General features: G+C 40.7%; 2 protein-coding genes across 6 annotated transcripts; one reads left to right on the top strand and one right to left on the bottom strand.

Moving 5' to 3' along the window:
* The first annotated feature begins 49,847 nt into the window (after positions 1-49,847).
* On the top strand, positions 49,848-98,088 carry LOC128703648 (zinc finger protein 271). Of its 5 annotated transcripts, XR_011391282.1 has the most exons (5): positions 49,849-50,116; positions 53,258-53,996; positions 61,506-61,558; positions 94,823-95,021; positions 96,686-98,088. XR_011391282.1 is itself a non-coding variant. In XM_070080812.1 (4 exons), exon 4 carries the CDS (start codon positions 73,272-73,274, stop codon positions 74,391-74,393), a length of 1,122 nt encoding a protein of 373 aa, XP_069936913.1. In that variant the 5' UTR covers positions 49,935-50,116; positions 53,258-53,996; positions 61,506-61,558; positions 73,249-73,271; the 3' UTR covers positions 74,394-74,750. The 5 variants fall into 5 exon arrangements, 3 of the variants coding, with proteins under 3 accessions (XP_069936914.1, XP_069936913.1, XP_069936912.1); XR_011391281.1 differs by lacking the exon at positions 53,258-53,996 and having other exon boundaries at positions 49,848-50,116; XM_070080812.1 differs by lacking the exons at positions 94,823-95,021; positions 96,686-98,088 and adding an exon at positions 73,249-74,750 and having other exon boundaries at positions 49,935-50,116.
* A 1,252-nt stretch (positions 98,089-99,340) lies between these two features.
* On the bottom strand, positions 99,341-109,566 carry LOC138851570 (uncharacterized). The gene is made up of 3 exons (XM_070080810.1): positions 109,476-109,566; positions 105,471-105,752; positions 99,341-99,980 (listed from the first exon to the last, which is right to left on the bottom strand). The coding sequence occupies exons 1-3, from the start codon at positions 109,481-109,483 to the stop codon at positions 99,536-99,538; spliced, it is 735 nt and encodes a 244-aa protein (XP_069936911.1). The 5' UTR covers positions 109,484-109,566; the 3' UTR covers positions 99,341-99,535.
* Positions 109,567-112,220: the final 2,654 nt, after the last annotated feature.

Raw genomic sequence — 112,220 nt, 5'->3', positions numbered from 1 at the left:
ACCTAGTTGGGTTATTGAGGCTGGGACTTTGGGTAGTTTCAAATTTAGGCTGGATAAGTACATGAGTGGGAGGGGTTGGATTTGAGTGGGACTTTCACATCAGAGCTTATTCTTGGGTGGCATTGAAAATTGGGTTGGGCAAATGTTTTGTTGGTGGGATGAATTGTAAAGGACCTGCATAGTATGGGCCAACAGGCCTCCTGCAGTGTTCCTCCCTTCTTATGTTCTTATGTACGTGTTTGGAATGTTGAATTCAGAGCATTTAAGATGGGACCTGAGTTTAAGACCTGTTTATCATCACATTGAAGTGGAAGCGTTAAACCCGTTCGTCATGCAGCTGCGCTTGTGTTCTTTTACGTAACAGAGTCATACACTGCCTGGGAAATGGGAGGCAATGATATTTGATCCAATGAAGGGGTGGATAGCTCCAGTCCCTTGGATGAAGAGCCCTTCACTAGCAATAAGGCATCCCTAATAAGGAATTTATAACTAGAAGTTTTTAGGTAGTTATTAGCGCATAATTTTGAATACTGGATTAATTAGTTTTAGATTGCAAGCATTAAGCCAGGAACAATGTAATGTTTGGCCTGAGGTATGTGGTGAGTCTTGAACCTGGAGTACTGGAATGTTCACACTGCGATATATTAGCCTCGAGACTGGAATACTGGAATGTTTAGAATGCAATATACAGTATTAGCCTCGAGTCTGGAATACTGGAATGACCATGGAAGCTCTCGTTTACGTGACTTGAGAAGTCCTTCTATAAATCACCCGGGAAGTTCTTCCATACCCTAGAAGTTCTTCCTCAACTTGGAAGTTAGAAACCTTCGCCCACGCAGTTAGCTCTATCAAGTTATACTAGGTGTAAAGTAAGAGCTGGAGAACTGCTGAAGTAGTGAATATGATAACGGTATACATTACTGACTAGTTGATAAATAAGGCACATATGCACCGTTAGGTATCTTTATCCCGGAACGTTTCGCCTACACAGTAGACTTCTTTTGTCGAATACGGAGGAGGCAGCAGAAGCAGTAGGGATGTAAACAAGATGAAATCAGATCATCAGCCTTCTACAGTGGGCCCCGCCTGTCGTGTCGTTAATATTATCTGGGTTTCACCTTTCTTCTACAGTGGGCCCCGCCTGTCGTGTCGTTAATATTATCTGGGTTTCACCTTTCTTCTACAGTGGGCCCCGCCTGTCGTGTCGTTAATATTATCTGGGTTTCACCTTTCTTCTACAGTGGGCCCCGCCTGTCGTGTCGTTAATATTATCTGTGTTTCACCTTCCTTCTACAGTGGGCCCCGCCTGCCGTGTCGTTAATATTATCTGGGTTTCACCTTCCTTCTACAGTGGGCCCCGCCTGCCGTGTCGTTAATATTATCTGGGTTTCACCTTCCTTCTACAGTGGGCCCCGCCTGCCGTGTCGTTAATATTATCTGGGTTTGACCTTCCTTCTACAGTGGGCCCCGCCTGCCGTGTCGTTAATATTATCTGGGTTTCACCTTCCTTCTACAGTGGGCCCCGCCTGTCGTGTCGTTAATATTATCTGGGTTTCACCTTCCTTCTACAGTGGGCCCCGCCTGTCGTGTCGTTAATATTATCTGGGTTTCACCTTCCTTCTACAGTGGGCCCCGCCTGTCGTGTCGTTAATATTATCTGGGTTTGACCTTCCTTCTACAGTGGGCCCCGCCTGTCGTGTCGTTAATATTATCTGGACTTCATCTTAGACAGTATATAAGCCTCCATTCTGTTGTTTCGTCTTCACATTTTTCTAGACTATGGAGCAGAACTCTTCTCCAGGCTGAGGGACTGACCACCTCAAAACTACGTCTTTAAGAGTGGTGGACTGACTGAGTTACATCGTCTTTACATCTCTACTGTCTCCTCCATATGGAGGAGACAGAAGAAACCTACTGTGTAGGTGAAACGTTTCGGAATAAAGATACATATCTACCTGTTGCACATACCTGGAGTTTACCTGGAGAGAGTTCCGAGGGTCAACGCCCCCGCGGCCCGGTCTGTGACCAGGCCTCCTGGTGCATCAGAGCCTGATCAACCAGGCTGTTACTGTTGGCTGCACGCATATGTCATACTTATCAACTTCTGAAATAGTTCAGGTGTTATCGGTGGAGGTGATCAAAGTGGAAACTGGCGCCACCTGTAATATGTGACTGAGCACCGGTGTCACCAATAAGATTTTCCCATTCAAGGTAATTTGGTCAATGGTGCGGCAGTCACTAAATGCCCCTTGATTCTCTTCTATAAATTTGACTGATTACTAATTCTAAGCAGCTTCTTCTGTGGTCTGCTTTATTGGCAAGCTCTGCACAGGACGTGTGCCTGTTTGTCTCTATGTGGGGAGCTCTTCCTTGCCCAGGAGGTTGTTCGTCACAGAGGATGTGCTTCCTTAACCAGGAGCTTATTTCTTATGGAAAGCAACAGAACCGTCACAACAAATTCATGAAGGATAACCTCTAGAAGCATATGGAAATGCCGAGAGAAACAATGTAAACATCAGTGGGGAGAATGAAACCAGGGTACAATGTGAAGGGCAGGCAAGAAATAGAAACAGGAGGAAACCAATGGGAAGGTCAGACAAGCACTGCAGGAGATAACCAATGGGAAGGGCAGGCAAGCAATGCAGGAGGTAACCAATGGGAAGGGCAGGCAAGCAATGCAGGAAGTAACCAATGGGAAAGGCAGGCAAGCACTGCAGAAGATAACCAATGGGAAGGGCTGTCAAGCAATGCAGGAGGTAACCAATGGGAAGGGCAGGCAAGCACTGCAGGAGATAACCAATGGAAAGGGCTGGCAAGCAATGCAGGAGGTAACCAATGGGAAGGGCAGGCAAGCAATGCAGGAGGTAACCAATGGGAAGGGCTGGCAAGCAATGCAGGAGGTAATCAATTTGAAAGGAAGGCAATCCATAGAAGAAGCAGATAACCAACGGAAAGGGCAAGCAAGAAATAGGAGGTACAAGTAATAGGAAGAGTAGACAAGCACTGGGAAGGGCAGACCAGCATGGAATCCGTCAGTGGAAGAAAGGGGAGAGGGGAGGGGAAGACATACAATGGGATAAGCAGGCATAAAGTTAGAGTGGTAAGCATTGAATGAGAGGGACAGGCCTTCAATGAAAAGGGCAAGCACAGAACGGGACAGACAGGCAAAAAATAGGAGTAGACAGAGACAATTAAAAGACAAAAATATAGGTGTCCAGCAAACAATAAATGGGGGGGGGGGCTACACAAGCAATGCTTGGGGCAAGCAAATAATGAAAAAGGCAAAAAAGTGGTAGGTGCAAACTAACAATTAAAGGAGCAGGAAAATAATGGAAAAGGCAGACAATCAACAGGAACGGAAAAAAAGGCAATGGGGAAGACACATTCAAAGCGATAGAAAAAAGTAGAGGCAGGCTAACAATGGGAGAAACATGAGCACAGTAGAAGGATAAGAAAAAGGGGCAAGCAAACAATGGAAGGAGCATGCAAACAATGGAAGGGAAAAGCAAACAATGAAAGGGGAAAGCAGGTAATAGAAGGGTAAAACAAACAATGGGAGGGGCAGGTAAACAACTGAACCGGAGAGTATACAATAGGATAGCATGCAAACAATGAGGAGCTGCATATAATGGGAGTAAAATGAAACCCATGATATGAGGCAAAAGCAATCACAAGCAAACAAAGGGAGGAAGAGGCAAAAGTAATTATAAACAAATAACTGGAAGGACAAACAAGCAATAGGAGGGACATGCAGACAATGGGAGAAATTAACAATAGGAATGATAAACAAGCAGTGGAACGTACAAGCAAACAATGGGAGAAGCAAACGAGCAATAACATAGACAGGCATACAATTGAATAGGAAACCATACCACAGCGGGTGTCAATACGATTTCGTGAGTCATGTTAACGGCTTTGAAGGGACTTGAGCTAGAGTTCGTCACGGCCACGCTAGCTAGAGATACGTCTGTAAAAACTTGCATTTGTGATCACAGTGGTGTCTATGCTAACCTTCCTATGGTGTATAAATATACCTAGTTGGATGAATCTTATTGTGGCTAACTGGTACAGTGGCTAACGCGTCGGTCTGGAGTTCTATGACTCTTTGATCGCGGGTTCTAACCCCACTCGTGGTATGGTTTGTTTGCAATCGTGTCATTACGATTTCGTGAGTCAATTTGCATGCAGAAATGATGAACACAAGCAGTCAAATGGAATCATTTATTCAGTAATCCAATAAAAAATAATATTGTGGGTCATTTGGATTTCAAAATCAAATCAAATATACATAATGTATAACGTGTGTACATAAAAGTCTTACAATGGAAAGTCCACACAGTGTTCTCTATGCAACTGCATTCATAAAAATATAAGGTGCATCGTGGTTATGAATAACATCAGTATCAATATCCAATAATGTAGGAACAGTTTCTCCACCATCAGTAACAGTGTTGGAGAACTATTGTTGCAGGTTTGACAACTGCATTTACTACACTGGTCACAGACCGGGCCGCGGGGGCGATGAAACAGTCCGGGTTTTCTGCGCCAGGATGACCGCATGATATACCACAACCGTTAGCTTTGTACACACATAAAAGTGTGTTGAGCAGGTTGTCAGGAGCAGGAAGAATTTCGGTTTCTACTGGTATGAAGGTGTTATTATGTAATTTCCTTCCCTGTTAGAGGCCCAAGATTTCCCATTCATCCTTGGACTGTGAGATAAGTGCAATACTAATTTTGCTCTGCTGAAGCACTTGTTGGGGGTCAACTGGCAAGATGAGAAGCTAGAAGCTAGAAGCTTTGCTGGGCAGTACATTCATACACAATGTTGCGGAATTCGTCGAGTGTTTTAAGTGCCAGTGTCACACAGTTTAAGAATGAAAATTTCTCCAGCGTGTTTTACCTCGTAGATGCTTCCAGGATCTGTGACCATGTCTAGCATGTCATAGTTCCTTGTCTACCGTGTTAAAAACTTTGCGCTTGCCCTGGCGATAAATTTCAGACACTCACAGCCAGGCACTGCGTGTGAAGACATCAAATGCTTTCTGGAATCTCTAGTGGCATTCTGAATTTGATGTATGTACAGTGTTTGAGGGCTACTGCAGCAAGACAAGTACGTATCAGTAAGTTGTAGGTCTAGCCTCAAGCATGGCCAGTAAGTCAGCGTATGTCCCAACTACAACAGCTATACAGAGAGAGAGAGAGAGAGAGAGAGAGTTTACCTGGAGAGAGTTTCGGGGGTCAACGCCCCCGCGGCCCGGTCTGTGACCAGGCCTCCTTAGGTCAGTGTCCCAGGATGCGACCCACACCAGTCGACTAACACCCAGGTACCCATTTTACTGATGGGGAACATAGACAACAGGTGGAAAGAAACACGTCCAATGTTTCTACTCTGGCTGGGAATCGAACCCAGGCCCTCACCGTGTGAAGCGAGAGCGTTAACCACCAGGCCACCAGACGAATAACCTGCACACAAAAAGAGAAGCTTACGACGACGTTTCGGGTTATTTGTGTATCGTTCCAGTCACGGTATTGTGCCTTTTTTTGTTATTTACAAAAGCTAATTCTCTGATTTTGTTATGGCAAGAGCTCTTGAGAAAATCAGTGTGTCTGCGTCTGTCTCAGTCTGCTTTACATGTATGTCATCCATAAGCATCATTTCACGCAGATTTTCCATTAGTTTCTAATACTAGAGAGTAGCTCCAGAAGATAATCGAAGACGGTGAGAGAGTCAGACATGTTCCTCCACGAGACTTGGAGGTCTCTTTCTTGAAGGAAGACACGAAGGAATACACAGAGTTGATCGAACTACAATTTAGGAATTAATTAATATCAAATAAAGTAGATTTAACATACTCTTCATGGACAAAATGGACTACAGAGCTCTCGACTTTTACGTCATTCATTTTTTGTAGTTATAAGAGGACTTGTAATTTTACATTTTTCTACTGGTGGAGCTAAAAGTTGTATCTGAAAACAATGTGATGATGGGCACTTAATAAAAAAATAGTTGATAAAACCAGTGGTTTCTTTAGGCAAATGCAGAGAAAGGTGGAAGATGAGTAGGTGATCAGCCCCTCGGCCTAGATCTGATGTGTTCCGTCCATCGACTCCAAGCTGAGGGATTGATTACCTCAAAATTCTCCTCGCTTTCCACTTTTCTCTTCATTGAACTGAAGAAGCCACTGGCTGGTGAAATGTTTCCAGAATAAAATTACCCAAATGTTGCACAAGTGTCTCTTTTATCAACTTGTCGATTGTTCTAAACTATTTAAAAAAATCTGTTTAACACTTAGAATATATTTTAAACATTTTGACCTGTCCCTGAGATTACCTCGAAAACCAGTTTTTTAGGGGGAAAACATTAATTTGATTTCCTTGTTAATATATAAGATCCACTTTGTTGTTTTGTCTACCAATCTTCAGTTTGTGAGACACTTTCCTGGAATCAACAGTTTCCTGTCGAGGGAGATGATTGGCTTGGAACTTTCTCTTGTCCTGAAGCAAAGTCACTTTCTAGACCAGATTCCTGTGACTACCTTGAGTATTTCATGAAAAAAAGGCTGTCTTACCTTGATTGCTTCGAGATTTTTCTGTCTAAAGTAAAAGGTTCCTAGCTCACTTTGAAATAAAAAAAATATGAACATTAAAATGGTATAAAATACCGACAGGTTGTTAGGTAAGACACATATGCAACAGTTAGGTATCTTTATTATGAAACGTTTCGCCTACACAGTAGGCTTCTTCAGTCAAGTACAGAAAAGTTGATAGAAGCAGAAGATACTTGAAGACGATGTAATCAGTCCATCACCCTTCAAGTATCTTCTGCTTCTATCAACTTTTCTGTACTTGACTGAAGAAGCCTACTGTGTAGGCGAAACGTTTCATAATAAAGATACCTAACTGTTGCATATGTGTCTTACCTAACAACAAAAAAAATATACTGTGCCTTGACTGTGGTGCATTGAATTTTAACAAGAAATTCATAGACAAAAATTTCAACTGAAGTTTATAGATCACCTGCACAACACTTGCCAGGTATCTTTTCCTGAAGAACTGAGCTAACATTGCATGAATTAAGTTTCATCTAAAAAGTTGGTTAATATCTAAAAAAGCATTAATATACAGTGGACCCCCGGTTAACGATATTTTTTCACTCCAGAAGTATGTTCAGGTGCCAGTACTGACCGAATTTGTTCCCATAAGAAATATTGTGAAGTAGATTAGTCCATTTCAGACCCCCAAACATACATGTACAAACGTACTTACATAAATACACTTACATAATTGGTCGCATTTGGAGGTGATCGTTATGCGGGGGTCCACTGTATATGTATATGTCGTGCCGAATATGTAAAACTGGTCAATTAGCAAGAACTCATTTAAAATTAAGTCCTTTCTAAAATTTTCTCTTATACGTTTAAAGATATTTTTTTTTCATTAATGTTAATGTAAAAATTTATAATTTTGCACCAGAAGAATCTTAGGAAACTTACCTAACCTTATTTTAACAAGAACAATTTATTTTAGCCTAACCCAACTAAATATATTTTAGATTTGTTTACAGTAATTTAATACCAAACAAACACAGTGAAATATATTTTTTTCGTTAGGTTCAGAATGATTTTGGCGAAATTATTGCATACACAAATTTTCACTTGTCCTATATGGCAAGATGAACGTTGCTATTTAAGCCAAGATTGCAAGTTCTGCCTATTCGGCACGACATTATATATATATATATATATATATATATATATATATATATATATATATATATATATATATATATATATATATATATATATATATATATATATACACACACACACACACACGGGCAATCTCCCTGTCTGATGTTGTAGCTCTAAGCATGTTGGCAAGCACCTTTTCAGTGATCGGGCCATCCCAGCTTGACTGTTTGAAGGCCAGTGCTGCACTAGGGTTTGGTGCTGGAGCAGCAAGTCTCCCATTCAGTGATAGCACTGGCATAGTTAGGGTCCTGTATTCCTGCTGAGTCACTGAGGTTATCAGGAAGAATTTGTCTCATTAACTCCTTTGATGCTATGGATGAGGATAGGAAAGCTGGTAGGGCCATCTGGGAGGATCTGCGTACTCCCAGCCCCCCAAGCCTGACCGGAAGTGAAGCTTGCAACCACTGTCCATCTTCAAGGGAAAGATTCAAGACACTCTAGCATGGTCTTAAGGAGAGTCATATTCCTTGAGTTTTGGACTGCTGAAGGCTGAGGAGCGTCTCAGAAAGTAGGAAAGTTTTGGGATTGACAGGCACCTGGTGAGTAGGTAGAAGGCATCATGTGTATCAATATCTTTCATCCTGCCTTTCCATCGTCCGGAGGCCTGAGACTTTTTTCTTCTAGTATCAGATCGATGGCATCCGACCAAAGAGGAGCGCCAAGGAGAATGCTACTGGCTGGATAAATGGCTCGTGCCACTGGTAAAACAGCACTAATATTCTAGATCATCTGTCGACTGGTAGAAATTATTTCACATTTTGCGAGGTTTAAAGAAAGGCCCAGGCTTTCTCCCGTGTCATTAATTTTTCTGATGTCCTCTAGGAGAGATTCTGTTGTACCAGCTAGGGTACCATCATCCAAGAACCAGATATTGAGCACACTGGAGAGTGCTTCTAGAGTGCTTCTGTGATTTCCTTGATGACCAGACAATAGAAAGGGGGCGAGAGGGTCCCCCTGTTGCACACCCTCACACGAGTCAATTTCATGGTCCCCAAACAATAGTTTAGAAGTCACACTATAACACGATTCTATGAAGGGATAGAGGGAAGAGAAGTTTCTAGAAACTGCTTGTAGAGCAGCATCTCTTCTACCTAAGTTTAAAGAACATAAGAACATAAGAAAGAAGGAACACTGCAACAGGCCTACTGACCCATGCGGAGCAGATCCATGTCACCCTCCCCCGGATAAGCCCAATGACCCATCCCCCCGGATTAGCCCAATGACCCACCCAGTCTGGTCACCTCCAGTCAAGGATGGAGCACTGCACCAGACCCAGCAGCACAAGCTAGTCAGGTCCAACTTACACACACCCACACCCACTCATAAGAATATAAGAACATAAGAAAGAAGGAACACTGTAACAGGCCTACTGACCCATGCGGAGCAGGTCCATGTCCCCCCCCCCCGGATTAGACCAATGACCCACCCCCCGGATTATCCCAATGACCCACCCAGTCTGGTCATACCCACTCAAGGATGGAGCACTGTACCAGACCCAGCAGCACAACCTAGTCAGGTCCAACTCACACCCACCCACACCCACTCATGTATTTATCTAACCTATTTTTAAAACTACACAACGTTTTAGCCTCAATAACTGTACTCGGGGGCTTGTTCCACTCATCCACAACTCTATTACCAAACCAGGGGAAATAACCTGCTTGACTTAGTTCTGGCAAACAATGAATCCCTTGTTAATAATTTAGAAGTTTCAGAGGAACTGGGTGCTAGCGACCACAAATCAATTACATTTAGAATTGAATGGAAGTATGATAGTAGGGATAACTCAGTAACAGTCCCAGATTTTCGCTTAGCAGATTACGATGGGCTTAGAGAACACTTATCATCTGTTGACTGGGGTAACGAAGAGAGCTATCAATATGACAGTTTTCTGAACACAATACATGCTGCTCAAAGAACGTTTATCCCTTATAAGGAAATTAGATCAAATAGAAATGACCCTAAATGGATGAATAATAGGCTGAAATATCTACTAGGGCATAAGAAAGGAATTTATAGGCGTATCAAAAGAGGCGAGGGTCATCTTATGAATCAGTATATTGACATTAAGAGGGACATTAAAAAGGGGATAAGAAAAGCTAAAAGGGACTATGAAATTAAAGTTGCTAGGGATTCTAAAACTAATCCAAAAAGTTTTTTCCAGGTATATAGAACAAAAGTCAGAGATAAGATAGGTCCCCTTAAAAATAACTATGGGCATCTTACTGACAAAGAGAATGAAATGTGCTCGATTTTAAATAATTATTTTCTCTCGGTTTTTACACAGGAAGACACTAATAATATCCCGGTAATTAATTTTTATAGTGGATCAGAAGAAGATAAATTATGTAACATCACAGTCACTAGTGAAATGGTTGTGAAGCAGATAGACCGACTGAAGCAAAATAAGTCACCGGGTCCTGATGAGGTTTTTTCAAGGGTTCTTAAGGAATGCAAAATGGAAGTCTGTGAACCATTAACTAATATTTTTAATTTATCTCTTCAAACAGGTGTAGTGTCTGATATGTGGAAGATGGCTAATGTAATTCCTATTTTTAAAACAGGGGACAAGTCGTTACCGTCAAATTACCGCCCAATAAGCCTGACCTCAATTGTAGGCAAGTTGCTAGAGTCAATTATAGCTGAGATTATAAGAAGCCATCTCGATAAGCATAGCTTGATTAATGATACTCAGCATGGATTCACAAGAGGCCGGTCTTGTCTAACTAATTTATTAACTTTCTTCAGTAAAGCTTTTGAGGCTGTTGACCACGATAAAGAATTTGATATTGTTTACTTAGATTTTAGTAAGGCATTTGATAGAGTTCCGCACCAAAGACTGTTGAAGAAAGTAGCAGCTCATGGCATTGGGGGGAGGGTGCTCTCGTGGATCGAGTCATGGCTCACAGACAGGAAGCAGAGAGTGTCCATAAATGGGGTTAAATCCGAGTGGGGATCAGTAACAAGTGGCGTTCCACAGGGATCAGTCTTGGGCCCGTTGTTGTTTATAATATATATCAATGATCTTGATGAAGGAATTGCTAGTGATATGAGCAAATTCGCCGATGACACGAAGATAGGTAGGATAATTGATTCAAACGTAGATGTTAGGGAACTTCAGGAGGATTTAGACAAACTCTACTCTTGGTCAGAAAAGTGGCAGATGCAGTTCAATGTGGATAAATGCAAGGTTCTGAAGCTCGGGAGTGTCTATAACCCTATCACTTATAAGTTAAATAATGTAGAACTTAGCCATACAGATTGCGAAAAGGACTTGGGGGTTATGGTAAGCAGCAACCTTAAACCAAGACAGCAATGCCTAAGCGTACGTAATAAGGCAAATAGATTACTGGGATTTATATCAAGAAGTGTAAGCAACAGAAGTCCAGAGGTCATACTGCAGCTTTATACATCATTAGTAAGGCCTCACCTAGATTATGCAGCTCAATTCTGGTCTCCATATTACAGAATGGACATAAATTCGTTAGAAAACATTCAGCGTAGGATGACTAAATTAATACATAGCATTAGAAATCTTCCTTATGAAGAAAGATTGAACACTCTTAAGTTACATTCACTTGTTAGACGAAGAATGAGGGGAGACCTGATCGAAGTGTATAAGTGGAAGATAGGTATTAATAGGGGGGATATTAACAAGGTCTTGAGGATATCTCTCCAAGAGAGAACCCGCAGTAATGGATTTAAATTAGATAAGTTTAGATTTAGAAAGGACATAGGAAAGTATTGGTTTGGAAATAGGGTAGTTGATGAGTGGAACAGTCTACCTAGTTGGGTTATTGAGGCTAGGACTTTGGGTAGTTTCAAATTTAGGTTGGATAAGTACATGAGTGGGAGGGGTTGGATTTGAGTGGGACTTGCACATCGGAGCTTGTTTCTTGGGTGGCATTGAAAATTGGGTTGGGCAAATGTTTTGTTAGTGGGATGAATTGTAAAGGACCTGCCTAGTATGGGCCAACAGGCCTTCTGCAGTGTTCCTCCTTTCTTATGTTCTTATGTTATGTTCTATATCCTTCCTGAATCTGAATTTTTCCAACTTTAAACCATTGCTGCGAGTCCTGTCTAGGCTGGAAATTTTCAGCACACTATTTACATCCCCTTCATTTATTCCTGTTTTCTATTTATACACCTCGATCATATCCCCCCTAATTCTACGCCTTTTGAGAGAGTGCAGATTCAGGGCCCTCAGTCTATCCTCATAGGGAAGATTTCTGATACATGAGATCATCTTTGTCATCCTCCTCTGTACGTTTTCCAGAGCATTTATATCCATTCTGTAATACGGTGACCAGAACTGAGCAGCATAGTCTAAATGAGGCCTAACCAAGGATATATAGAGTTGAAGAACAACCTGAGGACTTCTATTATTTATACTTCTAGATATGAAGCTAAGAATTCTGTTAGCTTTATTGCAAACACTAGTGCACTGTTGTCTTGGTTTTAAATTACTGCTAACCAGAACTCCTAAATCCTTTTCGCAATCAGTAGTATTTTAAGATTACATTATTTATGTGTCTTTCTAAAACATTATTTAGTTTATATGTTGCATGGTTATTTAACTGTCCAACATTTAGAACTTTGCATTTGTCAATATTAAACTGCATCTGCCACTTCTCCGACCATTGCATCAGTCTATTCAAATCATCCTGGAGTGCTCTAGTGTCCTCATTAGAATGAATTGGACGGCCTATTTTCGTGTCATCAGCAAATTTGCTTATGTCGCTATTTATTCCCTCATCTATGTCGTTTATGTAAATTGTGAACAACAAAGGGCCCAACACTGACCCCTGAGGAACGCCCCTTGTGACGTGCCCCCATTCTGATTTCTCCCAATTTATGCAAACTCTCTGCTGCCTGTTTGTCAGCCATGCCTCTACCCATGAAAAAATTTCTCCTCCTATTCCGTGTGCCTTAAGATTCCTCATTAGCCTCTGGTGTGGAACTCTATCGAAAGTCTTACTGAAGTCCATATACACAATATCATATTCATTACCATGATCTACCTCCTCAAACACCTTAGTGAAAAAAGTTAGTAAATTCGTAAGACAGGAACGCCCCTTTGTAAAACTGTGTTGATATTCATTAATCAATCTGTGCCTATCAAGATGGCTACGAATTGCTTCGGCAATTATTGATTCCATAAATTATCCCACTATGGAGGTAAGGCTTATTTGTCTATAGTTCGAAGCCAAGGACATGTCACCTGCCTTGTAAATAGGTATTACATTTGCCATTTTCCACTTATCAGGCACTATGCCAATTTGTAGTGACATGTTAAAAAGATTAGCCAAAGTTATGCTAAGTTCCTCTTTACATTCCTTTAACACCCTTGCAAACAGTTCATCAGGGCCTGTGGATTTGTTAGGTTTTAGTTTCTTTATTTGTCTGAGGACCATGTCACTAGTTACCGCAATCGTACATAGTTTATTATCCTGTTCTACATAATCTATTATTTCAGGAATATCGCTAGTATTTTCCTGGGTGAAAACTGAGAGGAAGTATGTATTTAGAATTTCACACATATCCTTATCACTGTCAGTGATCTGACCAGAGCTACTCTTAAGTGGGCCAATCTTGTCCCTAATCTTACTTCTGTATACCTGAAAGAACCCTTTTGTGTTAGTCTTTGAATCCCTTGTGACCTTAGCCTCATAATTCCTTTTTGCTTTTCTTATTCCTTTCTTTATTTCTCTCTTTAATTGAATATATTGATTTCTTAACTGCCCAACCCCTCTTTTGATACTCCTGTATATGCCTTTCTTTTGACCAATGAGATGTTTTAATCTATTGTTCATCCATTTGGGATCATTTTTGTTAGATCTAATTTCCCTACTCGGGACAAAAGTTGTCTGGCAGCTAGAACTATGCTCTGAAAAACATTATATTGGCAACCAAGATCACCTACCTGACCCATAGTCAGGACATCCCAATTTAGCCCACCCAGGTAATTTTTCAGTCCCATGAAGTCGGCCAAGCGAAAATCTGGGACAGAGATTTGATTGCAGATATCTGGGTAATTCCATGATATATTGAATCTAAGTTATTTGTGATCACTTTCCCCAAGCTCATCATTAACCCTAAGATTATTAATTAGTGAATCTTTGTTGGCAAGAACCAAGTCAAGCAGATTGTTTCCTCTAGTTGGTTCTGTCACAACCTGTTCTAAAAAGCAATCCTGAACCGTATCAAGAAAGTCACTAGACTCAAGATTTCTTGTCATATTGTTCCAATCAATTTGTCTAAAGTTAAAATCTCCCATTATCACAACATTTTCATATCTAGATGCCTTATGAATTTCGTCCCATAACAGCTTACTGCACTCTCTATCAAGGTTCGGGGGCCTATAAATCACACCCAAAATTAATTTGTCACGTCCCTCCAGAAACTGTAGCCAAACAGATTCTGTGTTTGACGTTTCTAATCTTATATCACATTGTTCGCATCGCTATTGTGCCGTGCGGACAGGCTGCGCAGTGGCTCCTGATACAACTGGTTTACTGCGCAGTTTTCCTGTTTTGTGCATACAACATGGCGGATCGCATTGGACGCCGGGTGAGCACTGTTTGCGTGGAATTGGTGCGTGGCACGCTTACAGGAACAACCATGCACGTGTTACTGCATGCCATCATCAGTGAGGTATATGGAATACCGACCGAAGAATTATATGGAGTAGCAGTCAATGGTGTGTCGAGAATTTTCATCAAGTTTAAAGACGCAGGATTCTACACAAGCATAGTCAACAAATATCAAGAGAAGAGGCTGGCAGTGAACACTATGGTGGAAGTCTGCTTACATGATGTGTCCAGCTATGTGACGTGGGTGAAAGTACGAAACGTGCCTTTTGAGGCGACGGAGCATGATGTGACGGCGGTGTTTAGCAGCTATGGGAAAATCCACTCAGCAGTGATGGGGGTGTGGCAAAATGGACCTTATGAGGGGCTACCTGAAGGATCATTTACGCTGAAAATGACGTTGAGGCAGTCAATTCCATCATACGTATTTATGGAGGTCTTCCGAACGCAGGTCTACGTGTACTACTCAGGGCAGCGGAAGACTTGCAGATTATGTGGTTCTTTTGAACATATGGCGGCCCAATGCTATAAAAAAGCTGGACGGAGGGAACAGGAACCAGTGATCTTACATCAGAGGAATGCTCTGGAGGTGTCGGAGGAAGGAGTAAGGCCAAACAAGATTCCTTGCCGATGGAGTGACGAAGTGGACAGGGCTGAGGCGACTATGGAAGAAAGTGTAACACTATCAGTTGATAAGGGACAGACGACATCGACGTCTGATGAGGAGGGTACGGGCCAACAGGATGGCTTGCTGGAGGAAGTACTTAGTTCCTTTTTGCATGACGTTGAAGAGGGACAGGTGGATGAAGGGTGTAACCTGGTGCAGGCAACTGTGCAGCAAGATCAGGAGGTTAGGAATACTGTGTGCACTAATGTTAATGTGCACAACGTTGTGGCAGAGGTCCATAGGGCAGAAAAGACAGGTGACGAGGTGTGTGGGGAGGGGAGTTCTCGTAAGAGAACTGCAGGAACGTCTGAGATGGACGATGTTCTTACTCCAGGACAAAGAACAGGAGTAAAATCTTGGAGAAAGGATGTATGTCATAAGGGGAAAGAGGGAAGGGGTAATGTAGGGTTTAATGGTTCTAGGGATAATGAAGGGATAGGGGGGGTGAATAAGCAAGCTGTCAAGAAAGATGCCATACAGCAGGACGGTATAGGAGGGTGTGTGCCAAGAAGAAAGGGTAAACCACCACTTTTAAAATAATTCACGATAGTAACTGTAAATGTAAATGGATTGAAGAATGAAGTGAAACGAGTATGGATGGAATGGTTTTTGAGGAGATATAATGTGGATGTATGCTTTATACAAGAACATAATTATAAGATAGGCTGTGCTTTGGCATTAAAGGGTTATAAATTGTATGTAAGTGGGTCTGTTAGGTTAAAAGGGGGAGTGGCAGTGGCTGTGAAGGAAAATAGTCCCTTACGTATTATAAAGTGGGAAGAAGGGGGGGGGGAGGGTAGTGAGGGTGGATGGTGAGTGGGGAGCATCTAGAGTATGTTTCATTGGGGTTTATATGCCAGCAGAGAATATAATCAAAGTAAAAGAGGATTTTGTGAGAGACGTTTTAGTGTATTTTTTAAGGGGTTTACCTCTAGTAACTGTAATTGGGGGGGACTGGAACTGTGTTATAAGGGGGGGGGACGTGGAGCCAAGGGGGGCGGGTTGTGTATTACGGTCGTTACGCAATGTTTTACAGGATGCAGGGGTGAGGGACGTGGAGGGGAGTGGGGCTTGGAGAGTGGATTACACTTTTGTTAGGAGAAATTATTCAGCGAGGTTAGATAGGATTTATATAACGGAGGCAGTTAGGGTAGGAGGGGTAAAAACAGTGGACGTAGGGTTTTCGGATCATAGGGCAGTTTTGGTAGAACTGGATTGGGAGGGAGTGGTAAAGGTATATTCAAGTTTCTGGAAGTTAAATGCGAGGTTGGTGAGGAGTGAGGTGGTGAACGCAGAGTTTAGAGACTGGTGGGGACAATTGTGGAGGGCAAGGGATGGGGTAGGGAGTATTTTGGATTGGTGGGAAAATAGGGCTAAACCTGGTATCGCGGGGTTTTATAAATATAAAGGAAGGGAGGAGGCGAGGTGGAGGTACGGTTTACAGAATTATTTGGAACAGCAGCTCAATGAGTGTTACGCAAGAGATGAGGAGAAGTCTTTTGAAGAAATATCAGGGCTAAGAGGGAGACTAAGGGACATACATAATGAAAGATTTGATGAATTAAGGGTAAGGGCAGGTATGGATGCCGTGCTATGGGGAGATAAACCGTCGGGTAGTGTGTTAAGAAGTTTTCGCATTAGACAACAGGAGTCCACTATAATACTTTTAGAGGTTAGTGACGATTTGGAAGGTTATACTAAGGGGCAAATGTTGGTGACAACTGAGGGGATAAGTAATTATGCGGACTATTGGTTTAAAAGGAAATGGGAAAAAGGTAATTTGGAGATAGTTAATAAAGAAAGAGGAGGGGTGAAGGTCTTGGGGAAAGGTGGGGAGGACAGAGGGGGATTGGAGGGAATAATAAGTATGGAAGAAGTGAAAGAGGCAGTGTTCAATTTAAGTAAGGGGAAAGCACCGGGAATTGATGGGCTTTCCAATGATTTTTACAGAGTGCATTGGGAAACCATAAATGTTTGTTTGGTTCAGGTATTGAATTGTATGCTGAAGGAAGGGAAATTGGGAACGTCACAGAGGACGGGTGTGGTCGTGCTTGTAAAGAAAAAAAGCGAGGGGAGAACACTGAGCACGTACAGGGCCATATCTTTAATGTGTACGGATTATAAGATTTTTGCGAAGATTTTAGGGAACAGGATGAAGAAGGTAATAGGTGGTATGGTGCACAAGGGTCAGTTGGGAATTCCGGGTCGTAGTATGAGGGATGGACATAGTCGTATTAGGGAATTTTTGCAGGGTTGTAAGGGAGGTGGAATTTTGGGCATTGATTGGGAGAATGCTTATGACGGTGTGAATAGAGAGTACATGGTTGACACTTTAAGGCTTATGGGTTTTGGGGAGGGAATAGTAAAATGGGTGAAGACCTTGTATGCAGAAGCTACGATTCAGGTGCAAATTAATGGTAGGTTGGGTAGCGTGTTGAAAATGGAGAAAGGTTTGAGACAAGGGTGTCCTATGTCTCAAATTCTGTTTGCATGTATGCAACACCCGTTTTATGGAATGGTTGAGGAAGCAACAACGTTACAGGAGGAGGGGTCGGGGATCACAGAGGTAGTTGGTTATGTAGATGACACAACAATACTGATCAATGATGTCGAAGGTTTGCGAAAGGTGGAGAGAGTAATGAGGTTTTTTGGAGAGGCGTCAGGCATGCGTGTCAACAGGGCTAAATCGAAATTATTAGAGATAGGAGATTGGGTGGGGGGTAGAATGGGGGTGGAGTTTGGATGGGATGTGACTGAACAGCTGAAAATTTGTGGGATTATCTATATGGCAGATGAGCAAGAGGCTAGACGGAGGAATTCAGAATTGGTGGGAGAGAAAGTTGTACAACGGATTAGGAACCTAAGAGCGAAGGATGTTACTCTAATGCAAAGGGCAATAATAATAAATTCATTGGTTTATAGTAAAGTGTGGAACGTGGCAGTGGTGTATCCTTTACGGGAACAGGAGATAAAGGAGATACAGAGAAGGGTGCTTCGTTATATATGGGGTTTTGGACGAGCATGGCTAAGTAAAGAGGTGGTTATGACGAATGTGCGCCGAGGGGGAGTAGGGCTTTTGATGCTAGGGCCGAGGGTCAAGGCAATGTATGTTAAACAAAAGTACGTAAGGGAGGGGGGGGGTAAAAGGGGTGAGGGTTGGGAGGGTGATGAGGGATGTGCGACGTTGGTGGGGAGGAAAGGACTTGATGGAATGTGAGAATATGCTAAGGGTTATGTTAGTAATAGGTGAGGTAAAAAAGCTCAAGGTGGGAAGGTTAGTAGAGATGAGTAGGAAACCAGAAGTGATGCAAGGGGTGGCGGTATACCCTTTGTATGATTGGGGTACGATTTGGCATGATTTCCAGAAACTTAGATTAATGCCTAGGGTAAGGGAGTTAGTTTATAGGTTTGTAATGGGGATTTTAGCGTCAAAGCAGGCTTTGTGTGTGATGGGTTTGGTAAAGGAAGCGAAATGCGAACATTGTGAGGAATCGGAAACAGCTTTTCATGCCGTATATTTTTGTAGGGAGTTGGGGCAGGTACGGGTGTGGCTGGCTAGAGTCTTCAAGTTAATGGGTGGGGGCAATGTAGAGATCCTGCGTGCCCTAACTTTAGAGGTAAGGGGGGTGTCTGAGGTTGTAAAGAGAGCCATTCTGTACATTGTGACAGATTTCTTGTTTTATTCCTGGGGCTTGAAGGAAAAAGGCGGGGGGATTAGGGTAAGGGCTATTGCGGCAGGAATTTATCGCACGGTATGCAGAAATAAACTCATTTATGGTAACAGGTGGGCGACTGCGTTCCCGGAGGCATATAGAAATATAACGGTAAGGGGACTCAGTAATTTGGCTACTTAAGTACTAAGGGACCATTTTCCTTTTCTAGAGCGAGTTATGACCATAATGAAGGATATGTAAATGTGGTAGGATTGTCATGAGAGTTGTATGGGAGGGATGACATGTCAGATGTGGTGTAATTGGAGAGTTTTCTTGTGTGTGAATGTTTTAGTTTAACCATGTGTTGAAAGACAAGAGGTCATTGATGATCATAGTTTTAATAAGGTAAATGATCTTTGTCAGTGAGACAACTACAAGAAGGAACACTCAAAGCATTGTTAACACACTGATAATAATGTGCTATGTAACATGAGTGTGTATCTTTGTTATTTTAATAGTGTGTTTAGTTTCTCTGTGGTAAGGTGTGGAAATGGCTATTTTGTCACCTTTATTATATTGTAATTTTTGAGGTGTTTAGTATTATGTCTTTGTGTATAAAGTTTAATATACAATACTAATGAGTGTGCAACGAATTGGATTATATGAGAATGTCTTTGTTTATAAAGTTTCATATATAATGTAAATAAGTGTGACATTCTTAGGATAATATTACCTTTTGTGTTATAAGATACTGGCTGTATTTTATGGATATAATAAACCCACCTGTATGTTCAGGTGTGGGCTGTTTTTAGTTACATGTATGTTGTGTGTGCTGGTTGGGCACTTTGGAGGGGGAATTAAGCATTTACAGTTGAACGTGTTTTTCTTATGTATAAGTTTAGTGCTGGGATAAGGAATGTGAAGTTGTTTGTTTTTATTATTTAATGGATTATGTTTCTTTGTTTATGTAACCTAAATATAGCACAAATGTATGATGTGTATTGTGTTTTTTAAATAAAATAAAAAAAAAAAAAAATTATGGCTGACCTGTACTTATCTAGCAGCTCCTCTCTCCTGCCCTTCCCATTGTCATTACCCCCAGCACTAAGACAAATAATGGGCTTGTTCCCATTATCTGCCATAATATTATCCAACCTGCTGACTATGTCACCAACACCAGCTCCAGGAAGGCACACTCTCTATCTGACCTGTCTCTGTTACAAAATGCACGGTCCATATATCTTACCTGAGAATCGCATACTATTAAAATATTCTTACCTTGATTAGCAGGGGAATCAGTGGTACCTTCAACCTCACTAACCATTGAAGTACACTCGTTCTGGATTGGATTGAAAGCGTTAGCAACGTCCAATTTGATCAAGGCTTTCTCATCGGACATGTTGATGTATACTTGTGCTGCCTGGGCAGCTGCTTCACAGCCTTGTTGAGCACCAAAACCGAGCTCAGTTGGTTTCAGCATTGCAGTAGCTTCTTGACTCACTCTTCTTACTGTCGCCTGGCGACTAGGCACTGAAGGGTGTTGCCCACTGCAATGGGTTTGATTCAGTATTTCGCGGTTTACCTCGGCCCGAAATTAAGGAGGTTACATTTGGTGATCGTAGTGAGTCATGGTTGTGTGTGGTGGTCTTCGTGGTTGGTGATTTTAATACATTAAAATCACTATTTGGTATGTTACAAAGTGGGAGGAGGTTAACGCACACAAGGGAGAACTGAGGCTCATTACTGCTTCAGACAGTTCATACGCATCTGATACAAATCAGACATGCATCCAGTGCCACCTCAGGCATACACCTCTGCCCACATCAACTGCTCATTCACCCCCCACTTTTGGCCAAACCCTCGCTGTACACCCAGCAACAACCCCCCTGCCCATAGCCCCCGCCGATACCACCTACCCTTATAAATCCCCCACGGCCACATGCCTTTACCCATACCATGTGTGGAAACGTTGTCACTAAATCCTCCTGTTAGTATGACAAAGGGAACAAGGTAACAGAGGAAGACTTAGCATGGTTGCCTTTCATATTCAATTCAAATGTTTATTTCTCTGTAAAGATTATAATAGGTGGTTTACATATAAAACAATAATTACAAAGAAGGCCACTAGCATGCCTAGGCATTTAGGGCAGACTAATAATAATTCTTACTCTATATTACAAATTACTAATCTCAAATGATTAAATGAATTTACAATAGTGAGATAGTTCAAAACATTTAAGAGTATAACAATTCGTAAAATTAGTAATGAGAATGGTTTTGTCTTGGCATGATGCACAGTTTCAATTAAAGCTCCTATATTGGAGCATCCCAGGCAAACATAGGACTAGCTTGAGATTTATTAGGCAATAGCTATATTTGGAGTTTTATATTTACAGTCACTTGGGTCAGTGTAGGTGTAAATGAGGAGAATGTGTGTGCATGCATGAATGGATGGCTTTTATGTAAGTTAATTGATGGTGGGGTGTGTTAAGGAGATAAGATTTTTTTGACAGTATTTTTGAAAATGGTGGCTGAGTTTGCAATTCTAGAGTTTACAGACAGGGAGTTCCAGATTTCAGACCTTTTAATGTACATTGAACGTTTGAATAGATTTAGCCGGACACGGGGAATGTCATAGAGATATTTGTGTCTGGTATTGTGCCTATGGATCCTGTCACAACTATCAAGAAAGCGTTTTAGTTCAGGATTAATATTGGAATTTATGGTTCTGTAAATGTAGGTTGCACAGTAGTAAGTATGGATGTTCTGAACAATAAGTTTAGATCTTTGAAGAGTGGGGGGAGGGGTGTTGCCAGGGATTGAATTGTGTGATTCTTACTGCGGCTTTGTGTTGGGTTGTTATTGGTTTTAAGTGGGTTGCTGCTGATGATCCCCAAGCACAAATGGCATAGGTGAGGTAGGGATAGATGAGTGAATAGTATAGTGTGAGTAGGCCTGATTGTGGTACATAGTAACGTATCTTAGGATCCCAACCGTTTTGGATACTTTTTTTTGCTGTGTTGGATATGGGTGTTGAAATTCAGGTTGCTGTCAAGGTGTAGGCCCAGCAATTTGCCTTGAAATGTGATAGGTGGCTCAGGTTAGTTGGGCGAATCACTCACAGATCACGGGGTGTATTGGTAACCCCAATCAAATCCCATATCTACCCATTAGCTACAGCTAACACTAGCTAATATGAGTTTGACTGGACTTACCTGGGTTATTGTAACTGACCCACTGTGACTCCAAGGATGATGGCTTGAGTAGGCTGCTATCCGCAGATATGTTGCAATAATGTCCTATCAATCGTAACACTTCGGTACAGTCACTTTTCACTACCGTTTGTACTCTCCACTGTAGGGAGAAGTTTCCTCCAGTGTTCGATTACATCTGAGTGCACACCGCAGAACACGTTAAACATTCATATTTTGCACTAGATTAACTTTCCTAGTGTTCTAGAGATTGTCTAATCAAGAGTCAGTGAAATTAGGGCCACTTTCTTCGTTACGCGGTGGGTACTGTCCACGTCGTGGTGCCCCGTGACACACGCTCACCTTCATTCCTTAACTGCAATTTGACCCTGCCCAGTTATGCAAAGCCTCTCCAGGCACTATCTGCTGACCTAGGCTTATAGGTATTTATTGCCACCACTTGCAACAGAGTTCAACACAAGAGGGCTGTTTCTTGTTGCTCTAGCTGTGGGCTACGACTCTTAATGCTCCTACCTTGTTCATCAGGGAAGAGGTGTTTTCTTTTGGATTTTTTCCTGCCATGGGGAAAGAGCAATTGACTCAGGCTTAACTCTCAGCCCTCTGAGGGGCCTAGCCCTCTCGAAGGGGCTAGTGAACTCTTCCGCTTCCTTATTCTCATGACAGCTAGCAAACATATGCGTCGGAGCTGGGCCTCTCATTCTGATGTCAGGGCATTCTCTGCTCCTTACTAGAATCTCTGAGCAATTGCACATACGAGGTTAATAACTCAATCCTGCCTCTCCAACCCATACCTCCTGCCCATATAATTCAGCCCATGGCCACACACACCTTCACACACACCATTCCAGCCAACAACCCCCACCCACACAACTCCACCACAGCCAGATGCCTTCACCCACACCATCCGTCCATACAATTCTTCCCCTTCCCTAGCCACATGGTCACACCTGTAACATTCCCCTACAACCACCATTCCCTCAAGATTACATATCATACCCTATGACCTCACTCGTCCACTTTACCTGACCTTCCACCCTAACATGCCTTCCACATACCTAATCACTTAGTTACCACGCTCATTACTACCAGCTGCATAATCGCCCACCCAATCACTCATCATCCAGTCACCACCCACACTAGGCCAATGAAAAGCACACCTTTCACCCACACTACTCCCCCACAGTTTCAAGCCCACACGGCTCCACACATTTCTCATGTTTTCACTCACCATTCTCCCATAGCTTCTACACCCACAGCTCCATTCCCACACCCACACCTTACCCATCTTTTCAGGGCCCCCACACCCTAACAAGCCATCTACACTTCTAGTCTTGTAGACAGCAGCCACCGTAATTACTGCCCACACCAGCTGCTCACACACCCTCTCAGTCACCCATCATCCACACTACCATGGCTCACCAACACTACCACACACAGTGGGTCATCAACACTACCACACACACTGGGTCACCAACACTGCCACTCACATGGGCACCATCACACCATCTCGTTTCTTCCAGACTCCATCACTACACCCCTCCAAAATTCAACATCGACCTGTATGTAGTGTTTGCTACTATCCGCGGTTTTCGATATCTACGGCAGGTCTTGGAACCTATCCCACGTGGATACAGGGGATCTACTGTATATAAATATGTATATATATGTATATGTATATATATATATATATATAAATATATATATATATATATATATATATATATATATATATATATATATATATATATATATATATATATAATATATATATATATATATATAATATATTCATATATATACAGTGAGAGAGAGAGAGAGAGAAAGAGGGGGGACACAGAAACAGAGGCAGAGACAGTAGCAGAAGCCAGGTGAGAGAGACGGTGTGACACTGGACATGATGTCAGATGTTCAAGAGTAATAAAGGTTTTTGTGTCATTATTGTGAGAAGAAGAGGCTGTAATACTATAATATTGTGCCTTATTTGTTTTTATTCTTATTCATCACGAAGTCTGGCCGAGATATTTTTAGTATAAATTGATGAGAAAGATAAGATTTTATGGAAGGAGTATCAGTAATGTCAATGGGGAATTCTTAAATACGAAAACAAAAAAGTATCTATAATTTGCTGCAGTCTTCATTGTGGGGGAGGGATCAGTTGGAAGAAATTATAGGTTTATTAATGGAAGATAATCAACAGATATACATACAATATCTTGTTTATATCTGTTTGGCTATCTTATGCAATATTATAATAGATGAAAATTTATCTATTTACGAATAAAACTTGTAAACCTTTTGAGAGAGATAGTGAATAAAGCAGAATATATTTTTTTTAGCTGTAATAACAGAAGTTTTATATCTTAACGAATACAGTTACAAAATGTCACGTAATTTGTTCGTAGTTGTTACATCTGTTATTATATAAAGTCTACCACTTTTTTTTCTTGCTTTCCACTTTCATTACTTACGTCTAAGTCTGCTTGTTTCTTGTCCTACGATAACCTCCTCAAGCTTATCTCTAATCACCATCGATTACCAACGAAGGAGTTAAAATCATCTCTTTCAGGACATAAGTTTACCTCTCAGCCTGGTAGATCAGACCCTGATCCACCACGAGGCCTGGTCTCAGACCAAGCCACGGGGGCGTTGACCCCTGAAACCTTCTCCAGATAAATTCTCTAATTGCTTATCTCTTTCCTTAACTTACTGTATTTTCCGGTATATAAGGCGCTCGTTTTTCCCCACAAAAAATGTCTTGGAAAAATCACCCTGCGCCTTATATGTTCAAGGTCAGGGTCAGGGATAGATTTTGGGTTACGTTTTAGCAGTTTTTTACTAACGTTACGTAACAATTACTTGTTTACTAACGTTACGTTACAACTGCCTGGAAGCATCGTCATATATTTTATATTATCGTGCGTCTTATACGCAGAAAAATACGATACCTCTTTTAACAACTTACTAATAAGACTCAAGAAATCGTAATGACACGACTGTAAACAAACCATACCCCCGGCAGGGATTGAACCCGCGGTCATAAAGTCTCAAAACTCGACGGGCTGGAGTTTTGAGACTATGACCGCGGGTTCAATCCCGGCCGGGGGTATGGTTTAACTTACTAATAAGAAATAAGATTAATTTTATTCTTTAGCCAACAGCATAGGACTTAAGACCACATCTTTCTTCACGATAGATTACCACTTTTCATGTAATGATAACGTAAATAAAGGTGTACATAGAGAGTAGGATTATTTAGCCTGAATAACCCAAGATGGTCAGCCTTTGAACATTCTCGTGTGTATAATTTATATTTTTGTTCACTTACAGTATATATAAACATACTACCTAATATTATTTATGTAATGTTTACCTTTGTAAGAAATGAAACATAAAACGATATTTATTCTGTTTTATTAACCAAGTTTTATTCCCGTGTTTTACTGTCAATTTTTTGTAATGTTTAGCACGTTTTATTCTGAACAACAGATACCTTGTTTTTAGAGGGATCAAATTACAAATTGCTGATATTGTTTATCATATGTAATGTTTACCTTCGTAATGCTTACCTTTGTAACATATACCTTTGTAATGTTTACGTCCGTAATGCTTACCTTTGTAACATATACCTTTGTAATGTTTACGTCCGTAATGCTTACCTTTGTAACATATACCTTTGTAATGTTTACGTCCGTAATGCTTACCTTTGTAACATATACCTTTGTAATGTTTACGTCCGTAATGCTTACCTTTGTAACATATACCTTTGTAATGTTTATGTCCGTAATGCTTACCTTTGTAACATATACCTTTGTAATGTTTACGTCCGTAATGCTTACCTTTGTAACATATACCTTTGTAATGTTTACGTCCGTAATCCTTACCTTTGTAACATTTACCTTTGTAATGTTTACGTCCGTAATGCTTACCTTTGTAACATTTACCTTTGTAATGTTTACGTCCGTAATGCTTACCTTTGTAACATATACCTTTGTAATGTTTACGTCCGTAATGCTTACCTTTGTAACATTTACCTTTGTAATGTTTACCTTTGTAAGAAGTATAATTAGGAAAATGTTTATTGTTTTATTGACCGGTTTTTACTACCATGTTATTTATGAAGAACTTAACTTCTTTTCTTAACTTACCGTTTCAAACAACTTTAAGTCTACCAATTTCTTCAGAGTTCCTCTACTTTTGGCTGGAGATTAACTATCATTGGTAACCAATAAATGTATAAAAATAATACGAAATACAGATAAAAACATTTGCGTAAGGAATCAGTGGTACAGATCCAGCCGAGAAAGTGATAAATTATAGGTAAAATAAAGAGAAATGAAGAGAAGAATATAGGGCAGTGATGACCCAGCGGCAGAGGGGCAAGGCTAACCCCTCCTACCGGGGCTGGCCATAGCGGCTTTCCAGTACCTACCTGGATGCGTTGGCCATTGAAGTTAAGGAGACCCCCGAAAAATCATCGACCCCAGCGAGTTTTATTGGCCATGCAGCCGTTGGCCATATAGACTTACTCCTAACTATTGCTACCACCACCACCACAGATCAACACACCAACAGGAGCTGACATCACCAACGACCTTCACACACTTGTAGCTAACATCACTACTCACCAGTACACACCAGGAGCTGACATCACCGAAGCAGACATTACTGCAGATTAACGCAGCAACAGGGGTAGACATGAGAACAGACCAACAAACAACTGGCATGAATACAGATCAACACATAGCTGACATGATCACAGACCAAGAAACAACCGACATGAACACTACCAGATCAACACATAGTTGACATGATCCCAGATCAGCACACAGGAGACATGAACACAGACCAAAACACATCTGACATAAATACACATCAACACACAGCTGCACAGACTGACAGAGGTATCCCAGTACTCGATAACCCAGCCCACAGTGCTCAATGGATGCCACAGGAACAGTGCAGAGTGTGGCTTAAGCTGATAACATTAGCGTGAAAGATTCAATGGGAATCAGTAGAGGCATTAACAAATCACCATAAAGAAACTTAATATTCAAATTTCAATAAAAATTGTAAATTAAGATATTACACAACCCAAATCCAATTCAATCCTTTAAGTGACCAAAAGGAATAATATCTCAAAATTCACAAACACATTAATTAAGCTTGAAGTCGCTCACAAGCTACATTATTAGGTTATCAGCTTGGAATGGTGAAGCTAATCAGATGTGACACTCAGAAATTATCGCAAGGAAATCAGAATTTTTTTTTTTTCTAGTTTAAAAAAAAAAAAAGCAAATTTGGACCTACACTGGCCAAAATTAATTCAAACTTTTCTTCAAGACTGACCACCTTTTGAGAAAGTATATATGTAAGCTTTCTGTAAGCTTAGTGTACATTACATACAAATTTTTAACAATAGTCTTAATGGCACACACATATATTAAAGACATATACAAGAACATTAAGCTGATTTAACCTAAGATAACCAAATAAAGTCAGATTTTAACTTAATTCTGATAAAGGAGAGGCATTTTCCCGTTATTCCAGAGACTAATTTGATTAATAATGTTGTCACATAACTTACACATCAAGATTTTGTCTCCTTTGAGTAAAACACATCAGCACTAAAATTTAAAGTTGACCTGAAGATGCATTTTCCAGTTATTGCACAAAATCAAAGAAATTTTGTGACTACACCGCCTTAATCTATGAAACATTCCATCCATAAATAACATTCCATCCATAAATAACATTCCATCCATAAATAACATTCCATCCATTTCATACGCTGCATCATCCATTAAAGACTGATACCACTCGTAATTGTCATATATAAAACAGTACAAGGCTAAACCCGCTTCACACGGTGTGTTCCCGGGTTCGATTCCCGGCGAGGGTTGAAACATTGGGCGTGTTTCCTTACACCGGCTATGTTCACCCATCAGTAAAAATGGGTACCTGGGTGTTAGTGGACTGGTGTGGGTCGCATCCTGGGACAAAACTGACCTACTTTACCCGAAATGCTCAGCATAACAAGCAGCTTTCTATATAGTAGTATGTTATTGATGTCAGCTATGGTCTGTATACCTTGTACATGTACTAGCAGAAATAAAGATATTAATATTATAAAGCTTGTAAAAGGGGAGGCATTCCAGTTAGCTCCAGACAAGAGGAAAATTAGGCCAGGTTCTTGGATCAAAAGCCTCTCGCCAGCATCAAGGCAAAATAATGCATAAGTTAAAATAATTCTGTACCATTTTGAGATGAAAAGCAGCAAAATGGTATCTACATACTCCATTAAATATTCCAACCTTCAGTCTGATACACCAGTGTTGAAATTTTGAAGCCGGTCAGAGGAGCTTGTCTCCACCTACCACACCCCATTCAGGAATGTTCCTTGACGTTAGTGAGGGGGCTCTTGATCTAGGGAATTGGAACTGTGCTCCAGTTCCCTGAATTAAGCCTCAATGTCTTCCACATCCCCCCCCCACAGGTGCTACATAATCCTACGGGTTTAGCGCTCCCTCTTGATTATAATAATAATAATAATCCACCTATCACACATTAACAAAATTTGGGAATGACCTGTGTTATACTGCGCACAGGTCACCACTTATGCAAATAATCCCACGAATCTTGTCCAAGTTATATTACACACGTCGAAAATCCGAAGCTGGACGAATAATGTGTTCTTGAATAATAAATTAAAACTTGTGAAAAAGCAAATGAAAATGTTACTGAGAATGTTGCATAAAATAAGAAAGTTTTTCCCTCGTTAAACTTAAAAACTCCATAAATTCGCGGATTTTCATTTTTTTTTCAGTTTACTTTTCTGATTTACATCATATTTAAACTTCTCTACAATCCTGCAAGAAAAAATATTTGATTTTGATTATTTGAAAAATTTAATTTCGTTAAATTTGCCCCCCAAAAAATGGCAAATCTACGCCCTCACAGCCCAAAATTAATACAAAAATACTTGGAATTAAGATACAGGGTTTGAAGCTGATAAAAAGAGGCATTCTCTTGTAATTTCCTTAATAAAATTGGCAAATTTAAATAAACGCAGCTCAAAGTGAAGGACAAATTGTGTTGTAATGAAGGTCATCATTGGTAAAAGTTTGAAGCCGATTAGAAAAGGCATTTTCGAGTAATTGATCTGTTTCTAACGTACAGTAAAAATTTAAATGTGAACTTACTCAGTCTAAACTTATGATTTATAATTCTTCGCATAATATTTAAAAGCCAGTCAAAAAAAAAAACATTGAACATTAAAATGGTATAAAATACCGACAGGTTGTTAGGTAAGACACATATGCAACAGTTAGGTATCTTTATTATGAAACGTTTCGCCTACACAGTAGGCTTCTTCAGTCAAGTACAGAAAAGTTGATAGAAGCAGAAGATACTTGAAGACGGACTGATTACATCGTCTTCAAGTATCTTCTGCTTCTATCAACTTTTCTGTACTTGACTGAAGAAGCCTACTGTGTAGGCGAAACGTTTCATAATAAAGATACCTAACTGTTGCATATGTGTCTTACCTAACAAAAAAAACATTCTTTAATTATTGAATAAAAAATTAATATCACTATTCAATAAAACTGGCAAACTGGGACTTACGCCAGCCAATAGCAGCGTGAGCTTTGTTTTCAGGAAACTACAACAACGATCAAAATTTGAAGCCGATCAGATGAGTCATTCTCCAGTAATGGCACGGAATCCAACGTTTCCAAATTCTTTTTACTATTTTACTGCATAAAAAAAAATTTGCCTGCAAGCAAACGAAACTGAGAACTTTGGAAGTCATCCGAGACATTCCAGGAGAATGGAAATTATCATCTTTGGTCATAAAGAACATGAACATGTTTATTGTTCCAAGAATTTGGTTCTTATTACCGTACACATGCTTCGAAAACTTGAATCTGATTGGATGAAGCGTTCTTGGCAGACGGTAAGTGTTGAAACCTTGAATCTGATTGGATGAAGCGTTCTTGACCATACACAAGTGTTGAAAACTTGAATCTGATTGGATGAAGCGTTCTTGACAGACGGTAAGCGTTGAAAACTTGAATCTGATTGGATGAAGCGTTTTTGACCGTACGCAAGTGTTGAAAACTTGAATCTGATTGGATGAAGCGTTCTTGACCGTACATAAGTGTTGAAAACTTGAATCTGATTGGATGAAGCGTTTTCGACCATACACAAGTGTTGAAAACTTGAATCTGATTGGATGAAGCGTTCTTGACCGTACATAAGTGTTGAAAACTTGAATCTGATTGGATGAAGCGTTCTTGACCGTACATAAGTGTTGAAAACTTGAATCTGATTGGATGAAGCGTTCTCGAGTTATGATCGAAATAAAATCGAAAAGCTGTAGGAAGATACTGTATAGAAAAAAAAACAGGCAACTATTCAATGTATCTTTCAAGGGCTTCCTTGAAAGATACAATCTTACCTTTATCAGCTGATGTCTGTCACTTATTTTGTTTACACCGCACGAACTTGCTCAAGTTTAACACGGGTATGCACGATGGCAGAGTTAATACGAGATATATGGTTGGTAAAAATGCAGAAATCTCATTTGTTGCCAGTAAGTAATGTGGCAACTTGCGCACAGCACCGAGCCTGGTGGTGGTGGGCGCAGCACCTACCTCCTCTCAGTACTGCCAGAGTAACACTGAAGCTGCATCCTATGAGAAAGAGCCGGTGACTGTTCATGTGTGGCCGTCACTAGATGTGCAGTTGTCTCTGGCTGTGCTGCTGCATTTGGCTGTGTCTTCCTCTAGCTTTGTTGATTTTTTCTCACTTAATGACTGCCTCTGGCTGCGTGGCTGTCTCTGGCTGTGTGGCTGTCTCTGGCTGTGTGACTGTCTCTGGCTGTGTGGCTCTCTGGCTGTGTGGCTGTCTCTGGCTGTGTGGCTGTCTCTGGCTGTGTGGCTGTCTCTGGCTGTGTGGCTGTCTCTGGCTGCGTGGCTGTCTCTGGCTGTGTGGCTGTCTCTGGCTGCGTGGCTGTCTCTGGCTGCGTGGCTGTCTCTGGCTGCGTGGCTGTCTCTGGCTGTGTGGCTGTCTCTGGCTGCGTGGCTGTCTCTGGCTGCGTGGCTGTCTCTGGCTGCGTGGCTGTCTCTGGCTGCGTGGCTGTCTCTGGCTGTGTGGTTGTCTCTGGCTGTGTGACTGTCTCTGGCTGTGTGGTTGTCTCTGGCTGTGTGGCTGTCTCTGACTGTGTGGCTGTCTCTGACTGTGTGGCTGTCTCTGGCTGTGTGGCTGTCTCTGGCTGTGTGGCTGTCTCTGGCTGTGTGGCTGTCTCTGGCTGTGTGGCTGTCTCTGACTGTGTGGCTGTCTCTGGCTGTGTGGTTGTCTCTGGCTGTGTGGTTGTCTCTGGCTGTGTGGCTGTCTCTGGCTGTGTGGCTGTCTCTGGCTGTGTGGCTGTCTCTGACTGCGTGGCTGTCTCTGGCTGTGTGGTTGTCTCTGGCTGTGTGGTTGTCTTTGGCTGTGTGGGTGTCTCTGGCTGTGTGGCTGTCTCTGACTGTGTGGCTGTCTCTGGCTGTGTGGCTGTCTCTGGCTGTGTGGTTGTCTCTGGCTGTGTGGTTGTCTCTGGCTGTGTGGTTGTCTCTGACTGTGGGGCTGTCTCTGACTGTGGGGCTGTCTCTGGCAGTGTGGCTGTCTCTGGCTGTGTGGCTGTCTCTGGCTGTGTGGCTGTCTCTGGCTGTGTGGCTGTCTCTGGCTGTGTGGCTGTCTCTGACTGTGTGGCTGTCTCTGGCTTTGTGGCTGTCTCTGGCTTTGTGGCTGTCTCTGGCTGTGTGGTTGTCTCTGGCTGTGTGGCTGTCTCTGGCTCTGTGGCTGTATACAGTTGTGTTACTGCCTTGGATTTTGCGGCTGCGAGTATGCTTGCCTCTACTTCCAAAGTATTGTCTGTTTTAGGTAAACCATCTCCCGGTTTTAAACCGAATCTTACTTCCATTCACCAGTCTAGGAAATTGGTAAAACAAGAAGTTTAAAAGTGTACCTGTCTTTACCGAACAAAAACATCGTGTATAAACGAATATACAGTCTCCATTAACAATATCAGTTACAAGATATAACATATTAATATATTTTCGACAAGCCTCTTGCAGGCATGCCAAATATTATTTAAGTCACAAATTATTTTAAATTCAACACCGGATTAATCATATCAAAGACACATATCAAAAGTTTTGAGACCTGAACAAGTATGAAGGTGAGCAACTCTCATAAGACCCCAGGTCTTAGTGACTAAATCCACAAAATACTGCAAGTAGACATCATCAAGGCAATTACTGACACTGGCCATTCAGTCCTACAAGAAGTTGAATTCACAAAGCTGGGTAAGTGCTAAATCCGTTTACTATTTAAAATGCAGAAGCAAGCTTTTCCTTGAGATACCAGATCAAATAATGCAGAAATATGTTTAGTACACCAGTCCACAAAGGGTAATGATACCAAACAAGTCAATGTAATTCCACAAGAAACAGATGAATCAAAAGATTAAGCCAACACCCACATCACAGTGGCTAAGTCGTAACTAATGGTTATAACTATGACCATAATTTTTAAAGGGGTGGACCGGTAAGCCAGGATAAGGCCTCGGTCAGATGACCAAAAGCTCCAACGGCTGGTTATCATTTAAGGCCCACGTCCGGAAACGCTTGTCCTGTTTCCTGACGAACCTTACCTAACCTAGTGGTTACGTCCCAAAAGCAGAGTACAACAAGAAGTAAAAAAAATTAGAGAATGCCATCTCCTCATAGCATAACCCTAGTCACCTGTGCGTCAATGCACGAGAGTTATTAGAGCCAAGTGCAACATAAGTTGATAATGCAGTTAGATGTAAAGTAAAAGGACACAAGTGCAACTAATATGACATTTTATTGTGGCAACGTTTCGCTCTCCAGGAACTTTATCAAGCTCCTGGAGAGCGAAACGTTGCCACAATAAAATGTCACATTAGTTACACTTGTGTCCTTTTACTTTACATATTGTCGGTAATTCTACCAACTTTATTACAATGCAGTTAGATATCAGCACTAAAGGGAATCACCAGAAGCTTTCAAAAAAAAATATGGAAACTAATCATGACTCACAAAATCGTAATAACATGACTGCAAACAAACGATCTGTCCTGTGAATTTTAGGACACACCATGGTTCAAATCCTCACCCCGTTCCTTGTTTGTTTGTTTTTTGTGGAAATTGATATTCAGATTTGTTCATTAACAATTGTAATGTAAAGTAAAAGGACACAAGTTCATCTAATGTGACATTTTATTGTGGCAACGTTTCGCTCTTCAGGAGCTTTGTCAAACCGTTACAAACAGTACATGGACACAGAAGGTATATATAGGCATAGAGTGAGGTGCAATACTAGTGGTAGTAGTAGTAGTAGTGATATAAGTAGTAGTAGTAGTAGTAGTAGTAGTAGTAGTAGTATTAGTAGCAGTAATACAATATGTTAGAACAATTAACTTGCACATGAGTAAAGGATATAAAAACTATTACATGGGAAACAAAAATTGGTTAGACAAATATTTCTATTGGAGGCTGGATAGAGAAGGTCTGTTTCAATGTTCATTCTCTGTAATGTGCTTGTGTAGTATTAGCAGGAGAGACTATGTGATGGCAGGGTTTACTGTTTTCAGGAGAATTCTTGCTAAGACTTTAGAGATGGTGAAGCTGTCTTTGTTTTGTTAATTGTATTAGAAACAGCTGTTAGTGAAGATTCAAGGCACTTGCGTCTGCGGAAATTAGTTTCTTTGATCACTAGTTGGGCGTCCCTGAACTTCATGAGATGATTGGTGGAATTTCGGTGTTGTACACAGGCGTTGTTCAAGTTATCGTTCCTACATGCGTAAATGTGTTCATTGAGGCGGGTGTCGAGGTTTCTTGCTGTTTCACCTACATAAATCTTGTCGCAGCCTCCACAGGGTATAGTGTAAACCCCTGCATTGACTGGTTCGTGGTGCTTGGATTTTGTTCTGGTTAGATCCTTTATCGAAGTGCTGGAAGCGATGGCGACTCTGGTGTTAGCTTGTGAAAGTACTTTAGAAACGTTCAGTGCAACCTGGCTGTTGGGAAGAATTATAACTTTGTTGGGAGTGGTGTTGGTGCGTGGAGAATTTATGATCTGAAGAGCTCTTTTCTTGCAGTCTTTGATGAAAAAGGAAGAAAAATGTAAATCTGTAAAGGTTCGGTGAATGTATGTACATTCCTCGTCAAGAAACTCAGGACTACAAATTCCGTATGCTCTTAGGAAAAACCCGATGATTATGCCTCTTTTTGGCTTAGTATCTTGATTGGAATAGAAGTGTGTGAGATCATTTTTATTGGTAGGTTTCCGATAAACTTGAAATCTTAGGCTGTTGTCTACTTTGTGAATGAGGACGTCGAGGAAAGGTAGCTTATCATTGGACTCTTCTTCTAGTGTAAACTGGATCGCCGGTTCAACTGCGTTGAGCCTTGCCTATAGATTCCGTACATCAAAACGTTTGGGAGTTATTACGAGGACGTCGTCCACGTAACGTAACCAAGTGACGCTTGAAGGGATGATGTTGGCGAAGTGTTCGGACTCTAGATGTTCCATGTATAAGTTGGCTAGGACGGCACTGATGGGGGACACCATTCCCATGCCGTAGGTTTGTTTGTAGAGCTTGTTATTGAAAGAAAAACAGTTGAAATTAACACAGAGTTCAATCAAGTCAACAAAATCTCCGGGAGGTAAAGGAAGATTAAGGTCCTGATTGACTTTACTTCGTAGAACCTCGATGGCTTTTGTGGTGGGTACTTTTGTGAAGAGGGAAGTCACGTCCAAACTGCTTAGTTTCTTGTTACGGACCAATCACCTCAGGTATAGGCAGTGCACCACACGAACTAGCCGGAGTTCTTGCCAAACATCTTTCCTGCCTTCTGGGGACCATCAGCCCCGCTCATCTTAAACATTCAGGCGACCTTCTCAACCGCATCCGAAACCTCTCCATCCGTAACAAGAAACTAAGCAGTTTGGACGTGACTTTCCTCTTCACAAAAGTACCCACCACAAAAGCCATCGAGGTTCTACGACGTCAAGTCAATCAAGACCTTAATCTTCCTCTACCTCCCGGAGATTTTGTTGACTTGATTGAACTCTGTGTTAATTGCAACAGCCAGGTTGCACTGAACGTTTCTAAATATGAACCAGTCAACGCAGGGGTTTACATCATACCCTGTGGAGGCTGCAACAAGATTTATGTAGGTGAAACAGCAAGAAACCTCGACACCCGCCTCAATGAACACATTTACGCATGTAGGAAAGATAACTTGAACAGCGCCTGTGTACAACACCGAAATTCCACCAATCATCTCATGAAGTTCAGGGACGCCCAACTAGTGATCAAAGAAACTAATTTCCGCAGACGCAAGTGCCTTGAATCTTCACTAACAGCTGTTTCTAATACAATTAACAAAACAAAGGCAGCTTCACCATCTCTGAAGTCTTAGCAAGAACCCTCCTGAAAACAGTAAACCCTGCCATCACATAGTCTCTCCTGTTAATACTACACAAGCACATTACAGAGAATGAACATTGAAACAGACCTTCTCTATCCAGCCTCCAATAGAAATATTTGTCTAACCAATTTTTATGTTTCCCAAGTAATAGCTTTTATATCCTTTACTCATGTGCAAGTTAATTGTTCTAACATATTGTATTACTACTACTACTACTGCTACTACTACCTATATCACTACTACTACTACTACTACTACTACTACTACTACCACTAGTATTGCACCTCATTCTAAGCCTTTATATACCCTCTGCGTCCATGTACTGTTTGTAACGGCTTGATAAAGCTCCTGGAGAGCGAAACGTTGCCACAATAAAATATCACATTAGTTACACTTGTGTCCTTTTACTTTACATATTGTCGGTAATTCTACCAACTTTATTACAACAATTGTAATTTAGAACATGCACAGCCCAAATGTAATTCAAACCTTACAGAGACCAATATCCACAAATAAACAACCTTCTAGCTGCTCACAGTTACGGTATAAAGTAATTAACATGGAAGATTGAAGCTAATTTGATGCAAACTCAGAAATTATCACATGAAGACCAGAATTTTATTTTCTTCAGTTACTTCCCCAAAAAAAGCAAATTGGAACCCACACAGGCCAATATCTATACAAACTTTTCTCTATGTAATCTTTTAAAAAAGCAAATTATACATATGCTTTGCGTAAATAATCCACTTATTTTAAGAATAGTCTCGGTGACGCATAGTTGTTTTAGGCACATCAAATAATATTAAGTTGATTTAGCCTAGAATAACCAAATAAAACAAACAATATAATTTATGATCAGAAGAGTCATTCTCCAATTATTTCACAGAAACCAATTTAATAATAAAATTGGCAGAGGAAAACTTACACAGCCTAACATTAAGAGATTGATTTCTTTGAGAAAAACGCCTTCAGACACACTAAATTAATAGATAATATCCTGACCCTAAGATGCATCAGCCATTATATACTGAAGCCGTTCAAAAGAGTTAAACAGATTTTTTTTAACGTAATTTAAATGGGCAACTCTGCAACTCCTCTTAAACTCTACAGTCGTTGTATTTTGTGGTATTTTTCGAATGTTTGAAGCCACGCTGCTAAGAGTATTATCGGAGCCATTCTTTGATGCTGGAAATGGATTCAAAATTTTTGATAAAGGGGACCTAAAGATGCTAAGTGTTCCAAGAATTTGATCTTCATTATCGTGTGCAAACATTGAGAATTTAAATCCGATTGAACGAGGCGTTCTCGAGCTGTGAGGGAAATAAAATGAAAAAGTTGAAGGAAAAAAAAATAAATCAACCTCTTAAAAGTACCCCTTCGAGTATACAAATTTAGATTGCACGTAATGCCAAGGCTTGATAATTGTTCTCTTCGCACTGCAAATCATTATTGTAATTACACACTGTAAACCAGTGGTTCCCAAACTGGGGGTAAATTACCCCCTGGGGGTAATTTAACCATTTTTGGGGGGATAATGGAGGGGTGACAGAAAAAAAGTTATGAATTCTGAAAATCCAGAAAACAATGCGGTACCCGGTATGAGGATTATTGTTAACTTTGTCTTAGTATATAAAGTTGTAAAGTAAACCTATTATAAGTAAGTAATAAAATTAAACCAAATAACTTTCCAGAGAGTGGCCAAGAAACAGCCACTCTTCAGTGGATCATTCATCCCTTCTCTGTACCTGATGATGCCATTCATGATGATGATTTCCCTGCAAAGGAGGAGTGGATCACAATGCGAGCCAATGAAGCCTTGAAAATCGAATTCCAAAACCAAAATGCAGATTCCTTTTGGATTTCACGACTACCTGACTCGCCAACTCTGTCCAAGAGAGCCTTGAAGTTGTTGGTATCATTCTCAACAACGTATCTGTGCGAGAAAGGTTTCTCAACTATGCTGGATATGAAAACAAAAAAGAGGACTCGCTTGAATGTTGCAAACGATGCCAGGCTGGCACTTTCAACCACGAAGCCAAGAATTCCTAAACTAGCTTCAAGTATGCAACTCCATCCATCCCACTGATGTTCTTGACATCTTTGGTAATAGTCATTAGAGATGCACAATGTTCAAATACAATAAATAAAAGAAAATATCTCAAGTGTTTTAATTTAGCCATATATATCAATAATAACAACATTTTTTGTGAAAGGGGTAACATGCTTTATGTGGCATGTTAAATTGGGTAACAAGCTGAAAAAGTTTGGGAACCACTACTGTAAACTATGCAAATACGACTCCCTACAACATGTCAATCTCATTGTAAACTTGCAAAGAAATAAAAAAATTAAATTTGAATTTGTATATACTACATCTACATTTTGTTTGTCCTATAGAGCATTCAGAACCTTGTCATAGTGGTCCAGTAGTTGGGACAGACAGGAGCGACCTGCTCTAAACCCGTGTTGCCCTGGGTTATGTAACTGATGGATATCTAGATGGGTGGCGATTTTCCTTCTTAGAACTCTTTTCAAGATTTTTATGGTACGGGATGTTAGCGCTATCGGTCTGTAATCCTTTGCTATTGCTTTACTGCCGCCTTTGTGGGGTGGGGCTATGTCTGTTTTTATTGACTGTGGGATGACCCTTATGTCCATCCTCCCTCTCCATAGAATGCTAAAGGCGCGTGAAAGGGACTTCTTACAGTACTTGACGAACACGGTTTTCCACGAGTTTGGGCTTGGGGCAGTTTGCATGGGCATGTCATTTATTGCCTTTTCGAAGTCATGTAGTGCTAGGATGATATCAGAGATGTTTGAATTGGCCAAATTCTGAGTCTCGGTCATTAAAAATGCATTTAGGTCGTCGACTTAGTCTGGTTAGCAGCTCACTAAACACCGAGTCATACTGGGACTTCAGTAACTCATTTCCTTGCTGTCATCTAAGTCCCATCTCTTCTAAGCAGGAGTTCAATACTAGATGTTGTTTTAGCTTTTATGTCAGCATTGATATTGTTAACGGTGAGGGAGATGGGGGGGGGGTCTGCTGTATTTCGTGGTGATGCAGTGGATAGTAGTCCAGACCTGGCTGATGGGTGTATCTTTGACGGTGGAAACAACCTCGTGCTTAACGGATAGAACACCTTGCAAGAGCCAGTAAATTTGCAATCAATGTTATGTTGGGTATACCTGGAGTATACCTGGAGAGGGTTTCGGAGGTCAACGCCCCTGTGGCTCGGTATGAGACCAGGCCTCGTGGTGGGCTCTATAAAAAAATTCATGTGAAATCCATTGCGACACTCGACACTTGTGTCCACCAGGGAACCTTATGCTTGTGCGGAACAACCGAGGTCTTAGGAATAGCTAGCTTACCAGCCCTAAATACTGATGTCATCCCTGTATATATAAAGGGTGGATAGCCTGTAAAATTAAACCGGTGAACAGGAGAAGAAAGAGAAGTGTTGCAAGTATAAGAAACGCAGATAGGGAAATGGTCAGATCCCAAGAAAATGTGAAATATCAGGAGAAGACAAGGATAAGTCTAATGCAGAAATATTACCAGTACGATCATTTACACAAGTACCATTACCGTCGTCCAGAAGAATGAGGTTTGATTTTAAAACTATTTGTTATTTGTTTTCCACTATTATAAGTCCTAAGACAACCCCACTGATGATACCTAGAGTTTACCTGGAGAGAGTTCCGGGGGTCAACGCCCCCGCGGCCCGGTCTGTGACCAGGCCTCCTTGTGGATAAGAGCCTGATCAACCAGGCTGTTACTGCAGGCTGCACGTAATCCACATACGAGCCACAGCCCGGCTGGTCAGGTACCGACTTTAGGATAAAGAACAACGAAATCACCGACAATTAGCGGATGTGGCAGTCAAGTAATAATGAAGGTTAGGTATTATAAACCTAAATGGTAACACCGTACCCCTCCCCCTTCATCATTTTTTAAACGATAGTTTTCAACAGCAGCACAGTCTTCTCCTCGGGGTGGCCCGGTGGTCTGGTGGCTAAAACTCCCGCTTCACACACGGAGGGCCCGGGTTCGATTCCCGGCGGGTGGAAATTCTGACACGTTTCCTTACACCTATTGTCCTGTTCACCTAGCAGCAAATAGGTACCTGGGTGTTAGTCGACTGGTGTGGGTCGCATCCTGGGGGACAAGATTAAGGACCCCAATGGAAATAAGTTAGACAGTCCTCGATGACGCACTGACTTTCTTGGGTTATCCTGGGTGGCTAACCCTCCGGGGTTAAAAATCCGAACGAAATCTTATCTTATCTTATCCACCATGATTTAGAATGGTTTAGTTTAAGAGAGTCAATTCCTTTCAGAGCGGCATGCTTCAGATTTCTTTTTCCTCTTGGAGAAGTACTACGTGATAATTCACGTCCCCGGAGAGTGATTTCAATACTGAAATAAAAGTTAGCTCGATCACTGGTGCACTCAGCTTACACACTGAGGTCCGGGGATCGGTTCCCGATACAGGTGGTAACATTACGACATGTTACTTTAAGACATCTACTGCCCATGTTCACCTATCAGTAAAATAGGTACTTGGATATCAGTCAACAGATGTAGGTTACATCCTGGAGTTTACCTGGAGAGAGTTCCGGGGGTCAACGCCCCCGCGGCCCGGTCTGTGACCTGGCCTCCTGGTGGATCAGAGCCTGATCAAACAGGCTGTTACTGCTGGCTGCACGCAAACCAACGTACGAGCCACAGCCCGGCTGGTCAGGTACCGACTTTAGGTGCTTGTCCAGTGCCAGCTTGAAGACAGCCAGGGGTCTATTGGTAATCCACCTTATGTATGCTGGGAGGCAGTTGAACAGTCTTGGGACCCTGACACTTATTGTGTTGTCTCTTAACATGCTAGTGACACCCCTGCTTTTCATTGGGGGGATGTTGCATCGTCTGCCAAGTCTTTTGCTTTCGTAGTGAGTGATTTTTGTGTGCAAGTTCGGTACTAGTCCCTCTAGGATTTTCCAGGTGTATATAATCATGTATCTCTCCCGTCTGCGTTCCAGGGAATACAGGTTCAGGAACTTCAAGCGCTCCCAGTAAATGAGGTGTTTTATCTCCGTTATGCGCGCCGTGAAGGTTCTCTGTACATTTTCTAGGTCAGCAATTTCACCTGCCTTGAAAGGTGCTGTTAGTGTGCAGCAATATTCCAGCCTAGATAGAACAAGTGACCTGAAAAGTGTCATCATGGGCTTGGCATCCCTGAGGACAAAATTGACCTAATTTGCCCGAAATGCTCTGTATAACAAGGGGCTTTCTATATAATAATAATTATACTAATAATACTACTAATAATAATCATCCTTATTTCTACAAGTGCATGTACAAGGCATACAGGTCTAGCTGACATTAATGACATACTAGTATACAGAAAGTTCTTTATTATGGAGAGCATTTCGGGTAAATTAGGTCAGTTTTGTCCCAGGATGCCACCCACACAAGTCAACTAACACCCAGGTACCCATTTTACTGATGGGTGAACATTGGACAGGGGTATCTTAAGGAAACACGTACTAATGTTTTCCAGGAGTACCGATGATCGACCCCCGTACCACAGTGTGTGAGCTAAAGGTAAGGTAAGAGAGTTTAGGTAAGACCCTTTTGGGGTGAGCGACGAAGTGGGGATAGGGGATGAATAGATTGGTGAGAGGAAGGTTATGAGAGATATAGTACCTGGGCTTAACCTAGTAGCTAGACGTTCGTAGTATTTGTGACTGGTGCGGCAAAGACAACTGATAAGGCATACAGTCTGGGCGAGCGCCGAAACATCATGAACAAGGTACCTATGAGAAATCCCTGGTGATATATAGGTATATATGGGGTGGGGGTGGGGATTGGGGGGTCAAAACAGTACATCTTTTAAGGTTCACGCGTGTTAAGATAAAATAGTGAGATCAGAAGTTATTTTTAGATAGGATTTGGTGCAGGATCATTCAGAGAGTAGAATAGGTTGTGAGGGTTAGCAGGTCTGAGAATGTTTTAGTCTAGGTGTGAGGTCCAAATGCTATATAATGTCTCAAGTCTGACAATCTGTCACTGTACGACTTCTAGTACACGTTCAGCGCAGGGATGTTCGATTGGGCGTGGAGTGACTCGCTTGTAACGAAGTCATCCCAGCTGTTATCAAACACCCAACGCAAGAGAGGGCTAGAGGAGAGCAAGTAACCAGAGGTTGTATTAATGTTTGGTGCACTGTGATGCATGCCGTAGTTTGTAGAGTACTAGAAGGGCTCTACTTGCTATGGCATGCTTTGATTTAATGTATGTGTGCATACGAAGGAGGTGGTCAAGACTGACCCCGAGGAAGTATGGGTGTCAGTTGCTCCGAGCTAGACAGGCGGAGGATCCGTTTTCCTGTAGTTGAAATACGTGAGGCTGGATTTAACAGCACTGAATCGATTTGGTCCTCCATTTTTTTCCCAGAAGGTTATCCGGTCGACCTCATCTTGTGTTTTGTGTGTGAGTGTATCTATTCTGGAGTGAGAGATGAGATGTGTAATGTCGTCTGCATAGGCTCGAGTGATGGTGTTGTGTTATTCAGGTGTTGGGATGTCGTTAGTGTAAAGAATGTAGAGGGTTGGGGAGAAGACAGATCCCTGGGGAACTCCAGCATCAAGTGGAAAATAGTTTGAGTAGCAGCCTTGGAATTTTATTCGCATAGTGCGGCCATCTAGGAAGTTGTAGAGAAGTTTACGAGTTGTGGGAGAAAGGTTGAAATTACAGCGAAGTTTGTGTTTCAGTCCGTTGAGCCAGACTGTGTCGAAAGCTTTCTCGACGTCTTTAGCAACTAGGGCTGTCTTATATCCTAGTGTTTACGAGAATGTAGTTGAGAATGATATTTAAGGAGTCTTGAGTAGAACAGTGTGTTCAAGGTATCTGCGAAGGCGAAGGTTGGTGAGAGTTTCAAGGAGGCTGATAGGGAGATAGCTCCTAGGATCGGAGTGGTTTTTATTAGGTTTTGGTAAGAGGATAGCAGTAGCGGATTTGAAGAGAGAGGGAAAGTAACCAGAGGCGTGGAAAGCATTGAGGTTAGTGTAGGCAGTGGAGTCTGGAAGATGTTTAAAGATGATGTAGTTAAGTCCAGAGGCACCACGAACCTTGGGAGGAAGGTGTCTGAGGAGTGTCTTAATGTCTGTGAAAGGTGTGTCGAGTTCCTGTGTGGAGGTAAGTGAGTCAAGAAGGATGTGACTGTCTGGTGTTGTTTCGTGTGTGTAGTGTTCCAGTGCTCTATGTACTGTGTGTATTGTAAAGCGTCAGGATGAAGGAGTCGAGGAGTGAAAGATGTTCTCGCAAATGTGTTTGAAGATGTTTTTTGCTTCCTGTGGGTCTGTGATATGTGTATTGTTGTGGGTGATGTGTCTGAATTTATTTGTGGGTGCAGTCCCTCGGATTTTCTTGATAAATTTCCAGAAGGCACTTTGGTTTGTAATGCGTAGTTTATCTGCTTGTTGAATGAGCTATGACCAGCGAGTATAGGCTTTATAGAATGTGTTTTCTAAGGTATGTGAGATCTAGTCGGACTCGACTAGATCTGTGTGTGCTGTAGAGGAAGCGGTTGTGGCAGCAGATTGGCAGTCTTCTTGTTCTGATGGAAGGTTTGAAGGAGTAACTAGTGGTGTGTTTTCATGGTTATTGCTGTGTTGGCTGCTTGTGTAATGGTGTTCTGTATGAGATCAAGTTGAGTGCCAGTGTCAGAAATAAAGCTATTGTTATAGTTAAAGGTAAGGCTGGTATTATCTATGTGTTATTTGAAAGATTCCCAGTCAGCGTTCTTGTAGGAAGAGGAAGGTGTGTGAGGTAAGTACGCTAACGATCAAGGTACATGATATAGTAGTATGTCATTGATGTCAGCTACTGCTGTATACATTGTACATGTACCTTTTAGAAACAAATATTGTTGTTATTATTATAACTCGACATCGACAGAGTTAGACTTCATGGGACGTATTGTTGGATGAGCTATAATGGAGCAAGGAAGGAGGGAACGAGTAATGCTTAGGTTGATGGCGTACCTAGCTCATCATCTTCAGAGCATACAAAAGTATCAGAAACAGGCATAGATTTAGAAGCAGCAGTACCCTTTTTCATGCCTTACCATACGAAATGTTCATGAACATTTCGTATCCGGGACAGTTTTGGTCAAAACTGAGATGGGAGCCACTGCAGTTAATACAACATAGCCTGAGAGGTGCAGTCATTAGGCTCGACCTCTCCACTACCACAAAGATAATCAGCAGTGCAGACCTTTTGCACCTGACCATATTTCTGGTAACAGAAACAACGCAAGGAGGTCCCTTACCCACAGGGGTTACCCCCTGGAGCCCACAAACCAAAAAATCACCAAAAGGTGAAACTGTTATTTACCTTAGGGTGGCAACCTGCCAAAATATAAAGGATCACAAAGCGCAACCCTCTACAATAAGTAGAATCAAGTCACAAAAGGCTACTTACTTTGAATAGCAGAACCAGTTACAATAGCTTTTCAACTGCTACGAAAATTGCCAGTAGAGTTTTTCCTGTAACACTGATTATTGGGGAAATGCCTTCACCCACTGGTGTAAGAGGCGTCGCTGTTGCCCCTCATCTGACTCTAGTATATGATACCATACGTTTATAAGCTGCTTCTCCGCTGATATGCCGTATTCTATTCAAGATTGATGGACTGAACACATCGACTCAAGGTTGAGGGACTGATTACCTCATTCTCCTCCTGTTCTTCAAGTTTCTCCTACGTATGGACTGATGAAGCCACTGTGTGGCGAAACGTTTCCTCAACAAAGATACCCAAGAGTTGCATATGTGTCTAATTTATCAACATGTCGGTTCTCTGAACCATTTATCTACAAATATGATACCAGTTCTTCGTGCTTGTGCTTCAAATACTGCTCATCTATAGTTATAACTATAATTTTAATTTTTAAAGGGGTGGAACGGTAAGCCAGTAGAAGGCCTCGGTCAGATGACCAAAAGCTCCAGTGGCTGGCCATCATATGACTAAGGCCCGCGTCAGGAAAAAATTTCTTTTAATTCTTGACAAATCTTACCTAACCGAAGCCTGTGCTTCAGATTCACTGGTTCGGCGTGTAGTGTGACTGAATATAAATTGCTCTTTGATTGATTGTCCCTTCAGTCACATAGTTTACCAAATGCAATCAACAACTCTTAATAACTCTGTTGCTAATATCTCCCCCCCCCTCCTCAAAAAAAGAAAATTGCACAAGAAATAACTACTTTTGTCGGCTATTGACACACTGTATGTGTTGAAAAAATTAAAATATAGGTTTAGTTTGGTAGAGTTCTAAACTAAATATTAACCCAATATATAATTTTATATGCAATGTTTAATGCATTTTGCATTTTTATAGAATTAGTCCTAGTTTCTTATTGTCAGAAATGCTATGCATGACACTAATAGGTTAACATTAAACAGTACAACTTACAAGGATACGACTATTGTTATGCTATACATAGCAATAGTCATTTCCTTGTGTTACTATTTACTGTTATCCTACTACCATAACTAAGGAAAAAGACTGCTGCAAGGAATCTAATATTACTGCTAGTGTTCGTATAACCCTGGGCGAAATGTTGTGGAGGTAGTAAAGGTTTCCCTGCAATATGTAAGTATATTTGGGTACAAATACACATAAATATAGTTACACAAATTGTCATACGTGTTTGCTTAAGCCATTATTTACTCGCAGTGAAAAGTAGAGGCGCCATTAGTACACTAAGAGAAAACACCATTAGTGTCCGGGCCCCAAGACTGTTCAACAGCCTCCCACCATGCATAAGTGGAAATACCAGTAGACCCCTGACTGCCTTCAAGAGGGAGCTGGACAGATACTTTAAGTTGGTGCCGGATCAGCCTGGCTGTGGTTCGTACGTTGGACTACGTGCGGCCAGCAGTAACAGCCTAGTTGATCAGGCCCTGATCCACCGGGAGGCCTAGTCGTGAACCGGGCCATGGGGGCGTTGATCCCCGGAATACCCTCCAGGTAGACTCCAGGTACTGTATCTCCTTGGTAGGGTCATGGCTCTAGTGGTAGCCCCTTCAGCTCACACCAGAAGAATCTGGGATCGATCCCTGCGAAAGAAAGTTGGATATCTTTTATTGCATCTGTTGCTGTCTCTGCTCACCTAGAAGTAAGTACGTACCTGGATATAGCTGATTTTTGTGGTTGGCATCCTGGCACAGAGGATCCAAAGAACCTCGATGGAAATAAGCTAGAAATAGTCTCTTTAGTGGGTTATTCTGGATTAATCCTCGTGGTGAATAAATCCGAATAAAATCTTATGTATCTTAATTAACACTTTGCCGCTGGTGAATACTTGGTAGCCATTGCAACTGTCATAGTATAAATTACCTACTATAACCCAAAAATGCCTTATCAGTATCTTTATTTGAAACAAACTGTACTGTAGTAGGCTCGCCGGTCTTGCCCCGGCCCGGCTCCTTTCCAGATGGTGACCCTGCGTTGGCCCACCGGGTGGGGGGAATTTGAAACAAAGATGTCTCGGTATTGCACTTGTGTCTGCTTACTAGTTAATTAAGTTTCGTTTTTTTTTTACGTTTGGAACCAGTGATGTGGGAAATTATTGGGATGAGTGAGGACGTGTCGAGTGTGCTCTCTACGGACTGAGCCAAGATGCCCTCCATCGAGCAACTTTACCAACAGCTTAAGGAAGAATTGAGGATGGCGAAGATGGAGATTCGGCGACTGACCGAGGAAAACAAGAAGATTCGTAGTAGTCCTGTTTTGAGTCCTCAGGTCAAGAAGGGAAACTGGTCAGTGGCTGGACAGCATGGAACGAAGTTGACGATCAAGAAGAAGAATGGAAAGGTTGAAACGATGAAGAAGAAAGAGACTGCTGTGGAAACTGTTGTGGAAACATCTAATGCATTCTCCATGCTACCCGACGAATGTGAGTCGACTACTGGGAACGTCACGACGAACGACACCAATGAAGGTAAGAATATTGTTGTTGTTGGGGATAGCCAAGTTAGGTACATGGATAGGGCGTTTTGCTTGAAGGGCAGGAGCAGGAGACAGAGGGTTTGCTTTCCTGGGGCTGGGATGGAGGATATTGTTAGCCATCTGGACGACATCATGAGAGGTAATGGGAGCAATCCTATTATCTGTCTCAGTGCTGGAGGCAATGATGTTGGCGGGCATAGGAGTGAGGACCTGATTAGCAGGTATAGGTCAGCAATAGAAATAATTAGGAGGAAGGGTGGGCACCCTGTCATATGTGGTATTTTGTCAAGGAGAGGAGTTGGAAATGAATGGCTGTCCAGGGCAATTGGTGTCAATTGCTGGCTGGACAAATACTGTAAGGAAAATGCGGTAACATTAATTGACAACTGGGACCTCTTCTATGGCAGAAATGACATGTATGCCAGGGATGGGGTTCACTTATCTAGGTCTGGGGTGGGGGCACTGGCAACTGCAGTGGAGGGAGCTGTTAGGACTTTAAACTAGGAATAGTTAGTGGTATGGGTTTTGGCAGGAAAACAGTGAAGTCCCAGTGTAGTAATATTATGAGTTCTAGGGGAACTAGTATTAAGCAGAACGAGGTAGATATTGAAAAGCCAGTGACACTAGGTGATAAGGACAGTAATAGGTTTAGTAGAAAAATAGAAATGAGCAGGAAGGGTAAAGAGAAAGGAGTCTTTCAGTGTATATTATACTAATCGCCGTAGTGCTAGGAATAAGATGGACGAGTTGAGATTAGTTGCTAGTGCAGGTAACTTTGATGTATTTGCCATAACTGAGACGTGGTTTAATTCAAAAAATCGGGACATGCCTGCGGAATGTCACATTCAGGGTTTTAAATTGCTCCGAGTAGATAGAAGTATCGGGAATGGGGGTGGGGTGGCATTGTATGTCCGAGATTGCTTGAACTGTTGCATAATAACGGGTATTAAGTCTGAAGTAACACATACAGAGTCTGTTTTTATAGAATTTTCAGAGGGGCATGAAAAATTGATTTTAGGTGTGATATACCGTCCCCCAAACTTAGATAGGGACCAAGGGAGACTACTATGGGAGAAAATTGTTAAGGCCACAAGGCACGATAATATAGTAATCTCAACCTCTCTGGCGTTGCAGGGAATTCAGGTGGAATCTTGCCACTAATGATATATCCTACTGGGGATCTGTACAGTTCCGTCGTGTGGCCAGGAAGTCATCTATCTGACCGGTTCCCACCAGGATACCTACATTTCTGACTTTCACTGGTAATTCCATGGTCTGCCAGCTTTACACCAAGGTCCTTTAATCGCTTGGCTGCTGCAGCAAGACCTCTGGTCGTAATTGCCGTGGATAGTGTCTTTACTACCAAGGCTGTAAGGCATTTGTGATGCCCACCTAATTTAACTGACATCTACATCATAAGTCTTGGGTGCGGCCTGACTTATAGCTCCTCCCAATGTCATAGTAACTCTGCCGGTGTCCAACTTTAACTCAGCCACCATCTTCTCTGTTATCATGGATATCTGTGCTCCCGCGTCAAAGAATAATCAGGTTGTTTCGGACCTTTTCCCGTTCACAACCCCTGTCATGACTGTATCTAGGGCAGCACCTCCGTAACTCTCACTCGGATTAGAGACTTCACCCACTAATCACGTTGGCTACCACTTCAGGCTCGGACTCGCTTTCTATCTCACCCTGAGAAACGTCCCTACTAGTACTACTGCTTTGTACTGGACTGAAGAAGCCACTGTGTGGCGAAACGTCTCCTTAATAAAGATTCCCATATGTTGCATAAGTGTCTTAATCTTCAACTACAGGCCTGTTAGTATACTCAGTGTGATGTCCGCAATTCTAGAGAAGGCTGTATACCGTCAAGTAGTTAAGTATCTTAATGACTAAAATGTTCTTCATAGTTACCAATCAGGTTTTAGATCTCATTCAACCGGCACCTCCCTAATTAATTTGATGGACTATCTGAGAACTGAAATGTCGCTAGGGAATTTCATAGGAATGGTAACCTTAGCCTTGCAAACGACCTTCGATATAGTCAACCACAATATAATATGTGAGAAACTACAGGCTATTGGCATGAGTACCTTAGAATGGTTTATGTCCTACCTGAGCAACAGGAACCAAGTTGTCAAGATCAACAATACAGAATCAGTACCCATGCCGATAACACGTGGGGTTCCTCGAGGTAGTATCCTGGGCCCTTTGCTGGTCTTGTGCTATGTGAATGACATGCCTATCAAACTAATGCAAGCTTCTACTGTACGCAGATGATAGCGCTCTGTTAGTATCAGGTAAAAACCCACAAGATATTGCTAATGTACTATCACTAGAACTAGTCATGTAGCAAATGGTTGGCAGACTGTCTACCGTGGACAACAAGTATCACTACACCTCGGGAAAACGGAAGCCATACTCTTTGGCACGAAACTTAAATTGACAAGGTAAATAATTTTAATGTCCAGTGCAATGGGGAACCTATTATTACAGTAAATTCAGTTAAATGTATGGGAATCCCCTTTGACCCAAGCATGTCAGGAGAACTGATAGGGGACAATGTTGTAAAGAAAGCGAATGACAGACTAAAGTTTCTCTACAGACAGGCGCAGTGTCTACCAACTGAGGTTCGCTGGACCCTATGTCTAGCTCTCATACAATGTATTATAGACTAATGTTGCTATTCATGGTACTCTGCCTTAAAAAAAAAAATTGAAAAATAGGCTACAAATCAGCCAGAAATAAATGATGAGATTCATTCTGGACCTTGGTCCAAGAGAGCATGTAGGCCAGAATGAATTACAATAACTGGACATGCTGAATGTTGAAGACAGAGTGAATCAACTAAAGCTAAATGCGTTTATAAAATTGCTCACACCCAGCGTCCCCAAGATCTTTATGCCAATTTTGTTAAGGCCGAGAACCAATGCAATTACAGAACTTGGGGAAGGGAGAACAGTTTTGCAATATCTATAGAGTCAGTGGTCAGGCTTCAAAGGCATTTTTCTATTCAGCAATAAAAGAGTGGAATAGATTGCACATGTCAAAGCCCTTCATAGCATGAGCCAGTTCAAGAAGTGAGCCAAAATGTACCTCATGAATAAAGCTACAGAAAGGGAGGAGAGAGATTTCTTGTATGAAAAAAAACTAATTTTACCTCTCCTCTGTACTTCTTTTATTGTAACTGCTTTTATATAGTTAAGATACGTAACCTGTTTTTAACTTTTAAATATAAATAATTATCACAAGGACCCTAATGGAAATAAGTCACTGTCTGAAATTTTTGAGTTATTCCAGGTTTTCTACACATATATTGATTATCATATATAGTAGCATAACTGTGTACCTGACCCCTCAAGGGAGGTTCCTTGAAGCTGGTGAGGGGCTCTTGATCTAGGGAATTGGATCTGTGCTCCCTAAATTAAGCCTGAATACCTTCCATCCCTCCCCTCCTCCACAGGCACTGTCTAATCCTATAGGTTTAGCGCTCTCCCATGATTATGAATATAATAATAAATTACAGTAGCAGCAAGAATATTCACCAATGGGTTATTTTAACCAAGTTGTAAATACAACTTTGTTTTGATGGTTTGTTGTGGTTGACTCAGCTGTTGTGTACAGCATCACAGCTGATCAACAGCAACTAATACCACGGAAAATCATTATTGTGGCTAAATATCTTTACTGAGGGATGAAATTACTGTGCATTTTAGTAGTAAAATTGATTGCGAGGTGAGTAGGACTTTAGTTATAGCCATTGTTTAGTGAGATGGAAATAAGTAAAGGACCCCAATGGAAATAAAGTCACACTGACTTTTTTGGGTTATCTTAGGGACTTTACACATATGCTGCTATGTATGATAAATTGTGTAACTGTATTTGTGTATACCTCAATAAACTTAATTACTTATATGTGGGTTTATCTGGGGTATGTCAGAAAAGTCACTTGTCTGGCTTTTTGGGTTTTCCGAGGTAATTTACACTTATGTATGATAATTGTATTTAAGTGTAGCTGTATCTAATTAAACTTACTAGGTTGATCATTGAAAGTTCATCCATAGAAGTACTAGGGGAAGAGAGCACAACTTTGTAGTACCCACAGTCAGTGTCGAGGCATTTTGGGCTTTTGCCCGAAATGCCTGGGCATGATAGTGGCTATCTTTGTACTTAGCAAATCAAAATTGTAATTACACATTGTAACCTTTACAAAGAAATAAATTATTATTATTATTATTATTACCTTTTATTGTACAGCAATAAAGAAATGTAACAGACTGCCTGCATTAACCAGTTCAAGAAAAGAGCCAAAAGTTACCCAGTGAATGTAGTGACATAATTATTTTTTATTTTTTTTTTAGATAACACATATGTAAATGTAAATAACTCTTTTTACCTTATTGCTAGTATATCTCCTTTATAGTAAAATAAGTTAGACTTTTTTTTAGGTTATCCTAGGTTCTCTACACATATGCTGCTGTCTGTGATAATCTATGTAACTGTATTTGTGTTATTATTATTAAAATCAAGGGGGAAGCGCTAAACCCGAAGGATTATACAGCTGTATTTGTGCATACCTGAATATACTTACCTACTTTTGTCAGATAAGTCACTTTTTCTGGCTTTTTGGGTTTTCCGAGGTAGTTTACACTTATGTTTGATATTTGTACTTAAGTGTACCTGTGCCTAAATAAACTTATTAGGTTGCTCATTGAAAGGTCATCAATAGAAGTCATTTTTGTTGTTTAACTAATGACATTTGTCGTAGTTCAGTAGGTTGTTCTTTAAAAGGTCATCATAACTATCGAGTTATCCTCAGTCTAATTTGTGTGATGTATCATGCATGGTATGTACAAAAGACAATAATTAAAATTTGCCTAGCTTGGCATGTGGGTTTAGCTCATAGCTGGTGTCTCAGCAGGTATCTCATAGTTTAATAGGTGTCTCATAGCACAGCAGGTGTCATATATCAGCAGATGTCTCACAGCTCAGCAGGTGTATCATATATCAGCAGCTGTCTCATAGCTCAGCAGGTGTCTCAGCTTAGCAGGTGTCTCAGCTCAGCAGGTGCCTCGTAACCTGGGGGTGGGTTAGCTACCCAGGATAACCCAAGAAAGTCAGTGCATCATTGAGGACTGTGTTTTATTTCCATTGGGATCTTCAATCTTGTTCCCCAGGATGCCACCCCAGTAGGTACTTATGTGTACCTGTGCTTAAATAAACTTACCCACACTAGCTGACTAACACCCAGGTACCTACTTTCTGCTAGGTGAACAGTGACAGCAGGTGTAAGGAAACATGCCCAATGTTCCACTCATACCCAATGTTTCCACTCGTGTGAGGGAAGTGCATAGCTCATCTGGCATGTCGTAGCTAAGTAGGTGTTTTGTAGCTCAGCAGGCTTCTCGTATCTCTGTAGGTGTCTTGTAGCTCAGTACACACCTTGTATCTTACCCTTGTTCACCTAGCAGTAAGTAGGTACCATATTTCATGGCTTATTAGACACATTTTTTCCATAAAATATTTCAAAAAACTACCCTGTGTCCTATAAACTGAAGGTCAGTGACAGGAGGTATAAGTTTGGGGTGTGGAGCGGGCTGTAGCTCTCCCAGTTACATCCAATGCCGATCTATTGAAACTAAAACAAGTCTTATAAGCCACAAAATATGGTATGTACCTAGGTGTTAGTAGACCATTGTAGTTTGCTTCCTGAAGGATGGTCAAAAGCTATACAGCCTCTCCTCACTTAGTGACGTACTCGTTTACTGATGCCTTGGACCTATGACGGGCTCTCTGACCAGTATGCAAACCTAAATAATGTATATTAGAGTTGATTTCCTCTATTCTGTTTATTACAATATATAGTACACTACTGTATAAACATTTAAGAATATACCAGAAATGTTATAAATGGTGCAAAGGTGACATTGAAACAATATCAAAGATGGCTGACACAAACTCACTACCATTATAGTATACTCCTCACTTAACAACGAATTTGTTTACTGACGTGGTCTTAGAAACGGAATTCCATCGTTAAGCGAGGAGAGGCTGTAACAAACATCAGAGTAAAAGTAAGTTTTATTCATGTACAAGTACACAAATACAGTTACATTGATTATCATGCAATATGATTTTGATACGTATTAGTGTTTTTGATATTATAGTCTAGGGTGATTGCAGTTAATGATTGTCCTGCAGTCAGTTGTCCAAAACCCTAATACAGTACAATACAGTAGATAAAATCAGAATCTGAAACCACTCTTCCTTCCCCTCAGCACATTTGTCAACACTTCTCAATGTAAAAAAAAAAGTTTTTTTCTGTGTGTATATGCAGAGGAAAAAAATTAATTAATCTAGAATAATGAATTAATAATAATAATAATAATAATAATAATAATAATAATGATACTGTAAAAATAATGTGACATTAAATTATGACTTATATAATACTATGACTAATTATGACTTACAATATTTCCATTAAGAGAGATGGAGGGGAAGGGAGGGAGAGGGGGAAGAGAGATATCAAAGCATGCTTGTAATAGTTCTTTCTTTATATGTCCAGTCATGTCATCAATACAGAAGGGTAAGTCCATTTTATTGAGCATTTGCCCATGTTTGGTAGTCTGTTTATTTGAAACTTTCAACATAATGAATTTTTCTTGAAGTGGACACCTTTCCCCTACTAGTCCATTTTATAGGTTTCACTGTATTACCTTATTTTTGTGATATTATTTATGGGTGCCTGCAATGCACTACATGCTAGTGGCTTTCTTTTATGCTTAACAATATGTTTTTACATGTAAAATACATTTTGTATACTGCAGAAAAGAAATACAGTTGTATTGTATTATATATTGGCATTATTTGCAGTGAGACACAGGAGGGTCAGCAATTCTTTGCCTGGGAAGTGGGTAGAGATGCCCTGGGGAATCAGCTGACCAATGGAACTTGATCTGGAAACATCCCACACATGCTGATTATAGATTGCTGCATGGAAAGTATTTTTGGAGAGATTCCAATAAATTTTCTGCATTACATGTCACTGGGACCTCAGGTGAGGTCCAGGGTAGAAACCTATAGAAAGCGACAAACAATACAGTTGATTGCTGGACAAATATTGTACTGTTGAGTGACAGTGATCTGAAAATTGAATGATCCAAATAGTGCAGTGCAGAGCAGCATTCAGTGGACAGTGAGATACAAAAAGTGAAGAAGTGATGACTTTACAGCCTCTCCTCACTTAGCAATGTACTCGTTTACTGATGCCTCAGACTTACGACGGGCTCTCTGACCAGTGTTCATACCTAAAGAATGTATGTTAGAGCCGATTTCCTCTATTCAATATACAATACACTACTGTATAAACATTTAAAAATATACCAGAAATGTTATAAATGGTGCAAAGGTGACATTAAAACAATATCAAAGATGGTTGACACAAATTCACTACTAGTGATGAATTCGTTTAACGACGTGGTCTTAGGAATGGAACTCCAGTGTTAAGTGAGGAGAGGCTGTATATACAATGGTCATTGTGTTTGAAGAAAACTGTACAGGATTTCAGATGCACATAAGTGCATCCAGCATGAGCAATACAAAACGGGCAAAGGTAAGTCTTATATCCTTACATGAAGCAGATGGAATCCCTTCAAGGAGGGTGCTAAGATGGAATCTGATTGCTTTCCATTCCCCAGGTGCTGTATGATCTTTATGGGTTTAGCACTCCCTCATTGATGTAATTAATGAATAATAATCAAATAGAGAGACTGCAGTCATGTTAGGTCATGTTAGAGGTTACCAAACAAGCAACTAGTGAGACAGTCATGGGTGGACTTACACCTAAACTACTGGTAAGATCACATTTCACTTATTGAAACATGAAATGGTGTTGAAACAGTGATTTTACCAGTCTAAAATAAAATCTAACATCATAAAAATTCTTCCAACAGCATTGAGAACTACAGTCAAATATACAGCTCTCAAAAGAAAAGGAACATAGGGGAGGCTGTGTGCTCTAGGACTGAAATTTCAAGATAATTAATGTACGTTGTATATCAGTGACTACATGAAGTCCCACATATATGGTCAGGCTGGATAGTATATTACGTGGTTGGAAGGCATGTGGTCAGATGGGCAGGTGGAATGGCAGGTGGCTAATCAGGTGGGTGGGGGTTTGGTCAGGCAGGCAGGCAAGCAAGTAGTTGGGCAACCAAGTGTGTAGTTTGGCTAGTGGGCAGGAGTATTGGGTGAGCTTTGTCAAGCGAGTGGGTGCCTAGTCAAGCTGCTAGGCATGTGGTTTGACTGATGGATATATTGTCCAGTAGTGGACAGACAGTGTGTAGTGTAGCTTTGACACTTACCTGGCCATGTTAGCCTTGGACATATACTGGACATCACTGCTTTCCACTTCCCAAACCACAGGTCTGCCCTCTATTCCTCACAACACTCAATATAAGCCTTCCCTGCATCCTTCCATCCTCCCTCCATTTCTTCATTCTTTCATTCCACCCTCTCTCTTCTTCCCACACACTCTCTCTACTTCCCACACACTCTCTCTTCTTTCCATCCTCTCTCATTTCTTCCCATTTGCTCTCCTTTCTGTGTCTCCCTACTTTTATTTATTATTTCCTCACTCCATCATTCTCTTTCTATCTTCCCCCCTTGCCTTTGTCTTGTGCTACCATCCTACCTCCATCTCTCTGTCCCTTGCTGCCATCCATTCTCTCTCCCTCTCTGATTTCTTCCTTTCATCCATCCATCAACCTTTTCTTCCTCTATTCATACTTTATCCTTACATTGCAGTACCTTTATTGAAGTATTTTAATTGTTAATCCATTATCATAAGTCAATTACTGCCATAGACTATTCACAAATCACATAAAATGTGCATATTAGAAAAATGATGACATTTATTGAAAAAATCCGTAATTATTCTATTAAATATTTCAAGTTAATACCCTTGTAAAAAGGTATTGCTTACCCACAAGAGGCCAGATCTTTTATATGGGGTCCCTTCTGCAAAAGATGAATGCTAGTAAATGAGGATATGGTGAATACAGATATATTGGTGGCCCGGTGGCCTGGTGGCTAAAGCTCCCGCTTCACACACGGAGGGCCCGGGTTCGATTCCCGGCGGGTGGAAACATTTCGACACGTTTCTTTACACCTGTTGTCCTGTTCACCTAGCAGCAAATAGGTACCCGGGTGTTAGTCGACTGGTGTGGGTGGCATCCTGGGGGACAAGATTAAGGACCCCAATGGAAATAAGTTAGACAGTCCTCGATGACGCACTGACTTTCTTGGGTTATCCTGGGTGGCTAACCCTCCGGGGTTAAAAATCCGAACGAAATCTTATCTTATCTTATCTTGGCCTAATTCTGTTCTGCTGTATGAATGATGTCAATGTGTTCAAGATTTTCATGTATGCCTCACTGCTTAGGAACTGAACCTTTAAGCATTCTATATTCATATAAATGCTCAAACTACTGAGCTAAAGGCTTTCACAACTGAAATTATATAAAATATGGATGTGTAATGCTATAGGTTCAAAACCATGATCGCCATCAAGGAAGGAGTGTGTCTATGAACCTGGCTTATGGATGCATCCATAAGCTAGGCCCATACACTCCTCTTTTGTTGGAGTTCATAGGTTCAGACTTACAGCATTACACAAACACATTTTATTGAAATCATATAATATGTTTAGCATTTGGAAATAAGATTAGGATTTATTTTTATTGCCAACTTGATAAAAAATATAAGTGTGTTTACAACTCTGACCATCCAGCATGCTATGCATCCTCAGGAATGTGATGGGCTTCATAAAAATTTACTCATTCCTTCTTGTTCCATGATTTATATCAACATTTAAAACCAGTTAGTATGCCTCAGTAATGTCATTCTAAGGAGGAATGGTTCCCTGATGCTAATAAAGAGCTCCTGATCTAGAGATTTGGAACTACCTTTTCCTGCCCCTATTTTTTTTTTTTTTTTATTATCACACTGGCCGATTCCCACCAAGGCAGGGTGGCCCGAAAAAGAAAAACTTTCACCATCATTCGCTCCATCACTGTCTTGCCAGAAGGGTGCTTTACACTACAGTTTTTAAACTGCAACATTAACACCCCTCCTTCAGAGTGCAGGCACTGTACTTCCCATCTCCAGGACTCAAGTCCGGCCTGCCGGTTTCCCTGAATCCCTTCATAAATGTTACTTTGCTCACACTCCAACAGCACGTCAAGTATTAAAAACCATTTGTCTCCATTCACTCCTATCAAACACGCTCACGCATGCCTGCTGGAAGTCCAAGCCCCTCGCACACAAAACCTCCTTTACCCCCTCTCTCCAACCCTTCCTAGGCCGACCCCTACCCCGCCTTCCTTCCACTACAGACTGATACACTCTTGAAGTCATTCTGTTTCGCTCCATTCTCTCTACATGTCCGAACCACCTCAACAACCCTTCCTCAGCCCTCTGGACAACAGTTTTGGTAATCCCGCACCTCCTCCTAACTTCCAAACTACGAATTCTCTGCATTATATTCACACCACACATTGCCCTCAGACATGACATCTCCACTGCCTCCAGCCTTCTCCTCACTGCAACATTCATCACCCACGCTTCACACCCATATAAGAGCGTTGGTAAAACTATACTCTCATACATTCCCCTCTTTGCCTCCAAGGACAAAGTTCTTTGTCTCCACAGACTCCTAAGTGCACCACTCACTCTTTTTCCCTCATCAATTCTATGATTCACCTCATCTTTCATAGACCCATCCGCTGACACGTCCACTCCCAAATATCTGAATACGTTCACCTCCTCCATACTCTCTCCCTCCAATCTGATATTCAATCTTTCATCACCTAATCTTTTTGTTATCCTCATAACCTTACTCTTTCCTGTATTCACCTTTAATTTTCTTCTTTTGCACACCCTACCAAATTCATCCACCAATCTCTGCAGCTTCTCTTCAGAATCTCCCAAGAGCACAGTGTCATCAGCAAAGAGCAGCTGTGACAACTCCCACTTTGTGTGTGATTCTTTATCTTTTAACTCCACGCCTCTTGCCAAGACCCTCGCATTTACTTCTCTTACAACCCCATCTATAAATATATTAAACAACCACGGTGACATCACACATCCTTGTCTAAGGCCTACTTTTACTGGGAAAAAATTTCCCTCTTTCCTACATACTCTAACTTGAGCCTCACTATCCTCGTAAAAACTCTTCACTGCTTTCAGTAACCTACCTCCTACACCATACACTTGCAACATCTGCCACATTGCCCCCCTATCCACCCTGTCATACGCCTTTTCCAAATCCATAAATGCCACAAAGACCTCTTTAGCCTTATCTAAATACTGTTCACTTATATGTTTCACTGTAAACACCTGGTCCACACACCCCCTACCTTTCCTAAAGCCTCCTTGTTCATCTGCTATCCTATTCTCCGTCTTACTCTTAATTCTTTCAATTATAACTCTACCATACACTTTACCAGGTACACTCAACAGACTTATCCCCCTATAATTTTTGCACTCTCTTTTATCCCCTTTGCCTTTATACAAAGGAACTATGCATGCTCTCTGCCAATCCCTAGGTACCTTACCCTCTTCCATACATTTATTAAATAATTGCACCAACCACTCCAAAACTATATCCCCACCTGCTTTTAACATTTCTATCTTTATCCCATCAATCCCGGCTGCCTTACCCCCTTTCATTTTACCTACTGCCTCACGAACTTCCCCCACACTCACAACTGGCTCTTCCTCACTCCTACAAGATGTTATTCCTCCTTGCCCTATACACGAAATCACAGCTTCCCTATCTTCATCAACATTTAACAATTCCTCAAAATATTCCCTCCATCTTCCCAATACCTCTAACTCTCCATTTAATAACTCTCCTCTCCTATTTTTAACTGACAAATCCATTTGTTCTCTAGGCTTTCTTAACTTGTTAATCTCACTCCAAAACTTTTTCTTATTTTCAACAAAATTTGTTGATAACATCTCACCCACTCTCTCATTTGCTCTCTTTTTACATTGCTTCACCACTCTCTTAACCTCTCTCTTTTTCTCCATATACTCTTCCCTCCTTGCATCACTTCTACTTTGTAAAAACTTCTCATATGCTAACTTTTTCTCCCTTACTACTCTCTTTACATCATCATTCCACCAATCACTCCTCTTCCCTCCTGCACCCACTTTCCTGTAACCACAAACTTCTGCTGAACACTCTAACACTAATCAGTACTAAAAGCTTGGCATTCTGGCAGGCATTGTATTATCCCTATGCATTTAGTACTGCACTTTCTTTGAAATACATTATTATAATCGGAACTAAGCACTAAACCCACAAGGGTCATACAGCACTGACCTTTGAAGCACAGTATTAAAGTAATTCAAGGAGACCTTGATTTAACAGGCTAATTGGGTGAGAGGATGTTTGATAATGCTGATTATTCATTAAATATGAAGGATGAGATTGTTTTTCCAAGATCCTAAGAATAACTGATAATTGTGGATTTAATATACTTTGTCTGTTAAATCCAAAATAAATTTACCCAGAAAACAATAAGATGAACAGTTAATTCTGAATTTAACATTGTTTTCAGGCTTCATCCTGACATGTCTGTTAAACCCAGGATCTATTGAATTGCAGTGTATTAAATTGGGGTTGTACTATACTGCAGTTGGTTATCTCTTGATACTGTATATTAGTTTAGAGGGTAGTGATTCTTGGTTATTATAAGTCCTTGTATATTTTTCATTATAAATTTAGCTGCTTTAGGTGACTCATAGTGATCCTTGATATTATGCCACATTTTGGTAATAATGTTATTTCTTTGCTTTGTCTTTATCAAATGGATTCATCTTTGGTATGTTTGTTCTGTATGGGTGTAGTGAGTTCCTATGTCTGGTACACTTTGTGACTTCTATTTTTTGAATGTTTACTTGTGTTCCAAGTGTTGAGTTGCTAACCCGTTGCTCCTTGGCCCAGTAGAGCCACATCAACACTCTTCACGCCAAGCCCACTGCCATGTGGTGGGCAAAGAGGTGGGTGGAAATGTAACCACACTGAAGGGTCCTACAATCAATGAACTGTATGGTGTTACACAACTTAGTAGTCTAATGGAACAACAAGTCTAGACATCTAAACACTATCTGAAGCATTCTTATTAACTTAAGTGAGATTTTGAGCATTTTGTTGAGATTGGCTGAAGGCAAACTAAATTATGGATAATTGTCACAGCCAAAAGCTTGCTTGATGTACCGTATACATAGCATGATGACTTCAACACTACTCTCTGAGCAATTATTGGGAAATTATAAGTCTAGCTGACAAGCACCTTCAGTCCAGAGTGCAGTTTCATTCAAGCAGCTGTAATTCTCATTAAAAATATCATACCAGAACTAGAGATTTTGAAGAATGATAACAGAATGAAATATTGCTTCCCTTGCATAATAAGAGGCTTTCTGTAAAGTAGCTTATACAGTGGACCCCCGGTTAACGATATTTTTTCACTCCAGAAGTATGTTCAGGTGCCAGTACCGACCGAATTTGTTCCCATAAGAAATATTGTGAAGTAGATTAGTCCATTTCAGACCCCCAAACATACACGTACAAACGCACTTACATAAATACACTTACATAATTGGTCACATTCGGAGGTAATCGTTATGCGGGGGTCCACTGTATATGTCACTTACCCTAATTGTATAACATATTGTGCTCCTCTTTATAAAAGTAGTTTTTGTTTGAAAGGGGAAAGGTAATGTATGCTAATTGTTGCTAATCATTAAATTTTAGGTTTTTAATTGCACTATTAAAATATGAATAGAATCTACAGTTTGGAGAATGATTGTTTTAGCATTTGAAATCATTACTTTTCTCATGCATATTCACTGTTTAATAACTATGGTAATAGTATGGCAGAATTAAATTTTTAGTGTGCATGAAAATTCTCTTAACCCTTCCACTGTCGAGACCCCTGCTCACAAACTAGCTCTCAGTGTCGAAGAATTTAAAAAAAAAATTATTTTTTCTTATGAAATGATAAAGAATCTTTTCCCGATGGTAATGACACCAAAAGTACAAAATTTGATGGAAAACTTACAGAATTACGCTCTCGCGAAGTTAGTGGTCCCGACGATGTTTATGCATTGGCGATTTCTTCGAATTTGAGCCCTATTTTCAGCCAATTCCATTTTTCCAGTCGACCAAACTCATAGCTATTTCTCTAGAACTCCATTTGTTCTTTTGATTGAATTCAAGAACCCGTCCATTTACCGATTTCAACTACCCATAAAAGTGATCAGAAATTGGTAATTTGGCCAATTTCATACACAGTTCGAGTAAGGCCAATTTCAAAATAGGGTCCAGAATTAACAATACAAACATTCCTAGGACTAAAATAATGTTTTCTCTATTCGTTAGTCACGTCTCCAGGCCCCTCTTATATTATGCTTGCTTTCCATTTTGAATTTTTATTCACAAAAAATAGAAGATTTACTGGTATGCAGACTGCTGCATTATGTAAAAATAGTATAAATAATATCAACACATTCGTGAAAGCATATTAGATCCACCAGTTGACGTGTATTGGATATGTGGTGTGATTTGTTTACTCTTGAGCATTGGCAAAAATTGAACATTTCTGCTACTTTGAGCTCAATTTCAAGGTACTTTTAGTTAGTAAATCATTCAATATCATCTCTGTTTCTGTAATGTATCTTCCATTCTATTAAATGAGACCAAGAAAACAACAATACACCCATGAATAACATGCAAAAATACACCACAATGTCGGTGTTTTAAACCAAAAACATGGTCGGAGTTTTTTTTTTCTCATGCACTGCATGCTGTAGGATTTTTTTATACTGCACAGATTGACCACTCAGACTCATTCTCTCATATGTAGGCCTACCAACTTTCTCCTGCAAGATTTGAAGCCACTAGAATTTTGGCGTAATATTACTGGACCGACATTGGCTTGCAAGCCGTAATATTATGGGACTGACAGTGAAAGGGTTGAAGACAATCTTAACAAATGTTCAGAAATTTTGTAAAGTTCAGGACTTGTTAGCTTTGCATTCTTTCTTCTTACAGCTCATCTGCTGACCAGAAGAATTACGGGTCCAGCATCCTGCGTTATAACTCATGTAAGTGTATTACAGCAAACTCACCACAACTTGTTTACTGAAATTCACTCCACTCATTCACATGTTTTTCTGAATGTGTTCTAATTGCAGTAAAATTTGTCATTTATTTAATGTCATTACTTTTTGGAAAGCTTGTCTTATTCACCAAAAATTGGACATGGGACTCTAATAGAAGATTATTTCATGATTGGCATTTAACATCATCTTTCTTAATTACCATAGCTAAAATAAGTAACTAACACTTCTTTATGTCTGCTGTTAGTCAGATATATGGCATCCACATATTTCACTTGTTTAGAATTTTTTTTTAACATTTCTTTGCTTGTTGATGAATGGTTCAGAGAACCGACACGTTGATAAATTAGACACATGTGCAACTCTTGGGTATCTTTACTGAGGAAACGTTTCCTCAATAAAGATACCCAAGAGTTGCACATGTGTCTAATTTATCAACGTGTTAGTTCTCTGAACCATTCATCTACAATCCTGTCAGACACTGCAACTTCTTGGGATCTTAATACTTGGGAATTCTTCGCTTGCCTAACCCTTGGGCACGACCTACTTCCACATTGGACAAATGTGACACCCCCTACGACTGCTGCACCTCTCCTGCCTATGGTTTATAAGCTACTTCTCCGCACATATGCCATATTCTATTCAAGATTGATGGACTGACCACATCAACTCAAGGTTGAGGGACTGATTACCTCATTCTCCTCCTGTTCTTCACGATTCTCCTTAGTATGGACTGATGAAGCCACTGTGTGGCAAAAAGTTTCCTCAGTAAAGATACCCAAGAGCTGCACATGTGTCTTATTTATCATTTCTTTGCTTAAATATAATTTTAGTGTTTTTCTATTAGTATCTTGCTATGTGCGTGTTGAATTACCTATTGGTAACAGCCTGTTTATAGTAACAATGTGCATGATGTCCTGTTTTCAGTGTATATTTTTGTAATTTTTTTATAAGTTTTCATTGATTGTAGTTACTGTCTCTTTTAATGCCATTAATGTTCTGCTATTTTGTGAAGGATTTTTTTTCAGTTTACAATTTTAGCTTCTTGTTCTTTATGTTATATAATTTGTGGCTATCATGTGCCCTCTTTCCCTTTTATCTATCTATTTTCATTCTTAACCTTTTCACTGTCTAGACCTTTGGAGTGAAATTTACTCTCATTGTCTAAATATTCCTTTCCCTCCCCCCCCTAAAAATAAAAAATCTGAAATGGTTGAGAATCTTTTTCGAGGTAATGACACCAAATGTATGAAATGTGATTGAAAATTTATTGAATTACAGTAGAGCCCTGCTTTATAGTGTTTTGCTAATATGGACATTTCAAATTACAGTGGAACCTTGGCTTACGAATTTAATCCGTTCTGTGGACTTGTTCGTATCCTGATTTGTTTGTATGCTGGGTCAATTTTCCTCATTTAAATTAATTGAAATGCAATTAATTCGTTCCAGCTGAATTCCTGCTCTCAGAAGACATGACAAAATAACCCTAATATCAACTCTACGGTTTATATATCATCTAATATGACATAATAAACAATATAAATGAGATAGAAACCTGATATACACTCTAGAATGAATAAAATGTCATTATGTGGACAGCAGAGGAAGGAGGATTATGGTCGAACATTCTAGCTATGGAAATGTCAGAGGTGTTATAAGAGAAAACGGAGTTTGTGAGGCTAACTGAATTAGATCTGGCATACATATGACATTTGCATATCTTGGAGAAGAAATGCAGAGCGGCATATCCTGTCAGGAGTTCACACTATTCTTAACCCTTAAACTGTCCAAACGTTGATCTACGTCCACGTGCGGCAGGCTCCGAACGTAGATCTACGTTTTTTTACATGCTTTCAAATGGGGAAAATCAAGGTCGGAGCGCTACGCACGTGAACGTAGATCTACGTTTGGACAGTTTAAGGGTTAAGGACTGCTATGTACAATTTTATGTTTATCTCGCTACACTACGTATCTCCTGTGAGCTGTTTCTCCATCAACCATGTCAGCAACGCCCTTAGCTGGTGCTATAGCCTTAATAGACTCCTTCTCCTTTCTTGTTGCACGTATAGTAGACCAGTATTATTATTATTATTATTATTATTATTATTATAATAATCATGGGGAAGCACTAAACCCATAGTAGAGGGGCTACGCTTGTACTCAACCCGCCAAGTCCTCAACCTTTGTACATAGTCTGTGCTTATTAATCATTTCTTGCTTTAATTCCATGAAAATCATCCTCTTTTTCTTCTCGGCACTGTCCTTTGCACTTGCTTCCTTAGGATCCATGGTTAGAAGAAAGAAATCTGGCAAATTAACTACAAGAAACGAAAGGAAATCACGAGAATTCCTTGCACCACTAGGGTAGCTATGTAAGCACATGTGCACTGGTGACCATTGTGGTGGTATTGTCAAACTAAATTATACGCAGTATGTACATAGTATTATTTTTATAATTATTGTACTATTATGTATTATTATATATTATTATATATAGTGGTCCCTCTTTGTTCGTAATTAATCCATTCCTGGAGCCGTTACTATAAACGAAATTTACGATTTACGAATCAATTTTCCCCATAAGAAATAATGTAAATACAATTAATCCGTTCCTGACACCCAGAAGTATTAAAACAAAAAAAATTTTAACATGAAATATACATGTAGTACATAAACAATACAATGGGAAATGATGAATGAAACATTAACAGCATAACACTTACCTTTATTGGAGATTCTTCTTAGTGTATGGGAGACTGGAGGAGGAGAGAGAGTGGATTGTTTATAGTTTGGAAGGGGAATCCCCTTCCATCAACACCTCAGGTACCATTTGCTTTTCTGGGGTTGCTTCTCTTCTCTGTTTCTTAATGCCACTAGGACCACCTTGAGAGTCACTGGAGTCCTGTCTCACAAAATAAATGTGGAGAGAGCTCTGTTTCTGGCGTCTCTTTAACACTTCCCTAAAATGTGTAATGAAGGTCCTCTTTGGCATTTTCTTCCAAAAGAGGCCTGTTTCGTCACAATTGAACACTTGTTCAGGTTTCAGTCCTTCACTGTTTATGTACTCCTGGAATTCATGCACATATTTTTCAGCCGCCTTGTGGTCCGAACTGGCAGCCTCACCATGCCTTACCACACTGTGTATGCCAGTACGGTTCTTAAATCTCTCAAACCAGCCTTTGCTTGACTTAAATTCACTCACTTCACCACTATTTGCAGGCAATTTCTTTACCAAATCTTCATGCAGCTGCCTAGCCTTTTCACAAATAAACGAAGTCATAAGAGTATCTCCTGCTAATTGTTTCTCATTTATCCACACCAATAATAACTTCTCAACCTCTTCCAGTACTGGTGATCTCATTTTTGTCAGCATAGTTTCTCCCTTTGCAACAACAGCATCCTTTATTTCATTTTTCTTGGCCACTATGGAACATAAGGTTGTGTAGGGTTTCTTATACATCCTGGACAGTTCGGCCACAATTGTATCACTTTCATATTGTTCAATAATGGTTTTCTTAAATTCAATCGTATTTCTCACCTTCTTTACCACAGGCTTGGCACTAGGAGCTTTCTTTGGAGCCATGGTAGCTTATTTAGTACTTGCAAGCACTAAAATAAATGGAATATTATGAAATATTTCGCTGGAGCACGCGAGGGGACCTTCGCTCACTGGTAAACAATGCCAGACTGGCTGCCGCCCTGGCTCACGCCGTACGTATGCGTCCCGGACGAACTACGACTCGCGAGTCAACCTATGAAAAGCAAGTCCATGTTTATACGAAAATGCCCCTATGATTGGCAAATTTTATGATTGCCAGGAACTACGAAAAGCGGGGGACCACTGTTTTTTTTTTTTTTTTTTTTTTTCAACAAGTCGGCCGTCTCCCACCGAGGCAGGGTGACCCAAAAAAGAAAGAAAATCCCCAAAAAGAAAATACTTTCATCATCATTCAACACTTTCACCACACTCGCACATTATCACTGTTTTTGCAGAGGTGCTCAGAATACAACAGTCTAGAAGCATACACATATAAAGATACACAACATATCCCTCCAAACTGCCAATATCCCAAACCCCTCCTTTAAAGTGCAGGCATTGTACTTCCCATTTCCAGGACTCAAGTCCGACTATATGAAAATAACCGGTTTCCCTGAATCCCTTCACTAAATATTACCCTGCTCACACTCCAACAGATCGTCAGGTCCCAAGTACCATTCGTCTCCATTCACTCCTATCTAACACGCTCACGCACGCTTGCTGGAAGTCCAAGCCCCTTACCCACAAAACCTCCTTTACCCCCTCTCTCCAACCCTTTCGAGGACGACCCCTACCCCGCCTTCCTTCCCCTATAGATTTATATGCTTTCCATGTCATTCTACTTTGATCCATTCTCTCTAAATGACCAAACCACCTCAACAACCCCTCTTCTGCCCTCTGACTAATACTTTTATTAACTCCACACCTTCTCCTAATTTCCACACTCCGAATTTTCTGCATAATATTTACACCACACATTGCCCTTAAACAGGACATCTCCACTGCCTCCAACCGTCTCCTCGCTGCTGCATTTACCACCCAAGCTTCACACCCATATAAGAGTGTTGGTACTACTATACTTTCATACATTCCCTTCTTTGCCTCCATAGATAACGTTTTTTGACTCCACATATACCTCAACGCACCACTCACCTTTTTTCCCTCATCAATTCTATGATTAACCTCATCCTTCATAAATCCATCCGCCGACACGTCAACTCCCAAGTATCTGAAAACATTCACTTCTTCCATACTCCTCCTCCCCAATTTGATATCCAATTTTTCTTTATCTAAATCATTTGACACCCTCATCACCTTACTCTTTTCTATGTTCACTTTCAACTTTCTACCTTTACACACATTCCCAAACTCATCTACTAACCTTTGCAATTTTTCTTTAGAATCTCCCATAAGCACAGTATCATCAGCAAAAAGTAACTGTGTCAATTCCCATTTTGAATTTGATTCCCCATAATTTAATCCCACCCCTCTCCCAAACACCCTAGCATTTACTTCCTTTACAACCCCATCTATAAATATATTAAACAACCATGGTGACATTACACATCCCTGTCTAAGACCTACTTTTACCGGGAAGTAGTCTCCCTCTCTTCTACACACCCTAACCTGAGCCTCACTATCCTCATAAAAACTCTTTACAGCATTTAATAACTTACCACCTATTCCATATACTTGCAACATCTGCCACATTGCTCCTCTATCCACTCTATCATATGCCTTTTCTAAATCCATAAATGCAATAAAAACTTCCCTATCTTTATCTAAATACTGTTCACATATATGCTTCAATGTAAACACCTGATCTACACATCCCCTACCCACTCTAAAACCTCCTTGCTCATCCGCAATCCTACATTCTGTCTTACCTCTAATTCTTTCAATTATAACCCTACCGTACACTTTTCCTGGTATACTCAGTAAGCTTATTCCTCTATAATTTTTACAGTCTCTTTTGTCCCCTTTCCCTTTATATAAAGGGACTATACATGCTCTCTGCCAATCCCTAGGTACCTTCCCCTCTTTCATACATTTATTAAACAAAAGTACCAACCACTCCAACACTATATCCCCCCCTGCTTTTAACATTTCTGTCATGATCCCATCAGTTCCAGCTGCTTTACCCCCTTTCATTTTACGTAATGCCTCACGTACCTCCCCCACACTTACATTCTGCTCTTCTTCACTCCTAAAAGATGGTATACCTCCCTGACCAGTGCATGAAATTACTGCCTCTGTTTCTTCCTTAACATTTAAAAGTTCCTCAAAATATTCTCGCCATCTACCCAATACCTCCATCTCCCCATCTACTAACTCCCCTACTCTGTTTTTAACTGACAAATCCATATTTTCCCTAGGCTTTCTTAACTTGTTTAACTCACTCCACTGTATTATATATTATTGTTATGTACAGTGGACCCCCGGTTAACGATATTTTTTCATTCCAGAAGTATGTTCAGGTGCCAGTACTGACCGAATTTGTTCCCATAAGGAATATTGTGAAGTAGATTAGTCCATTTCAGACCCCCAAACATACACGTACAAACGCACTTACATAAATACACTTACATAATTGGTCGCATTGGAAGGTGATCATTAAGCGGGGGTCCACTGTATTATTATCATTATTAGTAGTAGTTATGTATTATTAAAATAATAATTATTATTATTATTATTAATTTAGGGACCTGGAGCACAGATCCAATTCCCTAGATCAAGAGCCCCTAACCACATACGTACTGCTACTACTTCTACTACTACTACTAATAATAATTATTATTATTAGTAGTAGTACAGTGGACCCCCGCATAACGATGGCATCACATAGCGATTATTTCGCATACCGCTTACTTTAATCGCAAAATTTTTGCCGCGCATACCGATTAAAAACCCGCTCACCGATTTTCGTCCGAGACGCGTCCAATGTGCGCCCTCACATGTGCCGCCCGTGCCATTGTTTACCAGCCAGCCTCCGCGGTAACATCCAAGCATACACTCGGAATATTTCGTATTATTACAGTGTTTTCGGTGCTGTTTCTGGAAAATAAGTGACCATGGGCCCCAAGAAAGCTTCTAGTGCCAACCCTGTGGTAAAAAGGGTGAGAATTAGTATGGAAATTAAGAAAGATTTTGAAGGGTTTGGGGCTAACCCTGAGAAGCCTATGCCAGTTGTGGAATCCATTGTGCCTACTTCAAAAATTAAGGAAATGTGTGCACAGTGGGTTGAACTGCAAACCTTTATGGATGAAAATCACCCTGACACAGCTGTTGCAAGCCGTGCTGGTGACTATTTCAATGACAATGTTGTGGCCCATTTTAGACAAATCGTAAAGGAACGGGAGGTACAGAGCTCTATGGACAGATTTGTTGTGCGACAGAGGTCCAGTGACTCTCAAGCTGGTCCTAGTGGCATTAAAAGAAGAAGGGAAGTAACCCCGGAAAAGGACTTGCTACCTCAAGTCCTAATGGAAGGGGATTCCCCTTCTAAACAATAAGTTCGACACTCTCCCCTCCTCCCATCCCATCAATCATCACCAGATCTTCAATAAAAGTAAGTGTCATGTAAGTGTGCATGCCTTTTTCAGTTTGTGTGTATTAAAATTAACATTTCATGTGGTAAAAAAATTTTTTTTTCATACTTTTGGGTGTCTTGCACGGATTAATTTTATTTCCATTATTTCTTATGAGGAAAATTCATTCACATAACGATTATTTCGCATAACAATTACCCCTCTTGCACGGATTAAAATCGTTAACCGGGGGTCCACTGTAGTAGTATTATTACTATTATTCTGTATTATTATTATAACAATAATAATACAGTATAATAGTAATAATAATAGTAATAATACTGTAAGGAGAAACTTCAAAAGTCTGCCAGTAGTTGGTGCTACCATCAGCAAAACATTCGTAACGACTTCTAGTACACTTTTCACGTGTCTAGGCTTAAGTAGTCTATTAGTATTACGTTAAGTCTGCCTGAAATGCCTCAGCATGATAATGGCTTTCTTTGCTCCAGTCATATTATGATATGTATACACATATTGTAACTTTTGCAAAGAAATAAATATTTTATTTATTAACTTATTTAAGGAACCTCCCTCGAGGGGGAAGTTTGCATCCTGAAATTTCCTTCGTATCCAGAAGCAAAAAATCAACTAAATGACGGTTCATATCCTGAAAAATTTGCATGGTGGGGTGTTTATAACCCGAGGTTCCACTGTATCACCAAAACTCTATACGGCTCTCCCCACCTGAATTTCTAATGCCGTCACAATGGACCCATTCTCACATATCTAGGCCAATATTTACTGCTCACAGCTTATCTAAGTGAGTGAGCTCATGATGTAGAACTACTTCAGGGACCTTGGCATCAACGTAGGTACACAAATAACCCGCACATAGAAGAGAGGACGTTTCGGTCTGACTTGGACCATTTACGACGAGGAGCTTACGACAATATGTCGTCGTAAGCTCCTCTCTTCTATGTGCGGATTATTTGTGTATCGTTCCAGTCACGGTATTGTGCCTTTTTTGTTACTCAATGTAGGTCTATGTGATGGACAGAGAAAGGGTTGATACTGCATATACCCTAGTATGACCTGACTGCATATATATGTCGACTAAACCTTTTTGCAAATCTACTCTAGGTTTTGAGGAATAGAAATGATGATAATCTGTATCTCTACAAAGTATATTATACAACTGATGCAGACCTACTTGACATTACTGACTACTTTATAGAAAGCCCCTGGTTATGCAGATCATTTCAGGGAGTCTAAGTTAATCTTGTCCCCCAGGATGTGACCCACAACAGTTGGCTAACACCCAGGTACTTACTGTTGTGTGAACAGAGGCAGCAATGTAACAAATGTGCTCAATATTTCACCTGTGCAAGGGATTGATCCATGATCTTCAGGCGTGTGAGCTGAAGATGCTACCACTCCATAAGAACCCAACCCTTAACCTGTCCAAACACCCCAAATTGATAGCCTTTTCTGTGTGTCCACAATTTAAAAAAAAAAAAATTCTGTCTTTTAAAATGTTAGAGAATCTTTTTCTAATGATAATTACATCAAAGATGCAAAATTTAATGTCTTACATACAAAATTGCATGGGTACAACAGCTATTTTGCACAATTCCTGGCTATTTCACTAGTATGCATATCATCCTGTCCCTTGAGCATAAGAAACTGCCCATTCTCCATCAGAACTATTCTATTATGCACCCAGAATTTGGTAATTTGGCTATTTTTTTTTTACTATTTTCAATAAATTCTAATTTAAAAAGTCTAAATCAAGCACTACAATCATTCCAGCCACTACAGAAACCTTCCCTCTTTTTAATAGTCCCATCTTCAAATCTATGTAACACTTGCCTTCATTTTGAATCCATCATCACACAAAATAGAGATTTTTTTCTTTTTTCTTGGCCAATGAAACATAACCAAAATACTTAGTCATGGTTTAGGCCATCCCAATAATTGATTCAGGCATAGTAAAAACCTGTAAAACACTGGGGTAAGGGTTGGAGGTCTTTCCCTTCCCCCAAAAATCACTTAAAATTAACTGTTTCTGACACTTTGACACTTTTTACAGCCACTTCCAGTCTCAAGCTGATGAAAATCTTCTCAGTTTTGGCATATATTGGCTCCACTATACCATGAAAACCACCATAAAACTACCCCAAAATCATTTTATTTTAACTCTAAATGCAAAGTCAGAGGTTAACTGTTTCTGTCATTCATTGCATAGGGCAGTAATTTTTTTTTATACTTTGCACACTCACAAAACGTGCCCATTCTCTCATGTCTAAGCTCAAATTTCCACACACAAAACATCTGAGGGTGTTATGAATTGTGTGTAATAGTATGTCATAAACCCTGATCACTTTGACATACAGTAGACCCATATATTACACGGTAGTTATGTTCCTGAAAAATGCGGTTAGATAAATTTGTTAGATAAACTGAACAACTTAAGGGAAAAACAGGGTTACGTTTCTGGGAGCCCCAGAAAAGCTAAACTTTTTTTTAGACCTCCAGATCTTACAAAATAAAAGTCAATATGTAATTGATGTTCATTGTCGTGATGTATTATGTTATTTTTACTGCTTAAGACAACAAATTCAACAGAAAATTTTCAGTAGTGCAATAATCAAAATGTACCAAATAAAACCGTATAATATAAGGGTCTACTGTACATGTATTTCATGGACAGATTAGGGGTTACAAAGGGTTATGATGTGACCTGTATTCTAGCCAGAACTTTGAAAACAGCACTGAAAATTTGACAATGTTTGAGGAAAAAATAGAGGATTACACAGTCCTAACATTTGATAAACAGAAGAATAAAGGGGCACCCTACATATGATAAATATAATAAAGGAGGAATTCATGCTAGGCAGGTCCTACTTACACCCAACCATTACATAATAAGAGCTGAGGAGTAGTCCTACTGGTCCATGCAATTTAGGTTATACTTACATCCAAGCAATAAATATGAATAGAGGTGCACTGCATATGGCAAACTGACCTATGCTAGGTGGGCTCTACTCCTATCCAATACATGTTTGCTTGGTAGAGATAGGTATAAACCGTAAGATATATTATTTACCTTATTCAGTATGTTGTCACAGATGTCCACATCTAGTTGCAGCATTAGTTGTTAGTGGGTGAGTGACACCTTTCATCTCCCCTCCTTAAACCTGACTGTACTTAAACTTTCTCCAAAAACCATAATAAACTGAATAATAATATTTGTTTACATTCTCCTATTCATTCATGATTCTCATTTCAAATTAACAAACTATTTTTTTGGATAATAAAATTTAACCAGTATGATGCATTACATGAGGCAGGATTTTTGTTTATACAGTGCACACTCATGGCCAAAATTCTGTGTGTGAGTTGAGCTCATAACGTAAATCTATGTGAGGGACCCTGGCATCAATAACATAGTTCTATGTGCCATCCACTGAAAGGGCTGATGTATATTGCCACCCCCCAGGATGTGACTTACAACAGTCAGAAACTTTCTGCTAGGCAAACAGGGGCACTAGGTATGAGGAAACATGTATAACGTTTCCTCCCATGCCCGTCACCAAACCTAAATTCTTTTTCGCTTGTAGATTTAGCAGCGTTTGGCTATGTAATTTATTTACGCAGTAGACAGATGTTGGTCATCTGTTAACTGATGTCATTCATAAGTTTTCAGTATAAAATTCTCTTGTTTATAATTGCAACAAGGAAGAGTTGTATCCTATCCCACATTCCTTGTTCTGTTGCATGTTGATGTAGAAGTATTTGGTGAGGGTTATATTTACCTCATGTGTTCAGTAGAATGCTGTGTGTTGCCTGTATTGTTAGCCACTCATTCCTCATGATGCCATCTCATTTCACTATACAATTCTCTCATTTATAATAAAAACAAAGAATCTTAAACTGTTTCAAATTCATTGTTCTGTTGCTTGTTGATATAGAAGTGTTTGAGATGTTACTGTGACTACTGATCAGTAGGTGGCTGTGAGCCACCTGTTTGTGTTTAATCATCTGACAACTGTGGGTCAGTCATCTACCACATTAAGCCAGAGTCAACAACCAGCTCTCCCCAGGCCATGTAAAACTCTGAACAGAAAAGTTTTCATGCCCGAGCACAAGCTATAGCAAAGTCATTGACATGAAGTGATAACCAAATATTAGATGGGGGAACAGGCCATATCATTTATAACTAGTAGAAAAAGAGTGTTGCTAAGTACACATCCCTGAGGGACACTTTCAACTTGGACTAAGTACAGTGAGAGCGAATTATTAACCCAAGCACATGTATGTCTCTCTGCTCATTATCATTTTATAAGATTAAGCCCAAGGAACAAGTTAAAAAGTTCATAAAGTATATGAAATAACATGTATATTCATTGTTCAAAAGAAAATAAAAAAGCTTTTGCTATGAGTTAAGCAAGTTTATGCTATAGAACTGCATGAGAGTTTTAAATGTATGTTTTGTATGTTATTGTTAAATAGGTTTAAAAGATATTTCTAAAAAATTAACATTTGAAAACATTTGAGAGTTCAGACCAGATATTTCAGAGAAACCCTATCAATGTCATAATTTTTTTCAGGTATTTGAAGTCTACTAGAAATCATGGAAGCTCATACAGAAGAGAAACCATATAAATGTTCAACCTGCCTGAAAAGCTTTTCACAGCGTTCAACCCAAGTACAGCACATGAGAGTTCATACTAATGAGAAGCCATATCAGTGTTCAGTGTGTTTGAAGAACTTTGCAAAGAATTCAACTCTAGTTGAGCACATGAGAATTCATACAAAGGAGAAACCTTATCAATGTACAGTATGCTTAAAAAACTTTTCACGGCAGTGGCATGTGTTACAACATATGAGCACTCATACAGGAGAAAAGCCATTTCAGTGTTCAGAGTGTGTGAAGGGCTTTTCACGGCGCTCATATCTAGAACTACACATGAGAGTTCATACAAGAGAGAAACCATATCAATGTGCAGTATGTGTAAAGTACTTTGCCAGTAAATCAGAAATTGTAAGACATATGAGAATTCATACAGGTGAGAAGCCTTACCAGTGTTCACAGTGTGATAAAGATTTTGTTACTAAATCTGCTCTAGCAGTACATGTGAGAGTTCATACAAAAGAGAAACCATATCAGTGTTCCACATGTTTAAAAGACTTTGCGCAGTATTCACAACTTCAACGGCATGTGAGAGTTCATACAAAAGAGAAACCTTATCAGTGCTCAATGTGTTTAAAGCACTTTTCTAGTAGTTCAAGTCTAATGATACATAAGAGAGCTCATACAGGAGAGAGACCCTATAGGTGTTCAGTGTGTTTAAAGGGCTTTGTACAACATTCACAAATGAAACAACATTTGAGAGTCCATACAAAAGAAAGACTCCATCAGTGTACAGAATGTCTAAAACATTTTTCCTGCAAATCAGGTTTGGTAATGCACATGAGGATTCACACCGGTGAGAAGCCATATCAGTGTCCAGAGTGTATGAGAGACTTTTCATGGAAGTCATGTCTTGCACAACATAGAAAAACTCACACAGGAGAGAAGCCATACAAATGTTCAGACTGTCTAAAAGCCTTTTCAAGAAAATCAGCTCTAATAACACATACTCAAGTTCATACAGGACAGAAACCATATCATTGTTCAAAGTGTGAGAAAAAGTTCTCACAAAATTCATATTTATTAAAGCACATGAGAGTTCATATAAGAGAAAGCACATGATTATTCACAATGTTTAAAAGAGTTTTATAATAAAGTTATACAATAAACCTCTCTCGTAATGCACTGAATATGTTCCTTGAAAATTGCGCCAAGTACAAAATAGGGTTTTGTGAAGTGAAAAGCATAGAAAAATTGGCTTATACTCAGACACATTCAGATTTGAATGTCAGATTTCTTTTTACTATTCTACTAGGCATAAATGATTACAGGATAATATTCCTCACATTACATTAGTTGGTACTTGAAGCATTTGAAGAGTGTAGGAAGAATTAATATTGGCTTACTTCACTAAGTTGGATGTAACAAGATTTACCAGCTGACACACATTGCACATGGAAACCAAGTAAACATAAAAATTTAATTTCTTTATTAAATTTTACCAAAAATATTAGAGCTCACCATACTTATACCAGACAGATGTGTACCAAAGATAAATGCATTAATAAAGCTGAAGCAAAGAAAAATATTAATACAATATGTGGGAGGAGCATCAGATGGGCCTCAATATGTCAGTATCATAAACATAGTCATGTTTCCTTACCAAATTGTACCAAACTTATAGGAACACATTTTGCTTAGACCAAATAAGCATATTCTAAAGATAAATGCCAATTCAAGGGAAAAAGACCCTTGGCATGGCAAAGGAGCTCTTGATCTGAGGAAGTAGGTCTCTTGCCTCTTTCCTCAGATTGAATGTAAATAACCACCCACCTTTCTCTTCCCTTCCTTTTTTTCATTTTGTCTCCCTATTTGGGGATATTTCCCATTTTTGAATTTCAATTCATAGGTAGATTGAAAAGGGATTGTTATCTAGCTCATTTTATTGAGGACCTCAGTGGTAGCACTGTTTTCTATGGGAATTGGATTATCTGGGGATGTGTTTTGCTGTCCTCTGGGGGCTCGGTGGGTGGCCTGCATGTCCTTGGATGATGGAAGTATATTTGGAGGCTCTCTGTCAGTTCTGGGAGTTAACAGCCAAAGGAGCATGACTCCCAGCATTTTTTATTGCTCGCCTCTCTTGTTGGCTGAGCCTGGCTAACTTGTTTTGGGAGGTGTCATCACTGAGGGCTGCTTTACTGGCATGAACGGTAAGTTAGGGAGCAGTTTCCATGCTACACTGCACTGCTTGTTGAATCAGAGGGGGATATACAGTTTCTGTTTTTCTTCAGGGCTTTCTCTTTTCCTCTACTTTCCATTTTTTTTTTAAATAAAAAGAGCCCTTAATCATGGGTAGTCATTCATGTTTTGCCTCTCAGGATCCTTACAACTGCAGCATCCTTAACTGACCCAGGCACACCCATTGACCTTCCTTTATTGACCTCATTGCCTGATTCCAATACCAGTGATCAGGCTGATCCTGGGTTTCTTGAGAGAATGTGAAATCTGTTGTCTTGAGGAAAGGGAGACTTCCAACGATGACTTCCATGGGTTTCCTACTGCAGAGCAGCTCGCTGCTGTCAGGTCTTTTTTGTGTCTCCTCTCAAAGTCACCCATGCTCATCCTCTAGTCCCTACCTCAAATGTTTCCATCCCTTCACTTCCTCCATTCTTGTTTTGTCTTCTTCCATTTCATATTTCTTTACTCCCACATCTTTCACCAAGTCCCTCATCTTTTCCTCCTGAACCACAAAGGCCCAAAACTCCCCCAGTGACAAAAACTCCCTACCAACCTATTGTTGCCCACTGCTAAACTTTCTCTGCCTAAAAAAAAAAAATACATAGGCGGGGCTTGAACCCGTGGTTAGAGAGTCATAAAACTCCAGACCAACTTTCTAACTGCGGGTTCAAGCCCCGCTAGCCTCCCATCCCTGCTCCTTCCCAATGTCTCCGACAAGTCGCTTATTTCTAACTTATTGTTACCATCACTTACCAGTTTTACTACCCACCACCTGCCATAACCATCAGCTGCTTTCTGTTGTCTTTGTCTTATTACAGTGGACCCCCTGTTTACGATCAGCTCCCAATGCAACCAATTATGTAAGTGTATTTATGCAAGTGCATTTGTAAGTGCATGTGTGGGGGTCTGAAATGGACCAATCTAATTCACAATATTCCTTATGGGAACAAATTCGTTCAGTAATGGCACCTGAACATACTTCTGGAATGAAATAATATCGTAAACCAGGGGTCCACTGTATTTACTGAAAATGGCTTTTTTTTTTTATACAGTGGAATATCAGAGAATACAGGAAAAATTGGGGGAGCTCCAAATATTACTCTCCCAGTTTTCCCCTGTATGTATCTGTTTATGAGAACTAAATTATGTTCTGCTGTTGGACTTCCCATCTCTTGCTACATTTTATTACAATCACTTGATCTTTCTCCGATAAGCCATTCAATGAGAGGTGAGGGTCTTATTGTGACTTTCTTAGGGGCCAATTAGAGGTGTTCTTTAGTTCTCTCTCTCTGTCCATATTTTAAACATTTGTATCATTACACATTTTGATCTTTATACAGTGGACCCCCGGCTTACGATATTATTTCATTCCAGAAGTATGTTCAGGTGCCATTACTGAACGAATTTGTTCCCATAAGGAATATTGTGAATTAGATTAGTCCATTTCAGACCCCCAAACATACACGTACAAATGCACTTACATAATTGGTCGCATTGGGAGCTGATCGTAAAGCGGGGGTCCACTGTACTGTTATTCCTACCTGTATTGCTCTCACTAAATCCTCTTCTAAAGCACTGGACTTTGGTCTGTAGTGCTTGATCTTCATGGCAGCAGTCATTTTCTCTCTCATTCTTACTCCTGACCCACTTTGTCTCTCCCATTTGCAGTCTGAGTGAGCAGATTGGGCACTTTATGCCTGCTATGTTTCTTTTTCCTGATGTTTGCCCCATTTCAGCCTCTATAGATAAGTTGTTACTTTCTGGATTTCCACTGAGTGGAGCAGGGTGTCTTGCAGATGATGGGTGTATCTCTGGAGGCCACCTGACGGGTGTATCTCTGGAGGCCGCCTGACGGGTGTATATCTGGAGGCTGCCTGATGGGTGTATCTCTGGAGGCCGCCTGGCAGTTATGGGAGGTGGCACCCGAGGGTGGTATGCTTTATAGGGGGTATCTAACTGCCCTCTCTTTTGTCCACCGAGATGGCTCAGTGGATGTGAGGTTGCTATCCTAGAGCGCTAGTTTACTGGCGTGAATTGTAGGGTATGGCACAAGTTCCATGCTGCATCTGTACTGCTAGTAATGTCGAGGTCCTCTTGGATACAAAGGGGAACTTATGGCCCTTTCATACCTTCTAGTAATTGTCCCTCCACTTTCCCTCTTTTTTTTCTTTCCTTTTTTCTTATAATAATAAGAAAGAAGTACCACCATCATGGAGACTTTGTTTCATGACCCCCTCTCCTCCTCCGAGGCCCCTTTTTGTTACTGCATCCTATTCTGAATTAGCTTCGTTACTGGACTATTCTTTGGACTTTACCCATACCCTTGTACCTTCTGCTGGTGATGCTTCATCACCTGCTCCAGGTGCTGAGGCTCTGCCCATCTCTTCTAGTGCCTCTGACCCATGCACATCTTTGACTGTGCCTCCAGCTTCCCCAAATATGGTGCGATGATTATCAGATCACCCACCTGCCTCAGGTTGGGCTGCCTGAAGTCCTATGCCTAAATGTTTCAAACCATTTGCTGATAACATTCCTTTAATTTCTGCTCATTCCACCCAGAAACAACCCATACGACATCTGCTTCCTTTGCATACCACGTTTACAAGTACACAGTGAACCAAATTCTTTTCCTTGCAGCAATTATCTTTCAGACCATAGTATCGGTGCAGCTCTCTTACAACATTTCTTTCTTTCTTTCAACACACCGGCTGTATCCCACCGAGGTGGGGTGGCCCAAAAGGAAAAACGAAAGTTTCTCCTTTTACATTTAGTAATATATACAGGAGAAGAGGTTACTAGCCCCTTGCTCCCGGCATTTTAGTCGCCTCTTACAACACGCATGGCTTACGGAGGAAGAATTCTATTCCACTTCCCCATGGAGATAAGAGGAAATATACAAGAATAAGAACTAGAAAGAAAATAGAAGAAATCCCAGAGGGGTGTGTATATATATGCTTGTACATGTATGTGTAGTGTGACCTAAGTGTAAGTAGAAGTAGCAAGACATACCTGAAATCTTGCATGTTCATGAGACAGAAGAAAGGACACCAGCAATCCTACCATCATGTAAAACAATTACAGGCTTCCATTTTACACTCACTTGGCAGGACGGTAGTACCTCCCTGGGCGGTTGCTGTTTACCAACCTACTACCTAGGCTCTTACAACATGTTAGTCAAAATATATCCTTTCACACTCTTCAGAGTGGTGTGCACATCGTTACAGTTCAGAACGCCAGCCAAACTCATAATCTTTCCTATCTTCTATTGATAATGTTCCTATCACAGTTCACAAGCACGCTACTCTCAATTCTTGCAGTGGTATTGTGGTCTTACCGCATACCATTATACAGTGTGATTTTCTGTCTTGCGTTATTGATATTTTAGAGCAATTAGCCCTCCAGGACCTTCTGATTCTCAAAGTGGATATGTAATGTCCTGCTCATCCATGGGCAGAAGCGCTTTCCCAATAATGTTGCCCACTTAACCTTTGATTGACATAAGCTCCCGTCCTCATTTTATATTGCAGGGCATTGCCTAAGGTGGTCCCTATGCCCCAACAGTGTCGAAATTGTTGGCACCTCAGACATCCAGCTAAATACTGCAGGTCTGCGGTGGATTGCCCAGTCGGAGGTGCCTTGGATCATGCTGATACACCTTGCAGTCTTCCCCCATTTGTCTTATTGCAACAAAGCTCGCCTTTCCTTTTCCCGCTGATGTCAGGTCTATCTTAATTAAGGTCTATCAGGTCTATCTTAATTAGCATAAGTAAGGTGAGGGCCTTACTTATACTATGGCTGTCTCTTGGCTCTGCCTTCAGGAGAATCTTCCTTGTGTTCCTTATTCTCGAGTGGCTAGGAGACCTCGAACCTCGGCAGTACCCCCACTCTACCAGCTCCTCCAGTGTCATGTCTTCCATAGTTACCACCCCCCCCAGTCTCTTAATTTGCGGTTTTGCTCTCTGAAATCCCCAACTCCTTACCTCTTAACGCCTCTGCTTCGACTTCTCGCCCACTAATTTCTAAGTCTGTGAGACCTCATACACCAACACCTTCTTCATACCCCTCTCCTGCAAAGTTGAACCTGTCCCGTAATCCCAAGTCTCTGCATTTCTCTGGTGTTTACAATTTCCCAACAGCTCTCCCTTTCGCCCTCAGAGCCTAGTTCTCGCCCCCTTTCTAGCTCTCACATGAAGGTGGAGGTTAACTCCCCACTAGTGTAGTCCCCTCTAATCCTGTTCCCTCCCAGGCTTCTTCTTCTCCAGTCCCCTTCCAGACTCCATCCTCTCCTGTTTCTCCACAGGTCTTTTCTATCCCCACTGGTGTATCTCCCCAGGTTCATACTCCCCTCCCCTCTCTGACCTCTTTGGTTCCCTCTATTGTCTCCTCAATCTCTACTTGCTTTCCCTCACCTGTCTCTGAAGTCATGGTATCAGCATCTTCCTTGTCTACTGAAACACTTGAAAGATATCTCTGAATATATTGTGAAGAGGAAACCCTCAATGGACATCGGTGCACCCCCTCATGCCCCTTCATATTTTTCACAACCCATGCAGCAATCTTTTCCTTCACAGCCTTCTGATTCTTCCCTGCTTTCTCGCTTTCCGTTGCCTCCACACATTGATATCACCGATCGTACTAGTCCATAGATTTTTATCGCTTCTCATTGTTGGAATGCCTAGTTTTGTGAATAATGACTTATTTACAATGGAATATTCATAGCCTCAGGGGTAATTGGGGAGAGCTCCAGGTGTTACTCCCAGTTTTCCCCAGTGTGTGTCCTGTTACAAGAGCCTAAAGTTCGTTTGGCTGTTAACCATCCTGTTTCAGGCTATGTGCTGTTACATTCTTCTGATCCCCTTCTTGATGAAACTTTTAATGAGAGGGTGCTTTTTGTGCACATTGGTATACCGTTTTAACAGGTCTTTGTTCAATCTCTGCTGCATTATCCCCTCAAGTAAGGTTCCTTGATGTTGGTGAGGGGCTCTTGATTTAGGGAATAGGATCTGTGCTCCAGTTCCCTAAATTAAGCCTGAATGCCTTCCACATCCCCCCCCCCCAGGTGCTGTATAATCCTCCGGGTCTAGTGCTTCCCCCTTGATTATAATAATAATAATAATCTGCTGCATTATACTGCAGTCTGTATTTATTTGAAAAGGTGGTATACAGTTTGTTCTCTATATCTCTCCCCTTCCTATACCTTATGTGAGTGGCATCATAAGGGGGGGATGGGGGGCCACCCCGGGTGACACCATTTAGGGGTTGACACCATAGAACCTCTAAAGAAGGTGACACTAATGCACAAAACAGTGCTGCAGCAACATAAGAGAAAAATCCTTCGTTTCTATATAGCCTATTACAGTGGACCCTCGACCAACGGCATTAATCCGTTCCAGAGAGCTAGCTGTTAGTCGAATTTGCCGAATTTGCCGTTAGTCGAATTAATTTCCCCATAAGAAATAATGGAAATAGAATTAATCCGTTACAGACACCCAAAAGTATCAAACAAAATTTTTTTTACACTAAATATACATTTCCCTACACAAAAATGAATGGGACATGCAAAATAAACAATAATTAAATGCCACTTACCTTTATTGTGAAGTTGTTGATGAGTGATGAGATGGTAGGAGGGAAGATGGTGCAGGTGTTTTATTGTTTGGAAGGGGAATCTCCTTCCATAAAGACTTGAGGTACTAAGTCCTTTGGTGGGGTTACCTCTCTTCTTGGTGTTTTAATACCACTAGGACCAGCTTGAGAGTCACTGAACCCCTGTCACACCAAAAATCTGTCCAGAGAGCTCTGTTTCTCACATGCCCTTAAGATTTCCCTAAAATGGGACACAAGAGTGTCATTGTACATGTTGCCAATATGGTTTGCAACTTCTGTGGCAGGATAAAATTCATCTATAAATGCTTACACCTTTGTAAACATTGAACACATTTCCCTAATCCTTGACAAAGTCATCTTCCTCTGTCTCTCTTCCTCCTGCCCTGAACAACATTCCTGAGATGTGATCTGTTGCTGTTGCACCTGAAGCTCTTGCAGGTCTGCAGTGGTTAGTTCTTCCTCGTCGTTCTGCACCAACTCTTCCACATCCTCGCCACAACTCTTCAACCCCAAGGACTTCCCCAATGACACAATAGCTTCCACTACTGGCATAGGCTCCTGAGGGTTAGCCCCAAACCCTTCAAAATCCTTCTCTTGTACGCATTGTGGCCACAGTTTCCTCCAAGTTCAAAGTCCTGCAAGTCACTCCCTCCCAAGCCTTACCTATAAGGTTTATGCAACTGAGGATGTTGAAGTGATCTTTCCAAAACTCTCTTAGGGTCAATTGAGTGTCTGAGGTCACTTCAAAGCACTTTTGAAACACTGCTTTCGTGTAGAGTTTTTTGAAGTTTGAAATGACTTGCTGGTTCGTGGACTGGAGGAGAGGAGTTGTATTAGGAGGCAAAAACTTCACTTTAACAAAACTCCCCTGCAATTTCCTCTTGCAAGTCGTGAGGATGAGCAGGAGCATTGCCCATTACCAGGAGGCACTTGAGTGACAATTTCTTTTCCTGGAGGCATTTTGTCACAGTGGGGCAAAATACACCATAAAACCAGTCCAAGAAAAATTCCCTAGCGACCCATGCCTTACTGTTTGATCTCCACAGCACACACAAATTACCCTTGATGATATTGTTTTTCCTGAACCCTGGGAGTTTCAGATTGATACACCAATAAAGGCTTCACTTTGCAATCACCACTAGCATTACTACACAACATAAATGTCAGCCTGTCTCTCATAGGCTTATGTCCTGGGAGTGCCTTTTCCTCCTGAGTAATGTAGGTCCTGTTTGGCATTTTCTTCCAAAACAGGCCTGTTTCGTCACAATTAAACACTTGTTCAGGTTTTAAGTTTTCAGCCTCTATGTATTCCTTAAGTCCTTCATATATTTTTCAGCCGCTTTTTTGTATGAACTGGCAGCCTCACCATGCCGTACCACAGTGTATGCCACTACGATTTTTAAATCTCTCAAACCAGCCTTTGCTGGCCTTAAATTCATCAATATTATCACTATTTTGAGGCATTTTCTTAATGAGATCATCATGCAACTGCCTTGGCTTTTAAGATAAGATAAGATGAGATTTTGTTCGGATTTTTAACCCCGGAGGGTTAGCCACCCAGGATAAACCAAGAAAGTCAGTGTGTCATCGAGGACTGTCTAACTTATTTCCATTGGGGTCCTTAATCTTGTCCCGCAGGATGCGACCCACACCAGTCGACTAACACCCAGGTACCTATTTGCTGCTAGGTGAACAGGACAACAGGTGTAAGGAAAAAGTGTCGAAATGTTTCCACCCGCCGGGAATCGAACCCGGGCCCTCCGTGTGTGAAGCGGGAGCTTTAGCCACCAGGCCACCGGGCCACTTATAGACTGAGAAACACTATTTCCTGATATACAGTGGTCCCTCGTTTTTCGTAATTAATCTGTTCCTGGAGGAGCTACTTTAAACGCAATTTACGATTTGCGAATCAATTTTCCCCATAAGAAATAATGTAAATACAATTAATCCGTTCCTGACACCCAGAAGTATTAAAACAAAAAAATTTTTTACATGAAATATACATGTAGTACATAAACAATACAATGGGAAATGATGAATGAAACATTAACAGCATAACACTTACCTTTATTGGAGATTCTTCTTAGTGTATGGGAGACTGAAGGAGGAGAGAGATTGGATTGTTTACAGTTTGGAAGGGGAATCCCCTTCCAGCAACACCTCAGGTACCAATTGCTTCTCTGGGGTTGCTTCTCTTCTCTGTTTCTTAATGCCATTAGAACCACCTTGAGAGTCACTCTAGTCCTGTCTCACAAAGTAACTGTGGAGAGAGCTCTGTTTTTGGTGTCTCTTTAACACTTCCCTAAAATGGCCCAAGACTTTGTCACTGTATATATTTCTCACCTTCTTTACCAAAGGCTTGGCACTAGGAGCTTTCTTTGGAGCCATGGTAGCTTATTTAGTACTTGCAAGCACTAAAATGAGTGGAATATTATGAAATATTTCGTAAGAGCACTTGAGGGGACCTTCACTCACTGGTAAACAATGCCAGACTGGCTGGGTAGGGAGGCTTCCCCGGCTCACACCGTGCGTATGCATCCCAGACGAACTACTATTCGTGAGTCAACCTATGAAAAGCGAGTCCATGTTTATACGAAAATACCCCTATGATTGGCGAAATTTACGATTGCCGATAACTACGAAAAGCGAGGGACCACAGTAGTTGTTTTTTGCTTATCCATACCAATAACTGTCTCTCTACCTCTTCAATTATTTGCGGTCTCCATTTTGAAAACATACTTGCACCTTTCACAACAGCAGCTTCCTTGATTGCCTTTCTGTTCGCTAAGATAATACTGTTGTTGTATAGCCTTTCCAACCCAGACATACGCACTCCACTTTCGTATTTTTCAATTATCTCTTTCTTCATTTCCATCGTAATTCTCACCCTTTTTAACACAGGCTTGGTGGCCTGGTGGTTAACGCTCTCGGTTCACACGGCGAGGGCCTGGGTTCGATTCCCAGCCAGAGTAGAAACATTGGACGTGTTTCTTTCCACCTGTTGTCTATGTTCCCCATCAGTAAAATGGGTACCTGGGTGTTAGTCGACTGGTGTGGGTCGCATCCTGGGACACTGACCTAATTTGCCCGAAATGCCTCCGGAGCATAACAAGGGACTTTCTATATAGTAATATGTCATTGTAATCAGCTAGGACTGTATACCCTGTACATGTACTTGTAGTAAAATAAAGATATTATTATTATTATATTAGAAGCTTTCTTGGGGCCCAAGCACTAAAAAGCACGACAAGCACTAAAAACATTGGAATAATCCAAATATGGCAGGTACACGTGGAAGCAACTGCAATGCTTGTAAACAATGGCATACCGAGTCATGGAGTGGCTGGGCATGCTCAGGCTGTGTTCCCGCCGCATGGACACGTTCCGGACGAATGCTGTTAGCCGAGTTTTTTGCCATTGGTACAGCCATTTTTTTTTTAAGCCAAAGAGCGCCGTTAGATGAATTTGTCATTACTTGATGCCGACATTGAGTGGGGGTCCACTGTATATGATTACAGAGTACAAATAGGCCTATATAAGGAAAATAATTGATTTTGATGATGTGATAGATGATTTTGCAGGACTGAAGGCAAGGAAATGTAAGATTAGATTCACTGAGATGTACTCAAAGTCAAATTGGAAGTAGTGTTTGTCTGATATTGCAATTTTTTTATTTTTCAATTTTTTTTTTTTTGCATTGATTGTTGAAGATGAATAAATGTAGGATCTTCTGACTGTACTCAAAGTGGTATTTGAGTTTGTTTCCTCAGTATTACCACGATTATTTATTTTATCATTAATGAAGTTGAGAAGTATTCTCCTGTTCGGTTTATGGCCCTTAAACGTTCTCATTGGTCATGCAATAGTGACGTGATTGGTGTTTACTCCCCCTATCCCCCCACCCTTGGCTTTCATGAGGGTGACGCCAAAGATGCCACCTCAGGTGACACCAACCCTAGCAACACCACTGCATTATGTATCTTGGATGTTGCATTCTTCACCTCTGCTGCCCCCCATCATGTTAGATGATTTTAATGCTCATCATTATCATTGCAAAGGGTCCCTCTGTGACTCTCATGGTGATCAGTTTGAGACCTCTGACTTTTTATCTTCTTGCTGGGTCAGAGAGTAGATTAACTCTCGAAACTCTTCACAGGTATGTAAGGTTGTTTTAAATATGGGTGCTCCCACCTATTTTGACTCTCACACTCAGTCTGTCTCATGCATTATTCTTCTATCTGGTCCTCATCAGTTGCACTTGATTACGCTTGGTCTTTTCTCCCGGATTTGCACGACAGTGATCACTTTCCTTTTCTTCTTACTATTACTATGTATTCTGTTATGCAAAAAAGTGGGATACCTGGGAGCTACAGCCTTGTCTAAGGGCAAAAGTAAAAGTTACACCCATCTCGGGCAGAATCAGGCCGCCCAGGGCTATCCCAGTCAAAGCAGAAAGTGCTAAATCAGTATTTGTACTTCAATGGGTTGGTTAACAGAGGGTTAGGCAAAAATCCTAGTTAGAAAAATATATATATTTATTCGTCATAACACTATATACACACTCTAGAAAGCCCCTTCATATATCTCCTATCCTAAACGCCCAAATAGCGGAGCACAAGAAGTGTGCGGCTGGAGTCATGGAAAACATAAACACTTAGCCTAGCAATGCCAGGCTTCACTACTCCCATACCGACCCCATTCCTTATTTCCTCACTCATCCCACAGCGCCATGACCGTGTCAGAGCCTAGGTGAGCATACATGTGAACCATAGAAAAGCCTATGGCCTGAGTTTGCTAAACAAAAGAAGTACACAACTACAAAACTTAGCTTAAATACACAATGTCTCCAAAGAATTCTTCAACACTTGTTCAACCTTTGGACAAAGACCTACTTCGACTAGTGGATGGTACCACTATGACCCCGCCTCCGCCTGCTTCACTTCACCTCACTACAGTATATAAGCCACGTCTACGGCCCTATGCTGTACATTCTACAAGATTGATGGACTGAACACATCGACTCCAGGCTGAGGGACTGATTACCTCATACTCCTCCTCTCCTTACGCCTTCCTCTTTGTATTGGACTGATGAAGCCACTGTGTGGCGAAACGTTTCCTGAATAAAGATTCCCATATGCTGCATAAGTGTCTCAATCTTCAACTTGTCGGTTTTTCAAACCATTCATCACAAATGTCTCCAACGCCAGCCTCCATGCCATGCTGACCACACGTGACTGCCCAAGCCACGCTTACCCGCTAATAAAAACACAGTTGGAAAATAAATCCCTGGCAGGATTTCGTTACATTTACAATTTAACAAGCTTTACAGGACCCCCCCCCCTCAAGGAAGGTCCCTTGATGTTGGTGAGGGGCTCTTGATTTAGGGAATTGGATCTGTGCTCCAGTTCCCCGAATTAAGCCTGAATGCCTTCCACATCCCCCCTCCCCAGGCGCTGTATAATCCTACAGGTTTGGCGCTTCCCCCTTGATTATAGTAATAATAATTTACAGGACCCCCAAATGCACATTATGAATTATAAAATTATGCTTTACAATTATAACATTCATGCTATTATGGCACCCTTCTCTACTGTATATACATTACAAAGTCATGCAGAACCCTGCATAACGTATTTCCAACCTCCTTGTAGCCCCTGCAGGCAATTTGGACAAGTGAACTGGGGCTTATACTCTCGAATTACCGCTTTTTGCGGGGACCCTTCATCGTCCTCTACTGATGAGCTGGTGTTCCAGTTTTTGACCTTAGTTTTGACTGCAGTGTCATGTTCTATTCCTCAAACCTAGAGCAGGCACTCTCAGACATGCCTGCCTTGGTGGTCTACTTCGTGTGCTCGTGCAGTGTTTGAAATGTTCTGTGTTTGTGATTGTGTTGATCAGGCGCTGATCCACCAGGAGGCCTGGTCACAGACCGGGCCGCGGGGGCGTTGACCCCCGAAACTCTCTCCAGGTAAACTCCAGGTGTGTGGCCCTTACTGATATAATTGGACTACAGATTGTCTTCTAGGTTTTAAGCGGGCGAGGGCAGTCGCTCGCCACGTGATACACAACGCTAAATACAATTGTTGGTAAGATTACATTTCTACCGTTACCTTGACTACCCCTATTAGTGCAGTTTGGAAGAAGGTAGGGAAGTTGTGTGGCATGTAAGCTCTGGATCCAGCTCCCGTTTTATGAGTTTCTGGTGTCAGTGTTGTGAAACCTCCTGAAGTTGCCATGGAAATCGGGAAATATCTTGTCTGTGTCTCCCAAGGGCTCCACCTTTGTCCCTAGTTTCTTGCTTATAAAAGATAAGTTTCTAAATCTTCTGATGAAGTTGAGTTTGCAGCAGTGTTTCCCCGCGATGTTGTCCAGGACCATTTGTTAGACTCGGCTAGTATTTTTACAGCCGAGTTGTATGCCCTTCTCATAGTGCTTCTCTGTATTACATTATGTCTCCTTTGGCGTTTGTGATTGTTTTGGATTCCCTCAGCACTTTACAAGCTATTAAGCAATTTGATTCCTCTCATCCATTGGTCCTTCATATTCAACTTTGGTTGCATCATGTAGTCAGCAAAAGCAAAGACATCGTTTGCTGTTGGGCCCCTGGACACGTTGATGTGCAGGGCAATGAATGGGTGGATGCTGCTGCGCGGTCAGCGGTATGTGATTTTCTGTTTTCCTATAGAGGCATTCCATTCAGGGACTATTTTACTATCATCTCTACTCATTTTTGCAACTGTTGGCAATAACGATGGTCAGATATGCACCATAACAAATTACATTATATTAAACCATGTTTGGGTTTGTGGCTGTCTTCTTACCACCATTGCCGTACTCAAGAGACTGCACTCTCCTGTCTCTGCATCGGCCATACTCGTCTTACCCATGGGTATCTCATGGAGCGACACCCTATTCCTTTCTGTGAGGATTGTCAGGTCCCTGTTTTGGTTCGTCACTTTCTTGTGGACTGTCCGGTTTGCCAGGGAACTCGCAGAGTTTACCTCCACTATCGCCACCGTTCTACTGCTCTTACTTTATCTTCTCTCCCTGTTGATAGCCCAGACTTTGACTAGCGTTCACTTTTTGACTTCTGGTCAGCAACTGCATTACTACACGAACTTTGATGTATAGCCTTTAGTGACCCTTTCAGCCCTTTTCTTCTCTCACCTCTGATCCCCTTTCCAACTATCTGTTTATAGACCTGGCACTATTTTCTGCTCTGCAACTCTGTATGACCCTTATCGGTATAGCGCTTTATTTGATAATAATAATAATAATAATAATAATAATAATAATAATAATAATAATAATGGCCTTTAATTCCTGATACATAAAGGAGGTACCTCCCTCTGAGTGGATTTAGTTAATTATCCCACTACAGTTAAATTTTGCTTCAAGACATTTGATCCCAGTCACTGTGTACATGTTATTTTTTTATTTTTTTTTATTTTTATTTAAAACAGAGCAAATACAATAATGTATAAGAGTATAAAATTAAAAACCATACTAGATATTACAAAACCTCTAGTACACAATCCCGGTACATTTTAAGAACACCATAGATCATGGCCATATTACAACCATATACATAACCCACAACCATATACATAACCTACAAACCCTCCTTTTATAATAATCATTATTGCCAGTACAGAAACAGCTAACACTTCTACCCCCCCCCTCCCCGTATGTACAGTCACCGTTCTAAATAACATACATTGAATTATCCTAATGAATGGTCATACCCTGACCTCATCAAAACCTTAATGAGTATTTACCTAAGAGTTGGTAGTGCATGAACAAGACAAAACATAAATTTACAGACTAAAACAGATATGAAACATTACATTCCTATACACAGACACTGTAATAAGTAGAATATACACCACCAATATAATATCAAATATTAATGTTAACCATGATATTTTTTTTTTTTTATATTTTTATTAAAAACCTTACAAAAGTACAAAGGATGCATATTAAAGTACAGGAATACAAAACATTCTTTTGTGCTACTAGTACCAGGTTATTCCTTGCGGGAACAAGTATTATAACATCTTGTTATAGCAAAACAATACACGCTAAGACAAACCTCACAAAAGTTTATCAGTCATTAATAGTTGCCGCCAAGCCATTGTACCCAAAGAAAACACACCAAAAAGAAACTTTACATAGTTTAACAATATAAAATGAATACCTGACATGTCCTATTACAACAAAAACATCATACAAATGTACAACATCACAAGATTAACCAAAACTACCATAACCACTACAAAACAAAACAAAACCCTAACATACCCGCTATGACAGGGTACAAATTATTGGTTAAGTTATGGTACATTAGATCCTAACCAATAGGAACCCAGAAGGAACATATGATTCCTTACACAATAACCATAGAGAAACAGTATTTTACTATTATTAATATGTTAACCCTCTAATACAATAATGTTGATACAGAAAACAGAACAACATGCATGTAAAATACAATAATAAAAGAATCCAAAACAAGTATTTATAACAAACCTCGGCACATTAAAGGGTTTATAACCAAACCCTATACATAATTATACCTCCCACATATGTATATAAGCCGAAAATCTTGTCCACAAGACTTTGTTGGTTTAACCCCATAAAAACATGGTATAGACCCAAAACCTATACATACACTTAAATTTTTTCACATAGAACCTTCATCTGACAATAAAAGTTAAACATAAGACTAGAGAAGTAATAAGGATAAGGCTGCTGTAATTTGCCAGTCCCAAAAGAACTGACACGTATCTCAGAAAATTTTGTGTTGATACCAACGTGCCAATCTAATTACTTAAAAACGAGATCCTAAGGGCTCGGTATCCTGGCTTTCAAGGAAATTTTAAACCCAGTGACCATAACCATCAGGCTTAGAAATGTAACCCTGGAAACCACACTTTTATCTCACTATGACAAACATTCTCGTGAAACATGGCATACCATCCATACCTAATTCTCACTACCTTCCTCTTACACACTACATCAGTTCCAGAGAAAACCAAAAACAACCCCCCCCTTTACATCCCCCCATAAGGAGACCACTCCTTTGTCCATCCTCAGGGACCCCGCCTAAGGGAACCCACAGTGAGGTTCCTATAACCTTCCGGGAAACTTTTTTCCCAGGACGCCCCATAAACCAGCATATTCCTACACTTCGTCCTATAGAATCTAGCCGCCAACGCTTTTATCCTCATATCGCCTCTTAATCCCCTCATTCCCCATGAAATGTCCAGATAATCCACTATGATATACATTATAGCCCTTCCAACATCCCTAGGCACTCCCCTTACATCTAGTAGTAAAGCCCTTAAAAGCGGCAAACGACCCCCCCCCAACAGTTTGATAACCCCACCCATCCATGATCTCACCCCCTCCAAGGAGGTACAAAAGAAGACCACATGAAACGCCGTTTCAACATCACCACAAAACTGACAAAAAGCCTCTTCCACAAACCCCATACTACGTAACACCTCCTTGGAAGCCAGAATCCCCATGATAAACCTATATACTAATTCTCTTACTCTAGCCGGTATCCGAAGCTTACTAAAATCTTTCCAAATAACCCCCCAATCATACGTTGGATACACGGCTACCCCTTGCATAATTCCTTGACCTTTCACTACCCTTACCAACCGTTTCACTTTGATTTTATCCACCTGTTGCACTGTCAATAAAAATCTCAACATATCTTCACAAACCCTCAATTCCTTCCCACTCCACCATTTACGTGCCTCCTCCATAACTTTTCCTACTTTAGCGCCCCTCACACCCCCTTCCCTCATTTACCTCCACTTGATATATACAGCCATTACTCTCAGTCCTAAAGGCAACAAACCTAAACCCCCTCTCCGAACATCCGTCATAACTACCTCCTTACTTAACCATGCCCTCCCAAATCCCCACACAAACTTCAGCACCCTCCTTTGCATTTCCACAATATCTCGTACCTCTAAGGGAAAAACCTCTGCCACCCCCCATACCTTGCTATAGACAAGTGAATTTACCACCACTACCCTCTGATGTAAAGCTAAGTCCCTCACACTTAAACCTCCTAGTCTACTTAAAACCTTACCCGTGACAGACTCCGAATTTACCCTTCTGCATGCCTGCTCTTCCGCCAAATACCATATCCCACATACCTTGATTCTGTCAACCACTGTCCATCCTAACCCCATCCCCAAGCCCCTCCCTATCCAATTACTGACCTCTAGTAACCTTGATTTCACCGTATTAACTCTCATTCCGGTATTCATACCAAACATCTGAATCACTCTACCCACCCTCCTTAACTCCTCCTTACCCCTTAGCAAAACAGTAGTATCATCCACATACCCAACGATGCCCCCTTTGCACCCCCCTTCCATCTCCTGATTGTTCATCACCCTCTCAACAGACTCATAAAAAGGATTCTGCACACACGCAAAGAGCAGCTGTGACATCGGACAGCCCTGCCTCAAACCTCTCTCCACTTTCACCCAACCTCCCATTGACCTGTACCCTCACCTCTGCCCCATCATACAGGGTGTTCACCCACCTCACTACCCCCTCCCGAAACCCCAACCTCTCTAAGCAAACCCCTAAGAAATCTCTGTCCACGCAATCATAAGCATTCACCCAATCTAAACCTAGTATTCCCCCTCCCGTACATCTCTCTAGAAAATCCCTAATCAAACCATGTCCATCCCTAATCCTTCTTCCCGGAATTCCCAACTGTCCCCTATGTAACACTAAACCCAACACTTTCCTCATTCTGTTGCCCAAAACCTTAGCAAAAATCTTGTAATCCGAGCACATTAACGTAATCGCACGGTAATCATTCAAAACTCGGCATTCCTTCTTTTTGGGCACTAAAACCGTGACACTCGTTCTTTGTGATTTCCCCATCCTCCCACTACCTAACATACAACTCAAAACCCCCACCAGACAATGCCGTACACTCCCCCAATGATACCTATAAAAATCGTTTGGTATTCCGTCTATGCCTGGGGTTTTACCCTGGCACATCCCAAAAACTGCCTCCTCCACCTCCTCTACATTAATACTACCCTCGATTCTGTCACTGTCCTGCTCACTTAATACCCTATTAAACCCTTCATCCCCAAACCGTCCCTCACCCACTCCCCCGCCAACCCTCCTCCACTTCTCCCTAAACCAAAAATCTGCATACAAACTAATATTTTCCGTGGTGGATAGGCCTTGACCCTCCTCAAAGCCACCCCCCCCCCTGTACCTGCCTCAATATATGCCAAGGTGGTCTTCGCCTGCCGTTCCTTAAACCTCCTTAATACAAAACCCGATGGCCTATCCCCCCTTGAAACATCCTCCAACCCTGCCCTAACTCGAATTGCCTCAAATTTTTCATTGTGAATTTCCGCCAACCTATTTCGCAAACGTTCCATGTCCTCACTCCGCCCCACCCGTTCCTCTGCATAACAGTCATTTAACTGACCCTCAAGATAATTTTGTAGGCCATAGCTCCACCTCGCCATCTCCTTACCCCGTACTTTAAAAAATTTCGCGATTTCAACTTTAGCCCTCATTTCCCACCAATCCAGCAAATCCATTTCCATATTCCTAGTCTCCCAAAAGGATTTCCACCAATCTTCAAACCCTGTAGGGTCACCCTCGTCCCTAAGTAGCCTCACATTTAATTTCCAGTATCCTGCATAAACTCTCACTATGCCATCTACCCTCAAATCTGCTATAACAGCACGATGATCAGAAAAACCCACATCGATAGTCCTCACCCTCTCCACACCTATGCCCTGCCTAACATAAATCCTATCTAACCGTGCCTCATATCCCCTACGAATAAAAGTGTGCTCCACTCCATGTCCCCTACTTCCCACCACATCTACCACTCCAACATCTCGCAAAACATCCCGCAGAACCCCCAAAACACAACCCGCCCCCCTCGGAACCACATCACCATTCCTAATGACACAATTCCAATCCCCACCAATCACCGTAAAAGCAGGTAAACCTCTCAAGTGATATACCAGAACCTCGCGTACAAAATCCACCTTCACTCTAGCGTTACTAGTTGCTGGCATGTACACACCTGCAAAACTAACCCTCCTGGCCCCCCAAAACCCATCCACCCCTGACAACCCTCCCACCCCCCCCTCCTCCCAACCCAGGATACGCAAAGGACTGGTCTCCTTTACCGCCACAGCCACACCTCCTTTCAACCTCAAAGCATCACATGTAAACAACCTATAACCTTTCAACAACAACTCACATCCTAACCTATGGTTATGTTCCTGCAAAAAAACAGACATCAATACTAAATCTCCTCAAAACCCACTCTAACCATACCCTCTTGACCTCGGTTTTAAGACCGTTTACATTGAAAGTTACACACTTGAATTTTACAAGAATGGCGGCTTACTCCTGTGCCACTGAGGCTTACTTGGTCCTCCTTTCATAGGTCTCGGTTCTTCTCTATCAATCCCTCGTTCCTGCCCTCCAACCCTTCCCTGTCCCTTCCCACCTAGCTTCCCATTGCCCCCCCCCTCCTCCCGGACTTGCCTTTGCTACCACAACTGCCCACATCTTCTTCCCAGGCCTCTGCGCTGGTGTGAGGACTTCGTCCATGTCTGATGCCCCCGCTGATCTCTTGCGGGAGCTACCCTCTACACACATTTCTTCTGCAACCACATCTTCTTGATGGATCTCCACCACCACATTGCTCTCCTTTCGAACCTCACTCAAGTCTTCCTTACCCTGCTTCTGTTCATCCATCACCTTGTCATCACCTGACCTCACATCACTTTCCACACCAAGCTCTGACTCTTCCAAAAAGTCCTTCAGCACAGCCTCCAAAATCCCGTCCTGAGCTGACTCTGCAGTACCTAACGGTCTGTCTGACAGCGATATTCCCTCCCCCCCCCCGTTTCCACTGGTAGTGTAACACACGTCTCCAAAACCACCTCTGCCCTGTCGACCTCCTCACTCCATAAGCCTGTACCCCGACTTTCCACTTCACCCATCAGAACGTCCGCGGCTTCTAATGGCGTATCCACAGAAGCTGTCTCCTGACGCCTAGGGCCCTGTCTCCTGGGGCATTGTGCCACCATGTGCTCATAAGAGTCACATAAACGGCACGTCTTCCTCTGCCCCGCATAGTGTACAAAAACCTGTGTTCTATGGTTATGCAATGTAACATATGATGGTATCGTATTGGCCTCCTCAGGGTCATTTTCAGTGTGAAGGATCCTTCCGGCATCCCCTCATAAGGGCCGTCCCTCCACATTCCCATGCTCGTCGAGTGTACAGTCCCATAACCACTGAACACATCTTGTAGACTGTATGCTGTTGCCTCAAAAGGTACATTCCTTACCTTCACCCAAGTAAAATACTTAGACACATCATGCAAGCATACTTCCACTGCCGAATTGATACTCATCCGCCTTTCTTGAAATTCGTCGACGATGGTAGAGTAGAAGTCAGCCCTCATGAACTTCACGAAGACCCTTGACATACCATTCAGTGCCACACCATACAGCTCTTCATTGGGGATGCCATAACAGTCCCTGATAATGCTTGGCAGGAGAACGTTCATCGTGGCGTTGCTTAAAGATCCTCTAACCAGCTCAATGCAGACAGTATTTATGCGCCGGTACAGTCGGTCCGCCATCTTGGTGCTAATGCTATGTTTTCCTCACCAGGTGGCGTGCAAGAGAACCTGTAGAAGCGTCCTCTCTCCCCGCAGGTCGAGAGACGAATGTGTGTACATGTGTACATGCCAGAGGGAAATACGAGTACTCAACAACTGTTAGCATATAAAGATTATGAGATGCTGACAATAGAGGTCCTTAGTGCCCAGCCGTTCCATAGCCCGAGTAGCTTTGACGAGAACCATTTCTGGTGAGCGATAGAACTGAGGCTTCAATTCTGCACAAACTTTGTAAGATGCGCACTTCCCTTTTTACGTCTTCTGTTGACAATAGGAGGTTTTTTGATCTCACAAAGAGTAGGAGCTGAATCACTTCAGGTTGGCAGAGTCCATAATGTATTTCAATGGGAATAGATAAATAGATAATACTATCACTTTGTTCATATCAACTTCATTATTTTCATCATTTTTACATGGAAGGAATATATTAGAGCATGCAGGTAAGAAATTAGTTAAACAAGTAATTTATAGATATATATAATTAATTGCTCATCATTTATAATAAAAACAACTTTATATACCGTGATTTCATAGAAACAATTTCAATGTACAGAGTGAAAATAAATTAATAGTATGATTTGTTGAGTCACTGAACCGAGTCCTTAGAAGAAAATATTTTGTAATCGTAGATGCTACAGTGAAAAGCTCTGTTCCTAGGGTACAGTACTCATTCCCATCGTTTTCCTCATCCTCATATCTGACATAGAAATGTAAGCTACAACACCATGTCCTCCTTTGCTGATGATTCCAGAATTTGCATGAGAGTGTCATCTATTGAAGACACTCTAAATCTCCTAGTGGACAATAACCAAATCTTTAAATGGGCCTCAGAAAGTACGAAGTTCAATGAGGACAAATTTTAATTACTCTGCTAAGCCTGAATGCCTTCCACGTCCCCCCCCAGGTGCTGCATAATCCTACGGGTTTAGGGCTTCCCCCTTGATTATAATAATAATAATCAAGTATATAAAAACTGGATCGGAGTATAAAACAAATTCCAACCACACACTAGAGCAAAAACTTAATGTGAAGAACTTGGGAGTGATGTTGCCAGAAAATCTCACATTCAAACATTACAACAATGTTTACATCACATTTGCTAGGAAAATGATGGGATGGATAATGTGAACCTTCAAAACTAAGCATGCCAAGCCAATAATGATTCTTTTCAAATCACTTGTTCTCTTCAGTCTGGAGTACTGCTGTTCACTAATGGCCCCTTACAAGGCAGGCGAAATTGTAGACCTGGGGAATATGCAGAGAACTTTTGCTGCACATATAAATACATTAAAACACCTCAGTTACTGGGAAAGGTTGAAATCCTTTGACCTGTACTCCTTCAAATGCATGCGAGAAAAATACATAATAATATACACCTGGTGCGAGATGGCTGTTGAGGCAAAAACGAAAAAGATCGTTTCCCCTAAATAAATAACTTACAAGAGTTTGTGCATTAGGGAAATAATTTTGATTTTCAGTACTCCTAATTCCTTTTGAAAATAAACTTTCCTTATTAAAAATATCAGACAAAGTACGTATGTATATACATAGAGAAAAGAATTACATACCGAGATCATACTGTACAAACACTATCTTCATCTGTATGTTATATAGAATTTTATCCAGGAAATAAAATTTATTGTGGTACATAAGGGAATTTATACATGAAAACCCTTTAAGTCGAGATAAGAAAATTGATTTAATAAAAGCACTTATATGTCTTGTATACCTATATAAAACTGTCTCAGTTAAATGGGTTTATGTGGCATTTCTTAAAAAAAAAAAATTGAAGTCATCTGCAAGTTCATATCAGATATTTAAGAGAGATTCTTAATGTTTAATTTTTTTTTTTCAGATAATTCAAGTCCACTAGAAATCAGAACTAAATTGGAAGCTTTAATGTGGAGTGTTGAGACGAGGCTGCAAGAACTGAGATGGAACTAAAGAAACACCTGTACTGATTCATTACTTCATATTTATTCCATTTAGACAGCTTCCTTTCTCGAAATACTATTTTTAATATTTCAGTTTTACATATTTCATACCAAAGCATTTTAACAAGTCGGCAGTCTCCCACCGAGGCAGGGTGACCCAAAAAGAAAGAAAATCCCCAAAAAGAAAATACTTTCATCATTCAACACTTTCACCTCACACATAATCACTGTTTTTGCGAGAAGTTCATAGAGAAGAGAAACTTTTCACAGCGCTCAGCCCAAGTTCAACACAAGAGAGCTCATACAAAACATAAGCCATATCAATGTTCTCTGTGCCTATAATATTTTTCAAAGTGTTTAGCTCTATTTAAGCACATGAGAGTTCACACAAAAGAGAAACCATATCATTGTGCAGCATGTTTAAAAAATGTTTCTTGGCAGTGGCATATATTACATCATATGAGCACTCATACAAGTGAAAACCATTTAAGTATTCCGAGTGTCTAAATGGCTTTTCACGGCATTCATATCTAGAACTACTCATGAGAGTTCATGCTAGAGAGAAACCCTGTCAGTGTGCAGTGTGTCTAAAGGACTTCATCAGTAAACCAGAAATTAACCTGGTGGTTAACGCTCTCGCTTCACACGGCGAGGGCCTGGGTTCGATTCCCAGCCAGAGTAGAAACATTGGACGTGTTTCTTTCCACCTGTTGTCTATGTTCCCCATCAGTAAAATGGGTACCTGGGTGTTAGTCGACTGGTGTGGGTCGCATCCTGGGACACTGACCTAAGGAGGCCTGGTCACAGACCGGGCCGCGGGGGCGTTGACCCCCGGAACTCTCTCCAGGTAAACATACAGGTAAGAAACCTTATCAATGTTCAGTATGTGTAAAAGATTTTGCTACCAGATCAGCGTTCGTAAGGCATACGAGAGTTCATACAAAAGAAAAACCATATCAGTGTTCCATGTGTTCTAAAAACTTCGGATCATTCACAGCTGTGTCTACAGCTCTTTTCCAGCAGGTCAAGTCTAAAGATACACAGGAGAGTTCATACAGGGGAGAAACCCGATCAGTGTTCAGTGTGCCTAAGAAGCTTTGCACACAATAATCACAAATAATATCATATACTATGAGAATTTATACTAAGGAAAGATTACACCAGTGTTCAGAATGTCTAAAACACTTCTCTAAAAAAGTCTAATAATGCATATAAGAATTCACACTGGTGAGATGCCATATCAGTGTCCAGAGTGTCTAAAAGAGTTTTCATAGCAGTCTTGTCTTGCACAACACAGGAAAATTCACACAGCAGAGAAGCCACATAAATGTTCAGACTGTCTAAAAGCATTTTCGAGAAAATCCGCTCTAATAACATAATGCCTGGTATAAACCTTGGTAATAAATACCGACAAGTTGGTTTAGAAAGACACGTAAGCAAACACTATAACATATTTATTAGAAAACGTCAAGGTCCCAGGACCGAAACGTTTTCTAATAAATATGTTATAGTGTTTGCTTACGTGTCTTTCTAAACCAACATAATGCCTACGCATAATATAGGCTCTCTTTGCATTGCAACCCACTATTGTAAATACAAAATCTCAATGTAATTTGCAAAGACGTAAAATAAATAAATATATTAATACTTCAGTTTATACAGGAGAGAAACCATACCACTGTTCAAAATGTTAGAAAAAAAGGTTTTCACTGAATTCTTGTCTATTAAAACATTTGAGAGTTGATATTAGACAAACCATACGATTATGCAGAGCTAAAACAGCTTTACAATTTAAAAAGAAATGTAGAAACCTTATGACGTGGGGATATGCTCTTAAAAATTGACACCTTATTGAAAATGTAGTTATGAGAGAAAAAGATCAATAGAAGAAAAATAGGGTTTCATTTGGACACCTTGAAATTCACCAATCACTTTTTTACTATTCTATCAGGCAAATTTATTACAGTATAGCTTATTTCATTCTGTTAATCATTACTTAAAGTATTTGAGGAATGTGAAGAGGGTTAAGGGGGGCTGAGTTGGATCTAGGAAGGTATAGTATCAGCTAACACACTATATATGTCAGATTTGTGTGTATTTTTGTGATTTTAGGCAGTGTAAATAAGCCGTACAAAAAGTTGCCTCAGATCATTTATTGATTAGGTTCATTGGTCTGAAAATGAATAATTTAGTTTCAGGAGTTCTTAACACTTCAAAGTTCGCAACAACACAGTGATTACGATAAATATTCTCATTAAAATTATATATCATCCGAAAAAAATATTTAAAGAATAGTAAAAATATTGAGTTATTTATATCTAAGAATGATCCATACCACGGGCGGGATTTGAACCCGCGGTTAGAGAGCCTCAAAACTCCAGACCGTCGCGTTAGCAATCGTGTCATTACGATTTCGTGAGTCATCTAAGAATGATGATTATTCAACTGTCTTTTGCATGTATCCTCTCAAAAGAAGTTTTGAAAACTATGTTTTTCATAATAAATAAATTTTATAACTAAGACCATCAAGCTGTTAAAAATCTTTTAACTAACAATGCTTTAAGATGTATGTGCAGTGTTATAATTCATTCAGTGAAACATATTTACCTGCTATTTTTTGAGATAAAGGAGCCATTATTCTTTTCATCAGTGCTATAGTAACTGATGCTTAAGATAACGCTAGATATTTGTACACCACCATAACCAGGTCAGACGTCAGTAGGAAATCGATGTGGGAATAATGAGAAGTGTTCATCATGGGTTCTTCCTGTTTAACCGAACCTGATAAAATTTCCCAGGGGCACCCTCACGGGCCTCAGTATCAACATGGACCCACTGTATTCGGAGGAAGATGATGCTGGGAATTCAGCAGATTGGTCCCGCTTGCCAAACCTGAGAAAGTTGTTATCACTGTCAAAGTGTGGAAGTCCTTGCTTATATCGGCGTTTGTTAATGTCCTGTAAATCTTCATAAGAGGCTACATTGATTATCTTGTCCTCAGGGCGGATGTCTCTGGCCCAGGCGGAGGGACTATGAGATGGCAGTGACACATATATGCTTGGAGCACCTCTCTTCATGCGCTGAGAAGTTATCTCCCCTAACTCAGGAGAGTTGACATGGTGGACTGCAGATGCATCTCGCTCAGCACGGGTCATGAGGTCGACTTTTCTGGGTGAGGGGGTCGAGTTGTTGTGGCGATCTACAGACCGGCCGAACCTAAAATAGATACATTATTTAAGTTAATGATATTTTTTAACACATTGGTAGGAGTTTAAGTTCATGGAAGCCACTACAATTTGCTCCATCTGCTAGGAATTGTCAGAGGAAGTAGCGCACTCAGCTCACACACTGAAGTCCAGGGATTGATCCCCCGCTACAGCTGGAGAACATTAGGACGTGATTCCATAAGACACCTGTTATCCCTGTCCACCCATCAGTAAAATGGGTACCTAGATGTTAGTCGACTGGTGTGGGTCGCACCCTGGGACAAAATTGACCTAATTTTCCCAAAATGCTCTGCATAACAACCGGCTTTTTATATAGTAGTATGTCATTGATATCAGCTTGTATACCTTGTACATGTACTTGTAGAAATATATTATTGTTATTATCTAGAAAGCAACACTATCTGGTGAGTATTGGTCAGAAAGTAGACACAGGAAGTTGCCCCAACTAGAGAAATAAGAACATGAACAACTGTGTTGGGATAGTCTTAGAGATTATCAGCAGTTAATTCCATTTCAACATGCACTCATTATATCACTCATTCCTATAAGTACTCACTAGTTGAGTGAAACTAGCTTGTTGCAATAACTGGCTTGTTGCAATAACTGGCTTGTTGCAATAACTGGCTTGTTGCAATAACTGGCTTGTTGCTATAACTGGCTTGTTGCAATAACTGGCTTGTTGCAATAACTGGCTTGTTGCAATAACTGGCTTGTTGCAATAACTGGCTTGTTGCAATAACTGGCTTGTTGCAATAACTGGCTTGTTGCAATAACTCACTTGTTGCAATAACTGGCTTGTTGCAATAACTGGCTTGTTGCAATAACTGGCTTGTTGCAATAACTGGCTTGTTGCAATAACTGGCGTGTTGCAATAACTGGCTTGTTGCAATAACTGGCTTGTTGCAATAACTTTTACTTTCCTATTAATATTAACTTTACATTGCAGATGCCTTTTTTCACTACATGAGAGATCCGATTTCAGTGCTTCCTTATGAATATAATGATGATGATGATGATGATGATAATGACGGTAATAACAATACTTCTTAAAAATAATAATAATATTACTAGTAGTAGTAACAATAATTTATTATAATTATTATTATTATAATTATTATTATTTTATTATTATTTTTTATTATTATCACACTGGCCGATTCCCACCAAGGCAGAGTGGCCCGAAAAAGAAAAACTTTCACCATCATTCACTCCATCACTGTCTTGCCAGAAGGGTGCTTTACACTACAGTTTTTAAACTGCAACATTAACACCCCTCCTTCAGAGTCCAGGCACTGTACTTCCCATCTCCAGGACTCAAGTCCAGCCTGCCGGTTTCCCTGAACCCCTTCATAAATGTTACTTTGCTCACACTCCAACAGCACGTCAAGTATTAAAAACCATTTGTCTCCATTCACTCCTATCAAACACGCTCACGCATGCCTGCTGGAAGCCCAAGCCCCTCGCACACAAAACCTCCTTTACCCCCTCCCTCCAACCTTTCCTAGGCCGACCCCTACCCCGCCTTCCTTCCACTACAGACTGATACGCTCTTGAAGTCACTCTGTTTCGCTCCATTCTCTTTACATGTCCGAACCACCTCAACAACCCTTCCTCAGCCCTCTGGACAACAGTTTTGGTAATCCCGCACCTCCTCCTAACTTCCAAACTACGAATTATCTGCATTATATTCACACCACACATTGCCCTCAGACATGACATCTCCACTGCCTCCAGCCTTCTCCTCGCTGCAACATTCATCACCCATGCTTCACACCCATTTAAGAGCGTTGGAAAAACTATGCTCTCATACATTCCCCTCTTTGCCTCCAAAGACAAAGTTCTTTGTCTCCACAGACTTCTAAGTGCACCACTCACCCTTTTCCCCTCATCAATTCTATGATTCACCTCATCTTTCACAGACCCATCCGCTGACACGTCCACTCCCAAATATCTGAATTCATTCACCTTCTCCATACTCTCTCCCTCCAATCTGATATCCAATCTGTCATCACCTAATCTTTTTGTTATCCTCATAACCTTAATCTTTCCTGTATTCACTTTTAATTTTCTTCTTTTGTATACCCTACCAAATTCATCCACCAATCTCTGCAACTTCTCTTCAGAATCTCCCAAGAGCACAGTGTCATCAGCAAAGAGCAACTGTGACAACTCCCACTTTATGTGTGATTCTTTATCTTTTATCTCCACACCTCTTGCCAAGACCCTCGCATTTACTTCTCTTACAACCCCATCTATAAATATATTAAACAACCACGGTGACATCACACATCCTTGTCTAAGGCCTACTTTTACTGGGAAATAATTTCCCTCTTTCCTACATACTCTAACTTGAGCCTCACTATCCTCGTAAAAACTCTTCACTGCTTTCAGTAACCTACCTCCTACACCATACACCTGCAACATCTGCCGCATTGCCCCCCTATCCACCCTGTCATATGCCTTTTCCAAATCCATAAATGCCACAAAGACCTCTTTAGCCTTATCTAAATACTGTTCACTTATATGTTTCACTGTAAACACCTGGTCCACACACCCCCTACCTTCCCTAAAGCCTCCTTGTTCATCTGCTATCCTATTCTCCGTCTTACTCTTAATTCTTTCAATAATAACTCTACCATGCACTTTACCAGGTATACTCAACAGACTTATCCCCCTATAATTCTTGCACTCTCTTTTGTCTCCTTTGCCTTTATACAAAGGAACTATGCATGCTATCTGCCAATCCCTAGGTACCTTACCCTCTTCCATACATTTATTAAATAATAGCACCAACCACTCCGAAACTGTATCCCCACCTGCTTTTAACATTTCTATCTTTATCCCATCAATCCCAGCTGCCTTACCCCCTTTCATTTTACTTACTACCTCACGAACTTCCCCCACACTCACAACTGGCTCTTCCTCACTCCTACAAGAAGTTATTCCTCCTTGCCCTATACACGAAATCACAGCTTCCCTATCTTCATCAACATTTAACAATTCCTCAAAATATTCCCTCCATCTTCCCAATACCTCTAACTCTCCATTTAATAACTCTCCTCTCCTATTTTTAACTGACAAATCCATTTGTTCTCTAGGCTTCCTTAACTTGTTAATCTCACTCCAAAACTTTTTCTTATTTTCAACAAAATTTGTTGATAACATCTCACCCACTCTCTCATTTGCTCTCTTTTTACATTGCTTCACCACTCTCTTAACCTCTCTCTTTTTCTCCATATACTCTTCCCTCCTTACATCACTTCTACTTTGTAAAAACTTCTCATATGCTAACTTTTTATTATTATTATTATTATTATTATTATTATTATTATTATTATTATTATTATTATTATTATTATTATTATTATTTCTATTATTATTATTATTATTATTATTATTATTATTATTATTATTATTATTATTATTATAATAATAATAATTATTATTATTATATATCCTACAGGCTCTCCTAGCACCTAATTACACTCCTGCTTAGAAACTCTCATCTCGACATGCTCTCATATGTACATTCCTACATGCACTATTACTTACACACTATCATTCCTATATGCACTATTACTTACACACAATCATTCCTACATGCACTATTACTCACACACAATCATTCCTACATGCACTATTACTTACACACAATCATTCTTACATGCACTATTACACACAATCATTCCTACATGCACTATTACTTACAATCATTCCTACATGCACTGTTACTTACAATCATTCCTACATGCACTACTACTTATACACAATCATTCCTACATGTACTATTACTTATACACAATCATTCCTACATGCACTATTACTTATACACAATCATTCCTACATGCACTATTACTTACACACAATCATTCCTACATGCACTATTACTTACACACAATCATTCCTACATGCACTATTACTTACACACAATCATTCCTACATGCACTATTACTTACACACAATCATTCCTACATGCACTATTACTTACACACAATCATTCCTACATGCACTATTACTTACACACAATCATTCCTACATGCACTATTACTACACACAATCATTCCTACATGCACTATTACTTACAACCATTCCTACATGCACTATTACTTACACACAATCATTCCTACATGCACTATTACTTACACACAATCATTCCTACATGCACTATTACTTACACACAATCATTCCTACATGCACTATTACTTACACACAATCATTCCTACATGCACTATTACTTATACACAATCATTCCTACATGCACTATTACACACAATCATTCCTACATGCAGTATTACTTATACACAATCATTCCTACATGCACTATTACTTATACACAATCATTCCTACATGCACTATTATTTACACACAATCATTCCTACCCAAACATAACACTTTCTTGGTCTTCTCTTTATCTGTTTTATTACGTATATTAATTATAGTGAATACTTACAAATATTTTTTTTTATCCTGGAGACATTATTTTTATTTATTTCTTAATTCCTCCACATATTCCTACTTAGCCTAAATTTTTTTATAAATAATTGAATATATCTTCGAAAATTGTAATTTTATGCTTAAAAAAGCTAATTTGTTTCATTTGTGGATTGAGTATGATAAGAGTATAAATCATAATATTTCTCTCTCCTGCCTCATTAATGTCATTCATGTCAGGTGGCCCATGGTCTGGTAGGCAAAGCTTCACACGCTGAAGGGCCGGGTTCAATTCCCGGCAAGGTTGGAAACATTGGGCGTGTTTCTTTACACCGGTTGTCTATGTTCACCCATCAGTAAAATGGGCACCCGGGTGTTAGTCGACTGGTGTGGGTCGCAACCTGGGACAAAACTGGTTATTATTATTAATTTATTATTATTAAAGATTAGCCAGTATTCTCCCGGCCCGGGCCTTTTCCAAGTGGTGGCCCGGCCTTGGCTCCCCCTTTAGGGAGTGTCTGAGACCTAAGTCTCGAATGGGAGGAGGCACAAGTACCTCCTCATCTTTGGGACTAACTGTCCCCAGGCCTAGCCACAAGCTAGGCCTCTCTGGTCTGCCATCCCCGCCCCAAGGGGGCTAATGGGAATGACAGTCTTATGAGCTAAAGGCTCGGGCTCAGGCACCTACCCTACCCTAGAAGGGTTAGGCATGGTGTCGATCCACACACAAAACTGGTGTCAGCTAGGCCTGTATACCTTGTACATGTACTTGTAGAAATAAAGATACTTATTATACTATATTATTATTATTATTATTATTATTATTATTATTATTATTATTATTATTATTATTATTATTATTATTATTATTATTATTATTATTACCATTATAATCTCTTGCCTACTTCATGCACTCTCCGTTGCTTCATGTTTTCTATAAATTATAATTTCCTTGTTACCTCAACTTCCAGTCACCTTTTCTGATTTTTATAGTTTCCTCTATTTCTAGTTTTTTTCTTTTTCCTATTTTCTCCGATTTCCTTCTTACCTTAAGTAATTTCTACCATCGAAGCCTCTGTTGGAGCCCTCCTTACTTAAGCGGTAAAAATCGTCAACACTGTCTATCCATGTCTGGCTTCCTGGGAAGAAAAAATTTCCTAATTCCTTCTCGGACAAATCCACTGAGTCGTTGTCTGTGTTGGATGAGGGAAAGACCTGACTGGGCTGGCTGAGCGCTGCAGCGAGGGGTGGGGCGGGTGAGGCTTGGGCCCATGAACTCCATGTGATAGTTATGGGAAACATCCAGACTGCTAGAAGCATGATGCTCGACCTGAGTGTAAGAGAAATAAACATGTTAGTACCTGTCTTATGATGTATCAAAACTTTTATTTATGTTGCTTTAATGGCGGTGGTGCCCCGTGGCCTGGTGGCTAAAGCCCTCGCTTCACATGTCTAGGGTCTGGGTTCGAGTCCCAGCGAGGTTAGAAATATTGGACATATTTCTTTACACCGGTTGTCTATGTTCCCCATCAGTAAAATGGGTACCTGGGTGTTAGCCGACTGGTGTGGGTCGAATCCAGGGATAAAACTGACCTAATTTGCTTTCGATATAGTAGTATGTCATTGATGTCAGCTAGGCCTGTATACCTTGTACTTATAGAGATAAAGATATATCATATCATTATATCATATTCAAAGAAAAATTATGTTTTCCTATTTTAATACAGTAGATATATTTTTTACTTATAGTGGTTTTTATCCGCTAAGAACCCCCCCCCCAAAAAAAAAAAAAAAATGTATATATTTAGCCGCAGATAAAAATTGTGGAACATGCCTTTGACTCTGAACTGCTGGAGAGACTGAGCTGCTGGAACTGCCATCACAGTAGTGATATCTCAGGCACGTGAAGCAGGATAAGCTTCAATTATAGCTTCAATTATATGGGTGAACATTGGTAGGCCGGCATTTTACACTCGTTAGCATACTGGCTTGCCTGTTGTAGGACTGGCTTGCCATGTGTTCAAAACCCAATATTCTGCAAGTTGCTTTATCATAGCTTGATAAAGTTATCTTTGATAGATTTGTTATTGTAACAGACTTATGCAGTTTTATGTACGCTTCTCGTTTGCTGGAACGAAGATGTGATAAGATGAATCAAGATTCTGAACTGTAGTGAGGCTGTGAACTGCTCAAATGGGAGTGCAAATGTCATAAACATTAGTCTCATAGTACCATTCTAGAATGGTACTGAGCTGAAGAATTAGACACATGCGCAACATCTGGGCATTTTCACTTTGTAGACGTTTCGCCATACCTAGAGTATATCTGGAGAGGGTTTCGGGAGTAAACGCCCTCGCGGCCCGCTCTGTGACCAAGCCTCATGGTGCACCATGGCCTGATCAACCTGGCTTTAAACTAACGTACCAAACACAGCCCGGCTGGTCAGGTACTGACTTTAGGTGACTGTCCAGCGCCTTCTTGAAGACAGCCAGGCGTCTTTTGGTAATCCCCTGTATGTATGCTGTGAGACAGTTGAACAGTCGTGGGCCCCTGACGCTTATTGTGTTGTCTCTTAGCGCACTCGTGGCACCTCTGCTTTTCATTGGGGGAATGTTGCACCGGCTGCCGAGCCTTTTGCTTTCGTATTGAGTGATTTTTGTGTGCAAATTTGGTACTAATCCCTCTAGAATTTTCCAAATGTATATTAAAATGTATCTTTCTCGCCTGCATTCCAGGGAATACAAATCAATGAACTTCAACTGCTCCCAGTAATTTAAGTGTTTTATCGTACTTATGTGTGTCATGAAGGGTCTCTGTACATTGTCTAGGTCAGCAATTTCACCTGCCTTGGAAGGTGCTGTTAGTGTACAACAATATGCTAGTGTAGAGAGAACCAGCAAGTTGAAGATAATCATCATGGGCTTGGCATCCCTAGATTTGAAGGTTCTCATTATCCATTCCATCATTTTTCTAGCAGATGTGATAGATACATTGTTGTGATCTTTGAAAGTGTGATTCTCTGACATTATCACTCCCAGGTCCTTCATAGTAGTATTCTGCTCTATTGTGTGGCTGGAATTTGTTTTATATTCCAATATAGTTTTAATTTTCTCAAGATTTCCATATCGGAGAAATTGAAATTTCTCTTCATTGAACTTTATATTGTTTTCTGCGGCCCATATAAAGATTTTGTTGATGTCAGCTTAGAGTCTGGCCGTGTCTTTGATGGACGACACTGTCATGCAAATTCGAGTGTTATCCGCAAAGGAAAACACGGAGCTATGGCATACGTCTCTGTCTTTGTCAGATATGAGTTTGAGGAAGAGGATGGAGGCGAGTACTGTGCCTTGTGGAACAGAGCTTTTTACTGTTGCCGCCTCAGACTTTACTCTGTTTAATATTACTCTTTGTGTTTTATTTGTTAGGAAGTTATGGATCCATCTACCAACTTTTCCAGTGGCTTTATCCATACAATTCAAGTACATAATGTGACGACAGAACTACATAGAAGACGAAGCAGTAAGTGCCTCCGCCTAGGAGTAGGTTATGAGCACCATAGTACTGTACACATAGTACTGAGTTGTTGGAATGAGACCTAACATCTGAAGAAAGACTGAACTGTTTGAAAAAGAGATAAAAATTCTGGAACTAAAAATTATACTGCTGGAATGAATCGATTGACGTTAGGAGTGGTACTTTACTGGGGTAGGGGGTGGCGCTTTATTGGGGGTAGGGGGTGGTACTTTACTGGGGTAGGGGGTGGTACTTTATTGGGGATAGGGGTGGTACTTTACTGGGGATAAGAGTGGTGCTTTACTGGGGTAGGGGTGGTAGTTTACTGGGGGTTGGGGTGGTAGTTTACTGGGGGTAGGGGTGGTACTTTACTGGGGTAGGGGTGGTACTTTATTGGGGATAGAGGTGGCACTTTACTGGGGATAAGAGTGGTGCTTTACTGGGGTAGGGGTGGTAGTTTACTGGGGGTAGGGGTGGTAGTTTACTGGGGATAAGAGTGGTGCTTTACTGGGGTAGGGGGGGTGGTAGTTTACTGGGGGTAGGGGTGGTACTTTACTGGGGATAAGAGTGGTGCTTTACTGGGGTAGGGGTGGTAGTTTATTGGGGATAGAGGTGGCACTTTACTGGGGATAAGAGTGGTGCTTTACTAGGGATAAGAGTGGTACTTCACTGGGGTAGGGGTGGTAGTTTACTGGGGGTTGGGGTGGTAGTTTACTGGGGGTAGGGATGGTACTTTACTGGGGATAAAGTGGTAGTTTACTGGGGGTAGGGGTGGTAGTTTACTGGGGGTAGGGGTGGTACTTTACTGGGGTAGGGGTGGTACTTTACTGGGGTAGGTGTGGTACTTTACTCCAGAGATAGGACGAAAGAAGTTTTCTTTGATATTTTATAGTGCCCTAATTTCCACATGGGCACTGTATGGAGCTTTAAACAGAATGAATGTTCCCGAATGAGTAATTTTCATAGGCAAATAACCCGTCTCAAAAACAAATAACAATGGCTGGGTTTTATCAAAAACACAGGAATGAGCTGGTACACTGCTTGCTTCTACCACTACCTGACCCCATCACACGTGATCTTGCAAACTAACACTTGTTTTCTCTATTACCTTTGGTGTGATGTGTCTATTTTCGAGCCCAATCTCATGTTGATCGTTAGCCTTATATGGCGGTGCATTTGCTCATCTTATGTACTCAATAAAGCCCAGCCTTTGGCAAGAAGTTATATTAAATGGATGGAAAGAGAATGTGATCTAACTGGAAAATCTGTACTTCCGAAACGATACTTTTAATTGCTTATAGAGGCATTGGAAATATAGGAGACTCTTAACTGCTTGACGATTATGAACTGCTGGTAAGAGACCTTAAGCTGCTGGGATGAGACGATGAATAGAAGGAAGGAATTTCTGAATAATAAGAATAAAAATGTGTACTGTCATGGAAACAACGACCTCACACATGAACATTACCTATCATCATTTAAGTACCCGGCACACGAGTAAGACCCAGTACTGTGAAGGCACCCAGCAGAAGTTACTTACTTGGGCATAATTGCGGTGGTAGTGTGGAAGAGTCGCTTGTTGCTGTGGCTAAGAAAAGACTGGAGCAGAAACTTCTTCCTGGATGACGGCAGCTGTGGTAATACAGTCACCCTTCCATTTGTTGCTCTATATATATACCTGACAAACACTTGACGCACCTCAAAAATCAATCGGAAATAATGTCTGGGACGAGTCGTCGCCTCTGGTAGGCCGGGTCCTCTTCCTTGACACCCTCCACATCTCACTTCATCCCAAATCGTCGGGACGACTCATCATGTGTGATTGTCAACGATGGAAGGGTCGAGTGTCATGGGTAATCTCGCCGATACTTGATACATGTAGCAATTGAGTTTCTGTTTTTAGGAAATATGTGCGTGGGAAAAAATAGACGCGTTACATAGCAATATTTTATTGTTTGAAATATTTTACTCTGTCTTGATCATTATTATTATTATTATCATGGAGAGCGCTAAACTCACAGGGATTATACAGCGCCTTTGGGGAAAGGTGGAAGATTAATTCAGGGAATTGGAGCACAGATCTGATTCCCTAAATCAAGAGCCCTTTACCAGCATCAAGGAACCTCCCTTGAGGGGCACTCTGTCTTGAGCTTATAACGCTCTACATAAGCCGAAACGTTGTCCTAATGAAAGCTTGTTTTGCAACGTGTTTATTGTTTGTAAGTTTATGATTATTAATTAGTTGTATTTTGTATATTTCTGGTATGTTTGTTATTGCTATTTGATGTTTATCAGCTATTTGTTGAAGATAATTGATAATTGTTTTGGTCTGAAATCTGTTGCTTGAAAGTTGATTATTTTGTTAGCACCTTGACAGTTGTCATTGTTTGTTAGTATGGCAGACGATGGTTGTTACTTGATTTTTGTTTCTTGTTGACTTGATTTTGTTATGATTACTGTGAAAGTTTAGAAAAAATGGAGGAGCATTAGTTAGCTCGTAAGGAAATATTTTAATTCATTTAAGAATTGCGAAATCAATTAGAAACAAATGTGACCTGCTATCATTTTCCCCCAGGTTGATATAATTTCCAACTGGTAATTAATATACGTGAGATTGGCAATCATTTCCTCTCTTACATGTATAATGACAGTGTACAGCCATCGGTGAAGGCGTGGAGTTTTGAGATGAAATGAAGCAGATAAGCGCAGTAAACATTCCATAACAGTGAACCAGTTGAATGAACCTGGAACACTGACAACGGCTGAGTGGTTTATAGACTCTGAACCATTCAGAACTGTTTTTTTTTTTTACAGAGGGTTTGACAAGGTTAAGGTTCCCTAGCTTTATTGACAAGCTATTTACAGGTTAAGGATTCCTAACTTTATTGACAAGCTAAGAGCTGGTACCTACATCAGCTCATTTGAAAGCATTTTTGTTGTTATGAGACATACAAGTAGGGAACAGGATGAAGTTGGAGCCATCTGTGGGCCAGCATATTCATTTGATCAACTGACTTTATCTCGTTGACATCATAATGCTGTACGAATGTGTTCCAGACTCGAGTCATCCTGGGGATAAACGATCTCAGATGGAGTGATGTTCTTTAGAAGGGAACAGCCAGAGTGAAGTTGCTGCTTTCTGCCCGTCTTGTGGTATAGAGGCTTGCTTCTCGCTGTCCTCGAAGTGGATCCAAGTGTGGTACTTTGATAATATTGGCCTTGTACATAACAGTAAGGCCACCCACACCCCTCCTGTGTTGAAGGCTCTGCTGAAATGACAGATCTATCCAGGACTGGTCCAGGCGAAAGATGAGACGTGTTGCTCTGTTCTCTACTCTACTCTACTCTCTCTCCCTCCCTCCCTCCCTCTCTCTCTCTCTCTCTCTCTCTCTCTCTCTCTCTCTCTCTCTCTCTCTCTCTCTCTCTCTCTCTCTCTCTCTCTCTCTCTCTCTCTCTCTCTCTCTCTCTCTCTGCCTTGCTCTTGCATTCAGCAGTGCTCATTTTCCCCTACCTTAACCCTTTGTGCCCTTGGAACGCTCCTAATCCAAGGAATGGATCTACCCTTTCCTTCCTCAAATAAAGTAAGTTACTTCCCTTTTTTTCAGATTGTGGTAGGAGGTAGAGCAAAATTTTATACCAAACGAAGAGAAAAGGGTAAGACCAAATTGAGATATATCAGAAAATACTTCAAATTGCTCTGAAGCATTGAAAAAGCACATTTTTCTATTTTTTTTTTAATATTTAATTTATTAAAAAAAAATCACATGAAAAATCCATTAAAATCATGCTTCAACCAAAGATGCAGTAAGGAAAGGAAAAAAAAAGTGTAAAAGCATGGGAAAAGTATGAAAAGAAAAAGGCAGAAGAGGAGAGGAGCATAGGAGCCAAAATATGTGGGAGAGGAGAATATGGGCAGCAATTTGAGAATGACAGCATCAAAAGTCAATTCTGAGCCGAAACTGGTTCACAATGAAATGAGAAAGACATCAGTAAGAGACTAAGTAATAAGGCTGAAGAAGGAATGATGTGACTGCATCATGGCAGCTGACGAACAGGTAAGCGAGTTTCCTCTGCCTGAAGACCAAAGTTCCAGGTCCTCGGAAGATCCACAGGTGGATAACAAGGACTCTGAGATGACGGACACTGCTTCCAACGATCTTATCACCTTCAGACTATAATGACAGATTCTTGGATTGCTCTCAGCACAGTAAGAAAAAGCAAGATAGCACAAACACGTCTCAAGCACCACCCCGATAACGAATGACGTATGTTTTGTTAGTGCATT

The sequence above is a fragment of the Cherax quadricarinatus genome, unplaced genomic scaffold (assembly GCF_038502225.1).
Source record: "Cherax quadricarinatus isolate ZL_2023a unplaced genomic scaffold, ASM3850222v1 Contig1032, whole genome shotgun sequence".
Lineage (NCBI taxonomy): Eukaryota > Metazoa > Arthropoda > Malacostraca > Decapoda > Parastacidae > Cherax > Cherax quadricarinatus.
The sequence above is the reverse complement of the archived record's forward strand: the minus strand, read 5'-3'. Positions and strand labels throughout refer to the sequence as shown.

Bases quoted from the DNA above. Each gene is read 5' to 3' on its own strand.
- LOC138851570 (XM_070080810.1), bottom strand. The intron at 99,981-105,470 runs GTAAGAAGGAAA...TATCTATTTTAG, and splicing joins GATGGTAGAAATTACTTAAG to GTTCGGCCGGTCTGTAGATC.
- LOC128703648 (XM_070080813.1), top strand. From the start codon at position 73,272: ATGGAAGCTCATACAGAAGAGAAACCATATAAATGTTCAACCTGCCTG.